We start from the raw sequence: 144,179 nt of genomic DNA, 5'->3' as shown, positions 1-144,179 counted from the left end.
AGTGTGAGGTGAAAATCCTCCAGGGCCATGCATATTCTTCTTAGGGTGTCGTTGTGTATCTCTTGCGTGGTGCCGAAGATGAGTTGGGGAGACCAAAAGCTACTGATCGGAACACTCTCTTGCATTTCCAAAGCAATCATCCAGAATCTTCCGTATGGCCAGTTTATATGGCTACGCAGGAACTGCTCTTCTCTAGAAGATTTCTATGACAATGCTAGCGCCCTAGAAACAAGGCTATGGGCACTAGGCTATCCCAAGAGATTGGTAAAGAACGCAAGCAAAAGAGCTAGGTTCACCAATCGTGACCAACTCTTAATACCGCAGGCTAATACCAACCAGCCCAGAGAAGAGAGGGTTACCTGTGTGATTACCCATGGCCCAAATTCCTTTGACCTGAAGAGAGTGGGCCAACATTGGCCCATAGTGAGACTGCATCTCGTATGAACCCATACCAAGGTTTGCCTTGCAATTGGTTTAATAAACTAATGGGGCATTTTTGACCAACGTGGATCCATCCACATACAGCCTCTACACCCCATGTACTGCATGCCCCCGGGCCATAGTACATCCAAGATGCCCCTCATGAGGGCGTTACCCCCTTAGGCACACCTTTTAAGCACTTCAGCACGTACTGGGCATCCCTCGCGAACATACATCGCAACCTTTAGGCATATGGCGGGAGTCCGGACTTACTGTTTTTCCAATCGTCCCTTCTGAGACCTAGAGATGGCCTCAAGTTCTCCCTGTGACAGCAAGGGGTCTCACTGGGTTATAGTGTGTTGGGCATCATCACTATAATGGAAGTGCCCCTCCGCTTCCCCCTGCTGTCCAGGCACACCATCCCAGATGTGGCCGCACTTCTGGGTTTCCCACCTTTGTCGTTATACAATATATTACGGTCTGATTTGTAGCGGCCTACGCCGGCATTATTCTGCTTTACTTCCGCACACAGTAGGATTAATAACTCTCTGCCCGTTCCACTGCCTTACATTTGCGATCCACTGCGTTCTGTGTTTACCGGGTCTTTCCCGGCTCAACCTGCAGCTTTGCCTATGTCCACCAATCACTCGACACAGCGTCATGCACACGTGACCTTGTCACCGGGGCAACTGCTCTTATTTACTTCTGCACTCCATTAGATGCCGTATCCCTGCGGCTTCACTTTCATCCGGGCAGAGATCGCCTTAGGAGCATGGAAGGTATGACCTCTCCTCATGGCGTTTCTACCCGTGTAGGCACATTTTTTTATGTCCCGCAAAGAGCCACACATCAGCACGGGACTTGACCACCATCTTTTTCCAACACTCGGCCTCCCGATCCGTCTCGGAGATCGTTTGCTGCCCTCTCGCATTAACCTCCAGATATGACCGTATGCATGAGACCGTACAGCACTTGTCATGATCACTGCTTCCAAGGAGCTAGGACCAGCCCAACGTCCTTGGAAGCAGGACCCTAACCTTCATCCTAGGCACCAGCCGATCCAACTGGGACCTTTTGGACCTTGTCCTGGCGCCGGTGGCACCAGGCTCATCAAAGTACTGGTCCCGGCACTGGAAGCGCCGGGCTCATAATTTGTATGAAGATGCTTGGGTGGACTTACCTGCAGCAGACCATGCTGCTTACTTACCAGCCACATAGGAATCCTCTGTGAGCCGGGACTACTTTCTTACCTGGGTGGGGCAAGCTCCACTCCCTGGATACAACACTGGAACTCTTCTGGAACAGGAACTCTTTTCGTACCTAGGTGAGGCCGTGGAGGAAGACGCCTCATCACTCCAAGGCTATTTAAACCACACCCGATTGATGAAACGTGCTTCGCGTTATTCTGCATCTGCAGCAGAACGCTCACCGTGTCTGTTCCAGTTTTCTTCTTTCCGATCCTGAACCTGCAAGAACACACGCTTACCATTCCTGTATCCAGCATTCAGTAGCACCTGCAAAGACAAGAAACAACAGGTTAGCACGGCAACCTTCACGCGCAGCGCTTTCCTCACCTGATCCATCGGCAGCTACCATCTCTTCACGCTGCTCCTCCGCCTGTGAAGACAAAAGCATAGTTATTCCTGTGTGGAATTACTTACCGGCACTCCGCGAATTCCGGTTTTCTTCAACGCTGCAATCCTGCACCTGAAAGACAAAAGAAGAGACATTAGACAGGTATTTTACTTACGCGCCATCGCGCCCGCCACAATAGGGCGCCTGCAAATACTCCGGCGTTTCCAGCGTCTCTTCAACACCCGAACTCACAACTGCAAGGGAAAAAGAGACAGTTAGAGAGCTTTTGAAAAGCAGGCAACCGGCATTTACGTACGCATTTCCAAGCGCTTCATTCCAAGACTCTGGCTCGAACTTCGGCTTTCTTCACACTATCTTCTACCTCAAGAGCCCTGCAAGACAAATAGAAAAAGCATTATACAGAGCCCTGCTCCACATTAACGTGCCCACGCACCTAAAGACTGTAAGGACTTAAAAGGTGTCCGGAAACTCACCGTTCGTGCAGTTAACAACGGTAGCAATCCTCTGATGTCAAGAGGCCTACGTTTCACCCAGTGAAGGAACTGGCAACGGCACCCTGCACCAGACGCAGATGGAGAGTCCAGCATTCACCTATCTAAGGTGAGCACGTTGACCTTGGGGCTCCACGGAAAAGCGAGGAAGGGAAAGGGAGAGAGATACCCGACAACCCCAGATCATTAACCCCATATTCTTTCACCTGCAGATATCTCACTCTTTGAGTTAGACACACAGTGCGAAGAGGCTCAGCCCCGGAAGCCAATCGAGTCCTGCACTTCACTTTTCGAGTCACAGACATCATCCTGCCAAGACCGGCGCCTCCGTGGGAATCAGGTGAGCGTTACAGCAGTCATGCATTTATTTACTTGCCGCTGTAACGGTTACTTCTCATGCCTTCAATTTACACCAGATTTTTTGGCATTTTTCGTGTCTCACAGGTGCTTTACAGTGAGAGCAGCCCGTGCCCGCTTAAATCTCTGGGTCCACTTGAGACACGGCGTGAATCAAACCAGGTGATCGTTGAGCAACATCATTTCTCCTGTTACCAAGGTACAACAGCCTTTTATATCTATAGAATTTGGGTTCTCTCAACTTTGTAGGCCACTGACACTGATACTCCTTCACTCCAGGTACCTCAGACTGTTTATAATAACTGGCCATGCATGACGACTCGACCTCCCTGCGTCAGCAGACTCGCATTGCAATGTGCACTTTTCCTTGTGCATCACATGCCGGGTACTTGGATAGTTTATAAGGTGAGACATTCTCTCACTTCTTTTTAATCTCACAGCCAGAACTGTTTTAATATTCTAGGCGGCAATCATAATTTTTAAAGCACTCGGTCTGGAATCTTTGTGGCTGTACTTGAAAAGGGTCCCTATAGCTAGGAATTGTTTTTCTGATTTATGATGTTCATTTTATGCTGTTAGGACACCACCCTCCAGGGATACGAACATATAGCCTTTGAGTGGTCCCTAATCATAAAATACCATTAAAGATATATTTTAGATATATATTTATACTTGTACATTTCCACTTTTTTCACATAGGGCAACTCACCCCTAGGCAAGCAGTGATTTGTTTCCGCTTTTCACATGTTCTCATTAGTTTTTTTTCCCCACCTCCCTTTCCCTGCAGGGTCCTGTTTACCACTACCCTGATGAAGGCGGATTTTCCTGATCAAGGATTGGAACGTATATGTTCATACCGCCGAAACGTATGGTTATGAGAGGGGACTGAAGATCCTTGTACTAGATTCGAACACTTGTTTGGGCCACCAGCAATAACGGGTCCGAATATTTGAAGGGTTTTTTCCTTTTCTTGCCCCCCTCCCACGTTGGCAGACCCGTTTCCAGTTTTTCTTGGCTCTGGAAAACTAAAGAGGACTGATTTATCTTTTTCTCTTTATCTTTAACCCCATGTTTTTTCACTTGAGTGTACAACAATACTTGGGTTCAAGAAACTTCCTGCTTAAGGAGCAAAGGAGTAGTTCCTGTAGACATAAGCTTTATGCTATGTGCAAATTTACACTTTTTTGTACTAATAACGGCCTGTTATAGCCGATGATGTTCATACATTTGTGTCAAGCAAAATGTAAAATTAAGTTTGTTTTCACTTTTCTCGCTTATGAATAATTTTGTCTATAAAATGTTTTTCTTGACTTCTTTGTTTTGTTCTACACATATATTTGTACTTATATACTTAGATGCTTTTACACACTATATGTTTTTGTTGAGTTGTATTGTGTTGAATATAAGAGATGACAAAAAAAATGTTTTTGGTTGACACTGTGTGGTTCTTCATGTGAGAAGATTTAAATTCAATTTAATTCGGTGGCACTAGGTCATTTGATTTGAAGGAACTAATCTAGTGACCTACCTTTCCATGTAACAGTCCCCCTTCCTCTTTGTGTTACAGAAGATCAGGATGTCATCACTATAATTCAAACAATTTGGGATATGCTTGATGACCTGGTGAATTTCATTTTGGAATATTTAAGCTGTTGATGATATGCCGAAACTAAGCCTTTTGTACCTGAAAAGTCATAGATGCGTAGAGAATGTGGTGAGATATCTATAGGACGGGATTAGTTCAAGCTGGTGATAGCCCTGGTTTAAGTCTAATTTTGAATATACTTTCGCACCATGAAGTAGATGCATCATGTCCGTCATCCGGGGTGCGAGATGATGTTCCCTTTCTATGGCCACGTTGGGGGCCCTCATGTCCACAGAGATTCATATGCTGGCATTGTTTTCTTTTTTTGGGCACAGGTACGATGGGGGACACCCATGCGGTGGGCCCTGATGCAGGTTCAATTATGTCTTGTTCTAACAGAGATTGGAATTAATTTTCTACATGTCTTTGAATATTAAGAGGGATGCCCCTGTAGTGTTGAGCGACCAGTGTTATCTGCGTATTTATGTGTAATTTGATCTGTTTGCCCTTGAGCTTCCCCAGTCCTTTGAACAACAATGGAAACATTTTCTGCATCATGTCCTTCGGGTTGGTTATATATGCAGACATGATCTGGTACATTATGTGTAGGAGGCCCATCTGAATGGCTAACTGGAAGCTCAGTATGCTGCCTCCTGGTACTTCCCCTTTTATAACGTACATTTTAACTTTCAGACATTTGTCCTTGTATTGACATGTGGCAGTGAACATGCCTCGGCATTTAAGGGGCGTGTTTGAACCATATGGGTAGATTTGTGTGTCTGCTTCGTTTAATTCTTTCTTGTTTGCATGAGACTTGTAGGTGTCCTCGCTGATCACATTTACTGTGGCTCCAGTGTCGATTAGGAATTCACAGCTCTGTCCATTTAGCTATAGTAATAATGTTGTGCTGTATTCTGTGGCAATGCTGTTCCCTATGGCATAGACGTATGCTCTTTTTCTATCTCCACTAGATGAAGAGTTTCTTCCAGATATCTAACTTTCTGTCTTGGAGCCCCTTGTTACGAGTCCTGCCTGCTCCTGTAACCACTGGAGTGAACCCTTTTCTCTTTGCACCATTTGTCTCTGTGCAATGAATCACGTGGGTCGCTGTGGGAGCTGCGCCTCCTATTGTTGGGGGATTGCCCCGGATTGGGCTGTGGGCTTTCCCGCCTTGATCGATGGTCATCTTATTTCTTGGATTCTTTGCTGGTTTCCGCTGATTGAACGGATCTGATGTTACTGCAGACTGACCGGAAATGATTTTCACCTCTTCACTTGTCGCGGTGGTGTCCTATGGCTGGACATGGGCCAATGTGTGGGAACTTGTACCCGCATCTGTAGCATTTCATTCGTTCTGCTGGATTTTCTGGTGTGCGAATGGGGCTCATGGTGGCTGAGGATGCGGACTGTATGATTTTAATGTTTCCAAGTGAATCCTTCTGTAGTGATAAGGCAGAGTCTGCTCTTGCTAGCTGGAGGATTTCTTCCAGGGTTCTGCTCTTGTGCAGACATTTCCTACGGAATTCGGGTGACTCACAGACTGCTATTGCTTGTGACTTCAGTGCTTCGTCTGTGGAATATCTATCAAAGTCACAATATTTGGCGTGTTTCCGTAATCTCATCACAAAATTGTCCATATTTTCTCCTTTGTCTTGGGTGGTAGTGTGGAAAATATGTCTCTCGTAATCTACGTTCCTCAATGGTGCAAAATAATTATTCAGTGAATCAATTACCCGTTGAAATGTGTCAGTACTTTTCTCTGGCATTTCAAACACAATGGGCCTCATTACGAGGTAGGAGGTAGCCCTAGCGCTATTAGCGCCATGGCTACCCCCTTACCCCATTCCGGGTCTGTGTTCCTGGGAAAGGGACTTACCGGGTCATTCCGACCTTGGAGGACCCGATAAATCCCCATTCCGGGAACCATTCCCCATTCCCATTCGAGCCCCCATAGGGCTTAATGGTAATGGGGATGGAGCTAATAATGGGCCCGCTAATAGTTCTGAAGTCCCTTAACGGGTCCCTTCCATAACGCCTGGCAAAACCAGGCGTTGAGGAAGGGACCCGCTAAGAGACCTTGGAATAGGGTGGTAAGGGATTACCGGCACTGGTGTCTTTACCGGTGCCGGTAATCCCTTACCTCCCACCTCGTAATGAGGCCCAATGTCTCCCACCACCGGGCCAAGCAAATGCATTAGAATACCTTTTAGACAGCGTTCCTCTCCGACTCCTGTTGCATCAATATATATTTGCAGCTCCTTGAGCCACCTGGCACATCTGGGCGCCAAGCTTCTGGTGTCGGCGATATCAAAATGTTGCATGTCCTGCAGCTGTAGAGAGCCAGTGCCACTATCTTCTCTGGACGTAGAGTGGTGGGCATAGAGATGGAATGAGTGCTCTGTAGGCTGCTGTCAGCCTCATTGCTGGACATGGTGACAGGGGCTTAGCCTGGACGTGGGGCTCTCAATTCTCACCTTGGTAGACAGCTTTGATTGGCTGTTCTGTCCACTGTGACAGCTGGCTGGCAGCCTCAGAAGTAACAGGCAGGACTTCCCTGATATGTATTGTGCTTGGTGCTCTTGGCCGTGTGGGAGAATGTCGAGCGTTGTAGCTGGAAACAGGTTGTATCCACGATGCGTGATGGAACATTAACAGTGTATTGAGGCAGTGTTCAAGATTTATGCACCTTGCACGTGTATGTGAGCCTGTGCTTGTAAGAAACCATGAGTCATACACAGTGCACGTATGTTAATTGATATCCATGTGCTGCTTCCTCCATTGCGGCTAAACTCAGACGTTGCCTGTATCGCTGCCTTGCTGTTAGGCCTGCGGAGAGTTGAAACGTGTCCTCCTGGACCGTGAGTCAGAACAGGACTTGAAGGCGTTTGGCACGCCGCAGCGTCTTTGGCGCAGTTGGACTCCGCACTCAATGTGAGTTTTGGAAGGTGCGCTGAATTCAAAATGCTGCAGTTGAGCAAGTAGTTACATCGTTGCCATTGTTATGCTTTATGATGCCCATGTATAAATAAGATTGACGATGCTTGTAGGCAATGACACAGAGAGCCAATTGTAAATGATGTCTTCTCTTTATTGATTTAAGCGTGAACTGGCTCAAGGCCGGAAAACCCCACCTACGACAAAACACGTGTGTTCTAACCCACACACACATAACAATAGAAATAGGGCGCTGCACAATGGGTCACAGCCCACAACCATAACAATAGAGACAAGACGTTACAACTCCTAAAATACTTTTATCCTCTGAGGATGAACTCCCAAAAACTATCAAACTATATTGAGACATTATGGGGCAGATTCTCAAAAATGAGCGCAAATGAAAAAGGCACAGAAGATGCGATTTTTTATATTTGCGCACATTGTTGAAATGTCACCTTATTCTCAGAGGTGGAATGCGCATTTTAGGAGGAGCTGGACAGTGGCGTAAAGATGCTCTGTCCAGCTCCCTTGAATACATTAGTGTCGGGGGCACACTGCAACACCAATGTATGAAAGGCTCACAGCATGAATGTGGTTGCCCAGAGCGCATTTCATAGAGATGGGCCTGTTAACATTCTCGATCAAAACAAAAAAAGCATTTACATTCCTGTTTAGGTTTAAACACTGACTGTCACACTTAAAAAAAAATCATGACAGGGTCAGTTCTGACCCTGTCATGATTTACGCCTCTGCCTGTTTCAAGCAATCCGGTTTGTGAATGTGAGATGCCGTTTTAAATGCCCAGAAATGCCACTTCTCTGCACATATGTGCAAATGAGGGAAAAGGGGCATCTGAATGAGTGCATCTAAGATCGCTCTTTCAGATGCACTTTGAAAATTGGGGTGATACCGTGTTGTGGGTTGTGTATGTGTGTTGTGTGAGACCTTAAATATTTTTGGAGGGTGTTGGGATGCATGTCCAGCTCCAATGTCGCACCAAGTGCTTTAGTTTGAGAAAAATATATTAAATGCACAGGGGATAAGTGCGTGGCATAAGGGCTAAGGGGTGAAATATGCAGTGTTGGGGTACTGAGTGGCATCAAGGTGCAGGGGATTTTAAACGTTGATTGAAACCCAGATGAAGGGGATACCTGTGTCCAGTAGTAGAACATAGCTATGTAGCAAGCAAGAATGACCCACGAAGTAGCCAGCCCCAGTCCTGATGCGAGAAAGACTGAAAGCGCCGCCATATTAAAGGATAGTTCCGGGACTTTTTTTTTATTGTCCCTACGGGTCGGCCATGTGTTTGTAAGCATAAATCGGTAGATCGTAGGAAACTTTCCTATGGACCTTACCCGACTTTTCGCCCATTATCGCACTCGAAATCAGCCTCCATTTTGTGATAATCCTATCATTCCGCCGCATCGACCTGGCTCACCTGCCTTTGCGGCACTAAATCAAATCCCCCGCCCCTGAAACAGACTTTATCAAAACATTCATATTCCCCGCCTCTATCCGTGACGTGACTGTGCTGCGTAGGCAAACGCGCCCAGGCGTCTTCTACGCGACTCCACACAGACCCCGGAAATCAACACAGATCAGCTCACAATACAGCGCACCACAATTCGGAATATGAAACTGTACTTTGAAATCAAACCGCAAGATTGTAAATGTGGTAAAGTACATTTATTTGACATCAAATGTTTAGAGAATATTCAGCGATTTGCATTTTTATTTGCTCATGTTCCAAAAAGTTCGTATTGAGGAACGCGATGGTCCTTTGCTGTACACAGGGTCTTAGAGCATCTCACAATACAGCGCCACAATTCGGAATGTGAAACCGTGGTTTAAAAGCAAACGGCAAGATTGTACATTTGGCAAAGTACGTTTATTGGACATCAAATGTTTAGAGAATATTCAGCGATTTGCATTTTTCTTTGCTCTCGATCCAAATTAGTTCGTCTTGAGGGAAGCGATGTTCGTGTGCAGTACACAGGGTGTTGGTTTACGATAAAAATAAGCTCTTCGGTCGCACTGATAATCGCATGGCTGTTCCAACAACGAGGCACTAGGCCACCACAACGGTAGGTATGTTGCATCTAACCGTTAGTACCGCGTAAGGGCATACTTGTACTTGGCGATCGTCCCATAAAATGGTCAGGGTGGTAACGTTGTTCACGCGGAGAAGCAACTGGCGGCTGTAGAAGCCGTCCGCCGGTGTCCGGTACTCGTGACACAGACAGTAGTGAATGATGTACCTAAAAACATAAAAAATTAAATTAGTCTCACCATCAGATCCTTATTAAAATCATAGCGAGGACAGCGCTACTGGGTGTACACAAGTGTTTAAAGGCGTGGCGAGGCAGGGAGGGGGGGGGGAGTGGAGTACAAGGTAAGTAGCATAAAATAATAAATAAATAGGGCCAGCTGGTGGCAAGTGCAAGGTAAGTGCAGAACAAGTGCTGGGAAGGGGGGGCTGTAGGATACTGAGACAGTCCCCCAGTGCAGGGGTTGACAGGGAGGCAGTGCAGGTGGAGAGTGGAAGGGCCCAGGACCGAGGTCGCAGACAGTGGACCAGTTGTAGCAGGGGAGAGGGAGAGAGAAAGCAGAAGCAAAGAGGAAGGTTTTGAGGTGCTTCAGTAAAAGCAGATGTTTCTCCTCAAGATAGTGCGCGGTAGAAAACAATATGCCACATAGAACGAACAAGTACAACTGAACCCGTCTTTAAAGCCACTGTATAGTAATGAAATTGCGGTATAAACTCATCAAAAGTTACTTACATTATATTTGCATTTTCCATTGTGTCTCTGTGTAGGGCAGACCCGAAACACCACTCCTTCTTTGCCGACGTTACTTCTTCTAATGAACGTGGCTCATCGTTTCGTTTCTGAAATTTTATTCATTATCTTTTCTTAGTCTTTCAGGATGGTCCCGGCCTGTCAAGGTCAAATCACAATAGAACCTTATACTGGGTCGTGGGCCGTTCCGCCACCCGAGCAAAACATCAAAGCAGCTGACCTTCACTTTGAGCGAGCACACATTTCTAGTTAGCTGCAGTAAGTGTAAGGGCATCTTGTCTGTGTGCCTTTTTTTTTATTGTCCCTATGGGTCGGCCATGTGTTTGTAATACGGAAACATTCTATAATTTTTGTAAAAATGACTTATATTACTGTTTGGTTTAATTGCAATGGGCCTGCAACATGAGGAGACTCGAGAGAACAGACAATCAAATTACAATCATTTAAACCGTGATGTGTATTTCTCAATGAGCTCTGCTTTAGGTGGACATGGAACAGAGGCAATGTTGGGTGGCAATGCAGTTGTCCCCTGCATAGGTTCGCTCACCACTCCATGTATGTGCCTATCGAGGACATCTACGATAAGTCTCTCAATAAACTCATATTGCATATCCTCAAACACTGGTTTGATCACCCATTGTTTACTTCTTTTAGTGAAGGCCTTATTGTAGCGAAGCGTCCCTAAAGTTCCGGTCGTCCTACTTTGTTGACGGCCAACATTATGGTTATGTGCCAAGACCGCTAGAAGAGTCCGATTTATCATGCCTTGCATGCCAAAATGCAATCTTTTGGGCCTGTACTTTAGGCACATATTGTGGAACACCTCCAAATCTCCTTTGTGGCAGAATTCCGTGAGTCCCCTCAAATCTCTTGTTATAGTTTTATCAAATACAATCTTTTCAATGGCCTTGTGAGTGGGTGATGAAGGAATCAACCACTTCTTCTTCCGTGCCTCCTCTGTGGACAAATGGCCATGTTCACATTTGTGGAAATGCTCATTTGTCGACCATCGATGTACGTTGCTACAGTGCAACATTACTGACCGCCATTTTTCCAGTAGAATTTCCAACGACCCTTCACATGTTTTTGAGCTCCACCAAAGATGGTTGCTGATTGACTTGGACCACTGTGAAATACCTTGCATATCTTTTTTTTTTCCTGCAGCCGACAATTTTTTATTGATTGTTTTTGCAAGATGCCACACGTCAAATTGGTGATTTATATTTTTGTACTCTTCTCTCATTGTCTTGGCAATTGAAACGTGTCTGTCCGTGGCTATCAGGTCGATCACCATTCCCCGCGATTGTAGTTCTTGCAATGATGCTACAAAGCCAACTTTCTCCATGGCCACTGAGGATGTACTTTGTGACACCTGCACGACCACTGAACTCACAATTTTCTTACTTTCCATGTCCTGAAAGTGGTAGGTGCAGTACTTGGCTGAAAATCCTGGGCTGTCGCACTGTCCATCACCGGCTAGCCTGAAGCGTTTGCCCGCGAATGTACTTTCCATTGACATTTTTTCCATTCTCCAAGCTTCGCTGATGGCTGGAAATAGATAATCGGTTTGGTATTTGTAGAACTGACTTTTCGCAATGAAATGGATTCCCACAAACTGAAAGAAATACTGTAACTTTTTAAAACTTGAACCACTAAAAAGTGCGGCCGCTGCACAAAGTAGATTGCCTGCTGGCAGTTGCCCCAGCATGGGTTGTGCAGACCATGCGAACGGATGATATTGTGTACAGGTGGCATGTATTTTAAGGTTAGTGCCTCGAATTGCACGAGTCACATTAATCAATGGCTCCCCACATACTTCCCCACCAACCCAATGCCCACATTTCATCATCATAATAATATCCATCAAACAGCTATCGAATACAATGAATTTGGCCTCTTTCCTTATACTGTCACTCTGCATCCCAGCTGGTTCGGCCTGTAACGTTGAGGACATGTCACTCGCATGAAAGGTACAATCTCTGATATCGTCTTCCGCTATGCTGAGTGATATTGATGGTGTTTCATTGTCGTCCACTTCATTCTCTTCCATTGCAACATCTGTTCCTTGTCCGGAGATGGGAGAAAAAAACAATGTCTTCAACTTTCGCGCGCTCTTATTTTTTGCGGGTGTGGATTCTGTGAATTGATCTCCGACTGCATCCAAACTACCAGGAGGACATTCACTATCAATGGCTGGTGGTGGTATAGCTCCGTTGTCAATCACTTCATATTCTTCCCATTGGCACGATGCATCTCCAGTCTCAAGTCCCTGCCAAAAGGTTTGACAAGCAACATCTCTCGTTCGCTTCACTGTCTGTGTAGATCTAGTTCTTACACCCACTCGCAACTAGAGGACAGATTAGAAAAGGGATGTTCAGTTTAAACACAACTTACAGTATTGAACTATTGACAGTGAAAGACAACATAATATAGTGAACAGGACACTAACCTTCTTTTGCTTTCTTTTCTTTGAAACTTTCTTGCCTCGAACTTCAACATCTGGACGCTGTTGCTCCGACTCGTGTGTGCATGTCTCCACTTCCTCTCGCGCTGCAACGACTATATTTTCATGATAAGCACATCCATCACTCACTGAGGCTCCATCGACTCCCTGAAACATAGAACTTTCATTACTATGTATAATAATATTGAAAACACAAAATGTACTTGGGGACCAATACCCATTCGTACATCTCAATAGCAAAACACGAATGAACGCATTGTGTAGAACATTCAAACGACAATAGTTCACGCATTGTTGATCTAGTTAGATTGAACTGTCAAGATCCATACCTCGGGCTCCGCATAGACTTCCATTGATGATATTATTGAAGATGACGCTTCAGCAACTCCCTGAAACACAGTAATTGCATTAGTATGGTTTTCTATTTTGTTTAAAAGAACATAAACTTTCTGCAGGCGTCAACGGCTCATCTAAATAGACCTGCACAAATGATCAGTTGTCTAAAATAAATAATGGATATCTAAATATGATTCGATTTGCTCCATCGTTGGAAGTTTCACCACCCAGAGATCTGCATCAACTACTAGGGGTGATGTTCTTGTTGAAGAAGCTCCGTCAGCTCCCTGAAACATAGTACTTGCGTTAATAAAGAAGGAAGTATAGCGGATGTAATCACGTCATTTGATCTCGCATGATTGATCTGTCAGTATCCATACCTCGAAATGCATAAGAACATCAAGGGACGCTGTAACTGCGGTGCACACTTCTGCAAGCTGTTGCGCCGACCCGTAACTGCATGCTCCCCCTTCTTCTTGGACTAATGCTCCATCGACTCCCTGAAACATAGGACTTTCATTAGTAATGAACACAATATTGAAAAAAGAAGACACATAGGAGGGCGACGACAGAAGGACATACCAATGGCTAAAAACGAAAGAAACATTGTGTGTAACAATCACGCTACAAGAATGCAAGATCTGATGATCTTCATCGATGGAACTGTCCGGAAACGTACCTCGAGCATCTGAGTGACATCTACGGTTGTCGTCAATGCGTTGGACTCCTCAGCATCTCCCTGAAAGACAGTACTTGCATTATTTTGGATAACAATAATTATAACTGAAAACAAAGACTAGAGGACGAGTACTGTGGTGTACCATTAGGTAAAATAATTACACGATCAATTAAAACTATTGATTTACATGCCTAAAACAAGTCAGTGTCAGAATAGCTAAGTAAGATTACCCGATAGGCGCTTGAAGTGGCTGATGACTGCAATAACGACACGGATGGAGAATCTTCCGCCTTCATATTGAGTGGATACATAAATGGGGAAATTATTGTTAGCTAATGCTACACACTACCGCAAGGCCGAGAGATAAATACGTAAACTTGACTCACCAGTGGAGGGATGTGGACGAATAGAGTGGGAATAGCGGTTGAGAGCAATTTTCGCCTCGCTCGCGGTGTTTTCTTCTTTATTAGCAATGATGTGGAGTACATGTCTGGGCTAAAGTGCCTGCTGCAGATGCGGTATCGATCACCCCTCTTGTCCGCAAAGACTTCTAGGACTCTACTTTCTAGCTCAGAGGCTGGATATCCGCAATATCGGACCCATTCTCTTATCTGATCTATTGTCTTAGGGAAAACATGCATTATAGTACCTTCAGATTTGTTATGGGTCTTCGAAGGGCAACCGCCAATGGAACAGGCAGGCATTATGGAAAGTTCTGAAAAGTAAAGATCAACAATTCTCTATGAATACCAATGTGTTAAAACATTAAATGACACATAAAAGGTTCAATGCAAGGTCCGTTTTGGTTCTTGGAACTATACACGTTATTCACATGCGGATAAGTATTTCAATAACTTTCAAAAAATAGAAAAAGTAATTTGACTAAACTCAGAACATGTGACTAGTTCCTTGCATGTACTGTCGTGAACGAAAAGAAAACATGGATGCAATTTGATGACTACTAGCAAATAGATATAAATTAAAAAATTGGACGCAAAATGATTATGGTACATGGACTTACCTTGACGAACAAACAGTTAGATGCAGGGATCAGAGTAGTTTCTTGTCGTAGAACAGGGAGCAGTTCACAGGTTGCAAACTGACGAGTTTGCTCAAAGTGGTCACGGAAGTTCACAGAGACGAAGAGCAGATAACCAGCACCTTCACGGGTTGACTAGCAAAGCGCAAAGAAGTTCTCATTAGAAATATGAAGTGGGTTATAAATAATTCGAAACAGGGGTGTGTTTGTGAATGAATGACGTGTATATGTCGTGGCATTATGCGGTCTGCAGGCGGCCGTCCAGCGTGAGGGGGGATGCTTGGCAGGAGACACGGGGTCTGGAGGTAGACATGGGAACAACAACCCATGCTCTATAGACCACTTTGAAGTGTACATGGTCTTTGGCACCTCTTGGCCTTTGTCGCTCCCTGACAGCTCCACTTGCCAGCACAAGTACCCCGGTGCGAACTGCCTTTGATAGGGCGGGGGGTGGATCGGGGCGGTGGTAGTGCAGACAAGACACAGGAAGACTCGTGAATGGAGACACACTTATGTGGATTGCAGGGGGCCGTCCAGCGTGAGGGGGGATGCTTGGCAGGAGACACGGGGTCTGGAGGTAGACATGGGAACAACAACCCATGCTCTATAGACCACTTTGAAGTGTACATGGTCTTTGGCACCTCTTGGCCTTTATCGCTCCCTGACAGCTCCACTTGCCAGCACAAGTACCCCGGTGCGAACTGCCTTTGATAGGGCGGGGGGTGGATCGGGGCGGTGGTCGTGCAGACAAGACACAGGAAGACTCGTGAATGGAGACACACTTATGTGGATTGCAGGGGGCCGTCCAGCGTGAGGGGGGATGCTTGGCAGGAGACACGGGGTCTGGAGGTAGACATGGGAACAACAACCCATGCTCTATAGACCACTTTGAAGTGTACATGGTCTTTGGCACCTCTTGGCCTTTATCGCTCCCTGACAGCTCCACTTGCCAGCACAAGTACCCCGGTGCGAACTGCCTTTGATAGGGCGGGGGGTGGATTGGGGCGGTGGTCGTGCAGACAAGACCCGTTTGCCGCAGGGCCTCACCAAGGAGAGGCCATCTAACTGAATGTAAGAGGATGGCTGCAGGATCTACTACATGGAAGGCAGGGGGGTGAGTTTATAAATACCTCACCCTCCCAGGAGAATATATGGGGGTCATCTCTGTACCCGGTGCCCAAAAAGAGGATTTATTATGATCAACCATATTTATTATTTACCTATAACCATGTTTTGTATCAATAAAATCCAACAGCTTTTTATTGCAAACGCTTGATGCCAACCCACAAAATAATATATGTATGACTGCTGCATATATGGGTTCAACGGTTATGTGGATTGAAGGTGTGCGGCCAGCGTGAGGGAGGATGCTGGCCGGAGACATGTGGTGTGTCAAGACAAGGCACTGGAAGGCTATTCAACGGAGACACACTAGATTCATTTAAAAAATCAAAACAACCATTGTTAAAATATATGTTGGGCTTTATTTTAGATTTTAATTAAACATAAATAATAAACATTACACATTGTAAAGTTGAGGTTGCAGCACATCGAGGGAAAATCCGCGGTATTGTCCACTGTCACTGGGGAAATGTTGTCTAATGGCAAGTACCGCACAGGCAGGTATTACTCTCCGAACGCGGTGTCCGAGCCTCCCGTGAAGCCACCAAGTGAAGCAACGATAGGCCACCAGCCTGTACCACCTGTGAAAAAAAAAGATGCAAACTGTATTAAACTGACCAAACTTTCTTATCAATGTCGATTCAGGTAACACATGTCATTTTTCTTAGAAAAAAATTATATCTAGAAAATGCACTATATGGAACCAATTTACATGCGTTCGAATGATATGTAAATGTAATTTTATATGTGGGAGACGACCATGAAATAGTGGTGGCATCACTGACATCACAAACAGAGTATACTTACTCGTTACTCGGATTACGCGGACGAACAGTGCCACGAAGTTCGTGCATAAGCACCATCATCATCCTCAACACTGTCCGTGAGAGGCAGGCTTCCCTGAACTCTGGCAGCTCGGTGATGCATTGCGGACTTTGCTCGCCTTCCTGCTGACTTTGCTCGCTTTCCGAAATGTAGGCCAAGCACCCGGAATTTTCACGGCAGCAGCAGTTTTCCTCCTCAGTTGGCATTAGCTCGCACCGATTGCACGTGCACCAGGTGGAGACGCCGTCCATGCGACATGGTCCAGGCTCTTCATCCGTTGACTGGTCCTCCCAACTGCCGTCCGAATCCCCATCGTTTTCGCGTGCTTGCCTTTCCAGTAGTTCCTCCTCGGTGTACTCGGGCTCGTACATATACGGCATTATTGTGGCCATTGTGCGGTAAAGATAGTAAAATAATTTACAGAGATGGTACAGGTGTTCACACGGGCTACAAGCGGCGAAGGTAGCTGACCAGAGCACTGAAACGAGTCACAGAATACTCAAAGTAACACAGAGAGAGGAATGGAATCGAAAATCTGCTGCTGTATGTTGTGAAACGGTCTGTTTATACTTATTGGGGAAAGAGGCGTCCTGCCATTTCCATTGCAACACGTCAATAGCTGAGGCGCAGCGATTGTTGACACGAGACGTGCTTGAAATGGGCAGTACGCGTCTGCTGATGTCAGGCTCAGGGGCGGGGGATTTGATTTAGTGCCGCAAAGGCAGGTGAGCCAGGTCGATGCGGCGGAATGATAGGATTATCACAAAATGGAGGCTGATTTCGAGTGCGATAATGGGCGAAAAGTCGGGTAAGGTCCATAGGAAAGTTTCCTACGATCTACCGATTTATGCTTACAAACACATGGCCGACCCGTAGGGACAATAAAAAAAAAGTCCCGGAACTATCCTTTAAGAGTGAAGCCTAGTCTGCCACAGACTGCAGTGAAAGCAGCAGTGTATCATGGCCCAGAGTCCTGAGACATTTCTCCCATCCCCTCTCTCCCAGCAAGAGAAGTAGACGAGAATGCCTTCAGGTCTGATAGATAAACCGTAATTGTACCATGTCGCAGCCTTTCAGAACTGGCAAGGCTGTGCCCCCTCCGAAGGCAATACCCATGGGAGTGGGGGCAGAGGTCCCGAGTTGTCAAAACAACCCATCCCAGATTTAGGGAGCTAGCACCTCCCAGGAGGATGGTAATTCTAATTGAACTGCCAGATGGCTTCAAAAAGAACTCCTAAATCCCTCACAATTTCGCTGATTAGTGTGGTCTTGGTGAGGTCCAGGTGAAGTCCTGGGGGGCAGCTGACAAGGGAGAGTGAGGAGCATGAGGCCCTGTGATTTGTGCAAAGAGGTGCCAGGAGGGAGGCTTACAAATCCAGTTCTACACTGGGAAGACATGGCGGAGTCGCCTGCATGCATGAGATGACAAGAAGCGCTTTTCATTCTAGAGGGCTAATTTGACCTCGAAAGTATCCTCTGAGCTCATATCAATCTCCAGTTGCACATCACGTGACTCGGCCCATGGGGAGTGGAATATTTTTAAATGCCCGCCTATCATGTACAGAGACCTCAAGGTGGCAGGGGAGAAGACCACATTGTGGGGGTTCGAATATAGTGGGGATGGCCAATTGGTTGAGGTACCATAGGGGACTGGTAGTATGTACATAGGGGATAGCCAATGAAAATGGGGAATGAATACTGTATATTGCTTGCGTCACTGGTGACAACATTGGGCCTCATTACGACTATGGCGGTAGCCGTGCCGGTAATTACCGGCATGGCTGCCGCTAGAGTCATTTTTTACCGCCACCCGGCAAATCGGCCATACCGGGGAATTCCGGCCCCACCGGACCCGGTAATTGCCCATTGCTGGGTGCCGGTATTTATTACTCCACATTCACATTTGAACCCCATAGGGTTCAATGGGAATGGGGAGGCCGGTAGCGCCGGCACCGTTAATAACGGTGCCTTCGCTACCGGGTACGTCTGCTCGCGGGTGCCATTCCGCCCGGCAGGACGGAGCTGCCATGCTGACAGGCACCCGCAGGCAGACCTCGTAGTTTGCCAGTCCGGTAACTACAGTACCGGCAAGCTTACTGGTACCGTAGTTACCGGACTGGCAAACTTGTAATGAGGCTTTCAAAGTGTCAGAGATCTCTGTGGCAGTAGTGTTTATAACACCCTCTGACACTATTTCCTTTCTGTATACAAAATAAACCTTGTTATCCTTGCAAGAGGTGCACCAAGCTCTTTTCCTTAGAGGATTGTTTTTATTGTCTGGTTGTCTAGTGGTTCTCCCTACAAGGGGATCCTTATTTTTTGTCATAGAATTAGAAGCGATTTTGTTTTGTAAAGCCAGTTTGGCATGGATCCAAAATAGGACCAGATTTACATTTCTTCTCCTGGTTTACAAATCTATCCATGGTAAGGCTCCACTGTACCTATCCTCCTCTATCCAACTCTATAAGCCTTATCGTAATAACTGCTCTGCCTCCACGACTACCCTTGAGGTTCTTCGCCCTCCGTGTGCTTCCTCTCGCTTCCGCTCTTTCTCTCTTCTTGCTCCACTTGAATGGGATTCTCTTCCCCCAGACATCCGATAACAGTCCACACAAAACCAAACTAAACGCATACCTCCTCACTTCCGAGTTACCCTCCTAACATACCTCCATCTGCCTGCTAGCTAACATTTTTCTCTCGCCTCTAACCTGCCTCTCTCTCTCACTTCCTCTGGCTCCATTCTAGCACTTCGCCCATCATGGTCATGTACCGAGCACAGCTGGCCGTACCGCCTGCCTGCATTTAAACCTTAATCTATGTACGTCCATTTATGTATTGTCCCCAGTGCCTGTTCCATTTACTCCCCTCCACAACGTGGTCAGAAGGTCCCTCAAACTCACCCCATTGTAAGAAGCTCACTACTTCCCGTCAAATCTGATTTCTTATCTATTGTATGTTCTTTTGTGATCAAGAGAGCATTCTTCCTCCTGTATATAAATACATAAATAAATAAAACAAAAGTTTGTTTTTGAAAACCAATGTATTTTTAAATTTGCTCGAGAAATCATTTGTTTGGGGAACCTTTTGTTGCGTATTTTTTTTATTTCCTGAACATTGTTGGGTGGAAGGTGAATGCTGCAATGGAACTGTTGTCCTACCTCGAATATGAAAAGGGGTCAGCAACTTAAATATCATGTTTTGCATGATAAGAAGTAATCTAAGCATCCTTTCTAACCATCACCTGCAACATCCATCTCCCACCGACTATCTCCATCATAGCTCCTCTGCTATTTCCATATTTACTCCACTGACCCTGTCATTTGACATTCAACTGGTCTCGGATATCGACACACATAAGCTGCACAAACTAAGATGAATACCTTTAGACTCTGATGAATATTGGCCCTCATTATTTGCTGCCTTATCTTGGCTCACCATCTTTCTGAATTAATCAACACTTCCCTCACTACTGATTCAGTCACTTAGAATCTTAACCATACCTTCATCACCGGCTTTCTGATAAAAACAACCCTGAACCCAAATGAACTGGCCCACCTCAGACCCATCAATGGTCTCCAATGGATATCTTAAATCATGGACATAATGGTTCCAAAGATTTGTGAAAGAAAACTTGCTCATATATCACACCCAGTAAGGTTCCTTTCACCACCATAGCACTGAATTGATCTTGGTCTAAATGTCTATTAGCATGCTGTAACTAGCTGTTTCCGATTATATGTCAATGCTGATCCTTCTCAACCTGCCTGCAATCCTTCGACACAGTTTGTGTGCTTCTTAGGGGCTTCACATGAGGGAAGCACTGGGTGACAGAACAAGCAGCGTATATGCATGCATGCCGCACAGTGGCCAGAAACACAGGAGTCGTTATGAGGGACAACCTTCTTTATTTTCATCTGCAACTAACTGCCCGTTGTGCAGGCTCTCTAAAGCGCATGCGTGTACTGACCGACAACCCAATTGGTTGGCGCAGCTTCCTGGCTCTGTTAACTGTGTCCTCTCCAGGACACTACACAGCTGATCACACCATTCAGATGCAGAGACCTCCATCTATTGCAAAGGTCCATAGTGATCCCATTAAATGGTTCTCCTCTTTCCTCAACAACAGAAAGCAGAGTGTGATACTATGCAACGTTTGTCTCATTTTCTATCAAAGTCCGCTGTGTAGTTCCCGATAGCTCCCCACTATAAACCGTCATTCAAATTTACATCAAGAAACGCGTAGACCTTCTTAGGTCTTATTGGGCCTCATTACAAGAACAAATGGAGGTAACATGGCAGAAATCATGTTACCACCGCCATAATGCCCCATTACTCTACTACCGTACTATGGGTTTGGTGGTAAGGTGGAGGATTTTCATCCAGCAAAATGTTGAAGGTAAGTCTGCCACATTAATGCCCAAAATTCCAAAATCAGTGGAATTACCACTGGCAGAATTAACGCTGGCAGCCATTCTGAGAAAATTCCCATGGAGTCCTATGGACTCAGAAAAAGGGAACTTAAACCAGACTCCCACTACTTGTAATCCCGCAGTAAATCCGCTGGACCATGTGACGGTTACGGTAATCGAGTTTGCCAGTATTTCAGCAGACGTATCACTGAAATACTGCCAAACTGATTATGAGGCCCATTATCTCTCCTTTCACTCTTATACATATGATATTCAAATCTACATGCATATCTCAGGGGAGAATAGTAAATTTGACACCATCTCAAAGTGATTACTTAACATTGAAGAATGGATGAGCACCAACTATCTGGAACTGAACAGTGCTAAAACAGAAATCCTTGTCATGGATCCCACTAATGTTCTCAAATGCCTTGATAGCCTGTGAGCACACTCCTACATCCTTTGAAGAGTCATTCCATTTCAAGTGTAAGATCTTAAACCTAGGTTTTCAGTGTGACATGGACAAGAGGCTTAACTCTCAAATCAGCATAGTTGCAAAGAGCTCCTTCCTCCAGTTGAAGCTACTAGACAACATCACCCTCTACTTCACCTAGGGCAACCACACTATGTTGGTTGGAGCACTGGTTAACTCATGCCAGGATTGCAGCAATTTCCTATTTTCTTGCCTCCTTGTCCACATCAACCACCTGCAAAAAGTACAGAATGCTGTTGTGCAGCTCATCTTTGGAGTAACGGCACATCAATCTGTAGCCTCACATCTGAAAAGCCTCCACCGACTCCCAGTGTCCTCCAGGATCAAGTATGTTTCACCTTCCAGATCATCCATAGATGGACCACCTCTACCATCAACAAAGGATTCAACGCTACCAGCCACCATGTGACCTTCACTCTGCTGAAACATCTTCTTACAGTATCTTCTTCATCCTGCAAGGTCAGAGGTGACAAACCCTTCTCGAACCTATTGCCTCATCACTGCAGCTCTCTATCCCCCACATCAGAGCCATGTACACTTTCGTGAAGTTTAGGAAATCAATCAAAACATAGCTTTTTTAATCTTCCCTCCGCCTAGACATTACATTGCTTCCCTGATTTGCTCTAATCCTTCACCTTTCTCCCTTTTATACCTCCTTTCTACTTATCACTCTGACTTTGTTACACCAGCACCAATAGGCAATTCAGTAAAAGAGGCAATTCAGTTTGCGGTATGACCATATAAATGGCAATAAACAACAAAGAATGAGTTCATGGTGCCCGTTTGGGACTTACCAGCAGAGCTTAAAACCTTTGAGTGCAACTTGTGCCAGGTATCCCTCAGTAGACGTAAGACCTCGATTAGCACTTCACTGTGTACAATGACCCTTCCAAACCACCTGTATTGCTGGCACATAAAAAAGTATGACATGATACACTGCTAACCTTCAAAGAAGTGAGGAGGAGGAGGAGGAAGATGACTGATCACAGGACACTTGGAAACACTGTAATTGTCACAAGTGAAAGTATATCCCTCCAGTGAGTGAGTCATATTCCTGTACCAGCAGAGTGTTACCCGCTCACAAAAGGCCCAGAGCCATTCAATCAAGCATTCCAGAGCGTGTGGGTTCTAGAGTCTATGGGGGTCATTACAAGGTTGCCATTCCAGAAACAATAGTACCAGTAAGCTTGCTGGTACCGTTGTTTCCGGACCGGCAAACTACGAGTTCTGTGAGCCGGTGCCTTTCAGCCCGCCAGGTCTAACTTGGCGGGCTGAAAGGCAGCCACTCGCAGACCTTGACGAATGCACCGGCACCATTCATGAATGGTGCCGGTGCATCCGTCCTCCACATTCCCATTGAATTCAATGGGACTTGAATGGGAAAGGGAAGTCATATTTTACGGCGCCCGGCAATGGTCAATTACCGGGACTGCCGGACTCATAATGAGGCCCTACGTCCCAGGGAGAAGGGGCAGAAACAACATTGCCCGGCAGCTCGAGACATGCTGCATAATGTTTTAGCAGATTATTAGCCAGGGAGATCTGTTGGTGGGGGTGGGATTAGTTGGTAGGTTAAGCATTTTTTGAATCACTACCCCAAATGCATTTTGAAATGCTGGCAGTGTTTTTGTGGTGGTGAGACTGGCAGCAAGGGTGCAGTCAATATGTTCCATTTCGTTTTGGAGGGGATATGTTTGTGTTGCTTTCGTTTTCTCTCCCTTTTTAGAATAATTAACAAGTAGCCAATGAAGGTCAAAAGATTAAGCATTAAAGAAAAATGTAAAGAACAAAAACAATCCAAGAAATACATAGTGCACTTTGGTATTTATGTTTGGTGTAATCCTTTGAGTGTCCAAGAATAAAGATTCAAGTGAGTGTAGAAATTTGTAGGGCAGGTATCTGACTTTTGGATAAGAATGTATCACTTGCTGTGGCTTTTTAAGCTCCCTCTCCGTGTCTTTTAGATCGGGAGTACACCATTTTCACAATCCTTAAAGAGGTGCCACCTATCTGTGACCCATTCACTGGGTACTGTACCAGTGCCTCTTTCATACACCTGCCTCGCTTATGCACAACAGCGGAACACTTTAGATGTCCTCTTCATCTCCATCATCACTACGGGACTGACAATATATCAAGGAGTCTGAGGGGTGTGTCAGGCCTTCTTCCAACTTCCACAAAGACAGTGGCCCTCATTACGACCCGGGCGCTAAGTACCGGTCATTACCGGCATGTCGCAATTACTGTGTCCGTGCTGGCAATAGACCGCTAAAAGCGGCCCATTACGAGTTTGCGGGCACGAGCTTTGCGCTATGCCGGTAATGACCTCACCGCCATGCCGTAAAACTCCGAAAAAAAACCCTTTCTGGCACCGTCTGAAGTGGAAATAGCTCCTCCGGCATCCGAGCCTTCGGCATTAGCGGTCACCGCTAATAGCGGTGACCGTTAATAAGCGGAACCGGAAGTAGCGTCATCGCACAGGAACGGGAAAGAGCATGGCGGCCATGTTTAAAAACGCAATCCATTGTCATCCACCACAACCAGAAGTCATCTGACCCCCGGAACTCTTACACACCTCCACCACTACCTTTTGCATTTAACCATGCCAAAAGTTGTGAAGAAAATGGGAGATCGCCAGCGCAAGGAGCGCTTCTCCAGAGAGGAGCTGACAATGCTAGCTGAGACACTGCAGGAGCATGCAGATGAGGTCTTCTCAAACAAGATGTCCCGTCCAGCACTGCAGCGCAAAAAGCAGATTTGGGAGGAGGTCAGCCAGAAAGTCAGCACCGTTGGCACCACACACCGCACACCAAAAGAATGCCGTAAGCGCTGGGATGACCTGCATTTATGCGTATGCAGCATACTCTCCGCAAACTGCAACATGGGGATGGCGACAGGTGGAGGTGCGGAGTCCCCCATCAAATTACAACCATGGGAGGAGATATGCACCACCACCATAGGGGCAGAGTCAATTCACGGAGACGGGGACATGGAGCGAGGAGCACCGCCATCAGCCGATGCAGGTAGGTGTCCCAAATGATACAATGCTAATACCACCACGATGATGTCCACCTGAACTGACAGTGCAATGATGTAGAGCAGGGTCCACCAGACACATGAGTACAAGACTGCCTACAGGCAGTGCAGAGCATCACCTTGTCCACATGCTGAATGCACCCCATATGTGTAAGGCCAGACGCCTCCATGCATCACCCACCCAAAAGCCAAGCAACCCGTATGTCACTCCCCCAATGTCAATCATCTGCCATTCCATATGGATGCAGCCACCCCAATGCAAGCCCGATGCCTGTAGACCCATCATTAACCCTCTCCCTCTATTGGTCCCCCACAGGCACGCAATCAGACAGTGGTGATGAGGACAGCAGGGAGGAAGATGGCACACCACGTAAGAAGGCCAGGGCCAAGGAGGGACAACACCGCCCCTCCACTTCAAGGGGCATCAGCCAACCAGCACCACATCGGAAGGCCAAGACAACACCACAGGCCACAGCACCAATGTGCTCTATGGCCCCCACTACAGCACCCACAACAGCCACCAGCACCCAAGTGGCAGCGGCAGAAGGGACTGCATCAGCTGCAAGCAGCACAGTGGGCGAGACAGCTGCCACAGCAGCAGTCTCTGATGATGAGGAAGAGGATCAGCTGTATATTGCAACTCTCGCCACAGGCCCCCTGCATTCCCCACAACTGTCCCCATGCAGCGTGCGCGACACCAGCATGGATGGGCTGTCTCCGGATCATTCATGGCCTGCAACTCCCAGCATCACGCCAACTGTGCCCGAGGAACATAGTATTTTGGAAACCCCTCAAAGATCCACCGCAGCCCCAACCACCCAAGAGGGGATCCAGGCCATTCATAGGCACCAGCAGGAACTCACTGGCCTGTTGACGCAGCACATAACTGAATGTGGGAGTGTAAGGGATGACATCCGGGAATGTGCTGCATCTTTGAAATCAGCTATTGAGTTATCCTCGAAGGACATTAGTGCCGAATTGGCAGCAGTGCGGCACGTCCTCTCTGAGATGGTGGCAGCAATGCAGGCCATGCGTCCACCACAGTTTTCTGAACAACCGGGTACATCATCAACTGCTAGTTCAACCAGGACCAGCCCCGTGCGGAGGTCTGGCAGGAACCTGCGCAGATCTGACAGGGGGGCATCTGGTGCTGGAAGAGAGGGAGGCCAGTAGGCACAGCTATGCATACTGGTGCCATGTGGACCACTGGTGCACGCTACTGTACACCATGTGTGGGGGATTTGAGGGGGGAGGGAGGAGAGGGTGTGTGGGGTGTTGAGGGGGGTGGGGGTAGAGGGTGTGTGGGGGAATTGAGGGGGGAGGGGGAGAGGGTGTGTGGGGGAGTTGAGGGGGGAGGGGGAGAGGGTGTATGGGGGAGTTGAGGGGGAGGGGGTGTGTGGGGGAGTTGAGGGGGGAGGGGGAGAGGGTGTGTGGGGTGGAGGGCTTGTTCACTTAGTCATAATTCTTCAATACACATTTTGGTAACTCATAATTCACATGTGTGGACATTGCTTATTGTGTACGTGTGCTTTATTGGTGAACAGTCTACAGTGTCCATGTCCCTGACACACCCAGTGCCTCGAGTGCCATCTCCATGTCACACTCCCCGTCCATGTGTGCTAGAAACATTGGTTGATCAGAGTCTGACACATGTCACATCCCTCCTGTGCATCGCTGCCTCCCTGAGGTGCTGCCCCATCCCCACCCTCCTCATCCTCATCGTCAGGTGGCTGCAGTTCAGCGTCAGGGGGCAGGGGCACATTCCGTCTGATGCACATATTGTGTAGCATGACACATGCCATGACGATCTTTGCCACCTTCTCATGGCGGTACAGGAGTGCCCCACCAGACCTGCTGAGGCAGCAAAACCGTGCCTTCAAGAGGCTAAATGTCTGCTCAATCACCACACGGGTACGTGTATGTGCACGATTATAGTCCTCCTGGTGCCTGTTCTGTGGGTTCCGGACTGGGGTAAGGAGCCACCTCTTCAAGGGATAGCCTGCATCACCTGCATGTGGGCAACAGTGTATGTGTAAATCATCACATCATATGGGACCTCATTCATTGACACCATAGCATGCATTTATTTCTTCATTTCAACCACATTTCCATGCATGAATGGAGACACACAATGTGACTGCTATGTGTGTATTCCTCTTATGGACTGGTGTGCGTGCCATCAACTAGTGGGCGCAGGGTGGTCCAGTTCCTTGTGAGTGCTCATGCACTGTGTTAGTCCACAGCGGTTGTTTCTATGATCTGGCTGATGTCCAGTAATTTGTATGCTTTCATCCTGGCACCGTTGATGTCAGCCTCATGATGATCCCACTATGCACAACAAATGGTGACATGCAATTCAGTTGGACCTCTGTGTCAGTGTAGTGGTGTATTGATGTGTTTGACCCTCATGTGACTCCTTTGTAAGCAGTAATGGGGGACTGTCCTTTCAGTTGATGGTATTTGGTGCTGTGTATTGGCCATAATAATTGCTTGTAGCTGCATTGTGTTGAGGGGGATGCGGTCTGATTTGGTAAAGTGCACATGCAGATGGCTGTGGAATGGTTGTGACACTGCATCGTTTACATGGTAGGGCTTATTACATCTTGCATTATGTGGTCAGGTGTCAGGTCCAGTCTGGGCTGCTTTGGGGTAGGATCATGGTCCATTCCCTCACGCACTCGCAGCCAGGGGAAGTATGCATCTCCCCCCCCATCTCAGCCAGGTGAAGAATGCATCTCTGCCCCCCCATCTCAGCCAGGTGACGTATGCATCTCCCCCCTCCCCATCTCAGCCAGGTGAAGTATGCATCTCTCTCCCCCCCATCTCAGCCAGGTGAAGTATGCATCTCTCCCCCCCCCCATTTCAGCCAGGTGAATCATGCATCTCCCCCCCATCTCAGCCAGGTGAAGTATGCATCTTTACCTCCCCCCCCATCTCAGCCAGGTGAAGCATGCATCTCAACCCCAATCACCTACCCACATCACATTTCCATGGGCCTGACATGCGACTCACCGAGAAGCCAGGATCTCTGCCCTGCATGTCGCTCCATGTAGCGTGGTATCGTGGAGTTCCGCAGGACCATTGAATCATGGGTTGATCGGGGAATCGGGCACAACAATGTGTGATGATCTTGTTTGAGTGACATACCACTTACATGTTGATTGAGTGGTATAGTTTACGGTTGCGGTACGCTACCTCCATGGTATGTGGGACCACCAATTCCACATGGGTGCAGTCGATGGCGCCAATGCAACCATGGATGCCGGCCAGTGAATGGAAACCAACTTTGGTGGTTGAGATCTCCTGGGCAGACAGTGGTAAGGAAATGTGGTCGTCTGTGTGCTTGAGGAGGGCATCAAGCACTTGGTTCAGCGTACGTGAGAATAATGGTTGTGAAATGCCATGCATGTGCCCCACTGTGTGCTGGTTGGTGCCTGTGGCCAGGAAGTGGAGCACAGACACTACATTCAGTAGGGGTGGGATGGCGGTGCGTGTTTCAATCAGGCTGACAATGTCATCATGTATCATGTCCACAATGGTGGTGATGGTGTCCCGGTCCAGACGGTAGAGGGTGTGGATCTGCTCAGGAGTTAGGCTGAATGGACTGGCTCTGATGCGAGGGATTGGGGGCTGCCTGCGTGGTGCCACTGGCTGCACTGGTGGAGCATGCTGGCCCTGCCTTGCCCACCTTCTCCTCCTGCGTCTCCTCTGTGCTGCCTGTTGTTGTTGTTTGTTGTTGTTGTTGTTGTTGTAGTAGCACTTCCACTGCAATCATGTCCTCCAGCCCCAGCATTGCTAGTAGTATTGGAATCATTGTGGAGTGTGACTGGGTGTGGGAAGGGGTGGGGTGTGTTCCTTTTGTGCTGGCCCAATCTGTATTGCCTCCACCTGTGCTGATTGTGTGCACCTGTGGCAGTTGTGAACACTGCACACGGCCATTTACGGGTGGTCCGCGATGGCGGAATTAGCTCCATGACCGGTAAGGTATTTTTCGGGCTTCAGTAGGGTGTTATTTGCATGTCCGCCTGACTTGTGATGATCCCCTGTTTGCGCCATGCCGGTATTTGCGGCATGGGTGGTCGCGTGTCCGCGCACTTGGCGCTTTTAACGGCACCGTTAATTATGGTGCCGCTAAAAGCGGTTTATCAGGTCCTAATCGGCCGGAGCGGTAAGCGATGCCGGTAATCCTTTACCGGCATCGTTATTCACTTACTGCCGGGGTCGTAATGAGGCCCAGTAACTTTTAAAGCAAATACCCCATAATTGTGAAACACGCAGGCAGCCCCCAATCCCTCGCATCAGAGCCAGTCCATTCAGCCTAACTCCTGAGCAGATCCACACCATCTACCGTCTGGACCGGGACACCATCACCACCATTGTGGACATGATACATGATGACATTGTCAGCCTGAGTGAAACAAGAACATCCTGGCACCAGGTATTAAATGAAAAGGCAGGATTCACGGACAGGAACACCATTGAACTCAGTCCCAGGTGGTAAGTAGAATGATACTGAAAGATTTCTGCAGGAAAAACAGTGGATATCTCTCACAGGACCCTCCAACATGAGAACAACGGTATGTCTTACCTGGGATCCCTGAAACACTAGAGAATAAAAAAGGATCCAGTCAGACAAGGATCTAATAGATGTATGAACAAATAGTGGGAGTCTGTAAATCAGGTAATTGCCCAGGCAATATCGGAGTCGTCCGGAATGGCCTCAATAAGTCCAGGGAACAGTCTGCATGGAGCTACCTCAGACAAAATGAGGACGCTTACTATAGCAGTTGGCTCCTTCAGCAAGTAAGGAAATACCAGCAGGCAGCAAAATGGATTCATTGGGAGTGGTTGCAGGATCCAGGGACATCTTCAGGAAGCAATAAAACAAAAAAAACTGCCTTACAACAGGTCAGCTGGCATAGTGTCTGGGGGTTGATGAAGGCCAGGAAAGGTTCTGGAATCTCACTCCTTCACATCAAATCTGAATACACAATCCGGTGTCCAAAAAAGCAAGAAGTCAGCAGGACTATCCTCATTGAGAAATGATTCAACTGTGGCTCCTGAGCGTCTTTATTTACAGAAAGATGGAAAAGGATGGAACACCATTAGCTAAGGTTCTGATTAATGCGCTGATGTCACACTTTGTCTTGGGGAACATAGCATCATCACGAGTGTGCCCTAGTCTCCAGGGCAACAGCCAACACTTGCGTAGCATACCAGCGTACAAACACCCGTAAGTCCTAACAGGTAGCAGGGTTCTTCAAGCAGAGTGTGGTCTGAAGTGCATGCCAATCAACTTAGGAGCAAGTTCTTTGCCACTGATTCACCGGGTGGCACAGCCTTCTATTTTAGTCCAAATAATTGTTGCTTTCAACCCCCGAGCCATGGCCCTTACAACTGTGAGGAACGCATGGTAACAAAAAGTAAGACAGACACAGGTGATCACAGTTCAAGGGTGTTATTGAACAATGAATGCTGTGTGCAGGTTCGAAAAACACCTAATCTAAACTGAAATCTAAGATGGTAGCAAGTGTCGACCATCAAATGAAAAATAAGGCCGTCCTAATGGCGTTGTGTGAAAAATACAAAGGGCCTATACTGAGAAACCTATTGCCAAAACCTCACAACTAATACAAAAAGGGGTGTGGGATAGTTCTCAAGAAAAGAAATGTGTTCTCAAATAATATGTCTGGATGCGGTAGCCTGAGTCTCCCTTTCCCACGTTTTGGACATGGGGTAAGATGGGAGCTTGGAGCACAGTACAGTCTCGGGCTTGTCCAGCACAAGACGACAGTTCAAATGGTCGTTCTCAGGACCGTCGATGGCCAAGTATATTTCCTGTGGAAGTCTCTTGCCTTCAGGGCCTGACTTCAAATAACAAAAATAATAAAAGTTCCTTTAACCGAATGGAAGTTCGTTCCCAATGTTCGCTGTGTGATGTGTTCAGCCCTGGGTCTTGCTCTTCTGGGTGCTGACCCCTCTTTACTTTAGTTCTTGGGTGTGGCTTCACTCCTGGATCTCCCTACCTTGGGCTAGGACCCCTCTTGACTTTAGCGGGATTCAATTCCCTTGGTTTCACAATGTTTACTCTCACTGTGGGATTCACTTCCCTTTCTCTTACACTGCGTGAAGATGAAAGTCTTTCGATTGTACAGGAAATATGCTTGACCCTATGTATGACCACTTTGACCTATTTTGCCTGCCCTCCGACGGCCTTCTGGTATTTGTAATTTCTCTCATATGGGGCTCGACTAGAGTCTCTTGAGCTAGCACCCACTTAGTGCCAGTTTCCCTCTGCAGCTGGGCTCCCCTTCACACTTTTTACAGTTCATTCAAAGTTAATCAGCTTTGGTTCAAAACTTGCCACTGCGATTCTCACCCAACACAGCACGGATATTATCGGTTATTATCGGTTCTCCCCTCGACTCACCGGCTGTGTGAACCGATTGGCCATTGGCTTCTCTGGAGTCAAGGCCTGCACCACGGGCGCTGGAGCTTCCCTCGTGTGTGGCTCCTGCTACCAAAGCATATCATGCATAGTGGCTTGTTGGTGGACTCTATGCTACTTCTGTGATGAACCCTCTTGCTTGTCAGTTTTACCACTAATGGGGAAATTGACTCAATGTTCAATTACAGACATGTAGTCCATTTATTGGCTGCTCATCCACAGATCTCGTGTGAAGTGGAATTTCGTACCCTTCAATCTGTCCAATGTATTTCTCACTGTAAGAATGACTGCAACATACAACTCAGGTGTAGCCTTGCGTGCACAGAACTGGGAATTTTTCATCGAGCACCCGCAATTGCTATGAGCTTCTCAATACTACGTTTTCAAAAAGGAGATATGGCAGCAGGTCTGCTACCAGCATTATTACCTGTATGCCATTCTGCAGCTGCACTCGTGGAAAGTTATGCTGATATTTCTTGCTGTGTTCGAATGGCTCGCTGAGGCTGGGTTGGTGCATACTTATGGTTCTCCTTCCACTACAATAGCCCGCTTTTCTGCTGAAAGTACATTTTGCTCTCAGAATGACTGTGTGGGGCAGTGCCAATACACTGCAGAGTATTTTCTAGTTCCTGGGGATTGCTGCTCAGTATGATATTCCATTCTTGTGCATGATGTCACATCATATGGCCAAGCATCGATGACGTACCCAGATTGGTCCCTGTCTTCTCCGGGGGCTCTGTTTCTTGGCACAAAGTTCAGGTAGCAAGATGCAGTTCCTGACCCTGAACAATTTCCACATGGAAGATAGTCATTATGGGGCAGCAGTAGCGGCAGAAGGTTACATTGACTAATGGGCAGAGACAGGAGGAAAGGAAACATGGATGTCTGAAAGTCAAACAGGTGCCATAGGTGTTAGTGGTTGCTGTGCCTACCTGCTCGGTACTGCCATTGCTCGACAACAATATACCATTCGGACACTTGGGGGTCTCTGACTAGGTGTTGAAAATAGAGGGTAGACAGAATGAGTGTTATGTGGGATATATGCACTATGAACGTATTTAGGGGTTGTGGTAGCAGGCAACAGTTCAGGGTTTTCTTGCTTCTCCAACTGACCCTCTTGCTCAATGAGAGAGCTGGATTTGGACTCAATATCAGTGTTCCCAAAAATATCCCATTGCCTTTTCTTGTGACAAGGTGGTTGTTTTGCCCCTCATCATCACACACCCAGTATTTATAGCATGTAATGTCGGCCAAATACAGTATGGGCCTCGTTACGAGTTTGGAGGTAGCCATGCCGTTTTTAGCGGCATGGCTACCTCCAAACTCGGGTCCAGGTCCCGCAAAAGGGGACTTACCTGGACATTCCGACATTGGAGGGCCTGGTAATTCCCTTTCGTGGGACCCGGACCCCGTACAACCCCATTCCCATTAAGCCCCATAGGGCTCAATGGGAATGGGGAGGATGCTAACAACGGGCCCATTAATGACGGGCCTGTTGTTAGCATCCTGGTCTGCTAGTGGGACCCGCTCTGCACGTCTGGTCTGACCTTGTAATGTGGCGGCCCGGAATGAATGGTGCCAGTCCCTTACCAGCACCGTTCATTCTGTGGCCGCCTTCCTCGTAATGTATTAAAGTGAACCACTGTGAATCAGGCATGTCCACATGCTGAATCATACTCTGGATCGTGTGGGTGGTAGAAAAAGGTGGAAATTATAGATGCTGCCTGTTTTGCCATTACTGGCTAACTCATAATGAGGTCCAAAGTTTAACAACAAGGTCAATTATATTGAATTATCCCTGGAGATATTAAAAGCCCGTCAGAGACGGTGGGACGTGTTTTAAACTAGGTCACTTTCCTCGTTTTGCACATTAATCGTGCATTTTTCCCTGTGGTCATTTTGGTAAAATGTTGTTGTAATGGGGGGAAGGGGACCCCCAAATCACCATCTAACCCACACCACACCACCTAACCTTGCCACATACCAATACGGTAGCGGCCGTGTAGTTAGGGTTAAGTTGCTCAACCCATAGGAAGACCACTTTTTGGGAGGCTTATAACTTCGCTCCGCCTGGACGAATTTGCATGAAACTTTGCAAAAACAGCATATGGCCTGCTCTGAATTTTTATGGGATGTTTTGTGAGGTTTCGTACAGGTGGGCCAAAGTTATGGGGGGGTACCAAACATTTTCTTTTCTCCATTTACTGAATGGACAAAGATTTTACGCATGCGTGCAGCCCAAACCGTTGGATGGATTTTCATGAAATGTGCGGCAGGAGCGGCGGCTTGGTCCCAAAAGCGTGATTTTGTAAATGTTGTGATAATCAGTCCTGTACTTTTTTTAAAAGCAGGTAAAATGTACGTTAAAAAAAAATTACTGATATCTGGCTGTACTCCTCAGCCTCATTTCCCTATTTGCTCTGCAGTCAAAAGTCTGATTGGCCTGAAGTGTGGCATGATGTCAGCAGAGATTGGACGCGGCCGGTGTTTGGCTGGAGGGAAGCGGGATGTACGTCATAAGTTTGGGTAACGCTGCCATGCTGTAGCCGAGGATAGTGTGGCGCCGAAAGGGGCTGGAAAACATGCGTTCTGGCATATGGTGGTGGGAAGATGGGATGGAAAGGGTGGGTGAGTGTATCTGTGCATATTGCGCCGATTTGCGGGTACCTCCCCAGGCGACTAGCTTGTATGGTGACTGCAGGCAGCCTTTGTTACGGCATGATAGGTCCTGAGGTGACATCTTTCTGTGGTGAGTGCTGGCAGGCTCAATTGCAGATGGAAAGTGGATTGCACACGACATGAGCATTTTTGCACATGGTGCACTAGGGTGTGTTGTGTGTGGTAAGCCCCTATCGACTTGGATGTATGGCTGGAGGCCTTGCAGCAAAAAGTATGTCCACTAGTTGTAAGTAGGGTTCACATTTTTGCCTTGTGTGTCTGGTGTGTCAGTATTGTACATATTGTTGGTTGAATGGGTGTGGTGATTGTTAGCACATCCTAGAGTTTTGGGTGCATGGCTGGACATGATGGAGTCAACAGTCGTGCAGTGTGTCCACTGGGTGATGTGTTGGAATACTGTGTGTATAGAGGTGCATAGGGTTACAGTGGATGTTTTATGTGGTTGGGTTTTGGCCATTGCACAGATTACAGAATACTGCACTGTATTTTAATGTATTGGTTCTGTGTACTTAATAGACTGCTGGGAGCAGAGGCAATGTTCTGAAGATTTTGGTAATTGCGCAGATTACTGAGTACTGTAATGTATTATGCTGTATTGGTTCTGTGTACTTAATGGACTGCTGGGAGCAGGGGCAATGTTCTGAAGATTTTGTGGTTTGGTTGGCAGTAGTAAAATACTATGTGAGTGGAAGTGGGTAGAGGTGCGTGCCGGAGACTGTGTTATATTTGTGGATTTTGCTAACTGCCTACATGTTTGTATGCATGGCTGTATTATGGTGCAGCAGTTGGGTAGGAGTGCCGGTGGCTGTATTACATTTGTGGGTTCTGGTACCTGGCAGAACCCACAAATGTTCGCATGCATGGCTGCATAACGTTGCAGTGGGTGTGGCCAAGGACTAGGCTCTTGGGTGCATGGCCAAAGGCCGTAGGAGTGCTGGCGGCTGTATTACGTTTGTGGGTTCTGGTACCTGGTGACGTGTTTGCATGCATGGCTGCATAATGGTGCAGTGGGCTTGGCCAAGGCCTAGGCTCTTGGGTGCATGGCCAAAGGCTGTAGGCCTTAGGCCATGCACCCAGGTGACTAGGCCTTGGCCACACCTACCGCAAAGTTATGCAGCCATGCATGCCAACACTGTGATACTGCTAAATGGATTTTCTTTTTCAATTTCATAGAACTTCTACTTTTGGCGCAATTCATGTGTTCCACTGAAGCCTATTTTACAATGAGCTCTTCCCCTGTTCACAGAGAGGTATGGCAGGTTTCCATGTCCTGCCACCATGCGGCTACAAAAACAAAATCAGGTGGCAATGTGTTGCCATGTCATCGTGCTTTTCCGATGCTAAGTACTCCAGTTACGTTCAACTTCCTTGTCCACTAGTTGCAAGTAGGTTTCACATTGTTGCCTTGTGTGTGTGGTGCGTCAGCATTGTACATATTGTTGGTTGAATGGATGTGGTCATTGTTGTTCCGTCCTACAGTTTTGGGTCCATGGCTGGACCTGATGGAGTCAACAGTCCTGCAGTGTGTCCGCTGAGTGATGTGTTGGAATACTGTGTGTATAGAAGTGCATAGGGTTCCAGTGGATGTTTTATGTGGTTGGGGTGTTTCCATTGCACATATTACAGAGTGCTGCACTGTACTATGATGTCTTGGGTCTGTGTACTTAATAGACTGCTGGGAGCAGGGGCAATGTTCTGAAGATTGTAGCCATTGCGCAGATTACTGATTACTGTACTATGATGTATTCGTTCTGTGTACTTATAGACTGCTGGGAGCAGGGGCAATGTTCTGAAGATTTTGTGGTTTGGTTGGCAGTAGGAAAATACTATGTGGGTGGAAGTGGGTAGAGGTGCGGAGGCTGTGTTATGTTTGTGGATTTGGCTAACTACCTACATGTTTGTATGCATCCACTAAGGTTATTCTCACAAACATTTGCACCACAAAGAATTACTGGACACTGGTGGATTAATTGAGCTTTGCTCCAAAATTATATTACTGGTCAGTATTTGTGCAGGCCCTTTAAGATGACACGTGTTTCGGCATATTCTTCTGCCTTTCTCAAATCAGGGCATTAGCCTTATTGCTCTTGATTATCTTCTTAGTCTGGGTATTCCACATATGCTTGTCTTGGGTTAAATCCCACCTCTGCAAAGTCCATCTATCGCGTCGCGCGTCGGTTCTCTAGGCCACACCCATCGCAACATTATGCAGCCATGCATGCCAACACTGTGATACTGGTATATGGATTTTCTTTTTCAATTGCATAGGACATCTACATTTGGCGCAATTCATGCGTACAACTGAAGCCTATTTTACAATGAGCTTTTCCCCTGTTGATAGAGAGGTATGACAGGTTTCCATTTCCGGCCACCATGCGGCTACAAAAAAAAATCAGGCGGCAACATATTACCATTTCATCATGCATTTCCGATGGTAAGTACTCCAGTTATGTAGAACTTCATTTTACGCACATGGAGACATGTTGGTACCTTATACATGGTGCAATGAATGTACAGCTGACACAAAATATACATGTACATTTACGGCCCCTATCTACTATTTATTTGTGGAGTGAGTTAGAAATCTACGCTGTATGTTGGCAGACTCTGTGTGCAATGCTTGTGCATACGTGGGTGGCAGGGCCATCTTACTCACTTTAGTGCCTTTGGGGAAGGACATTTTTGGGCCTCTCCAGCATGAAAGGAAACAAATTCCTACCAACTTCTTCAAATATTGTACGTGCTTTCTAATGTACGAAGCATATTGACCTGACCTGGTTGTGTCAACTGTGTGGTATATTACGGCTATTGGTGCAAACGTTTTGTTGCCAAATGACACCTGTCCGTGTGTGAAGGTAGTAAGCTTGCAATTACTTTTTTTTCCCATCTTCATTGTACGTTGAAAGCATTCACATTATGTATTGCCAATGGGATTGTATATTTAAGGTGGAACGATTATCGGAATTGGAAGGCCTACACAATATGGTATGGTTTGCATTTTGTAGCACCTGCTGAAATGGAATGGAATCACAGTTAGGTACGCATACATAGAGAAAGCATGTATGTTTCCACATGTAGGAAATCTCAAAGATTTCATTTATGGGTATGTTTTTTTTGCTTTCCAATACCTGCAGTACGTATATTACCACTTCCTGTGGATTTACTTGTCTATTTAATGTGCATTTGCTGTTCACGCACAGTAGTCTAATTCCTGCCTTATTCCTGAGCACCTGTAACTGTTTCCAGGATTGTGTGCAGCATTTCTGTGCAGGCCTATTATTTCTAAGCACAACTGTTGTGAGCCGTTTTGATAAATGTTCTAAACATTTAGTGCCATTTGTAATACACCATTGCTTGGTATGTTTGCATACTAATTTACACCACTTGTGTAGGAAAATTTGAATGGACAAGGCAGTTTTGTCTCTGAGTACTTTTTACTTTCTACACTTTGTAAACGAGATTTCTTACAGTACAATGGTGTGTTGCTAACATTTGGACTTGGTGGAAGGTGCTTTTTCAAGCAGGTACAGAAATGGAGGCCAACGAATGTCCTCGTTTTCCTGTACATTTGGGCACTGGACAGGAGTTCACAGTTTGTAGCATTTTACTTTTTCCGTTGTTGCTGACTTTTACATGGTGCTTGAGGAACTGCTGCAACGACTTTATAGAGTTGTGTCGACCGTTACAAATTGATGTGCAAGGCGATTTGTATATGTGCCACATTGGTTCCGTACCATAGACAGTGGCATCTAAGTTTGCTGGGGATATTTCTGAAAGCTGTGGTTGTTCTTCCATTATGCTATTGTGTACCTTTTCACACCCTCTTACAGTGCTATGTATGGCAATTTGGTTTCTTTGCTCTTGTTTGTATGATTTCTCATTGAAGTATTCCTCTGTCCTGGCGGTGTGCCTCCACTGACCTGTATTGATATTGTGAAGGTATCTATGCTGATATTGCATTTGCTTCTGAGTAGTGGTGGTAGTCTACAGAGTAATTTTGTTAGTGGCTTAATTCTCATAAAATTTAATTGAAAGAATTTTCGTTTTAAGCATTGCATTGTCTAGAACAGTTAACAGGATTACTTTTGTGTGGTAAGGTTTAAAACTGAGCGTGATTTCTACCATCTATTTATATGTTTCTGAAAGACTCTGTGGTGGAACATTTTTTGTAAAAATACTTTTTTGGAATGCTTCCTTGTGGTATCAGTAGCATTTGCACATACTCCATTACCAGTAGTGACCGTTGCACTCTTTTCAGTACCTTTCACTACCTTTATTTAAATGTCTACATTTTGATGAAGGCATTGCATTCTCCTTACTGGTAGGTGCTTTCGTTTTCCTTTGTGCCTGTATTAGCTGTCCTCTTTCAACTTTCTATACAAGATCTGCTAGGGGTGCATGGTTACTTTCTATGTTCTTAGGTAGAGCTGGGCTATTTCTGCATTGTTTTCTATGGAGTTCCTTTTTGCTAGGCATTCTCTAGCAGCTGCTGGAGAAAAAAGAAAAGTGTAGATCTGCACATTTTGTGATGTATAGATGTATATGTGTGTATCTGTGCATGAATGGATGAATATGAGGGTAGGAATACATATAGAGATGTGTGATTGTATAATGGTGTGTTTGTGTACGTGGGAACGCTATATTGCTATTTGGGAGTTACTATAATGCCGGCGACATTGTCGGAATAGAAAGTATATTGTGCCTCCTATTGTGAAAAATATACTTAATATTGGCCTACGCCAAGCAGCTCGAAAGTCGCTTGCGAGAGAAATCTTCGTTGCAAGGTCCTGACCTTTAATCTATGTAGGCCGCCATTTTAGGTCAAACCGCCATTTTAGGATTCGTTGTGGAAAAGTCACCCTGTGAGCTAAAATGGTGGACGATGTCATTGCAAAATACAAAATGGCCGGCTTGACCTCTGTACATAGCTAATGCGTAATGTGCCTGCAGGCCACTTGTTGAGGTCATGAACTGAAACCTCATCCTTCGTTGACCTATGTGTAAAGGGATCACTCGTGCGATGAAACTAATCCACAGGCATATATTGAGATAATGTGTTTACATACTGAACGAAGAACATCTGTCGTACTACATTGTATTTATGTTTAAGAAGGCCTGCATGCGAAACTTTAGAATACACAGTTAATGCATACGCTTGTTGTTGCATGTATTAAAGACAAACCAGTCATATGCGGTTATTTGAGACTCGGCACGAACCCTAGAATTGGTGATGTATAAAGTAGAATATTAACCCGAAGTGGGGCTGGACATAGTGCCCACAAAATGTATAAAAAGCGAATGCATTCTAATGTACAGCGTCTCTCACTGAACACACTGAACCACGCTGGAGTTCGTTGTGTTGTACTGAGGGCCGATAGCTATCTGACTTTGCACTGTTTTTGTAATTGAATTGAGTAGAGAATAAAGTACTTTGTATGTTCCTTTGTAACCCGTGTTCGGTGTATTTCCTTTTGGGGTACTCAGCCTCGATATTTTATTTCTGTTTTTACAACATGATAACACAAAGTGAGCAACTGCTGAGGTGCACTTAGCAAGCATGAAGCAAATGCCAGTGGGTTGATGCAATTGTGTACCTTAATATACAAGAACATTGCACTGTTTTAGTAAGAGGTGCACCTCCACGATACCATTGCAGTTACTTTGTTGGCTGTCGAGCGTAGGATTCCTCTGGGTTGCATTTTGAAGTTGACACGCCACTGGCTTTTAGGACAGAGGTGGTGACTGCAACTGTTAAAGAAGACCGTAAAACAATTTGTTTGTTAATGGCATACTGACTGCATTTGGAGAATGCATTACATAAAAGGGTAGGGGGATGTGTTGGCAGGAAGACTTAGTGTGTGTCTTTAATTGGATGGCTTTGAATATGATTGGGAATTTGGAAGCATCAGCATTGTTGGTAAGGGGGTACATGGTTCATTTGTAAGTGTACCGTATGGCGTGCCGTTTGGCAAGTGTGTGCATTGGAGTAAGACTATTTACTCGGCAAATGGATTACTTCTAGTTGTGGAAGGGTGAGAAAAAGGTTAGGAAAGGTGTACAGCTTGGAAAGGAAAATATGTGTGTGTGTGTGCAATTCCATTAACTTTTCTGCACATATATGCTTCTTACATGGGTACAGCAATTATTACAATGCTTGGATTTATGTATCCACGTTTACGATTGGTATTGTTGTCAATGCACACATACATTTTTTTGCCTTTCTAACTAATGTTTCATTCTGTGAAGTGTGCAAGGTAAGTGGCAGACACCCTGTTTTCATGCATGCAATGTATGTACTTGGTTTAGGTTGGTGGGATACATTCAGTGCTGCTTTTGTTCGATCATTTTATGAATTTTGTAGGAGATGCGTTAGTGTGGAAAAATAATTGTAGCATTGTCGGAAGGAAAGAAGAGAGTTCCTGTTTGGATATTACAATGGCTGATATGGGTAAATGAAAACATTCAAAGCATATACCATTGAAGTGGCACTTGATGGTAGGTGATGGGAGAAATGACAGTATGCTTTTTGAGTACGTTGTGGAGGTTCAGTGGCAGATACCCTGCTCAGAGGCACTTATATCAGAGTTGTAGACAAATTATTTATGCCTATACTTTATGGTGATGGGTGCCAATGTGGATGAGTCTGGATGCAGAAATCTTGGATAGTTTCACTGAACTTTCTACTGGAGGTGCTTTGGAATCACACGAGACTTGCACTCTGAGCGTTTACGCTACATATGGAGTGTTGTACAGAACTGATAGTGTTAGATGCAGAGGTATTGGATGTGATTGGTGGATGTGTGTGTGACTATTTAACAGTACCCAATGAGGGAGTGCTGGAAAAAAAATAGTGGAAAGGGACTGCTCCTGCTTTACTGGGGCGCAGCCATCACGGTAGTTTGGGAAGCGCTCGTGCCACATCCTGCCCTTCTCAGCATGCTGGGCATGGGGATGGGACTGTGGGGATTATCCAATCAGGTGCTGAGGGTGTGCTTCACAGGAAGGGGCGGTAATACTTTTTTTTATTACTCTGTGTAGTGAGGCTGGCAGAGATGGAGAGACACACAGTGTTGATCGTGGGTGATGCCTTTGTGCTAGGTCTGCACAGGTATGCCCTGGAAAGAGACTTTGATGGCAATTTTGATTTGGAAGGAGTGGAGGATTTGTGGTGCTGTGTCGATTGTGTGCAGTTTCGGCATTGTGCTTGCACTTTGCAGAGAAGTGGTCGATTTTGGTACTGTTCATGTTGTCGTGGTGCATTATGGAGCCCTGCATTTGGGTTACATGGCTTGTTCACATTTGTTGCGTCAACTAAAGAAGTTGATGAAAGCAGTGATGCTGAATTTTCCCACTGGCAAGGTGGTTTTCTCATCCATACCACCAAGAAGAGTATGAGACTATCCCAATGTACTTTGTCCCCAGCCAAAGGTCGGAAGGTGTCTTATCAACAGAAGCATGTGCGATTTTTTGTCTGCTGCCGGGATGTTCTCCTGTGACAATGGCCTCATTACGAGCATGGCGGTAGCCGTGCCTGTATGGCATGCACGGCTACCGCCTCCTGCGATTGGGCAACAACCGGCATATTACGAGATGAAGGGGCTGGTAATTGCCCATTCACAGTTGGCGGTAATGCCGGGCTCCCGATCCCTATTCTGCCCAGTAGGGCAGAATGTGGGTGGGGAGCATGGTTGCACCGGCACCGCTGATAACGGTGCCAGTGCAATCACGAGTTCTGCTCGCGGGTGCCGCACAGCCTGCCAGGTAAGACCTGGCACGCTATCAGGAACCCGCAAGCAGAACTCGTAATGCGGCGGCCGGTATGAATGGTGCCGGTGCCTTACCGGCACCGTTCATACCGTGGCCGCCACCCTTATAATGAGGCCTAATGACATCATTGATTCTAGAAATGTGTACCTTTTCAATGGAAATGGCATTTTGTAAGAATGTGAGGATGAGAAGAAAACAAAAACCCCTATAAAAACTGAAAAAAAGATGTTTGTTTACAAGCACTTACAAAACAAATGTCTCTTTTCAGAGCCACCACTAAAGACGTAATCCCCTACTCAGGTTCAAATGTATTCCCCCACACCCACACACAGCACGAAAGGTCTGCGGACACTGCGGTAGTTCAAGGATTACACGTGCCACATCCGGGGCTTTTGAAGATGGCGGGCATGGAAATGTGACTGTGGAGGCTAAGGGTTTGCTCAATAAGGTTTCTGGGTGTGGTGTGTACGCACAGACTGTGGTAGAAGGTGTATTTGTAGAGAGGAATACAGAAGCCTATGTTTATGGCTGTGTGTTTCAGGAGGCAGAGTGTTTGGATTCTGGGGGAGTCCTAGATACATTGATTGAAAGTGAATGGATTCTATCATGTGGATGTGCACAGGTACGGAGTACGTTACGTGCAATGAAGTGGCTGATTTTGGTTCCTGTTTGTGCCAATTTGGTGACGCGCGATCATCCAGACATTATTATTGTTCATTGTGGAGGGAAAAGTTTAGGACATGTTACTGGAATTTCTCTGCAGTTTACGATGAAGGAGGCACTTGGCCAGGTCATGCATATGTTTCCGAACTCCTGCATAATTTTTTGTCACATTATGCAGACACAGATGTGGCTGCATTCTTCTTGATTTGCTCCGCAAATGTAGAAAGCGTGGCACATTGTCTGGAAGGCTATTTGTGCCTTTTTCCGACATGTGGCCATGTCCTACTTCCACAATGGATATATTACATTTCATAGCACAAAGATTTTTCTTGGCATTTACCTTACTGATTCTGGCAATCCAATTTTTCTGTGACCTATCCAAAATGCATTGCTGTGCTTTTTAGAAGTACAGCAAGCATTTTTCTAGACGGTGTTGCGGACTTCGACCCTTCGAAACGCAAACAAACATAAAAAGAAGCCTCTTTTTACAGCCAGCCCTTTCTACCCGAACTGACTGCAATGTTTTTCACAGAGCCACGTGTATCATTATTTACTGCGCAATCTGTGGGGCGTATAGGCTGCGTCCTTTCATTGACAATTCCATTTTTGAACTCTGAAAGGAGCCTTTTGTTTTTCCTTTTTTCCTTTTCCTTTATTTTGCATCTTTCTTGTTCTTGTAACACACAACACAGAAGGAAAGGAAGGGAAGGGATGGTACGGAAGGGGCACCACCCACAGGGATAAGATAGGGCAAGTGTAGAGAGAGGAAGATGTTGGGTAGCCCTCACTTAAGTAGGCGGCAGTCATTGTCATGCTCCCGGACCGAACCTTCCCAAGCACTTCCCAAGCACTTCGAAGTTGCTCCCCCCTGCAGAGTACCGTGTCACAGTATATGCACAATACAATGCCCTTTGACAGGTAAGAGTCTGCAGCGCAGTATAAGGTCTGCAAGGATGCTTTAGGGATCCACTGCCCTAAAGGATTGTCCCTGGTGTTGGCAGCAGCAGATGCGGCAGAATGCTGTAGAGGAAAGTAACCTACTGCATTCTTGTAAGGGCAGTACCCTGCACAGTACCCTGTGTACTACTGCCTTGTGTTTCGATTTGGGGTGTCGTCGCATGGAGTATGGTCACTTGATGGAACGGCATTAGCCGTAGCACCAGCATTCACAGAGATGAGTACATTCTGAAATACAAGAATGCTTTCAACAAGGAGAAACACAGCTTCATTACATGGAGCAAGAAGATAATTATTCAGGCAACCCCACGCGGCCACAGTACCTTTGAAACCTTCCACTGATTTTCTTTGATATCCGACGATTCTGCTGTTTACTTAGTTGTCCTTAGATTTAGTTGTATCGGAGTAACCAAGCAACAACAGCGTTGCCATTTTCCAGACTGACTAGAGCATGTCACACTTATTTATTTATTTATTTATTTATTTATTTATTTAAAATACTGTGGGGTATCACGGTGAGATTACAGACAACTTGGTAATTATTGGTCAGAAGAAATCAAGCATATGTACAATAGTACAGAAAATTGTAGTGAAAATGTATACAACACATATGCAACATTATTTACACATTCTGAGATTGCGGATGTATTGGTATTGGTTAAATAACCACGATTTTAGCAGTTTTTTAAAACCAATGAAGGACACCTCTTTTTTGATGCTGAGCGGGAGGGAGTTCCAATGTTTATGGGCCAGACATTGGAAACTACTACCCCTGGCTCTAGTATTTCTGTAACAAGGGCTACCATGAGTAGGTGGTTGTTAGATTTTAGGGATCTAGTAGATTCTTTTTTAGCTAGAGCATTGTTCAGGTAGATGGGTGCTTTTTTGTAGTGACATATGAATGCGATACATAGTGTTTTAAAAATGATTCTGGCTTTGATGGGCAGCCAGTGGGAATCTCTCCTTATCTTGGAGATATGATCACATTTTTGTATTCCTAATGCAGCCTGTAATGCTTTGTTTTGTATCAGTTGCAGTTTGATGATGTTGGAATTGGATGTTCCGACTAACAACACATTGCAATAGTCAAGCTTTGATAATATCAGAGCCCTAGACAAGGTGATGCAATTTGTCAAGGTGATGCAACTTGCAGTGAAATCCTTTCTCCAACTCTACAAACCGCAGGTGAGAACTTGACACTTTACTTCACGGTGCTTGTCTGTTTCACGGGTCATGCAAGGGCAAGCAGCACATCAATCAAATTAATGAGCCATTTAACATGCCCACCGTACACTGGAGGATGCTGTTCCTTGCTCCCATTGGACCTCAGGCAGCCAGGCCTGCTGAAGCCATAAATCAGTAGGTTTGGACAGCAAATACATAGGCGATAGGACTACTTGAAATACGGTAGCCTACCGCATGAATCGGTAGAGTTGGTGACCGGGGCAGTGTTACCAGGACACAGCGGATGACATATGCATGTGCATACCTGTGGAACAGACAGACGTGCGCTCCCACAACTAATTAAAAGTGCATTTGAAGATGCAGACATGCGGCCAGTACTGGAGTCCTTCGGATACGTGCATTGTGATTGCACACACGCCGGGCAGGTGCAGTCTCCCTAGGCAACCTCCATTTTGCTTAGCTAGAGCCATCTTGGACAGTACTGTGTGCCACAGACTCACCATGCAGTTTTAACACAAAAGGAAACGCCACTCACACACTCACCAACACTTTACATGTACACCTTTAATTTCTAAGATACATAGACACTATTAGGAAAGGGAAGGAGTAGCACAAATGGATACATACACAGGGGAATTTGGGATTTCAACAAGTTCGTCATGAGGGGAGCCAAGGATTGAGGTCTCATCATAACATCTCTGCTCAGAGGGATGTTGTTGGGGATGGTGCATTGGGAAATGGGGATGGGGTAGACGTGAAGATAGGGCAGTGATATTTCATTTCTCCAATAATATGTCCTTGTAGAGCATCTTTTAAGGAGGCTAAATTGTTTAGCAATTCTTCTGCTTTGACGTCCACGTGGCATAGGTTGCCTTTTAAAGCGTTTCCTTCATTTCCAGTGGCCATATGCTGTTCTGCAAGAGGTGCCGCATCTGATGCATTGCTTTCATTTCCAGTATGTCCTGTTAAAGATAAAAATATCTGTTAGGTGTACATGAAGCAATACATATTAACTGTCTTACTTTTCAGACTGTGCGACGTGCCAATAGCGTTACTATTGTTACTCATTTCGTGAAGAGGGAAATTCTCTTCCAGCCATTTTCGGGTGCTTTTTTGTACTGCTGCGAACAAAAAAAACATCATGTTTTTCCACTGATGCACACTGCACAAGCTATATGAGAAGCTTCAGTGTACTTACCATGTTGTAGTGACGTTCTGCTCTCAATACTTGCCAGTCCTTACTCTGCCATTTCCTTCTTCGTTTCTATGTAAAGCAGGAGTGCAGTAATATTGATGGACGCAGACCTCACTTCGCCTATTGGTGCATTCTATTATGGTGTATACTCTATGCTTTTGCTCTGTTTGTTTCACAAGTACAGAGTTTGCAGACCTACTCCATTTCTCCTTGCAATGCACATACATGTTGCTCTTTGTACATGTGCCTTCTCTTTGCTGGATGCAACCACTATGTACGAGCACCACTACCTTTCTCAGCACATTGGATGCCACCCAATGTCCACCAACTGACAGACAGTTGGCAACCACTGTGGCCATTACTATGCAGCCACTGGTTTCACTATGCTCTATAGTACATCTATAAAAATTAAGAGTATCCTGGCAAAACCCTATGGAATTCAGTGCAAAAAAGGTTGTTAAAGGGACGTTATGGTTAAGTTGCGCTACTAAAAACCTATCACCTTTACAAACACAGTGTTCCATTCCATTGAAAGCATTTACAGTTTTATAAACATGAGCCCCTGAGTCAGCAGGGCATCTGTAGTTGAAGTGAATGGACGGAAGTTACTGTAGCGTCTGTTCTAAAGAGTATGCTAAGAGATGCAGTATTAAGCCTATCAAGTTTACGGTGCATGTATTGGCCGTCCCAACAATCCCAGTTAATTTATTTATTTTGGTCAATGTGCTTCTCTTTAAAATCGCTGCGTAATTTAATCTACCCACTGGGTCATATGAGACAAGTGAATCGATGCACTCAAACGGACCCAACAGTTCAAATAAAAAAAAGAAAAGAATTTGCATGAAAATACCTCTGCTAATAAGAGACTGGTCCTTGCGCAGCTTGAAATCAAGGGATACCTATTGTGTTAGCAGCACTGATCTCTGAATGGAAACCAAACTGCTTAAGGGGTATATCGCCCCAAAGTGCAAAACTAAGAGGGTAAACAGAGTACATTTCAGCGCCAAGGGGAAGTTACTGTGCTGGAAAGTGCTGTATGGTGCAGTGTAGGGTGTCTGATTCCTATCTCTTACCCTATTACAGTATGAACTAGCATATTCCCTCTCCCTTTTCTCTAGTATGGGCCATGGAACAGTTTGCTGTGGAGGTACAGCAGCTTGTATTGTCTTTTGCGAGGGTGTCATTTATTGGCTGTTGTCACTGGAAGAGTTTGATATGGAGGTATAGTACTTTTTGTTTTGCCTATTTGCAAGAGTCCATGTCATTAGCATGCTGTACGTTCATTTTCTTTGGCATCAGCACCTCGCCTGCAAGTACTTTTTGGCGCCTGCAAAAAAGGGCCTGGTACCTGCAGGGCGGACGCTACAACCTATGCTCCTGGATGATTTTGAATGGACTGTGCAGCTATCACTGGCATTTGTATCTCCTAATTAACAATGTATACCTTTAAAAAGAGAATGTCCAAAACCAATAAGGAGAGCTGGTTGCACAGATCAAGTGGCTGGCAGAATCACAGGGGGCTTTGGTTGAGGAAGTACTGCACACAGTTATTTTACAGTGCACTTAACTCCTGCAACTTGTAGCACAATCCCTCCCTGGTGTCACCTCATCCTTGACAGCTCAACTGAGCACAGCTCCCCAGCCTTCAGTCAACTAAAACATTGCGATCATCACCACTTTGTGGCAGACGTTTCATTTATTTAACATTTCAGGCATTAAAGCACATTCATTGAGCAAGTAGTTGAAGTAAATATGTATGGCACCATGTAAGACCCATACCATTTCAATTGGATTTATGTCCAGAGATTCAGGAGTATTTCTGACCAAATAAAGGCCTAAGCTCTTCATGACTCTGGTGACGTCAATGGTCTTCAATGATCCTCGATGTCCAGGTGCTCTCTTCAGGATTCTTGGCGGACCCCTTCTCCGGACGTTCGACTCGCAGAACTGGTTTTCAGGGTGCATCGATGAGGAACAACAGGTTTTGCACGATGGTCCCTCATAGCCAGTTCTCTTAGCCAGGTCCTCTCTTGGATCAGTCGTCGACAGACTCAGCAGCTTTTGGATTACATCAAAGGAAATGCAGCAGCAATCTTCTCCTCCAGCTGGGCTTCAAGGATCAGCTTCAATTTTTGACTTCAGCTTCTGAAGAAATTGGTATGTGAGAGGTCCCCAGATATACACATCTGTCCCTCAATCACTCTGGCTGAGCCAGCCTCAGTCAGCCAACCACACAGAAGGACATCCAGGCAGGCAGCCAATCAGGCTCACAGCCATTCACTTCCACCCAGAAACCCATAACAAGGAATGTGGATTGGGGCAAGGCAGGGCTGTCTCGTTCATTGTGTCACACACTCAGAAACCAGACATCCATAACATAGAATGCATATTGGCAACACACTCTGTTCACACAGGTCCCACCCCAAGGGTGTACCCACATCATACAGTCACTGGGAAGGCTCCAGCCAGTCTGGCATGGACATCCGCACAATATCATATATGGTTCTTAGGCCCAACAGCCAGTGAGGGGAAGGGACAGAGTCACAGCTGCCATGACTTTGGGAAAACAAGTTAACAGGCAATATAAACCAAGAGGCCACAGTGGTCATCGTGCCTTCTATCAGGAATCCACTGATTCCTATGGCACGGCCTGGGTATCCCAAAGGGAGAATATTCAGAGCTCCTGTCATATCAGCATGAAACTGCCACCAGCCCATTCCCTGCTCTGTGGGTAACACACAGGTGCTCCGAAACATACACCAGGGGTACAGGGTTGTACCCCCACCCATAGATGCCATAAGGGTATCCCAAGGGTCTCTGTTCACCACATCCAAAAAGAGGAAGAGCTGCAATGCCAGGGGTCCCACTGGACACCTGTGCAGAAAACAACACAGAACACACATGATAAGGGAGTACAGGACAAGGACAGGGAGGCCCTGTCCCTCCAATGCATTTCCAGCATCACAGTTATCCCTTCAAAGATGGCTATGGCACCTGACCAAGTCACTGAATGTTTCACCTGAGGTGTACTAGACAGGAGCCCTCTCCTCTGAAGCACCATTCTTTTGAAACAGTCAAGCACAATAGATGTCTGTAAGCAGTATGTTTTTGAAGTCCTCACCTGTCTCGATCCACTCTTTTGCATGCAACAATCACTTCTCTTGTTGACATCATGAAATATAGGCGACAGCCTAGAACATAACAAAGACACATCTTTAGTGTACTCTACATAAACAATATGTTGAAACACTGCACACAAAAGTAAGGTTGCTTTTTTAACCCCTCAGGTGCCAGCCTGATACAGCCCCACCACCCCTCCGTGCCCAGGACCATATGATTTCTCAACACAACACTCCCTTACTGTACTGTAGATAAATACTTGACCAGATTCCCAATTCAGTCACTTCACCATTGACACCATTAAAATACCTATCTAAGATTCTGCCAAAACTCTTGGAGTCTACCTGGATTCCAGTCTATCCACGGATAGACAAGTCAACGCAATAGCCTCCGCAGCTGCATATCATGCTAAACTAATCAACGCAGTCAGGCCCTTTCTTTCCAAAGAGAACTGCACTAACATAGCCAGAGCCATCACTGGCTCTAGGCTAGACTATTGCAATATACTCTTTCTAGGAACCTCCAATAAAAACCTAGAGAGACTACAAGTCATACAAAACAATGCTCTCCGGGCAGCCCAAGGCATTGCCAAAAGAGAACACATTTCTGAGGCCAGGAAAATAGCCCACTGGCTCCCAATAAAGGAAAGGATCGTCTTTAAAGCTCTGACACTGACCCACAAATGCATTCACCTCACTGCTCCTGCATACCTCTCACAAAGGATCCACCCCGTCTCCACTACTAGGCCAACCAGATCACCGTATACCAACATGCTCTCTGTGCCACTTGTAAAAAGAGCCAGAGCGGGCAGATCCAGCTTCCCCTATCTCGCATCCACTCACTGGAATGCCCTACCTCCCACAGTCCGAGGTGAGGCCTCCCTCACCACCTTCCGCAAAGCTATGAAAACCATCCTCTTGATATAAGGCCCTTCACAATAGTCTGAATACTTATCATGTGACCAACTGCATAAATTGTAAAATAATGAGCAAGTGCAATATCTGTAACAACAGTATGATGTTTTGTATTATTCATAATGTGTCAACGACCGCTACCATGCCTGTACCTGTGTAACTAAGCTCTTGGAAGTAACAGCGCCTCAATGCCCCTGGGCTGCTGGCGCGCTATATAAATATAAATAAATAAATACAGATGACAAAAACAATGTTACAATTTACCCTCATTCCCCTAGTCCAGACCAACTGTAGTCAAACTTTCCAACGCAAAGCGCACTGAGCATGAATGAGTACTCTGTTTGCAACTTCAATCCCATATAGAGATTTGAACTTGGACATAGTTCTTTCATCATCCTCCTTAATCAGGAAGTCAATAATGTCAGACAGGCACCTAAAAGCAAACTAAAGTACAAATAAGTGTGGCATTCTTTGTAGAAAGGAAAAGGAAAAATGTTTTACTGGTCGCCGAAAGACTCCAAACTTTAATGCTCCCTGCGAAAAACCGTGTGAAGTACCCAAGTGCACAGACACATCCCCTCCATACCAAACCACTAAGGTAAGGGCTCCCTGAAATGAAAACAAGCAATGAGAGTTAATAATTAGTGCTTTATTTTAACAGTTGTAATTGTTGGGCATTTAGGCCATTATAAGAAAAGAAAATGAAGGAGAAATTCGACCTTGGCTCCCAGACTCATCACTTGGAGGAGCTGAGCAGTCAAACATCTAACCTAAAGTTAAATGCCATGACCATGACGTTGGTACAAGGGCACATAAGGGTAAGCAAAGCACATCATGATACATCTCTATAAGCTCAGCCAAAACTTTGCACATAGGCAGTACAGATGCCATATAGTAGCACACTATGGGCAGAGGGTAAAAGGTGTTACTTTCACTTTAGGATAATCACTGAAGGGAAAAAGGAAACACATTTCCCAGAGGCAGCTTGCAGAGACACATGGTCTTGTATCATGGCAAGGGATGCAACACATGTTGGCTGATATTACAATTGTTAATGAGAAGTACTGTAAAAATCTGTTCACCTCTCACGGATGTCGCTGCAGTGATTTATTAGTTATTGCATTGCTTTCCATTATCTTTATGTTGCTATAAATAAAGAAATATCCCACTGGCTCCCCCAGCATCTCCATAGGGGCATCACACTGGCCTGGCATATCTTTTTTTTTCTCAACAGTCTACAAAGCCTCTGTAAAGCTGCATTGAGAAAAACATATGGTTTTCAGTTTAGAACAAAAATGCAAACATTTTGATGTATTTTGTGTCTGTGTTTTTCAGTTTAAACTATAAATCGGAATGCAAAATAATAGATGCTGTGTTTTATTAACCCTGTCAATAACATCACATACATTGTAAATGTGCAAGTCCAACGTCCTCAACGTGTGCGCAAGGACAGGTTAGGAAAGTTCATTTAGCAAGGTGTTTATGTCCATGGTAGTGATGCAGTGATTACGTGCTTTTGTGGTGCGACATTGTATTTAGTGTAGGTGTAGATTTGCCACACGTTTTAGGGAATTTACAGGCTGCTGGCTGCATAGTAAAACACACGTGTAGAAAACACTTATTTTCTTTCTCTTCAACACACCTATATCATTAGATCAAGTTATGTATCTTGGATTTATTTTGCATATGTAGATGGAGCTTTTATAAGTATAGTTCTTTGTTGTAATGTGCAAGAGGCCTGCCATGTTAGAATAGGCCATTGTTAAAGGCTGCAGATTTTGGCAGCATTTCTGAGCTATGGTCATTTAATCGAATTTTATTTCTGCTGTTGGGTAGAAGGCTACAAGCAACCAAGGTCACAGTGGAAAGGGATGCAGAACACTGTCCAGCTAATTTCTGCAAGAAGGAGAGTTCTCAGGGGTCTGAAATGAGATTTGAGACAGTAGGTGCCTTCTAGACGATAGGCCCTTGAATACGTAATGTTTGTGAAGAACAGAGTCTGATGCACGAGAAGGCTCAAACAGCAGCATTGCCAGAATGAAGAACTAGGTTTTGAGCACAGTCCCCCCACTCTAAGCAGGGCAGTTGGTTGAGTGGTAAAGTGCCTTAACAAAACGAATAAATAGAAGAAATTAATTTCCAGAAGCAGGGCCTCCGACGCGTTTCTTATTCGTGCAGCTATTCATTGTGAGACGATAGCTAGAAAGTAGCGTCCAGAGTTGGCAACATGTATCAAGATGGGAGCTGCATGCAGAGTGAGCAGGTGCAGGCGGCTGAGGCCGCAAGCCAAGAGAACCTATTATGGAGAAGGGATTGTGGTGTTCCATGACATGCAACACATTGTTGACCTCGCTGATTTCCACTCACTCCAGGATTGGTTTGCCTTGGTCGGATGCAATAGCCCGAGATGTCTCGGGTGTTGCTGTCCAATTAGGGTAGAGTTTTTCTATCAATTGCACCATGAAATTGATGAATTTTGTGGTGACTATGAAATTATGTAATTTTCGAGGAGTGGGATTTTGATGGTGACAAGAAAGGAAACATAAAATTATATTGTTTAATGTATGGTGTTCTTTAGGGTTCAATGACGAATAGCCATTGGAAATGGTAGAATAAGAATTGATGTTGCATTTGCAGAACATGGTAATTTTGTGATTTCTTGCTTTAAATATTGTAACCCTGAGTGGGTGTGTCAAGATGTTTTTCAGTTCAGTTCCACAGAGCAGTCTGCTTCCCCCAGCTGTATTTTTGGAATAAAGTTTTTTCTTGCAATTTGTGCACTTCATTTGTATTACTTTTTACTCCTATTGGATTGCCTTGGGGTACTTTTGCCTACCTTTACAATACCTTCACAATGGCAACAATGGCATCGTACGTGGCATCATCTATGACATCATAGAGGACACAACCTCATGAGGACACAAAGAAGTTAAGTTTTCTAAGTTCAGAAACGTTATTAATGTGAAGAGTGCAATTTACAATAAACCTATATCATATTGTCAGCACTGTCCTCGCAACATGTTTCCAATGCTCTCCAATAGCTCTAGCTAAGCCGCTATGTGGCCTTTGCAGAAATCATTAGTTTGTGTCTCCTCTTTGCAAGTGCCAAACATATGCCCTTTTCAGATATGTTCTTGGAACTCATGCTCGCTTGATATCTGCATGTCTTGTATCCACACCACCCCTGTTGCTAAGCCGTTTGTCAATCTTCTAATTTCTTTGTCAGCAAAAAAACCTTACTTGTGTACTGTGTACGGCCGTGTTGCACTCATCCGGACTCTACAAAGAGGCCTGAATGCACATGCAGGTTGTTTCCATTTACAAAGTGTGCACCCTATTTATCTGTATAGACCCCCTGTGAAGTACTATGGCACAAGTGGTTGCTTTTCCTTATTCTGCATTTTATCAAAACATATTCTGGTTTTCCCATAGAGAATGCTAGTTACATATTTCCCACACCTACTCTGTGATTTCCAGTATTGTATTGGCCATCAGTAGCCATTACACATAGCTTGGTGAAAGAGTTTTTTTTTTAATAAGGCCGTAGGAAACAACAGATATACACAGCATTGTGTGATGTGATAATGCCAATGGTGATATATGTGATCTTATCAATTGAGTCCTGAGAAACATAATTCGTGATGACATCCCTGATGTTGCTTCGGGGCCACACACATGGGAAATTCTGTATAATTTGTGCAGACTAAGTAGTGTAACCTCTGTGTGAAGTGTATGTGTATTAAACAAACATACAACACATAGCTGCTAGCTTTTTTCTTTTTGTTTCTTTTTGTTTGATTACTCTGTATCAAACAAAAATATCCGGGATAAATACACCCTGAGTTCCACTTAGTTCCACCTACCATAGCTTGAACCTTTTAACTATCGATCGTGTGCATATGTGTCATGGAAACGCTCTAAACAGGTGTAACCACCTTGTTACACAGAGGGTCAGGAGAAATAATTGAATAAAGTAATAGTGAAGACTGCTCTTGGACAAGGGATACCTTTTGCCCACAGCAGCTGATAGAAAATAAGGCATGTGCTGAGCTGGAATGACATCAGCACAAACTATAATTTTGTTGAAGAAATGTGTTACAGTGTGCTTGCATATTCTATGTGTCCAGAAAGAAAGGACTAGTCATTTATAGAGGGAAATAACATGTTTTACTGACTTACATGTGACATTGCTACTGAAGGGATGCTGCCACAGCCCACATGTTTGAGGATCTAAAAAAGAGATATTTGTAAGAAAACTCTTATTGGTTCATTTTGGTGGAGCTGCAGACCTGTTAGGGAACATCTCTCTGCAAATAAGCCAAGAAGCTAGGCCGCGGTCATGAGACCATCCAGACATTTACATGATATGGCCTTGCCTCCAGCCCCTGCTGCCAGAGATGTGCAAGATGTATCCACAGCGGAACAACCATTGACAGCCAAGTCATTGGGATAGCCAGCATCTCAGTGAGGTCTCGTCTGGTCCCAGAAGCCAAAGATTTCAATAGGATCACTGTTGACCTGTCGCAAAGGCAAGCATGACTCTTTAGAGAACCAAACCATTAGCGGGCTGCTGACTGCCTGGAGCCTGACGGGCCATTCTGTGTCATGCCCACCACATGCCCAGCAAAGAGAGAGAAGGATCCCATCCTGCACTTACGGCACCAAAGTTTGAAGCAAAATAAAGGCAGAACTAGACAAGAGAAGCTAGGTTTGCGCACTGTTTATCTGTGTTCCGGGGCCAATTTACAGACAGAATCTAAACATGAACCAAGGACATTGAGGAGAATGTGCATTCCAGGTCCCGCTGTGTAAACCAACACAGGGAACATATGGAGGCTCTTTGTTGAAAAGAAGGCCACTCTCCATGTTTGGTGGAGTAGTGCCATATTATTCCGTAATCCCTCAAACCTGTTGATGTATGTGTGATTTTTGCAGACTACTGGCCACTTAGTTTTCCCGCCATCCCTAATCCAAGCAAAGGGGTTTGGGATCAGAATATATGTACCCATGTACATGAATATATGAGGATTCCCTAAAAGAATTCCAAAAGTGTACTCGTTTCAGTATATTATCATTGCCATTATTCCATTGCACATGTTAAGAGGAACCTCCGGTTGGCCCATTTACTGCAAGTGGAGGCACTATGTTAGTTACCAAAATATCCACATGTTCAAGTGCTATAGGGAATACCACGCAGCCCCCTTCTACACAGGTCTGCGCGATATAGCCTTCTTTCTCATTTACAATCACACAGAGAAAGCGGGCTGTTCATGGGTGTATCTGAGTGGGACATGCAGCACTCAGCCTGCTGGGATGCACTTTATTGTGCTTTCAGTTTTAAAATCCATTATAACTTTACACAAATTCATGAACTCATTAATTCACAGTAAAATTCACAAATAAGATTAAATTTAACACTACATGAATACAAAAATAACCATTATCGTTTTTTACAGTTCTTTACAGAGAAGGAAAGTACTTTGTGGCTTAAAATCACAAGTTAAATATATTAAAATACCATTAAATCAGTTTCCTGGCTATTCCTACCATTCTTTCTGTTCCGTCAGCACAATTAACATAACAAATTGAAACAGACAATTACATAAGTGGTAAGGAATTCTAGACCAGCACATATTCCAGACTCCCGGGCCAGTGTTGCTACCATAACGCTCTATGTATTTCTTAAAACATATTAAGCGATGGGCTTTAAGCTCTTCGCATTGCAGCAGAAGGTGCTGTGATGTTTCATTTGGTACAGTGCAGAATCTGTAACAGTCTTTAGACGCCTCTATTTTTTTCCGTTTTACCCTGTTTGACCTTGTCAGGAGAATATCAAATCTGAGGGCCTCATTACACGGATGGCGGAGAACCATGGCGCTATTAGCACCATGGTTCATGCTGGTAAAATACCGGCACCGCCTTGGCGGAAAGGGGAATTACCGCCCCATTCCAAGGTTGGCGGGGCGGTAATTCCCCCTTCCACCATTGCCCTTCCCCATTCCCATTTTTGCCCCATAGGGCATAATGGGAATGGGGAAGGCGCTAATTACGGTACCGCAAATTGCGGTACCGTAATTAGCTCCCTGGGTCCCTTTGCGGGTTGGTTTTTAACGCCTGCAAAAAGCAGGCGTTAAATCCCCAACCCGCAAAGGGACCTCGTAGTAAGGCGGTAAGGATTTACCGGTACCAGTATTTTACCGGTACCAGTAAATCCTTACCGCCATCCGTTTAATGAGGCCCTGAATCTCATTATCGTATAGCTGACCTTCCAAGACGGGAATTTGCATAAGTATTGGGCGCATGTTCCCAATGTTTTGTGGTCTCAGGTATTGTTCTGATAGTTCTTATATTTCCCCATTGCATCGCAGGTTCTGCACCAGTCTACCCGCTTCAGCCTGTGTTTGTATTTACTGGAAGGTTGATTTAGTAGAGTTCTTTCCAGCCCTCATTCAGCCAGTGTGTCTTCAGCCCATGCTAAAAGGCTGTTTTTTAATTCTCGCTCTTCCCGTCTAAATTCTGCATACATAGTGTGTGCTGGGGCGCTAGTAAATCTATAGTAGAGCAGAATTCTCTTCCACACTACGTGGGCTTCTAAGGATAGTAAATCCAATTTGTGACTGATAACACTGATCGCAATAGACTGACAGAGCCTTAAAACCTTCTTCCAAATAAGGCCCGCTAGATAAAAAAGTCTTCCTTCAGTAGGCTATAATGGATTTCTGCTCAATTGGTCAGCATAGGCATGATCTTTGCTTTGTATAATTTCAGGAGCAGGATAAGAGAGAACTTGCCATATTTGTAATTGAAATTTCTCATCTGTGCCACTGCTCTAGATGCCTTAGATGTCGACCACACCACCATCATTGCTTCCATCATCTACCAAATGCCACACCTTTGTAATTCCGGCCAAGTGTCCATAGAAGTTGGCATGATCTTCAAATGACCAAATACATGTACATGTACACTTCAAATACATGTACACGCTTCCACCTCCAGGTCTGCAACAAACCCACTTTCCTACGTACTTCTTTGGGCTGCAAGGGTTTTCTACCTTTATTCCTGGTGAGAATATGTCAGATTCTGCTATCTTCTATCTTAGCCTTTCTCGTTCCCTTAATATTTCACTCATCGGCTCATCATTGTCCATATCCATTAGCAGCTTAATTCTCACCACCTCTTCTGCTGTCGTCTTGCATTTTGCCATACAAATCTTTATCCCACACAATGATGCTACTCCTATTATCAAACTTCCGGCAATCACCTTCAGACCATCAGCTAGCCAGGAAGGCATCCATAACCAGAGGTAAGAGCACTTCTTCGCACCCTTCGATTCTTCTTCCATTAGCCCGTGCATCTGGGACAATTGTGTTACTGCTGCTGATAGTGTCCCGTTATTCTCATCATTGGCTGGTTGTTACGCTCACCTGGTATCCACAGGGACGCCACCCAGCCAGTTGGTCGCTGCTATCCTTCTCAGTGATTCCCTGGTATGAAATACAGGAGGACTGTGTTTAGGACTGGCCAACCAAGGTAAGTTTTCCCCCCACCTCCCGTATGACTTCAGCCCTTCTGGGCCCTCTTCTCACCTTGTTGTAGAAGTTGGTATGCTGTCCGTCCTGCTTTCGGGGCAGGGGCGCGTTGTCTTTCATGGGCGTGTGTGGTCCAGTTACTTCGCTGAGAGCGGCCCAAGTAATGTCTTTCAGGTAGGTCTTATTGCTGTTTATTGAGTTGTTATTCTTGCATGCCTTTCTCTGTTTGATAATGTTTCTTTTATCTTCCTTAGATGTGGCGAACTGGCTAAGCTGGGCCTTGCCGGGAAATGATGGCGCACAATAAGCGCTATGATGCGGTAAGTAAGCGCTTTACACAGTGCTGCTATATGTTGTCTTCGCTGACCTGTGTTTTCTCCCTTTTTCAAAGGTCGCAGTGTGCTCCCAGCACGTGTGGATTCCCGGAGCGATCCCGGCCGAAAGGCGATCAGCCAGGTAAGTCTTTTGAGCAATTTGTGGTTGAAATGTCCCTAATACCTCCTTTAATTATGTCTTTTCTTCCTTTTCCAGGTCCTTTGGTCCGGGCGGAGTGCAGATCCAGCGGAGCTACTCAGGAGCTGCGAGCAGTGAAGGATGGAGATCGCAGGTAAGATGCTGCTGCTAACGATGTTCTTTTGTCTTTCTGCAGGTTCTGATTTCCCAGGCTCGTGAGTAAACTGGACACGGTGAGCGTCACGTTGCTAGCTGCAAAGTAACGCGAAGCGTGTTGTCTTGTTCGGGTGTGGTTTAAATAGCCTCTGCAAAAGTCCAGGTAAAGGAGTCCCTAGGCCACCACACCCAAAACACTATACCGCACAGCTTGGTTCTTAGGAACTCAAGCTATGTGGATGCCTCCATGTTTGATGAAAGCCTAAATAAAGTAGTTCCCTGAGCAGATGTCTTTCACTGTGTATGAGCCAGGCGCCAAAGGCACCAGGACTGGCCCCAAGAGGGCCTGAGACGTGGATGCCAGGCCTTATTTGAGATCCGAGTCCTGATTCTACTTGGCCAATGGGCTTGCCAGTGGGGATCAGGGCTGAGGGTCGTGACACTGGTGTGAACGTGTGGCAGGAACTTCCTATTTTTGCGCAAACTCCTCCTTCCATGGCTGTGAGGAGATCTAAAACATATCTGTTCTGTAGTGCCACCAATCGTATTGCTCTGAGCTCTTCTTTTATTGCTATGAATCCGTTCACCGTCGAGTTTATTATCATCACCAACTCCCAGTGAGTAATTTGGAGCCATTTTGCATTCACATATGTCTGTAACCCCGGATGTTGTAGTGATGCAAAGAACATTTGTGTTCTGCTGAATAATCTGCATGATGCAGGTACTTCATCCAGGACTACTTCCGATCATCCCCATAAAAAGTTCCCTTCTCTCTTCACTCTTTTCAGCCCTTCTTTGTTGTCAGTGTTATTATTTTGGGGATGTGGTGTTGGCTGCAGTGACCTCTTCTTCCTCTTATTTCCTGCTTTAATTTTGGGGAAGTCGTCACTCTTCACATCTTTTTTCGGTACGACCAATGAGGGCATGTTGACGTGTGGCAGGGAGGATATTCCTCCCCAGTTTGGCAGAAGTTTGTCGTATGCCTTGGACCCAAAGGCCCAATAGTGGTCCATGAGCACTGCAGTTCCTGTTCCCATTTCAGGGATCTTCTCTATTCTACTGCACCCTTCATTTTCTCCTACTTCGTGATCACCGTCATGTTGGTAACACAGGGCCGGTGTTGTTAGGGGAATTATAGTTAGTGGTTAATCTTCCTTATCCGCCCAAGTCAGTAAACTTGTGCTTTTGTCCCATTCTTTAAGGCACTTGTCATTTTCTTCTTGCACCTTATTCACTGCCGCTTTCGTTAATGTCAGTGCTTTACTTCCTACTACTTCATCCTCCCATCCATCCTTCACATACACTTTTCCATATATCAATATCTGTGGTCGTTCCCAGCAGCCGGGTTCTCCTATCTCCTTCTCTCTCCACTTGCAAGGCAAGAAGTCTAAAGTGATACGCTTTGTTTCTCGCTTTTCTGGACCCTCGGAAATGTATTCTAGTTCTCTGTGTGCTGCCAGTAATTGTTCATCATCGGTAAAGTTTTAATGTAATTATCTTCATAGGGGAAGGTTGCCCTAGACATCCATCATAAGGTCGCTGCCTTCTCTTGGAACCTTCCTCATGTTTGGAACATCGGCAGTTACAGGAGGCAGTGTACTGTTGCTGCTGGTACTTCAGTTGCTATGAATGCTCTGGAGGTGCTCATGGCATAGGGGATCAGTGAGCAGACATAGCAGTTCTCCCCATTGTATCTTTAACAATTTTGGACATGTGCTTATACCTCATGTTGTTCGTTACATGTGCAGTGTCAGTGAGATATGTGTCAACTCCCTTAATGTCTGTGCCAACACTGCACTTACCTCTTCTTACCTTATCAACTGTGTTCTCTGTCCCACCAGGCAAAGTAGTCCTTGCAGCTTGGGTCATGGAAATGTTAGTGTTGGATACAGCGGAAACACGCAAAGCAAGATATAACTGCCAGAGGGCAGTGGCTAAGAGGCCAGTAGATAGTGCTAACCAGACAGTAGTTGTAAGCAATTTTATTAACAGTACCATTTTTACTTACGCTGCTATTGAGCAGCTGATGAGATGATAAAGCTGCCGGCTGAAAATTACGATAAAAGGCGTTATTATTTCAGTAATTGTTAGTATTTTCAAGCTCTGTGAACTAAATAATCACTTAGTGCCCATGCAAATATCTCTTCCCAAACCTTCTGTATGGCTGAATCTATGAGTGTGGGCAGGCCGGGATATGCACTTTGCTCAAGTTGTGGGTATGTTTGGGCCAAATACTCTATGAACACTTGGTAGTATATCTTAGGTGATCATGCTCTAAAGTGTCTAGGCCTTCTGATGGCGTGGATAAATTGGTTGGAGAATGCCTCGGGCGGTCAACAGGAGGCAACATAGAGTACTTTATGCAACTTCAGATACTATCAAATTTCCCTAGCTATGTACATGAACAGTCGCAGAATCCTGCATGTGCGAATAAGAAGACTGTTAGGACAGTGTTAACAGAATGTGCATGCAGAATAGTCAAGTTCAATTACAGTGCTACAATATTGTTGCTAAACATGTTCCAGGTTGTGGGAGGGAGATCGGGCAGGGCAATATTTCAATTGCAGTTGTGAAATGTCTTGGGGCAGGCGGTGTTCGTCACTGGTCAAATTGCACCAGAGTGGCTGTGGGGATTTCAGGAACTTGGGAGCATCTGATCATAGGGTGGCCAGTATTTTCTTGATCACGCGTATTTGGGACAGTCTCAAGTTCAGGGGTGTTTGGGAAACTTGTGTTTTCGTGATGGTCGCTTGTTGCTGTAGCGTTGGCCCTGTTGATTTCTGTAGTGGTGCGTTGGGGTGAGGCTGATGCTTTGTAGGGCTTGATGTCCTGGATATGATTCCAAACAGGCTTCCCATGTAGCTTGACGACCCTGTCTGTAAATGCCTTGACTATGTGGGGACCAGAAAAGCGGGGCGCATTCCAACACCTCACGAAGTTCTTTAAGAGGACCTGGTCCCGAATGTGTACATGTCCTTCCTTTACTATTTCTGTGTTGTTCGAATCTTCTTGTGTGTTGTCTTCCAACCTCCCCTGTGTCTGTTGTATCTGTCGAGAGATAAACAAAGATCTAGAAACAAGTGAATTCAAACAGTCAAAAACTTCATTTCCAAAAACATCAGACACACTGTCAGAGTCTTTTTCTGCCCACGTATGTGGGGCCATTGGGAGGTGCATACAGTGTCCTGTCACCACCTCGTGGGGCGCTAAATGGTGGTCAGACCACGGATATTTGCGTAGTTCGAACAGGGCCAGGGGCAGGCAGTGAAGGCAATTATATTTGGTGCTCTGCTGAGTTTTGGCTATGCTCTCTTTCAGGAGGCCGTTGAGGCATTCACACATCCTGTTGGCTTGTGGGTGATATGCACAGGCAAATTTGTGTTTTATTCCAAGCACGGCAGCTATGTGTGGGAACATTTCATTGCCAAAGTGAGGACCATTGTCAGACTGCAGGACCTCACAAATATGCCATCTTGGGAACACTTCTCAGACCAGGAATCTGGTGGCTCTGAGGGCGTCAGCATGGGAGCATGGTCCAGCCTCTACCCATCTTGAGAATGGACAGACCACCACAATCATGTAGCGGTAACCTTGACATATTTGGATCATGTCCATGTAGTCAACGTGAAGATGTAGGAACTGGCCTTCTGGTTTGGGAAATGTTCCTCTTAAAACTCTTAATGTGTTCCCAGCAGTGAACTGCTGGCACGTCAAACAATTGCTTATGAAATTTTCACTGTGTGCATTTAGTTCGGGACAGAACCATGATTCTCCAATGTGTGTTTCAATGTCCTCTTTCCCAGGTACTTCATTTAGGGGTCACCAGCGGTCTCCCTTGTGACCCCTGTGGTCTCCCTAGCTACTCCTAAAAAAAAATGTTTAATTAAAAGGTTTCTTTTTTTTCAAATTGAAGCTCCTGGACTGTGGCCAATGCTGTGTTGCTCTTTGTTTCTAGAGTGGCTGACTTTCTTGATCAATCTTCTTAAAAAACAGGGGATTCCACAAGTGTAACACTTTGAGCAGTGACTCTAAATAAGAAAAATGGGAATAACAAATAATTTATCTTTCTGGAATTCTATACAATAATTGCTTGACTGATTAAAGGTTTATATCACGTAGACTTCAGGGGGTGAGTCACTGAATGAGTCTGTTTTTAAACACCTCAAATTCACAATGTAGACAAAATACTCCAAACAGCATTTAGAGTAGAATAAGCATCCATTTCGGACTATGTATTTTGCTTTTTGCAAGTTGCAGTTATAGCATGTTTTTTACTGCCGATACATATGGTGATTAATTCTTGTATGAAATGTTTATCACGTTACAGTGATATTGTAACTATATTTTTCATAGTGTACTTAGGAACAATGCTATGTGATGCCACTTCCTGGTTTGTCAAGGGGTGAAAGGTTGCCTTCCATCGCTTCCCATGATGTCACTTTGTGGTTTGGTCAAATGACATCACTTCCTGTGATGTTATCAGAGGTCAAGGGTCATGTGATGTCACTTCCGCTACCACTGGCATTTTGGTGAAATGAGGTCCCTGCTCTTTCCCTGTGTGTGTGGGACAACGCAGTTGTGTTAGTGCTGTTTTTAATAATGCAAGAGTCATCACTACCTTCCCTGTATTATTTTGTCACCATAGGGCGTCAGTAGGGGACATTAAACACCCTCTTTTTACCCAGAGCTCCTTTTCAGTCATTGGTGCAGCAGCCTGTAGTTCCATTATCTGGGTTTCTGGTAGGTAATTGTATCCCTACGTCATCAACATTTGTCTCAACCCTAACACCTTTCTTTTGAATTTTTTTTTTTAAATCCCACCTTTCTCCAAAATATGATGCACATTTTGCATGATAGTCTGCTGCTTCATTCCCCTTTGAGATGGGGTCCTCCCCATTAGCATGTGCTTGGCACTTTACTAATGCCAGTTCCACTGGATACGTTACAACCTCAATTAGATCCCCTAACAGTAACGCATGCTGTACAGGTGTCCCATCTGCTCTCCTGAAACCCCTTCTCAGCCATCTTGCTAGCCATGAATGTACTGTTGATGTGACACAGGCGCAATCTGAGTAAAGTGTTACCTTCTTCGCTTCACATTCCCGTGGTGCTAATATTAGTGCCACTAATTCTGCTGCTTGTGCTGAATACTGTGGAGGTAACCAGACACTCGTCACTACTTTGCTTCAATCTGACCACCGCTGTTCATGATCTCCTCAGACCATCACCGTGATCAATTTTTGAAGACCCATCAATATACAGTACCTCTCCCCCTCAAGCACGTCTTCCTCTACCTTTCGTGTTTCTCTGTAAATCTCTTTGCTTTCAGTGCAGTCGTGAGCGCATTCTCCAGGTTGGTGGATATCTGCCAGTAATTGTGCATGATTTACATTTTTGCACCTTACTATCTTTAATTCTGGCATTGATAGGATCATTTCATACCCAGTTGCTCTTTGTGTTGTCAGTGTGCTTTTCGGCTTGTGCAGGATCGCAAAGAGGGCATGTTCAACATAAAAGGTGGTTGTAAACCCCATGGTTATTGATGAAGCCTTCTCTACGGCAAAAGCCGCTGCAGCCAGGTGTTGTTCACACGGAAAGTGTCCTTTCATTACTGGATCTAATTGTCCACTGTAATAAGCAATTGGCTTGTGGCCCATGCTTGTTTTGTGTGTTAGTACTGCATTCATAACCACACCGTCGGAGTGTGAAAACAGGAAGAATTATTTTTTGTAATCTGGGGTTCCTAGAACTGGAGCTGTGGATATCGCCTCTTTTAGTTAGTTGAATGCCTCCGTCATCTCCCTTGTCCATCCTAATTGTTTTGTTTCTCTTTGCGCTTCTTTTAGGGGTGTGGGGAGCGGACACGTGTAAGTGCTATAACCAAAGACCCATGACCTGCAATAGTTGCATAATCCAAGAAACCACTGTAGTTTGCTTACTGTTTTAGGTTGGGGGGTGTCAAGAATTGTCTGTCCTCTTTTTGGTGTCTGCCATTTTTGGATATCAACTGTCCAATGTACAGTACTTCCTTTTGGCAGTACTGTAGTTTGGCCTTGTCTACCTTGTACCCCTTTTCTGCTAGCACAGTGCGAATGTGCACTGAGTCCTTCCTGCATTCTTCCTCAGTGGTGCTGCAGATGAGACTATCTGTCATGACCACGAGTATCCCTTTTAAAAAGATCTCAAGGTTTCCTGGGTGGTTGCCTACAATTCCTGGTCCAAGAGTAGGCAGAGCTTAGTGGGTTAGCGGATCTAAAACCACTTCCTCAACTTCCAACATGGCGGTCTGAATATGCACCTTGAAAATTCAGGCAGCAGTCTAGTTGCTGCAGCTCCTAGAGTATTTAAGCCCCTCCCTCTGTTCGTTCCGCGCTTCGCGTCTGTTATTAGCGACACTTACCGCGGTCCGGATTCCTGTCAGAGATATTCTCCGATTCCCTATTTGTTTCTGTCATAGTTTTTTGCCCTCTGTTGTCGTACTAATTTTCCCTGTCCTTTCACAGTGCCCAGCCCCTCGCCTGTCCTGTCCTTCCCCGGCTCCTGACGTGTGTGAGGTTTCTGAGAGAAAACTTTTCCATTTGTTTTCTCGACTATCTCCGCGAAAACGCAAGTACCATGGTGTTGTGAGGAGTTTTATGGTTGTCATTTGTGCTCGTGGTGGCATTCAGTTGTTACAGTAATTCTTCACATGTTTTTACGAAGTGCTCACCTCACGACCTGCATGCGCAGTTACGAGTCGCGCCACCTCACAAAACGAACTAGCGTTCGATAAACCTGCATCCATGTGTTTTTAGGCGCATTGTTTATTCTGACAATTGTTGTATGAATGTGAAAATTTTCTGCTTACCATTTCGGATTAAAAGAGGCATATTAGGTTGCTCCGTATTTTCTCTAGAATTCACTGTAGTGTTTACATTGCCTTGAGTTTTAGTATTAGCCAAAGGAGTTATGGTCACGGAACTCTCCTTTATAGAAACCTCTTTGTTCCTCAGTCAGTAAAATATTTTGTCCATCTCTGTGCTCTATCAATCCCATCTTCAGAACCTGTGCCCAGGCATCGAGCTAACATCCCATCTTCAGAACCTGCGCCCCTGCATAAATTGCAGGATGGATAGTTCACCACACCATAATTCAAGGTAAGGGGTTGGAGTCATTTAGATTCAGAATAAGATAGAGATAGAATCACTATTCCACTTAGTTATCAGAGAAAGCCCCCTTAAATAATTCCTGGTATCTTCTCTAGTTGTTTCTTAGACCCTTTGTGAACTTGAAGTTTCAGCCGATAGACAGAGTGAAAGGGTAACAACGCAATCTGAGAAAAGAGAAGAGGTTAGTTGGAGTGGTGTTCCCGCAGAGTCAAAGGTAAGCGTTACAGAACGCGAAGCCGTACTGAAAAATACTCTGCCTGAACACCCTGGGAACTACTGAGGTAGATCAACTAACTCAACTTTTGGGAGAACTAAGGGCAGAAGGCAATGCAGCCCGGTCCGAGACTAATGCTCTTAGAAGAAAACTGGGAATTAACAGAGAACGGACTGAAGAGGTTGCTCGTCAGTTATTACAGAATCGGGCTGGGCAGGTACCCTTACCCCAAGGTAATGCTCAGGCCTCCACCTCTACTTCACCACCAGTTCCAGTCCAAGTAGTCCTCCCAGGGAACATTCCGTTAGCCCCTCCAGAGCGTTTTACTGGGGACCCTAAAAGGTTTGCAGTGTTTCTGAATTAGTGCAGATTGCATTTTCTGTGCAGACCTGGTGCTTTCCCAAATGATCAATCCAAGGTCGCATTTGTGTTGTCTTACCTGGGCGGATATGCGGCAGATTGGTCCATTCCCTTAGTCAATAGAGACGATCCAGTGTTACAGAACTTTGCTGAATTCCAACGAGAGTTAGAGAAGCTGTTTGCCCATCACACACAAGGACAGGCATTAGACAATGAGTTGCTATGGCAGGGCAACCAAGATTTACTTGCATATGTAGCTACTTTTAACAGGTTGGTGGCAGAAACAAATTGGCCGACAGAAAAGAGAACTACCCTGTTTTATCGTGGGCTACGCAGTGAGTTGAAGCATGTCTTGGCCCAAGTTGTGAATCCGCCTGAAGGCATTGCAGAATTTATAGATTTAACTATTCAGTTGGCTCATCGTCTTTAGGACCGAAGAACAGATCGAGCCCGTCAAGTCAACCAACCGTTTGTAGTCTGTTCCAGAGAACCATTGGTTAAAACAGGGGTTGATGCCTGTCCGGAACCTATGCAGTTGGGCGGAATTCGAGGCCCTATCTCCCAAGCCGAGAGAGAAAAGAGACGGCAACAACAGTTGTGTCTATATTGTGGCAAGGCTGGACATTTTTTTAAAAATTGCCCTGTGAAGCCTGCTCGGAGACCTATTGGAGGTGTCAATCGGGACAAAAAAGAACAGATGGTGGAAAACTCCAGTGCCCGACAAGTCTAGAGGTCCGCTTGTCGAGAATGAAGATGGTTGCAGTGACCTCACACTTAGTGTTCCCTATCGCCCTTTTTGGTCATGAAACTCCCACCGTAAGGCATACACTAATTGCATACATTGACTGTGGAGCGATTGGCAATTATATGGATCAGAAGCTAGCTAACGAATTGGGAATCCCTTTGAGGAATACGTTAGAAGCTGAGAATGTTTCTGGGGTGGATGGCACTCCATTGGTGTCTGGCCCCGTTACTCAATGCACTAACCCCCTAGTTATGCTTAGCCAGGAAGGACACAAAGAGAGGATCTCTTTTGACCTAATTCAAGCCCCACAATTCCAAATCATTTTGGGAATACCCTGGCTGTAAAGGCACAACCCATTAATTGATTGATGTGCTCGAACTCTGACCTTTTCCTCTAAGTGTAAAAAGATGTGTTTTTCAGCCGAAGATTCCGAAGTCGTAAGACAGTCTGAAGTAATTCCCAAATCCACCTTAGGTCTTGTGGGATCCTTACCAGGAGAATATCAGAGATTTCAGAGTATTTTTCAAGAAGAAAAGCAAGCAGAAGTTTTACCCCCACACAGACCATATGACTGCCAAATTGATCTCATTCCTGGAGCCCAGCTTCCGTGTAGCAGAATTTATGCCCTCACAGAAAAAGAAAATGTTCATCTGAGATCCTATCTGGATAAGTACCTAGCTAATGGTTTTATCCGACCATCCAAGTCACCAACGGCATCACATCTCTTTTTTGTGCCTGAAAAGGAGGGCGATTTGAGGACCTGTATTGACTACAGAACACTGAATCAAGTTACGGTAAAGAACCGTTACCCTCTTCCTCTTATTTCGACCTTGCTGGATCAGGTGAAACAAGCACAGATATTTACCAAGCTTGATCTTAGAGGCGCTTATAACCTCATTCGCATCAAGAAAAGGGAGGAGTGGAAAACCGCCTTTCGAACGCGGTTCGGTCTCTTCGAGTACCACGTAATGCCCTTTGGGCTGTGCAATGCTCCTGCGGCCTTTATGAATGACATCTTTAGAGAATTGTTGGATATCTGTGTGGTGGTTTATGTGGATGACATTTTAATTTTCTCCGCAAACCTTTCGGATCATGTGAGACATGTGACCTTGTTACTTAAAACCTTGGAAGAAAATTCTCTGTATGTAAAGTTGGAGAAATGTCAGTTCCATGTCCCTGAAGTGGAGTTTTTGGGTTTCATTCTGTCGGCAAGTGAAATTAAGATGGACAACAGAAAGGTCGATGCTATTCTTTCTTGGCCTGCTCCTACTTCGGTCAAAGGAATCCAGAGTTTTCTCGGGTTCGCAAACTTTTATAGACAATTTGTTTCAGATTTCTCTCGCTTGGTTCATCCCATCACTGCATTGCTTAGGAAGATTCGGAAATTTGATTGGACAGAAGAAGCAGATGAGGCTTTCAAGAAACTTAAGGAGCGGTTTACGGCTGCACCACCAACATCCGAGACCAGACCTTCCATTTGTGGTGGTGACTGACGCTTCAAATGTGGCCATGGGAGCAGTATTGTCTCAGCACGATCCTGACACACGAGAGTTGCATCCAGTGGCCTTTTGGCTCAAGAAGTTCTCTGCTGCAGAATTGAACAATACAATCACCGATAAAGAGCTTTTAGGAATAAAATGTGCATTGCAGGAATGGAGGCATCATTTGCTTGGCGCAAGACACACTGTGACCATTTTCACAGACCATCGAAATTTACAATATCTACGTTCTGTCAAGGCACACTCCGCTAGGCAATTGCGATGGGCCCTCTTTTTTGCTGAATATGACTTCATCATTACCTTCAGACCAGGAGTGCGCAATGGGAAGGCGGATGCCCTGTCCCGTATTGGAAAAGGAGAAGAAGCCTACGTGCCTGTGAATCCGGTGGAGATAATTTCTGGGGAGAAGGTGCTCGGAGTCATGGATACCACAGACTCGACCTTTGAAGATCTACGAAATGAAATAAGAGCCAGCATCTCTCAAGATGAGTTGATGAGGTGGGAGTCGAGAGGAGAACATTTTACAGTTCTGGATGGTTTGCTTTTCTTTCAAGAACGTCTGTACTTGCCCTCACTCAAACTGCGAGAGCAAGTGATTGCTAACTATCACAGAGCCCTGTTGGAAGGTCATCCCGGAATCACCAAAACCTTGAATAAGGTCAAGAGATCGTATTGGTGGCCTACTTGGAGAAAGGACTTCATTCATTATTTAAAAACTTGTGGAAACTGCGCCCAAAACAAGACTCAAAAGAAAAGGCCTGCTGGCCTTCTTCAACCATTGGAAGTGTCACCTGCCCCCTGGCACACCATTTCGATGGATTTCATTACCGATTTACCAAATTGTGAAGGTTTTGATACCATTTTAGTGGTAGTGTATTTATTCTCTAAAATGGCGCATTTTATAGCATTGAAAGGATTACCTTCCGCTGCAGTCTTGGCTAAGACTTTTTTGGAAAATGTTGTGAAACTGCACGGCTTCCCTACCATAGTTGTTTCAGATTGAGGTAGCCAATTTGTTTCCAAATTTTGGAGAAAATGTTGTGAACTAGCAAAGATAGAAGTACGATTATCCACCAGTCACCATCCCCAGACTGATGGCCAAACGGAGCGAACTAATCAAACTTTGGAGCAGTACCTCAGATGTATGCTACATCAACTTGACGAAACCTGGTTGGATGTTTTGTGGATAGCAGAATATGCATATAATAATTCCGTTCATGCCTCCACAGGATTAAGTCCTTTGTACACCCTGCACGGACGGCATCCACGCACTTCAAGTTACGATCCTCCTGAACCACTGGAAACGCCTGCAGTAACATCTCTGCACGAAAAGATTGCTACCACAATAGCTCAAGCAAGAAATCAATTGTCTCTGGCGAAAGAATCTCAGAAAAAGTTTGCTGACAGTCGAAGAAGTTGTGCTCCTGAATACAAGGTGGGAGAATTGGTGTGTTTAGCCACTCGGAACCTAGCCTTGAAAGGATCTCGAAAATTCCTTCCACGATTTTTATGGCCCTTTGCCATTGAGAAAATAATCAATCCAGTAGCCATGAAGCTGACCCTTCCAAGTAATATGAAAATCCATTCTGTATTTCATGTGTCCCTCTTGAAACCAGTTCACCCTAATACACGAGTCCAAGAAGCTCCAGCTCCTGTGGAAGTGGAGAATGATCAGCTTGAATATGAAGTTAAGGCCATCCTGGATTCTAAGATAGTCCGTAACAAGCTATTCTACTTAGTGGATTGGAAAGGGTACGGTCCTCAGGATAGGACTTGGGAACCTCTTGAGAATCTGCATGCCCCAGATTGTTAAAGGCCTTTCACCGTAATCACCGATGCAAACCAAGGAAGGGGAGCCCTAGTTTAGGAGGGGTTTTGGGGGGAGTACTGTCATGACCACGGGTATCCCTTTTAAAAAGATCTCCAAGGTTTCCTGGGTGGTTGCCTACAATTCCTGGTCCAAGAGTAGGCAGAGTTTAGTGGGTTAGCGGATCTAAAACCACTTCCTCATCTTCCAACATGGCGGTCTGAATATGCACCTTGAAAATTCAGGCAGCAGTCTAGTTGCTGCAGCTCCTAGAGTATTTAAGCCCCTCCCTCTGTTCGTTCCGCGCTTCGCGCCTGTTGTTATTAGCAACGCTTACTGCGGTCCGGATTCCTGTCAGAGATATTCTCCGATTCCCTATTTGTTTCTGTCATAGTTTTTTGCTCTCTGTTGTCGTAGTAATTTTCCCTGTCCTTTCACAGTGCCCAGTCCCTCCGCTGTCCTGTCCTTCCCAGGCTCCTGACGTGTGTGAGGTTTCTGAGAGAAAACTTTTCCATTTGTTTTCTCGACTATCTCAGCGAAAACGCAAGTACCATGGTGTTGTGAGGAGTTTTATGGTTGTCATTTGCGCTCGTGGCGGCATTCAGTTGTTACAGTAATTCTTCACATGTTTTTACGAAGTGCTCACCTCACGACCTGCATGCGCAGTTACGAGTCGCGCCGCCTCACAAAACGAACTAGCATTCGATAAACCTGCATCCATGTGTTTTTAGGCGCATTGTTTATTCTGACAATTGTTGTATGAATATGAACATTTTCTGCTTACCATTTCGGATTAAAAGAGGCATATTAGGTTGCTCCGTATTTTCTCTAGAATTCACTGTAGTGTTTACATTGCCTTGAGTTTTAGTATTAGCCATAGGAGTTATGGTCACGGAACTCTCCTTTATAGAAACCTCTTTGTTCCTCTGTGAGTAAAATATTTTGTCCAGCTATGTGCTCAATCAATCCCATCTTCAGAACCTGTGCCCAGGCATCGAGCTAACATCCCATCTTCAGAACCTGCGGCCCTGCATAGATTGCAGGATGGATAGTTCACCGCACCATAATTCAAGGTAAGGGGTTGGAGTCATTTAGATTCAGAATAAGATTGAGATAGAATCACTATTCCTCTTAGTTATCAGAGAAAGCCCCCTTAAATAATTCCTGGTATCTCCTCTAGTTGTTTCTTAGACCCTTTGTGAACTTGAAGATAGTTTCAGCCGATAGAGAGAGTGAAAGGGTAACAACGCAATCTGAGAAAAGAGAAGAGGTCAGTTGGAGTGGTGTTCCCGCAGAGTCAAAGGTAAGCGTTACACTATCATCTATATCAGAGGTCGCCAAACAGTCGATCGCGAGCTACCAGTAGCTCGCCTGAGCCTCTTCAGTCGCCCGCGCTGGAGATTCTGAAAAATAAACACTATCTGAATTTCAATTGTTTTCTGGTGTGTTTTGCAGTTACTGTCTATGCTCGGGATCCGAACCCTGGTCCTCCCTACTTGCAGGGGAGAAGCTTGCCTGCTGTGCCACTGGAGCTGCTTGTGAATGCACTGACAGATGTCAGTATCACATTCTGCTACTGTGGCCGCCTGTAGTACCACAGATGGCCTTGTGCGCCCCCTCGACACTGTGTTGATTGAGCAAGCTCGCTTTTGTTTGCAGAGATGTCCGAGGGGCTGGGGCGGGATCAGTGTGAGCCACACAGTGTCAGCTAGATGGAATCCATTAAGGACGAGACATCGAGATTTACAAGGTTTACAAGTCACGCTGCGAAAGATTGCCGTGGCCGCGGCTTCTAAACCGGCAGTGGAGATCAAGCAAAATGGTGAGAATTTCTACATAAAAACCCCCACAACTGTCCACACTACCGAAATCAACTTCAAAGTCGACCAGGAATTTGAGGAACAGACTGTGGATGGCAGGCCCTGCAAGGTAAATAGACGTCATCTTCTCCTCTGTTTATGCATCAGAAAAACAAGCCTGCTTGCCACCATACCCCCTGACCCGAACATGCAGCGGCAAGACTAGTTGGTGGCACGGAATCTCTCTTGAATCCTGTGCCCCTGTGAATGCTTTGTGATTCCAGGGAGCTAATATGACCCTCAAAACTCTGAGGAAGGTTCTGGGCTCTATACAATGGCCCTCCTTCCTATGACTGCCTCATCCAAAAGGCCAAGCGGGCGTACCACACTCTTATAAAGGTTATGTCTGGTGTGCATCAAACTCAAGTCAGTCACTTATTTTCTGCATTCATACCCTAAGAAATCACATGTGCATCACATTGAAGACACGCTCTGATATTGTATACTTGCTCACACAAATAGTTATGTGTATCACACTTAAGCAGGTCACTGTGATTTTCTGCACCTGTATCCTAAGTCCAGACAATGTGATTTTCTGCTTCCACAGTCCAAAAACACTACATGGGTATCGCATGCAAGTGACCCACTGGGACTCTGTTCTTCTCGACCCATAAAAGTCACATGTGTGAATTATACTCAAGACAGTTACTGATTTTCTACTCCCACGCCCAAAAAAGTAATACCTGTTTCTCAATCCAACCAAACACTATGATTTTCTGCTCCCTAGGCTCCCAAACAATTATTACTTTATACTCAACCTAATCATTGTGCTCTTTGCATCTCACATTCATATCCTGTGCACCACTGCATGCAAGTCCCCTGATTCATAGAGGGAACTCTGCACAGGAATAGGCTTGGTAAGATTGTGAAATTCTGTTCCGGCAGCCGCGTAAGCAAAATCGGTAAGATTTCGATTTGTTTCACCGCAATCCACCGTTCCACCACCGCTGCATCTCAAAAAGAGCAGCACAACGTTTGTTGTACCATCTCATGAACTGAAACAAGCTGTGCAAAGTTTTTCATGCAGCTCTGTGTACCTAGCACAGAACGAAATGAGCAGAACAATGTTTCTCGTGCCACTGGGCGAACCTAGCACAAATCTAAAAGAGCGGCAATAAGTTTCTTGTGACACTGCGCGAACCTAACACAAACTGAAAAGAGCAGCAAAATGTTTCTCATGCTGCTCCGTGAGCCTAGCATGAATTGAAAAGAAGAGAATGGTGGGGGTCACTCCCTCACCACATGGATTAAAGAGGTGGCATATGTTAGAAGATGTGATGGCTTTGAGGATTCAAACATTGGATGGCTGGCTTCTCAGGTTGTTTGGACTTCAGCTCCACTGCTGGGTACAAAACATGTAAACTAGTGTGCCAGCAATAGCTTCATATTGGAATTTGCAGATGGAAAGGAGGTTGGTTGAAGTGTATCGGATGATTGCCCCCAGACTTATAAGGTAGGTCTCGATGGTTGAAATATTTGGGGGACGCTTTACAGAGTTTTTTCAGTAGCGGGCAACGAGTTTCAGATAACCAATTGAGAGAAGGCCTGGTAGTAGAGACATGTTCACCTCTCTTAAGGCTGTGATTAACCAGTTTGACAAGCATATAACATCTTTATAAATATAACCTGTGCTAAAACAAAGAGGGGCACACAAATAACAGAGTATGTGTGGTGTCTGACAAAAAAAGCATTTCAAAGAAAACTAGTGAATGCAAGCAGCATTTTCCAGTTTGGAAATTACTTTCGTTTTTTTATGGAAGTGTGAAATGAGCGTTTGGAAAACAATAGTGAGCCCAGCATGTAGAGAGCCTGCATAACACGCAAAGGAAGGGACACGTAAATTATAGGATATTTGTGTGGTAGTCCAACAAATATCTGTCTTTTTATGAGACAGCTACTAATAAATAATAATGCAACAAAGAGGTTTATGATGTTCTTAATATAATTGTGAAGGCATATGTTATTGCATCTATTTATAGAGGGGAAATAATCAGGCCCAAAAAATATTGGTAAAAATTCTGAGGTTTATAAATATCCCCATCCCGATATCGCCCGCTGGTAGCTCTCCACTGTTGGCCTCCACTACAAGAAGCTCTAGCTAACTTAAAGATTGGAGACCACTGATCTATATAATGTAAAGCCCTGCTTTCTGTTTGGACATTACCCAAGTCCATCTGTATTACTCTGTTAAAGATGTATAGTGACTCCAGTACCCTTGTGGTAGTCTAGTATGTTTCCATTTCTGGTTGTGGTACATGAAACCTGTCAAGTCTTGTGAATCTGGGTGCAAGGGTATTGAGAAAAACACATTTTTGAGGTCAATAACCTGTTGCTTCAGCTGGGATGCCACATAGGATCGTGGCGGGGTTTGCTGCAACAGGGTAATCTGCTTCTTCAATGTGGTTAAGGGCATGTACATTTTGAATGAAACGCCACGACCCCCTATTCACCTTTTGAACAGGGTACACTGCAGTGTTGCATGGAGATTCTGATGATACCAAAATGCTTCTATCGATGAAGGCACTAATTGTTTCATAAATGCCTTCATCTGCTTCTTTTGTCAGAGGGTATTTTTTGACCCCTGGCAGAATTGCTCCAGGTTTCAATTGTATCTGCTCTCCCTATGCTTTTTATGCACCCCACCTCATAGGGACTTGTTGTCCATAAGGTGATGGGTACTTTTTCTAAGTCTTCTTCGCAGAAGGGAGGTGGTGCCTCTAGGCCATTGCCATTTCTGTACTTCTTCGCTGTATGTTATACACAGCCAAAGATACACACTCATCTCCAACATCATTTCACCGTCTCCTTTCTTTCATGAGAACAGTTCCCCGTCTGATACTTGTGTTAACTGACATCCCTTGGCCACTGCAATGATCGCCCTCCATTCCTTACCATCGTTGTCAATTGCGTGGACAGTAACCCAATCCTCTCTTGCCACAATTCCCTCTATGTCTATCGACACATGCTCCCCCTCCTTCCCATCTGCGGGTGTCTCTGGCCTGAATAAGTACTCACCTGGCCTCCTCCATACCTTTCCTGCGATGCCGGGCAGCCATGCGAGGGCCATGTCTGTCCCGTACTGGAACATTTCTGGGTCAACTGACTCCCCCCTCTGTACCATTTTCCCACAATATGCCTGAAGGATTTGTCTAGCAATGAGCATGTGTATCCCTGGTTTGGAGCATAATATTCCTTTTTCTGTGAATGAGATGGTCATGTTTAGTCTGCTCATTATGTTGCGTCCCAGTATGTTTACAGGTACTTGTTTTGAATAAAGTAGAGGTAAAGATAAGTTGTGATCTCCTATAGATAAGGGGATGTTAACAGTAAAGGGAACCACTTCTTGAGCCCTAGAGAATCCTTGAGTGTTCATGGCATCGCCTGACAACGCAAATGTCCCCTCCCGTATACATGACCTAGTCACCTCAGAGTCAACAAGAAAGGAAAACATTTTGTCACCTATCGCCACCCTTATGCGAGGTTCCTCCGCAGGATTGTGTGGTACCAAAAGGATGGGACACAGAATGTGTGTCTGTGGGCTGTCCTATTGTGGGTATAGCAATAGCCCATTCCCCGTGTAGGGATTGTGAGCCACTACTGTCACCCCTCCCATCCTTTTCACTGGTACGGTTGCCATCATGTCCCTGGGTTCTGGTGAGTGGTCCTGAATCTGAGTTAGCTGTTGTGCTGCTTGCAAATACTGTGGTAGTGGTTCTATCATCTGTGGTGTTGTTTGTTGGGGTATTGTCATTTGTGTGTGCTAAGGCTGAATCTGTATTAGGGGTGTCATTTGCTGTTGGATGTTCTGTGTCCTTCCTTGCTGCTGCATGTCATAGGGATAATACCCATCCTGCCCTCCTTGGTAACCTTGCTGCCCTTGCTCCCCCATCCTTGTTGCATCCCCCTATTTCTGCATGTACGAGAGATGTGACCTAGGTGCCCGCGTGTCCAGCAAAGGGGTGGTTGCTTGCCATAGGAATCCTCCCCCTCCCTCACCTTGTCGCTGTGACATTTGCTGTGTGTTTCCCCTAAACCCCCCCCCCCATGGTTTGGTGTGATTGTGGGCCGAAACCCGTCCTCGTTGGAACCCTCTCCATCCACGATAATTCTTTTGGTATCCGCCCCTTCCTATGTATCCTCCTCCCACGGGCGGTGTGTATTGCTGCATGGTGCTCTACTGTGGTTGCTGTTGAACCTGAGGCTGAGGTTGGGAGGTCACTGTTTGGGTTTGTGGGCCGGGGCTCGATATTAATGCTCCTTAAAAGTGCATATTTTGACAATTTCCCTTGGACCAATTTTGTCTCATCTGCCTTTCTTTCTTCTGCTTTTTGCTTTACCTTTTCTTGCCATAGCCATGAATGGTGCACTATGGTGAGGTGAATTTCTGACAACACCTTTGCCTCGATCCCCACCAATTTTTTCAAATGTTTCTGCACTGGCTCTGGTAATCCTTGCAACAAGGTATGATAAAAGATTGCTATAGTTTTGTCCCACGGCTCTCGAGTTTCGAGGCGCCAAAGCTCTTGAATCTCTTGAATATAATTAACAGGATCCTCATTGTCACGCATCTTGTGTGACTGCCATGATGCCTACCTTCAAGGAGCCAGGTCCGACCCAGCAACCCCAGAGGCAGGCATCATTTCCCCCAGGGAAGTGCCAGCGGGCCCAAGCTGGGGCCCTTTGGACACAGTCCTGGCGCCTTAGGCGCCAGGCTCATGTTGGACCCCTGTCCTGGCGCCTTAGGCGCCAGGCTCATAAAGCTAGACATGTGTTCAAGTGTTTTAAGGTGCACTTACCTGATGCAGACCATGCTGCTACATCTAGGCCCTCTTGAGGCCTGAATGGAACTACTTTACCTGTGGAACTACTTTCCCCTGGGTGTGGTCGGGGAAGGATACATACCTGATCGGTGGAAGGATACATACCTGGAACTTCTTCCAAAGCTATTTAAACCACGCCCGATCAGCAACTCACACTTCGCGTTGTTCTGCTCCTCGCAGCTGGACGCTCACTGTGTCAGCTCCTGCATCTGGACTTCAGCCACGCCTGTCAGCATCCTGGGTCACCTGCTAAGAGAGAATTGGAGAGAAAGAAGACCTTACCTGCTAAAGCTGCATCACGGAGACTTCACACCGACGATCCTGAAAGGGAAGACATCATTTTAAAAGCATTTCGCTTCGATCGCTGCAGCGCTGCATTTCACTCACCTTTCCAGGGCACCTCCATCTTCAGCAGCGATCATCCGGATCCGCAGCCACTTCCCAGAGCCTAGAGAGAAAAAGACAAGAACACAAGGTGAGAGAAGGAAGGGAATAGGAACAGCTCAGTTTCCTTCTAAGACTTACCTGTTGGGTCATTCCCATTTCATTTCGGGTCCTGCCGCTTCCTGGCATTCCGGACCCTGGCCCCTATGGGGAAAAAAGACAAAGACATTGAATGAGCGAATGCAAAGACATTACCCGAACGCTCATCCAGAACTTACCTGTCATTTACTGGAACTGCACGTTTCACTTCGGGTCGGCGCCATATCTCCGGCATTCCGAACCCCGGCCCCTAAGGGGAAAAAGACATAAGTGTTAGCGCTTGCTGCAATAAGACAATGAACATTATTATTAAGCTTGAACTTTTGAACTTGCTACAGAACTCTTACAGCGCCTTACCTGAATAGTCAAGATTATTTGAACTCCCATCAAACCTCAATCCAGTGAAGTAACTGGGTTTCAACGCGCCCCTGCATCAGAAGCAGGATGGAGAACTCATCCTTCCAGACCCTAAGGTGAGACTTCACAGGGAATCGAGGAAGGGTATCGTGGAGGGTTGGGAGGGAGTGGGAGGCTTGAGCATTATTCCGTCAGTAGGTAATACTCCCTTTTCACGCACAGGGGAATATTCCTGGGAGCCAGTGAGTCCATCTTCAGAGTCCTGCGCTTCACCATTGAAGAAGCATCAGCACTCGAAGCCAGACCTGCGCCTCCGTGGGAATCAGGTGAGCGTGACAGAACGCAAAGCCTCCCCACAATTTCCCACCCGGGCGCTATGGAGACTTCCGAGACAGATCAGCTGGCCCAGCTTTTGGGGGAATTACGGGCAGAAGTGCACTCAGCCCGCCAGGAGACTAACGCTCTCAAAAGAGAACTGATCCTATCCAAGGAAAGAACAGATGACCTGGCCAAAAGGTTATTGCAGTCCCAGGCAGGGCACACTCCTTTACCTAATTCCGGAGATACTTCCACATCAATGGGTTTGAATAACCCGGTACAAATCAATCTACCTGGACACATGCCTTTGGCCCCGCCTGAACGTTTTGCGGGGATCCCAAGAAATATGCCGTCTTTATGAACCAATGTCGTTTACACTTTCTATGCAGACCCGGGGCCTTCCCTAACGACCAGACCAAGGTAGCCTTTATACTATCTTACCTCAGTGGCAGTGCTGCCGATTGGTCTGTTCCATTGGTAAATCAGGATGATCCCATTCTCCAGAATTTTCAGGGTTTCCAGGCCAGCATGGAAAGATTGTTTGCTCGACACTCTCAAGGACAGGCCCTTGATAACGAACTGCTATCCTTACGACAAGGTAATCAGGATCTCCTGTCCTACGTTGCCACCTTTAATAGACTGGTTGTGGAAACTGGATGGCCAGAAAACAAAAGGATCACATTGTTTCATCCAGGCCTGCGCGGAGAGCTTAAGGATGTTCTAGCTCAGGTAGTAGATCCACCTCAGGTCTGCGCAGACTACATAGACTTGGTGGTTCAACTTGATCACAGACTTCAAAATTGAAAAGCAGATCGGTTCAAGTACGAAACCCGAGTACCGATCAAAACCCACGCTAACTCCAAGAGTACCGACGTATCCGAACCTATGCAAATCGGCGGTGTTAAAGGACCATTAACACAGAAGGAACGAGAGAGAAGGTGGCAAATTAAACTTTGCCTGTATTGCGGGACTTCCGGTCACTTTCTTCGAAATTGTCCGGTTAAACCACCTAAGAAGGTGGTTGGAGCCACTGATAACGATTTATTGACACCTGATTCGGGAAACGACCTAGCCCGACAAGCGTAGGGGTCCGCTTGCCGAGCTTGAAAACAAACTCTTTGAACTCGCATTTTGTCATGCCAATGGTGCTCGTGGACCCAAAACAGCCTCAGCTGTTGCATGCTATAAAAGCATACATCGACAGTGGAGCTATTGGAAATTACATAGACCGTGAATTGGCTTCCAGGATTAAGCTCCCTCTCCGCCCGAAAGTAACCCAAGATTTCATTACTACAGTAGATGGAACCGAAATAGCCTCAGGGCCTGTAACGCATTCCACTGTTGAAATGACACTGGTGGGTCAGGATGGACATCGGGAAGCAATCGTGTTTGATGTGATCAAGGCCCCACAATTTCAAGTAATTCTTGGAATTCCTTCGTTAGAAACACATAATCCCAGAATTGACTGGCGAGCAAAGAAGATAAGTTTTCCTGATTGTGAACCAACTTGTTACCCAAGAAATCCAGTTATGGGTCTAGCCTCAGCAACTTCCACCCCTGTACTGCTACCGTCAGAATACCAAGAATTCCAAGACGTTTTTCAGAAGGAACAGGCTAACACGTTACCTCCCCATCGGTCTTATGATTGCCAAATCGATCTGGTACCCAATGCTCAACTACCTTGTAGTAGGATTTATGCTCTTACGGAACCTGAGAACCTACATTTGCATCAGTATTTAGATCAGTACCTAGCCAATGGTTTTATTCGCCCGTCCAAGTCTCCTGTCTCCTCAGCTCTGTTCTTCGTGCCGAAAAAAGAAGGCGACCTTAGAACATGTATAGACTATCGTGCCCTAAATCAAATAACGATTAAGAATCGTTATCTTCTGCCCCTGATCTCTGAGCTTATCGACCAGGTGAAAGACGCTTGTGTGTACACCAAGTTAGATCTCCGAGGAGCTTATCACCTGGTGCGTATAAAAGAAGGCGACAAATGGAAGACTGCATTCCGCACCAAATTTGGGCTCTTCGAAAAGCAGGTGATGCCCTTTGGTTTGTGCAATGCACCTGCCGCCTTTCAGTACTTTATGAATGATGTTCTTCAGGAACTTATAGACGTCTGTGTCATTGTTTATATTGACGACATCCTGGTGTACTCCTCTTCAGAATCCGATCACAGAAAACATGTTAGGGCAGTTCTTGAGAAATTGCGCCAGCACAGACTATTTGCAAAGCTCGAAAATGCGTTTTTCATACCACAGAAGTGGAGTTTCTCGGATTCATCCTGACACCTCAAGGAGTCCGAATGGACTCGCGAAAGGTGGACGCCATCCTCAAATGGCCATCTCCTAGCTCGGTGAAGGGAGTTCAGAGCATGCTCAGCTTCGCCAATTTCTATCGAAGATTCATCCCGGAATTTTCCCGAACAGTCCAACCCATCACAGCTCTCCTAAAGAAAAACAAACGCTTTGAATGGACTCTTGAGGCCGAACAAGCCTTTCAGGACCTGAAAATCAAATTCACCTCTGCACCTACATTGAAGCACCCTCACCCAGATCTCCCTTACATTGTGGAAACCGACGCATCCAGTTCGGCCATGGGAGCTGTCCTGTCGCAAAGAGACCCAGAAACTAACCAACTACACCCTGTGGCCTTTTGGTCCAGGAAATTTTCTCCTCCTGAAATCAACTACGCAATTACCGACAAAGAGTTACTGGCTATTAAATCTGCTTTCAAGGCTTGGCGTCACTACCTTCTCGGGGCAAGACACACCATCACCGTAATTACAGACCACAGAAATTTACAGTATTTAAAGACGGCCAAGGCTCAATCTTCACGACAACTCCAATGGGCTCTATTCTTCGCGGAATTTGATTTTGTAATTACCTATCGCCCTGGCTGCAGGAATGGTAAAGCGGACGCCTTATCCCGGATTGGCGTGGAAGAACCCAATTCGAGTTTAGAACCTGTGCCAATCATACCTGAACAAAGAATCTTAGGCCTAACTTCATTGCAAACTATTGTGGACATCCAAACGCAAGTAAAACAACTTCTAGACTCTTCAGCCTTACTGGAATGGAGTCAAAAGGGTCCTCATTACACCGTTAAGGATGATTTACCCTACTTCCAGGAGCGGTTGTTTCTGCCTAGTAAAGAATTGCAAGAACTTGTTATTGCCCATCATCATGAATCATTAATGGAAGGACACCCTGGTATCACTAAAACGGAGGAAAAAATCAAACACCACTTCTGGTGGCCTTCTTGGAGAAAAGACATAAAGTCTTTTGTATTGTCTTGCTGAATTTGCGCCCAAAACAAGGGTCAAAAGAAAAGGCCAGCCGGCCTACTTCAACCCTTGGATATTCCACCGGCACCATGGCACACCTTGTCAATGGACTTTATAACTGACCTGCCTCCTTGTGCTGGTTACAACACTATCCTTGTAATTGTGGATCTATTCTCCAAAATGTCCCACTTTATCCCTTTAAAAGGTTTGCCTTCAGCTTCCACCTTGGCCAAGGAATTTCTGGAGAATATAGTTCGCATACATGGTTTCCCTTCCATATTAGTCTCGGATCGTGGAAGTCAATTTATCTCCCATTTTTGGAAGAAGTGTTGCCAACTAGCACAAATAGATGTGCGGCTATCCACCAGCCACCACCCCCACCACCCCCAGACCGACGGACAAACCGAGAGAACCAATCAGACTCTCGAGCAATATCTTCGGTGCATGTTACACCAATCCAAGAGTTAAATTGGAAAGACATCCTTTGGATCGCAGAATATGCATACAACAATTCCGTGCATTCTGGAACCGGACAAACTCCTTTTTATACTTTGTATGGTCACCATCCTCGGACCTCTGATCTAGATCCACCTCTGACCCTGGAAATGCCCGCAGTAAATCATCTGCATTCCACAATAACCCGAGCCTTCAAAGAAGCTGCAACTCATTTACAGCAAGCCAAGAAAAAGTATAAAGAAAACGCTGATTTGCACCGAAGTAAAACTCCTCCTTACCAAGTAGGAGATCAGGTATGGCTAGCAACAAAACATTTACCCCTCAAGGGCCCGCGAACCTTCAATCCCAGATTCATAGGACCTTATCCCATCAAAGCTATAATCAATCCCGTGGCCTTTAAACTGGATTTACCGTCTAACATGCGTATTCATCCAGTTTTTCATGCATCACTTTTGAAGCCAGTACAACCAGGGACCCGACTGTCCAAGCCTCCAGACCCAGTTCAAATTGAAGGGGAATTAGAATTCGAAGTTAAAGACATTTTAGACTCCAAGGTGTTAAAGTCCAAACTCTTCTATCTTGTTGACTGGAAGGGATATGGACCTCAGGAGAGATCGTGGGAGCCTAGTAACCATGTTCACGCACCTCGATTAATACAAAGGTTCCACCAGAGATTTCCGAACAAGCCAAAACCCCGGAGGGAACAACCTTGGGAGGGGCCTTGAGGGGGGGTACTGTCATGATGCCTACCTCCAAGGAGCCAGGCCCGACCCAGCAACCCCAGAGGCAGGCATCATTTCCCCCAGGGAAGTGCCAGCGGGCCCAAGCTGGGGCCCTTTGGACACAGTCCTGGCGCCTTAGGCGCCAGGCTCATGTTGGACCCCTGTCCTGGCGCCTTAGGCGCCAGGCTCATAAAGCTAGACATGTGTTCAAGTGTTTTAAGGTGCACTTACCTGATGCAGACCATGCTGCTACATCGAGGCCCTCTTGAGGCCTGAATGGAACTACTTTACCTGTGGAACTACTTTCCCCTGGGTGTGGTCGGGGAAGGATACATACCTGATCGGTGGAAGGATACATACCTGGAACTTCTTCCAAAGCTATTTAAACCACGCCCGATCAGCAACTCACGCTTCGCGTTGTTCTGCTCCTCGCAGCTGGACGCTCACCATGTCAGCTCCTGCATCTGGACTTCAGACACGCCTGTCAGCATCCTGGGTCACCTGCTAAGAGAGAATTGGTGAGAAAGAAGACCTTACCTGCTAAAGCAGCATCACGGAGACTTCACACCGACGATCCTGAAAGGGAAGACATCATTTTAAAAGCATTTCGCTTCGATCGCTGCAGCGCTGCATTTCACTCACCTTTCCTGGGCACCTCCATCTTCTGCAGCGATCATCCGGATCCGCAGCCACTTCCCAGAGCCTAGAGAGAAAAAGACAAGAACACAAGGTGAGAGAAGGAAGGGAATAGGAAAAGCTCAGTTTCCTTCTAAAACTTACCTGTTGGGTCATTCCCATTTCATTTCGGGTCCTGCCGCTTCCTGGCATTCCGGACCCCGGCCCCTATGGGGAAAAAAGACAAAGACATTGAATGAGCGAATGCAAAGACATTACCCGAACGCTCATCCAGAATTTACCTGTCATTTACTGGAACTGCACGTTTCCCTTCGGGTCGGCGCCATATCTCCGGCATTCCGAACCCTGGCCCCTAAGGGGAAAAAAACATAAGCGTTAGCGCTTGCTGCAATAAGACAATGAACATTATTATTAAGCTTGAACTTTTGAACTTGCTACAGAACTCTTACAGCGCCTTACCTGAATAGTCAAGCTTATTTGAACTCCCATCAAACATCAATCCAGTGAAGTAACTGGGTTTCAACGCGCCCCTGCATCAGAAGCAGGATGGAGAACTCATCCTTCCAGACCCTAAGGTGTGACTTCACGGGGAATCAAGGAAGGGTATCGTGGAGGGTTGGAAGGGAGTGGGAGGCTTGAGCATTATTCCGTCAGTAGGTAACACTTCCTTTTCACGCACAGGGGAATATTCCTGCGAGCCAGTGAGTCCTCAGAGTCCTGCGCTTCACCATTGAAGAAGCATCAGCACTCGAAGCCAGACCTGGCCTCCGTGGGAATCAGGTGAGCGTGACAGTGACATAATTGCGCCTATGTCTGACGTTTCGGGGTACTGTGTCCGCAGTGCCTGCCATACTGCTGCCCTGCAATTCGCAAATGGTGACCCGCCGTGTTCTGTGTTTTGGGTAGTCACCCCTGGGAACTCCGCCCTCTTCCAGATCTCGTCGGCTGTATCACCCAATATTGAGACCAATAAACCCTTGACGTCGCCCACCGCCAACCTGTGTCCCGCCGTCATTTGCTCCATCTCGTAAATCCATTTCCTAGGTCCTCCACTTAATGAACGTAGCCTGCACTTAATATTCTCTTTATATGTGTGCTTCCAGGGAACGTACTGTGGTCTTGCCCACCACTCCAATAATGGCATTTGCGAGTATGCAGTCCATTCTTCAGGTGTCTGCCTATACTGTCTTATCTGAATGGGCCCCCTTTTGGCCCCAATTTCCGTATCTATGTCTATTGGCTCTTTTGCGTGTGTCTGTTGTGGTACGTATTGTCCCCTGTCAGCCCCCCCTGTGGGCATGAGTGTCCTCTATTTTGTACAATCGCAGCCCCGTCTCTAATGCACCCTGGGAGGTCTCTAAGCCTATTGTTGTATGGCATCTGTGGGGCTACCCCTTCTGTTATGCCTTGAGTTAATTTTCCTGTGTCCTGTCCCCCACCCCTCTGTTCTTGCGACCTGCATTCCCACAAGGTCCCTTCTCCTGTTCGTGTTAGATAGAGTTTACCAGGCTCCTCCCTTTCTTCATCACTGTCATAACCGTCCTCGTCCAATTCCTTGTCCATATCGCTATAGAATCCATTAGAAAAACTTAATTTGCGTGTAATTGGGTAGCGGGTTGTGACTCTGTTAAGATCAATATCAGTTAATTTACACATATTCTCACCTTCCTGTAATCCCATGTGTGTGACGCCGCTTCTTGCTCTACCTACCTTAAGTGTGTTAGCACTGCCTACCGGTCTTCCCTTAGATGTGTTTTTATTGTCCCCCCCCCCCGATGCCCTTCATCTCGCCTTTTCCTTTCTAGTTCTGCTTTTATTGCTTCACTTACCCTTTTAATTGAGGGCTCATCCTCATTCTCCTGATCACGTTCTCTTACAATCCTTGCCAACATTAACCCCTTCAACCTCTTCTCCTCATACCTACGTGTTGCTTGTTATAGTATTTTCTTTTTCCATAGTGCCATCTCCCTCTCCTTTTCTTCTCCTCCCATTTTCTCTATTTCCTCCCTCTCTTTCCCCATCTCTGCCTTTTGCCTTTCCTCCCTCGTTTTCCTCTCCATTAAGTCTCTCTGTTCTCTCTCCAATAGTGCCACACGCTCCTTTCAACCCTGGTCCAGTAGTTCCAATCCTCTTGCTATATCCCTCTTTCGCTCCCTGTTTGCGTCTTTTAGTCTTGCTTCCTTGTCTCCCTGCAGTTGCTCCTCCCCTTCTACCTCCGTTGCCCTTTGTCTATAACCATGTCCCATCCTTCGATTGCCCTTGTTGGACCTTCTACTTCCCCTGTGGTGACCCCTTTCAATTTCAAGAGTATCTGTGCCGCTACCTACTCTTCAGGGTCTATTCCTGCAAATTCTGTCTTTGCACGCCTCAGCCCTTCCTCGTAGAGGTCGGGGCTGTCGGCCACCTGACTTGTGCCTCGCCGTCGCTCGCGTTGGTCATATGGGGGCGGTTTATATGCAGGGTTTGAGTATCCTTCTGCCGCTTTTAATCAAGTTAACGGGTATATGCCCTGCTCCTCCTTCTCCACTACGCCATCGGATGTCACGCTAGGTGGTGCGGGAGGCGGAGCGGAGGTGTCCGTGCCCTCCTCCTTCACCCCTGCAAGCTCAGCATCTATAGCCTGTCCTCCTGGAACATATGCCACAGTTCAAATATCTCCATACGGTTAGCTAACTTCTTTCCTATGTATGTGCTCTGTAGTCTGTGAGTAGTGATTGCAGCCCAACTTTGGAAAAACTGCAGTTAGGCGGCCATGGTCTTGCTATCTTTCCTTCCGTGCTTTTTGACCATTATATAATATATTTCACTATTTTGTCTTTGTAGGGAGGCAGGGTCTTGCAAAGGTGCTGGATGGGAGTTACCGCCCCACTATACATAACCCCCACACCTCTGTGCAAATACATAACAGTGTTATCTTTTACCTGACCTCTAATTGAGGATTTCGATGCTACGCTGTCATGAGAAAAAGGTTTTTTTTATATGGCACAATACTTTATAACCTGTTACTGTTTACGAGCCTCTGCGGCTCTGTACCTTACACGGCATACTTTGTGTACCGTCCCACCTTCACCAGCGCTGCCATTGTCTGCCACACCACCTCAATCATGCGCTTGCACCTTCCACGCTCTGCCACTTGTTTGTCTACCAATCCAAATGCCGTACCGCTAGTCCTTCACTGATTAAAACACACCGTTCTATGCATCGACGTAGGGGTGACGTCACCAGGCTGAAGTTGAACATATGATAGACACTTTGTGTGCGCACAGATCAAATGGTCCGTTGCTTCAACTCCACATCAAGAACCCACAAAAACCCAAAATCCCACAGCTGTCTTCCCACCTCCCAGGAGTGGAGTATACTCGTCAACTCTATGTGATTGAACTGCACCCGCGGCGTCGCCTGACGTGTGTTACGTCTCTCTTCTGGGAGCAGGGAGACTTAACCAGTTAAAGAACTTTCCACAATCTAGGATAGCTCCAGCTAACCCTTACGGGGATACGTCATCTATGCACAGAACGAAGACGTCCAACTCATAGGAATACCACACATCTACATATACATTCACGGTCCAAGCCTATAGAATAACCGATCCCTACTTAACACAGGAACCTGTTGCCCCACAACCCGAACGCTTAATAAACATAGAAAATGCGCTTCTACCTCCGTGCATGTGCTACCACAATTTGAATACCAACATTTATCACAATTTACATCTCCCTCTTCCTATATACACAAAACCTACCCACAAAATGTGTTGCTAGTTACATGGAACAGACTTACTTTTGTTCAGCGTCTGCTGGCGCCACTTGGCTGCTGGCTCCACGTTATCAGCTCGTCTCGCCCCTCTGGATTGCGTGGACACTTTGTCGACCGCTGGCGGGATAATTTTGAAGTGGACTCCTGACGACCAATCTCTGGTTGCGCTGTCCGGTTGTCTCGCAATTCCCGTGAGGGTCCTGCAGTCTTCCGGGTCTGACGCCTAAGGAGGCAGCACCTGGCCAGGCTGATGTCACAAACGATCTCAGCGGTGCCTCCAACTTGTTAGGGGGACCCCCAGGCAGGCAGAGCTGTGCTAGGAGTCCGCGGACACCCAGCTCACGGAAGGCCCTAACTCCTTCCATTGTCCCAAAGAAGTCGAGGTCCACACAAGTAGCAAAAGTCTCACTGTGGTTTATTACAGACAACAAACACACAGGGGTCATGTGCGTGGAGGGAAGTCCAGGTACATCTCAGAGAACTCTGGCTCGCAGGCCAGTTTTCATACCTTGTGACGTCACAACCTGAGTCACTCATTAGGTTCTACCCAGAAACCCTATTGCCACTCAGGATAGGTCACTGAGTGCTATTACCCATATCGGAGCCTATAGACGAGTGATATTAGTGGGCAAAGCTGTGTCAGGTGGTGTGCTTGGATCATCCCCGAAAATTGCTACTCTGAAAATGTTACAGTGAACAAACCCTGTGATTAGTCAGTAACCCCTGCTATTTGCCTCCACACCCCAGGGTTCTCATTGGTCAGGCCGCTGGCCCCCAAGTGTGGGACAAACTCCGTTGGCAGCCCATGAGACACCTGTTTGCAATACATGTATACTATCTGTGAGCAAGGTGCAACTATGTGTCAGAGTTTACAATAGTGTGAGGAAGAATAATGCCATGAGAGCGTTCCATTCCCATCTTACAAGAGTGGCTGTAGAGTAGCGACTTTGTTGCGACCCCTGTCTGGTCGTGGGACGCTGCTTCTTCCCAGCCTCCAAGTTTTGGCACAGTATCAGCTCTCTAGGTTCACGTGTTGAGGGACCATATTGTATGCTCAATTGCTTCGAAATAGTATGTATTTTGCAATGAACATTCCTTGCTGCAGCCTTGTGTCACCTTGGCTCTGCATGTCGTTTGTAACATTGTGGCCTTGCCAACGCCGTTGCTCCGGCCGCAGTAGTTCTGTGTGCACAACATCTTGTGAGGCTTGAGATTTCTCTGAGATGATCATGACCTGCTAGATTTCTTAAGCCATAGTGTGGCTTCTAATGCGTGCCTTTCATAGTGTCTATAGATTAGTGTATCATGGCTGCCAAGTCCCTCCAGTGCTCCTGTCATACCATAGGGTTAGTTGCATGTAAGCATCTGCAAGCATGTACACAAGCTCTTCTTGCTTCTTGCATTCCAGCGTTGCTGCAATAAGCCTAAGTGGCAAAATAATAAGCGTGCAGACAGTATATATCTGTCACAGTCCTATAACTCATAGAGCTGTATTCCTGTGTTCTTCATGTAGGTTGGGTGTGTGAGTGTCCCGGATGTGCGGATTCCACGTGTGCTTCATGTCTAACGTGGCTATGCCGTCATGATGTCTCTAACAACTTGAGGCGTGGCTTCTTGGTTCTTTAGTCGATTCTGTCCATGTAGACGTTTCCAGCTCTGTTTAGTGCGTCTTCGTCCACTCTGGATAAGGGTCGTATTACTGCAGGGTTGTATGGTCTGTTGACAGGGTACCTTTCGTGATAGTTATCCATCGTGGGAGCAGTGGGAATTGATGTGAGCTCATGTGATCGGCAGCCATGTTGTTGTTGGTGCTTCTTCCGGTTGGGGGGTCTTTCAGGACTAAAGGAATATTCAGATTTTCCCTCTTCACTTCTGATTCAGGAGCCATTTACTCAAACTTGGTGAGAAGTCTTCTCTGCCACTTTTCGTGAGGGCCTCAACCGAGGTTGAGGTCCCGTTATTGTTCTTAGCTATTTTGTAGGGGATTATCTCCAAACAGGGGCCCAAGATTGTCCTTCAGAAGGCCTTCTGTTTGAGAAGACATAGGCATGTCTGTGCTACTTGATGGAATTTCATTATCTAAGTGGAAGAGGTGGGTTCCCTCTATGTCATTTAAGGAATATTGAGACGCAGATATGCAGATTCGCCTTTTGATTCCTTGTTTCAAAAATATTGGGGCCATCTTCAGGCTCTCTTTGAGTTTTGGGTTCATCTTTAGTGTTTGAGAAGATATTATCTCTGATTGAGTAGCCAGTGCTTTTACAGACCCTCTGAATGCATTACTATTCACTTTTTTGCTCTTTTGATTCGTGGTTTTCTTCTCCATCCATAATGCCATTTCCTTTGCATTACTTTCCATGGTTAGTTTCTTTTGTCGTGAATCTCCCCCCGTCTCACCTGAGATCGCTTCTTGCAGGGGTCCGCGGGAAGATTCTTCTTGCGGGCGGATCGGGTTTTGTACTGGCTGGCACGAGTCTCTTCCGACTCCAGCGTGCGTTCAGCATTCCAGGATACTCGCGGGTTCAGGACGTCCAGGAAGGAAGAAGCGGTTGCAAGGATACGTGGATTCCAGGAACAGGGTGGAAAGGAGAGGGTGGAAGTAGTGGGAATAAGGGTCCAGGAACTTGGATAACAGAAGGGTTCACCAAGCTGCGAAGTACACGTCTAGTCACTACCTGTTGATAGCGTTGAGACACGCGGGGTCGCAGGGGCGTGGCATATTTATGGGACGTACTACATCCGCCGTGGAGGCCTGCCACGATAAGGACCAGGAAGTCCAGACGGGGCGTGTTCTGTGGGTCATGACAGCATGCCTCCTCCAAAAACCCGTTCCACCAGGTTTGCCCGGGTGTATGAGATGATATCTTTGGAGCAATCGAGGGGTGTTCAGGTTAGAAAGTGGTTCCCAGGTTCTTTCACTAGGAGGATATCCTTTCCACTCAAACAAGTATTGAAGTTGACCCCGTTTATACCTGGAATCGCATATTCTGGATACTTCATATTCCAGTTGGTCATCCACAACCACAGGACTGGGTCTGCAGGATTTCCGGGAGGATCGGATGTAGGGTTTCAATAAAGAAGTGTGAAAAACTGGGTGAATTTTCTTCCAGGAGTCTGGTAGCTTGAGCCGGAATGAGACTGGGTTGATGACTTCTTTTATGGAAAATGGCCCATAGTACCGGGGGGCCAATTTGTTTGGTCGTAAATGTCATGGTAGTAGTTTCAAGGACAACCAGACTTGATCACCGACTGACCAAGAAGGCCCTGGTCTTCTCTTGGAATCCACATAACGCTTAGTGTGTGTTTGGGCCTTTTCTAAATGTTCTTTGGCTTCCTTGTGTATGTTGATGAGAGTTTCGATCCAGGAGTCGACGGTAGGTACTGGTGTACGATGTGGAAGAACAGAAGGTAAAACTGACGGGTGGAATCCTTGACTGCAATAGAAGGGGCTGGTCTTGACTGCTGAGTGATCGGAATTGTTGTAGGCGAATTCAGCCACAGGTATAAGGAGCGACCAATCATCCTGTACCTTGGTGGCGAAGCAACAAAGGTATTGTTCCAGGGTCTGATTTACACGTTCCATAGCTCTGTTAGTTTGTGGGTGATAACCTGATAAAAGAGCACGTTGGATTCCTAGAATGCGACAGAGATGTTTCCAGAATTGTGAGACGTATTGAGGTCCTCGGTCTGATATGATCTTGGAAGGAAGTCCATGAAGGCGGAAAAATGTGTTCCAGGAAGATTCCCGCGAGTTCTGATGAGGATGGTAGTTTGTACAGGGGTGTCAAATGAGCCATATGAGTGAACAAGTCCATGGTGACCATGATAGTTGTGTATCCCCTGGAAGGTGATAATTCCACAATGACGTCTGTAGTGATGAATTCCCATGGCCTTGTTGGTACTGTAGGTTGCAGTAGGAGACCCGCCGGTCTCTTGTTATCGTGTTTGTTTTGACTGCAGATAGAGCAGGCTCAGATGTACAGTTGTACGTCAGTCTTCATTCTAGGCCACCAAAATTGTCTTTGTATAAGACGGAGAGTGTTGGTGATGCCACGATGTCCGGAGTGGGGGTATCGTGCAGAGGTTTATTATCCTTTGTTTTAGTTTCTGTGTGGGAATGACTAGAGCGTTATCTTTGAACAAATATCCGTCCTTGGTTCTCAGATTCCATGGATTCTTCCTTGAAATATCCTTCCAGAGCTCAGAAGATTGGGTTTGCATCCGGACTTCTTCCAAAAGACTGACTGCTTGAGCTCCAAAAATCGTGTGGGGAAACATCTTGGGATAGGCTCGATCTTCAATAGTTTCGTAATCAGGATGTCGAGATAAGGCGTCAGCAATTATGTTTTGTGATCCAGGAACATGACTGATGTGGAACTGGTACTGGGCAAAGAAGAAGGCCCAATGGGCCTGACGACTGCTCCTACACTCCAAGGATTGTAGAACTTGAAGGTTTCGATGATCCGTGCGAACCTGGACTGGATGTCTAGCTCCCAGGAGTAGATGTCGCCATTCTGTGAAGGCTTGGCGGATGGCTAACAGTTCCTTTTCCAAGACGGAATAATGTGTCTCACTGGGAGTCAGTGTTCGTGAAAGGTAAGCAATGGGGTGTTCCAACTTGTCCTCAAATTCTTGCTTCAAGACTGCTCCTATGGCGTAGTTAGAGGCATCCGTCTCCACTAGGAATGGCCGATTAATGTCGGGTTGGGCTAGGATGGGGGCTTGAGTAAACTCTGTCTTTAGGCATTGGAATGCCTTGTCTTGAGGTGCAGACCAGAGAAAGGGAGTGTCTTTCTTCAAGAGAGCGATGATCGGTTGAACAATCTCAGAAAAGGTGGGTATGAACTTTCGGTAGAAACTGGCAAGCCCTAGGAAGGATTGAACTTGTTTCCTTGGAAGTGGGAGCCGGCCAAGATAGTATGGCCTTTACCTTCGAATGATCCATACCAATTCCTTCTGGACTAAGGACAAATCCTAAATAATGAACAGAAGTAACGTGAAACAGGCATTTCTCAGGTTTGGCTAGGAGTCTGTGTTCACGTAGTCGTTGTAAGACTGCCTTTACATGCTCTTCATGCTTTAAAAGGTCCTTGGAGTAAATCAAGATATCGTCCAGGTAGACGATGACAAAGAGAAACAGCATGTCAGAGAACACCCTATCCGTGAATCGTTGAAAGACTGTAGGGGCATTAGCAAGTCCAAAGGGCATGACCAGAAATTCGAAGTGTCCAAAAGGTGTTCTAAAGGCTGTTTTCCATTTGTCTCCTTCCTTGATACGAATCAGATGATAGGCACCCCTGAGATCCAGTTTCGTGAAGATTACAGCTCCTCTCACCGCTTCCAGGATAACCAATATCAAGGGTAAGGGGTAGCGGTCCTTGAGGGTGCATTGATATAATCCACGATAATCGAGGCAAGGTCTAAGTTCCTTGGTGTCCTTCTTGGGAACAAAGAACAGCGAGGCTCCAGCTGGGGATTTCAATGGTTTTATGGTGCCATTTTCAAGGTTGATATCCAAGTATTCTCGGAGGGCCTTTTTTTCAGGTTCGGATAGGATAAACATCCTCCCAAAGGGAATCAATGCTGAAGGCTCTGTGTCTATGGCGCAGTCTTCAGGTCTGTGAGGGGGTAGAGCTTGAACTATGGCAGTTGAAAACACATCAGCATAACTTTGATAGGCCTTTGGGACCTGAATGATATTGGAAACCATGAGTGCCTCTTGTTGACCTGCTGGATTACTTGCAGACGATATCGAGGAGGGATCCAGGGATAAACAATGAGACAGACAATACTCTGAACCAAGAAACAAGGATCCTGCTGTCCAATTGATGTATGGATTGTGTTTCTGCAACCAGGACATGCCTACTTTCCATGGGGTAGTGGGCTGATTTGATGAGATCAAACTTGATCAATTCCTGGTGATGGTTTATTGAAAGTTGTATTTCCTTGGTCTGCAAGGATATGGGTCCTGAACTGAGGGGTCTTCCATCAATTGCCTCCACAGGTTACATTACACCCCGGGCTTCATATGGAATGTGGTGCTTAAAGACCCAATCTTGATCAATGAATACTCCAATAGCCCCACAATCCACCAAGGCCAGGATGGGGTAGGTCTCCTTCTTTGATAACGATAAGAAGGCTTGTAGAACCACGAGGTTGTTCTGTCCAGGAGAGTTCAAGGATGGAATAGATGTGGAGCAAACATCTCTCTCCCGACACCTCGCTCCATCTAGGATCGGGAGCTGGCGTTTCCCGAACGCCGTGGAGGGGCTAGAGGACATTCTCTAACCAGGTGTTTATCCGATGCACAATACATGCACAAGCCTGTGTGGATCCTTCTCATCCTTTCTTGTGGGGAAACGGGTCCACGGAAAGCTCCTATTTGCATGGGTTCCGGGTCAGTGTCAGGGGTTGGAGCAGGATCAGTTTTTACTGAAGTCTCAAGATAACTTTTCTGGAAGGGCATCTTGGTCTTTTTTCTCTCTGCCTTTCTTTTCTGGATACGAAAGTCTATCTGCATGGCTAAATCCATGAGAGCCTGGAATGAGCTAGGACGAGCCACTGTGGCTAATTCATCTTTTATATCCTCGTTTAGGCCCCTACGGAAGAGAGTGAAACTTGCTTCTGAGGACCAATCTGCTTCCTTGGCCAATTGTTTGAATGTAACGCTCACCTGATTCCCGTAGAGGCGCCGGTCTTGACTGGGCGTATACCGTATCTTCAAAGGTGATGTGTAACACACGGCTGGCTCTTTGGGCTGGACCTCTGTGCACTGTATGTTTGACTTGAAGGGTAAAATGTCTTAGGTAAGTGAACGCCGGTTCTCTCCATCTGCCTCGGGGCAGGGTGCTGTAACCAGTTTCTTCACTGGATAAGGGGAGCAGGCCCTTTGACTTCAGAGGACTGCTGTCCGTCGTTTACTGCACGAACGGTAAGTTTCGAGTAATTCTAATGTCTTTAAAGTCTTTAGTAATGATGTCTCTTGTTTTGCAGGGTTCCGGCGATGGTGGATGACGGGCTGAAGTGAGTTGAAGATGGAGCCCGTGTGATGAATAGAAGCGCCTGGAAGCACGTAAGTAAGCGCTTGTTGCCTGCTTCACGATGCGCTCTAACTGTCTTTTTATTTTGCAGGTACAAGTTCGGAGCGGCTGCAGGGTGCCGGAATACCCACTGGGTTAGATGTGGAAAGGAGTAATGGCACGTGAGTATTAAAGTTCCCCAATGTCTTTAAACGGACCTTGTTTTGTCTTTCAGATGCGGGATGCAGCGCCGAAGGCCTCCGGAGCGTGCAAAGAGTTGGTAAGCTTTTGTCTTTCAGATGCCGGAATGCAATGTGAAGACCTCCGGAGCGCACGAAGAGTAGGTAAGCCTTTGTCTTTCAGAATGCAGCGCGAGGCGTTGGTGACAGCCGATGGCCCGGGTAAGTGAAGAGCTGTCACTGAAGACCGTAATGCTAACCTGTTCTTTCTTGTCTTTATAGGTGTTGCTGAAGACTGGATTCAGGATGGTAAGCCTTTTTCCTTAGGCCCAGGATCAGATGCAGAAGACACGATGAGCGTTCTGCTGCAGAGGATGCAGAATAACGCAAAGCAAGATTCATCCATCGGGTGTGGTTTAAATAGCTTCCTGTAGTGCTTAGGTGTCTCCTTCCACAGCCACGCCTAGGTAAGAAAAGAGTTCCTGCTTTCCAGAAGAGTTCCAGTGTTCTGAACCTAGGGAGTGGCTCCTGCCCCACCCAACAGGAAAAGTAGTTCCAAACAGAAGAGGATCAGAGGCTCAACTGGCAGGCAAGTAAGCAGCATGGTCTGCTGCAGGTAAGTCCACCCAAGCATTATGAGCCCGGCGCTTCCAGCGCTGGGACTGGGCATATTTATAAGCCTGGTGCCACTGGCGCCAGGACTGGGTCCAAAAGGTCCCAATTGGGACTGGTTGGCACTCGGAACCTGGGTTATGAATCTGCTTCCAAGGGAGTTGGGAAAACCCTGACCTTTTGGAAGCAGAGATCATGACAGTACCCCCCCTCAAGGCCCCTCCCAAACCGGGCTTCTCCGGGGGTTTTGGCTTGTCAGGAAATGTTCGGTGAAATCTTTTGATTAGGCGAGGAGCGTGGACATATTCATCAGGTTCCCAGGATCTCTCTTGGGGGCCGTAGCCTTTCCAGTCAATTAGGTAAAATAGTTTAGATTTGGAGATCTTGGAGTCCAGAATGCTTTTGACTTCAAACTCGAGTTCCCCATCAACTAGGATAGGTTTTGGGGATTTAGTTAGTCGGGTTTGAGGTTGCACGGGTTTTAATAGAGAGACGTGGAAGACCGGATGTATCTTCATGTGCGGGGGCAAGTCCAACTTGACCGCTACTGGGTTTACTATGGTAGTGATGGAATAGGGACCAAGGTATCTTGGGTTGAATGTGCGTGGCCCTTTTAGAGGTAGATATTTGGTGGATAACCAGACTTGATCCCCTACTCGATATTGAGGGGCTTCCTTCCGATGTTGATCTGCTCCTTTCTTGTATTGTTCTTTAGCCCTTTGAAGGTGAGAAACAGCTTCCTTAAAGGCTTGGGTGATTGTAGAATGCAGGTATTCTACTGCTGGTGTTTCAAGATCTTGGAGGGGATCCAACTCCGAGGTTCGAGGGTGACTGCCGTACAAAAGAAAAAACGGGGTTTTCCCAGTTCCCGAATGGACAGAGTTATTGTAGGCATATTCGGCTATCCAAAGGATGTCTTTCCAAGTTTTTTCAGTTTGTTGCAGCATGCAGCGTAAATACTGTTCCAGAGTTTGATTGGTCCTCTCGGTTTGTCCGTCGGTCTGAGGGTGGTGACTGGTCGATAGTCTCACATCAATTTGAGCCGACCGACAGCAACTTCGCCAAAAATGAGAAATAAATTGACTACCTCGATCCGAAATTAGAACCGAAGGAAAACCGTGCAGTCGGACGATGTTTTCGAGAAATTCTCGGGCCAGAGTTTCTGCTGTTGGCAAGCCTTTGAGCGGAATGAAATGCGCCATCTTGGAGAATAAGTCCACGATTACTAGAATCGTATTGTATCCGGAGCATGGAGGTAGATCGGTGATGAAGTCCATAGAAAGCGTATGCCAAGGGCGAGGTGGGATGTCAATAGGGCGTAAGAGGCCTGCTGGTCTTTCCTTTTGACTCTTGTTTTGGGCGCATACTCCACAGGACATTATAAAGTCTCTGATATCTTTTTTCCAAGACGGCCACCAGAAGTAGCGCTTGATCTTTTCTGAGGTCTTGGCTATACCGGGATGTCCTTCCATTAAAGAATCGTGATAACAAGAGATTACTTCTTTCTGTAAATCTGTGCTGGGTAGGTATAATCGTTCTTGGAAAAACAATAAGTTGTCCTTTACTGCAAAGTCCTTTCCTTGCAGATGCCAATTCTGTATGTCTGCTGGAGTTACAAGTTGCCTGGCTTTATCCTTAACTTCCTCTATGGATTGTGTGGCGATTACACCCAGAATTCTTTGTTCGGGAATGATTGGTACAGGTTTAGGGTTGATCAAGTGTTCTTCCACTCCCATCCGAGAAAGGGCATCAGCTTTACCGTTTTTTGTACCAGGTCGATAGGTAATTATGAAGTCAAACTCGGCCAAGAGTAATGCCCAACGGAGTTGTCTAGAGGATTGGGCTTTTGCGGTTTTCAAATATTGCAGGTTTCGGTGATCCGTAATCACAGTAACGGTGTGTCGGGCCCCCAGCAGATAATGCCGCCAAGCCTTAAAGGCAGACTTGATAGCCAGAAGTTCCTTGTCAGTAATCGTGTAATTGATTTCAGGAGGCGAGAATTTGCGGGACCAAAATGCCACGGGATGCAACTGATTGGTTACCGGGTCCTTTTGTGATAGAACTGCCCCCATGGCAAGGCTTGAAGCATCAGTTTCCACGATGTAGGGGAGTTCGGGGCGAGGGTGTTTTAAGATTGGTGCAGAGATAAATTTAGTCTTCAAATCCTGGAAAGCTTGTTCCGCCTCGGTAGACCATTCAAAACGTTTGTTTTTCTTTAACAAGGCAGTGATGGGCTGGACTATTCGAGAGAATTCGGGGATAAACCTGCGGTAAAAGTTAGCGAAGCCTAACATGCTTTGCACACCTTTTACGGAGGATGGTGATGGCCATTTGAGAACTGCATCGACCTTCTTTGAATCCATACGCACTCCGCCAGGTGATAATATGAATCCCAAGAATTCAACTTCAGTCACGTTGAAAACACATTTTTCCAACTTAGCGAAAAGTTTGTGTTGACGCAATCTTTCGAGGACCATTTTCACGTGTTTCCGATGTTCAGATTCCGATGAAGAATAAACGAGGATGTCGTCAATGTAAACAACAACACACACATCTATGAGCTCTCTGAGGACATCGTTCATAAAATATTGAAAGGCGGCCGGGGCATTGCAAAGTCCAAAGGGCATGACCTGATATTCAAATAGCCCATACTTGGTGCGGAAGGCCGTCTTCCATTCATCGCCCTCTTTTACTCGTACCAAGTGGTAAGCTCCTCTAAGATCGAGCTTTGAATATATACATGCTTTTCTGACTTGGTCCAGGAGTTCAGGGATCAAAGGTAACGGATATCTATTCTTAACGGTGATCTGGTTCAGGGAGCGATAATCTATACAAGTTCTAAGGTCTCCTTCCTTTTTTGGAATGAAGAACAAAGCTGAAGAAGCAGGGGACTTGGAAGGACGAATAAACCCATTTGCCAGGTATTGATCCAGGTATTGTCGAAGGTGAAGGTTCTCAGGCTCGGTGAGGGCATACATTCTACTACAAAGAGGAGTAGATCCAGGTATCAGGTCTATCTGGCAGTCATAAGACCTATGAGGAGGTAGAGAGTTAGCCTGATCCTTCCGGAAAACATCTTGGTATTCTAGGTATTCGGGAGGTAACTGGGGAGTCTCTGAAGAAATTGCTGCCAGTGCAACACCAGGTGGAGGGTGACAAGTAGAGACACATTCTGGAAACTGGACCGTTCTTGCTCGCCAATCGATCAGAGGATTGTGTTTCTCTAACCAAGGTATTCCTAGAATAATCTGAAACTGAGGGGCCTTGATCACATCGAACACGATCTTCTCATGGTGTCCATCTTGACTTATTAGCGTCACTTCTTGAGTGGTAAGCGTTACTGGCCCGGAGGCTATCTCCGTACCATCCACCGTAGTAATGACGTCCTTTACAACCTTGGGACAAAGAGTTAGATTCATCCTCAAAACCATTTCATGATCCACATAATTGCCGATGGCACCGCTGTCGACGTAAACTTCAATTGCATGTAATCGATCCGGATTATCAGGGCTAATGAGGACCATAGGTATCACGAGATGCGAGGTCACGGAACTGGTTTTCACGCTCGGCAAGAGGACCTCTATTCTTGTCGGGCGAGATCGTTTCCCTGCTCAGAGTTTGTAACTTTGGTAACTGCAGCTCCTACTGCCTTCTTAGCAGGTTTCACCGGACAGTCTCGAAGAAAGTGCCCTGAGTTTCCGCAATAGAGGCATAATTGCAACTGTTTTCTCCTTTCCCGCTCCTTTTGTGTTAGAGGACCTTTCAGACCCCCTATTTGCATGGGTTCCCCGGAGTCTACTCCTTTGGAAGGAGTTGGCGGTTTGGAAAATACTCGAGCATCAAACTTGTAACGATCGGCCTTCCTGTTCTGCAGTCTGTGATCTATTTGAACGACTAAGTCTGTATAGTCCGAACAATCTTGTGGGGGATTCACTACTTGGGCTAACACATCTTTGAGCTCTCCACGTAGACCTCTATAAAACAGCGTAATCCTTTTGTCCTCATGCCATTGAGTTTCCACTATCAGTCTGTTGAAAGACGCAATATAAGCCAAAAGGTCTTGATTACCTTGTCGCAACGAAAGAAGCTCATTGTCCAAGGCCTGCCCCTGTGAATGTCTTGCGAACAGTTTTTCCATACTGAGCTGAAAAGCTTGAAAATCATGGAGGACCGGATCATCTTGATTTACTAGAGGGATCGACCAGTCTGCCGCATTGCCACTAAGGTACGAAAGCACGAAAGCTACTTTAGCTTGATCAGTTGGAAAGGCTGCTGGCCGGCATAAGAAATGCAACCGGCACTGATTGATAAATACTGCAAACCTCTTTGGGTCACCAGAAAATCGTTCGGGCGGAGCCAGAGGTACATTCCCAGGTAGGTTGATCTGCACTGGATTCATAGAGGATGTAGAAGGAAGATTTCCCCCAGATGCAGGTAACGGGGTCTGTCCGGCTTGTGACTGTAGCAATTGTCTAGCGAGATCATCTGTTCGCTCCTTGGAAATAATCAGTTCCCTTCTTAGAGCGTTTGTTTCCTGACGGGCTGCATGCACTTCTGCCCTTAGTTCCCCAAGTAACTGGGCTAGTTGGTCGGTATCCGAGGTTTCCATAGCGCCTGGACGGGAGTTTTGTGGTTGGCTTTGCGTTCTGTAACGCTCACCTGATTCCCGTAGAGGCGCCGGTCTTGACTGGGCGTATACCGTATCTTCAAAGGTGATGTGTAACACACGGCTGGCTCTTTGGGCTGGACCTCTGTGCACTGTATGTTTGACTTGAAGGGTAAGATGTCTTAGGTAAGTGAACGCCGGTTCTCTCCATCTGCCTCGGGGCAGGGTGCTGTAACCAGTTTCTTCACTGGATAAGGGGAGCAGGCCCTTTGACTTCAGAGGACTGCTGTCCGTCGTTTACTGCACGAACGGTAAGTTTCGAGTAATTCTAATGTCTTTAAAGTCTTTAGTAATGATGTCTCTTGTTTTGCAGGGTTCCGGCGATGGTGGATGACGGGCTGAAGTGAGTTGAAGATGGAGCCCGTGTGATGAATAGAAGCGCCTGGAAGCACGTAAGTAAGCGCTTGTTGCCTGCTTCACGATGCGCTCTAACTGTCTTTTTATTTTGCAGGTACAAGTTCGGAGCGGCTGCAGGGTGCCGGAATACCCACTGGGTTAGATGTGGAAAGGAGTAATGGCACGTGAGTATTAAAGTTCCCCAATGTCTTTAAACGCACCTTGTTTTGTCTTTCAGATGCGGGATGCAGCGCCGAAGGCCTCCGGAGCGTGCGAAGAGTTGGTAAGCTTTTGTCTTTCAGATGCCGGAATGCAGTGTGAAGACCTCCGGAGCGCACGAAGAGTAGGTAAGCCTTTGTCTTTCAGAATGCAGCGCGAGGCGTTGGTGACAGCCGATGGCCCAGGTAAGTGAAGAGCTGTCACTGAAGACCATAATGCTAACCTGTTCTTTCTTGTCTGTATAGGTGTTGCTGAAGACTGGATTCAGGATGGTAAGCCTTTTTCCTTAGGCCCAGGATCAGATGCAGAAGACACGATGAGCGTTCTGCTGCAGAGGATGCAGAATAACGCAAAGCAAGATTCATCCATCGGGTGTGGTTTAAATAGCTTCCTGTAGTGCTTAGGTGTCTCCTTCCACAGCCACGCCTAGGTAAGAAAAGAGTTCCTGCTTTCCAGAAGAGTTCCAGTGTTCTGAACCTAGGGAGTGGCTCCTGCCCCACCCAACAGGAAAAGTAGTTCCAAACAGAAGAGGATCAGAGGCTCAACTGGCAGGCAAGTAAGCAGCATGGTCTGCTGCAGGTAAGTCCACCCAAGCATTATGAGCCCGGCGCTTCCAGCGCTGGGACTGGGCATATTTATGAGCCTGGTGCCACTGGCGCCAGGACTGGGTCCAAAAGGTCCCAATTGGGACTGGTTGGCACTCGGAACCTGGGTTATGAATCTGCTTCCAAGGGAGTTGGGAAAACCCTGACCTTTTGGAAGCAGAGATCATGACATTGAATCTTGTGACATAGGTTAGCATGTCCTGGGATCCTTGCCGAAAGTCAAGTAGGCGTTCATGGGCACTATAAACCTGTTCTGGGCGGTCGAACATGGTTTTGAGAGCCTGTATGAATCTGTCATAATCATCTAGGAGGGCATCTCCAGAATTGACTAAAGGAGTAGCCCAAGTCAATGCATTTCCTGCGAGGTGTGACATTATAAAGCCCACCTTTGCCCTGAAAGTTGAAAAATAATAGGGCTTAAAGGTAGAATGCACCAAACAGGAGTCCAGGAATCCACGAAGGGATTTTGCAGACCCATCATACTTGTCTACGACACCACCCAGTAACACACTCTCTTTTGTAGCGGAATCGTGAGACAAAACAAGTTGCTTTAATGCAGCATTCTCCGCTTTCAAGTTCTGCACCTTGGTTGTTAGTTCTTGCATGCCACGCATGAGATCCTGGACGGCCTTTTCCATATCGGTTTCAATGTCGGTCGTTCGTGTCTCAAACTGTCGTGAATCTCCCCCGTCTCACCTGCGATCGCTTTTTGCAGGGGTCCGCGGGAAGATTCTTCTTGCGGGCGGATCGGGTTTTGTACTGGCCGGCATGAATCTCTTCCGACTCCAGCGTGCGTTCAGCGTTCCAGGATACTTGCGGGTTCAGGACGTCCAGGAAGGAAGAAGCGGTCGCAAGGATATTTGGATTCCAGGAACAGGGTGGAAAGGAGAGGGTGGAAGGAGTGGGAATAAGGGTCCAGGAACTTGGATAACAGAAGGGTTCGCCAAGCTGCGAAGTACACATCTAGTCACTACCTGTTGATAGAGTTGAGACGCGCGGGGCCACGGGGGCGTGGCATATTTATGGGACGTACTACGCCCGCCGTGAAGGCTGGTGCGAGGCGTGTCACGTGATACGGCCATGTTGGGAGAAACAATTAATGCAAGCCCTGCCGCGATAAGGACCAGGAAGTCCAGAAGGGGCGTGTTCTGTGGGTCAGTACATCTTCTTCCTGAATTACTGACATTTCAACCGTTTGTGGGGACTCATACATTATCACTGATGGATCAGTTTGAGTCGAGATTGTTTCAGAGGCTCCAAAATCTGTATCAATAGCCCCTACCTTAGGAGTTCCTCAATGGTCTCCATATTCGGGGGGGAGTTCAAAAACAGTGAGAGATCCAAGCCTACTGCATTCGGGGGTCAGGTTACCAATTCCTCTGCAGTCCCTAGTGATCATTCAGTGATTAGATCTCATTCACTTGATGGGCTACTGATATTTTGATATCCTCTCCGGAGAGGTTTCCCTCTCGGTAAGTTAAAGACTTAGCCATATTAATAATTTGATTTTGGATGACCTCCATTTCTGTTGCGGAGTCAAGAACTTTTGTGTGAAAGGGTAATAAGATGAAATGAGCAGCTCACTAACACAGTATCTGAAGCAAACTGGGTAAGCTACTTCTCCACCCTGTTTGACTTCTCAACAATTCGACCTCCAACAATAGATGTTACATCAGAAGCCAAATGGGTAGACTTAACAGTCAAGGACGATATTAAAAGAGTTATACTCAAACTAAAATCTTCGAGAGCCCCAGCGCCTGATGGCGAATATCGACTTAAAACAGCATCCCGAGGAGTGGACAGTCCTTATTAGCAAGATCATCTTTCAATGCAAGGTGGCAAAGCTAATTCCATACTCTTGGACTTAAGCAGTGGTTGTCCCGATCTTTAAAAAGGGCAACAGAGAAGATCCAGCCAATTATCGGCCAATTGCCCTTTTAGACATCATTGGAAAGATTTTCGCAACCTTATTGCTTACGCGATTTCAGAAATGGGCTAGAGCTTCACCTAGTGCGGATCCTTTTCAAACGGGCTTCCAGAAAAACACAAGCACGGCGGTGAACATCCTAATCTCAAACATCATAAAAGGCAATATAATGACAGGGGCCCTTCGAGTTTTCTTAGCCTTTGTCGATTTGTCGCAAGCTTGCGACAAAGTTGACAGACAAAAACTCTGGACAAAACTCAAAGCTTGGAATTGTCCTCTCTCAATCCTGGAGCCGGTGCTCGCTCTGCACACAAACACTAATCTACGTGTGCATCTAAGCCAGCAGGGCCTTCTGTCAGAGGCAATACCGTCTGAGCGTGGAGTCAAACAAGGCTGTCCCCTGGCTCCAGCTCTCTTTATTGCCTTCTTGGGAGATTACAAAGACAGAGAAGCCAAGATAAGATTGTTCGCCCCAGAAGTAGGTAAACGTGCTGTCTTGCGTATTCTATATGCGGATGACTTCATTTTACTGGATCAAACTCAGATCTGCCTCTAGCACCAGTTAGACAATCAAGCACAATATATAGAGGAAAACAATCTCAAAATCAATAAATCAAAGACCAAAATACTGATTTTGGAAAAACATCAGAAAAAGAAAAATTAGAGGCTATACTGGTTGTTGGACAACACCAAAATTGAAATCGTTACATATTTCAAATACTTGGGAGTCTTAACCAACAGCTATAGGAAAGAAACGAAAATGCAACAGGTGCTCTGGGACAAAACTAAAAACTTAACAGCCCACACTGGAGCGGTCGATAAAAAATCCGGAAGATTCTCTCTACTCTCGCAAATTCAATTTTACAAAGCCAAAGTGGTCCCCTCTTTGGTCTATGGGATGGATGCTACTCCGACCATTCACTATCGCCAAAATTGGAAGGCTACCGATGGAAAGCAGTCCTCGGCATACCTAAATCTACCTCGATCGCAGCAATTAGGAGAGAACTTGGCCTACTTTCCCTGGCCGCCACAGTTGAGCAGAGTACTACGCAGCTATTTAGAAAAACCTTGATGCCAGACAGCTTACCTGTATACCAGCTGATCACGGAGGAAATCAAAAGTGGCCACAGTAAGTGGCTTAATGAGTGGGTGACAGTGCAAAGAAGCAAATTGAGCGACATAGCCTGCACATACTCAACCCGCAAAGAGTGAAATCCAAAATGGAAAACCAGGACTGGACTATAACAAACGAGAAAGCAGCATCTAACAAACTGCTAAAGCATCTTCCTGTGACTTTTAACAAAGTGAAAGTGCCTCAGGCATATTGCGCCAAATTTCCTGACAAAACCCTGAGGAAAATGTTCATGAGAGCACATCTAAATTTGCTGCCAACACAGGAAATCCTGGCCATCAGGACGACTAGCGACTCCAACAAATGAAGACTACGTGAGGACTTGAACCAACCTGAAACTGTAAGAATCTTTTGATGGTATGTCCACAAATGAGACAGGAAAGAGTCGATTATTTGACGCCACTTTTTGCGTGTTAGTCTCTCATCGGAGATGAAGTGCGGTGGAATTGTTTGATTTCAGGCGAACAAACAAGATGGGCTATAGCAACGGCAAAGCTTTTGGAAATCGCCTTGAACAAGATAAAACTCCTTCCAAACTTGATGGAAGACATCTCTTTTTGAACTCTTCTCGGACAAGGTGCAATCACGGAACAAGCCCTGAAAGATTTATCTATATGCCTATGCAATGTGGTTTACTGTTACTTTTACCTTTTCTACTTCTTCTCAGACCTTGTAAAAATCTTATTGATTAAATAAAAGTAAATAAAACAATAAAATAAAAAATAAGATGACATCTTTCTGTATATCCAGAAACGTAGTGACGATTGCTTTGACTTTGTTTTTGAAGTAGCATTTAACCCCTTCTTTTTTAGGCAGTGCCTCCATATGGTCAAATAATGTATTAATAGAGTCTGCATTTTTCTTATTATCTTCTTTCAGCATGTCAAAATCTTTTACCAGAGAGGAGAGCACAAAATGTAATGCTGCAAGAGTGTTTAATTTTAAAGGTGGAGTCTGAGGGTTGGAATAGCTTAAGGAGTTCAGTTGATTAGTTAATCCGCAAGTGTCCAGTGACAGACTCTCTGCCTGTTTACTAAAATGTTTGAGGGTATTAGACAAGGAGTCATATTCAGGGATATTCAATGAGCCCATTACTTTGTCACGGCCTTAGGTCAGTTATTTCTACATCTCCATTCATGCCGATTTCAAGGGTTCCTATAGGTCAAAATTCAATATGTGGGGGTACAACAGAATGAGTTAGTGGTATACAAGGGAAGTGTTTCCCAATTCCTTTTTGAATGGTGTCACTCTTAAGTGTATTGTCCAAATGCACTCTGCCCTCAGGGCATTTTTCTTGTTCTTGTATTAGACTTTTAGACTCAGGGATTGAGAAAGTAGAGTTAGATTGGAAGGGGTCAGAATTAAAGGCATTGCACACTTGTTCCAGTTCAGATGATGGGATAGTAAGGGGGAGGGTCGATGAACTCCTACGATAGTTCCAAAGGTTCCTCATTTCAGCACACTTTGCCAAAAAGGGAAATCACCAAACCGTCAGTTTGTGCCGAATAAGGACTAAAAATGTATTCAGTGCCACCAAGTTCTGTGGCTATGCGTTACTGGTGCCACAAAGCAAGAATAATAGGCCCCTCACCCTGTAAGATTTGCTTGTGACTCAAAGTGTTATGGCCCGCAATCACCATAAAACACGCAAATAGACACTTTTCCAAATGAAATTGGTTGTGGCTCAAAAGGCTTTGCCCCGCAGTCACCACGAAACAAGGAAATAGGCACTTTTCACAGTGGAATTGGTTGTGTCTCAAAGGGCTTTGCCCCGCAGTCACCACAGTACAAGGAAATAGACACTTTTCCCACTGTGGAATTAGTAGTGACTCAAAGGGCTTTGCCCTGCAGTCACCACAAAACAAGAAGATAAACACCGTTCACAATATAATCCTTTGTGGCTCAAAGGGCTTTGCCCCACAGTTGCCACAAAACAATGGAATATACCTTTCACAGAGGGTAGGTATGCTTCAGGTGGGCATTTGCCTCACGACTGCCACCGCAGGAGGTAGTGTTGGCCTTTAAGTAATTTTGGTTGGCGCTCAAAGAAAAAGCTGCTCTGCAGTCCAGAGCCTTAATCTTCATTCAGTTTGTCTCTACACAAAGGACTAGTTCACGACTTTCCAGAAACGCGCTAGGTCTAAACGGAATTAGTGCGCCATGATGCCTCAACAGTCCAGACCCTCTGAGCTGTTGTTGCCGATACTAGATAGGGAGGTTTGGATTTAAATGCTGAAATTAGCAGAGAAGTCTACGGATGGTCCCATGAGATGACAGTTTCTCGGGATACGGAAAGGAACCCAAGTATGTGGAAGTTGGTTTGTAGGGGTCAGTCGTCTCCAGGGATTGCTAAGCGCTGGATACTTTGATTCCGAGAACAGAGGGAGGGGAAGGACGTTAGTTTCCCCAGCAAGGATTGAAACCAAGCACTGCGTGGCAGGTATAGAATCTTCACATTACTAACAGTTCACCAAATGCTTTGTGTGCCTCACCTTAAAAACCAGTGAGAAGGGGTTCCCAGAATTATTGCGTCAATGGTATGCGCGCGCTGTTTCCCATGGTTACAATAGCTTCTCCATGAGATGTATACCGGTAACAGTTTATGACGCTACCCCGCAGTCTCAGCAGAACACAGCACAGCACTCCTGCCTCATTCTGCGTCGCTTCGCAAGTGGGCATGGCTTTTATCTGCTATTTTCTACTGGTACAGATGGAGATAGGCAGTGAAGAAAGACACTGTTTTCCAAATTACTCGGTCTCAGTAGGGTAGCTTCCCAACACAGCACAATGCTCCTGCCTCACTCCGTGACGCTGCGTGAGTGGGCAGAGCTTTTATCTGCTATTTTCTACTGGTACAGATGGAGATAGGCAGTGAAGAAAGACACTGTTTTCCAAATTACTTGGTCTCAGTAAGGCAGCTTCCCAACACAGCACAATGCTCCTGCCTCACTCCGTGACGCTGCGTGAGTGGGCAGAGCTTTTATCTGCTATTTTCTTCAGGCACAGATGCAGAGAGGCAGTGAAGAAAGACACTGTTTTCTAAATTACTCGGTCTCAGCAGGGTAGCTTCCCAACACAGCACAACACTCCTGCCTCACTCCAGGATGCACTGTATGTCTCGCATAAGGGAGGAAGGATAGCTCCGGGGCAACACGTTTGTCTTGGAGGCAAGACTGATCCCACGCTTGGAAACCACTCATTGGTATTAAGTGCATTATAAATGAACAATTATTATAGATGCAGAAAACATAATTTATCCAGTTTATAGCAATTTTGCAATCACAACAAAACAATGAAAAATTTGATGTTTCCAAATCTGCCTCTGAATTTTTAAAATTCCACAAAAAAACACAAAATCTTGGATTTTCTTAACTGCTACTCGTAATTTTTATTGAATGACAAACCAATGCCAATTTCAGATAACCGATTCCCACTACACCATGCCACAAAGTTGCACACATCAATTGATAGAGCTAAATCTTTCTGTAAGAGTTTTTTTTCCAGCTTAATTCTATAAATGTGTTACAGTGGCGACCCATGCCTGTTTTGACAATGCTTGAATGCAGGAAATGTACAACTGGTGCCTCACTATTCCTTTTTCTTATTGCACAATTTTGAAATCCACTATATCTGGATGGAGGATCTGTTTATATAGTCAAAGTCATAGTCAGGCATTGCTTTATTTCCAAGACCAAAATGCCAGAAACTCACAGACTCTATGCAGTGTAAAAATAACACACATACACCTTCCTTTTATAATGGTCGGTGCATTAAATGGGGGGTGTGTGTGTTATGCCAGCCAATTTTCAAGCGGTGATGAGGCAGAGGAGAGGCACAGAGTGGACAGAAAATCTCCACTGTGCATTCGTCCTCCATCTCCTGAGTTTGTGCCATTTCACGCCTGCATGACATTTTCATGCAGGTGCAAAACATGGATTCTCATGAAATATTTCTTGCCAACGAACAGGCAGAATTCATGGGAAATGCTACCTGTAAAGCATATTTTGCAGACAGAGATTACTTTTTCACAAGAAGGACAGAAAAATGAAAGTGGAAAAGAAAGTTTTCGTCACTTTATTCTTTACTTTTTCACTTCTCCTTGCATGCAGGGGATCCCACAACATGAAGCGCTAACGGTGGTCCCCTTCATGCAATCCCGCTTCTGAAGAACCCAATTCCGGACCCTGACGATCTCAGCAATTACCGCCCCATTACCCATCTTCCATTTCTCTTTAAGATCTTTGAGAAAGCAGTAGCCACACAACTCCTCCAACACATAGAAGCCAATAACCTCCTTCAGTCCTACCAATATGGATACCGACCCAGATGCCACACAGAAACGGCTACCATCAAGGTGATCAACGATGCCCTTAAAATCCTTGATGATGGCCATCCTTGCCTCCTAGTTCTCCTTGACTTGACCTCTCAGCAGCATCTGACACATTAGACCACTAGACACTCACCGACAATATACATCACTGCATGGGGATCAGCAAGATTGTCTTCAGCTGGTTCAAATCCTACCTTGCGAACTGCCAACAGTTCTTCCAGATCCCCAACTCTAGCCATTACCTGTGGAGTCACGCAAGAATCCATCCTGTGCCCCGTGATCTTCAATCTCTTTATGGAACTGCTCAGAACCCTCCTCTATCCACACAACATCCACATTCACTAATACGCAGACAACACACAGATCTACCTCAAGATATTCTCCATCAAAGACGTCCACAGGCTTAAGGCCTGCCTCACATTGATCCAGTCTTGTATGTCCAGTGCTTACCAGAAGCTCAACCCCTCTGAGACGGAATTCCTACTGTTGACCAACAACATCGAACATCCTGTCATCCAGACCTGGCTCTCTGCTATGAACCTCGAGGGATTCACACCCCAACTGGCCACCTGTGCCAAGTGCCTTATTTTCAACATCGACTGACACCTCACGTTCAAACAGCACATAGCAAGGAAGCCACAAGTGGTCTGATACCCACTTTCTCTCTTGCGGAAAATTAAGCCTTCCATCCCAGAAAACAACTTCAGATCTGCTGTCCATGCCTTGGTCCTCTCCCACCTGGATGGTGGCAATGCCCTTTTGAAAGGCCTTCTGGTGACTATCCTGGCACCCCTGAAATGTGTCCTGCATGCTGCAGCAAGACTCATTAAAGAACTCTACAAATTCGAACACATCACCCCGACCCTCATCGAACTGCACTGGCTCGCACAGCAAGCCTGTACCATCTTCAAATCCTGTTACATCATTTTCAAGGTTATCATCTTAAAGTCTCCATGCTACCTCACTGAGAAACGCAGCATCCCAGGAAGCTTACCATCCACCAAAAGTATGGAAATGTGCAGACTTGAATTATGACAGTGCAGGAAGAAAAGAACCAGAAGATAGGCCTTCTCTGTCTACGCTCCAAGACTCTGGAATCTCCTCCCCATCAACATCAGACTTTGCTCCGTCACTTTTTTAGTTCAGGAAAGTGCTCAAGATCTTCCTCTTCAAGGAATAGCACCTCCTTAAAACCTAGTCCACACACCCTGCAGTACCCACCCTACCTGAGACTCTATGATCTGCTCCCCACCAGCTTCACCCCATGCTGCCAACTGCCCAAACTCACCTGTTACCCTGCTCCTTTTTTCTCTGCTTCCCTCACTGCGTTCTTCTCCCTATGATTGTAAAGTGCTCCGTTGCTTCCTGAAGCAAAAAATACCCTAATAAGAATAGGAATAATTAAACTCCAGTATAAAATAATTCTGATAGTAAAATGACCAAGAGTGAAAACAGCATAAATGGACTCACTTATTTTAGAACATTTATAGGGAATATACATTATACCCCAATATTTGCGTTACTTAATATCTGACTATTCACATTGCGTTTCCTTCTTATGGCATGATGTAAATACTTACCTTACAAAACAGGCAAAATTACACGTGCTATCAACTAACAATTGAAAACGAAAGGCTGATCTATGTGTGCGGAAACTAACAGCACAAAACAGAGGAATTAAACTTGTACTCCTTAAGCTAATAAAATGTTGACAGAACATAAAGTGCATGTCACTACACCCTGGCCATGATTACATAACTGCCCAATGGTCTATGGGGATCATGTTGCTTAAATTCGTAATTTGACGGCTAGGAGCCCATTTGCACTACAACGTAAACAGCTTCTCAATGCCGAACAGCGGGGTGCAAAAGTGTAGGGCAAAAGGCAGTGTACACACGTGTATGCCTCCTTTTTCCCTGCACTTTTGTTTGCACTCTGCCATGCAAAGTGAGTAAATGATGCCTGACATGCTTGAATGCCAGCCAGCGTTTACTTTTAATTGTGGGGGGTGCTTGCCATGTTCGCATGGCAAGCAGCGCTCACAATTACAACGAAACCCTCCCTGACATGAAAGTCAGGGAGGGTTTCTTTGTAATTGTACTCGTTGCCTGCCATGTGAGCTGGTGTATAAAACAGGCAGACTCCCGAGGGATCTCCAGCATTTGTGCCGGTGTGAAAATCCATAACGGCGCATATGCTGAAGTATTTGTATGGCGGAGAGGAATGGAGCAGAGGAAACAAGTCTCTCTGCCATACGGGTGATGGAAAATGAGCATTGTGTGAAGGGAAGGCCTTAAAGTTAGTATTTTTGGCATAGGACAAATATTTGTGTGGGTATTCCTGCATTTTAAAAGGGGTATTCCATTTCACCATTGTTTTGATCAGAGCAGAGCGTTCCTCTGATGCCATCCTATAACCTTTTAATTCAAGCAATTTGTTCCCCTTTACTGGTATTGAGAGCGTGTAACAAAAACAATCTTTAAGTCCGACATGTGCCAGCTCTCTCTCACAGCAACGTTTTCTTTTCACAAATCGCTAGGTTCCAGCATCTGAAATTATTAACTTAGACAAGTCGGGGATATCCCCAGTCGACAAAGTGGTCTAACAAATCAGTGGTTGTTATTTAAGGGCACCATAGATGTAATTCACACCAATTTCCGAATGTTAGGAGTAAAGTGAGATCCACCCAGCACAACCCTTACAAAATATACTATTGATATGTTCCAGGTCTGCTGATACAGCTCCAAACCCAGCAACAGCAATGGACCTTGCACGATGAATAGCAAGCATAATGTAACACAATATCCCCTATGGTGATCTGACATTTCAAAAATACCTTTTGTTGATTGTCATACCAACTCTTTTTTTATATAGTTGGATCCAGTCAGTCTGTTATTAAACTTGATATCAACATAGTTACAGTTCGCAAATGTCCCCATGGCATGCCCTTCCATAACTCCCACCTCCCCTGCCCCATGAGGGCTAGTACATAACATTTATGTCTAGGTCTCTGGCCTGCATGAAAACCGTACAAGTTTCTATTGAGTGTTGTAGTGCATTCAGAGCACAGGCAGTAAGCATTGCATAGTAGAATATAAAAGTACTGGAATTGGACACTTACCACTAAAGAAATATCAGTAACTGAAATGCACAGAACATCAGTCAATTCTTTAATAGACATATTAAATAAAAGTGTGTCAGCCTTGTCTAACTCTCTTGTATACAAAACCGTGCCCGTGTGACAAGATCAGTAATCTGGTAACCTCTAATGCCCTTGAAGGGAACCAACTTGATCCTTCTCCTACGTTTTCCCCCAACAATGACAACTCATTCTTTACTTCAAAGAGTAGCTCAAACCTCCTCTTCAAAACATTCCTACTGGGCCAACCAGTAACTGTTATCGTCCTCAGAATCTCATCTTCAGAACCTGAGGATTCCCACTCTCCCTCAATCAGAGCACCTTGCTCATCGCTTGCTACTAGCATCTCCTCTGATGACCCTCCTTGTTCGACACTTGAAGCACTTGATGTCCTTCCCCACTTCATTGGCTTTCTTTTGTTTGAGGGCACACCCTTCCTAATTCAATTTCCCCATTTTCATATTTTTCACATAATGAGCAGTTTGTTTAATGCTCCTGGTAATCTCAACTTCCTGCTCCAGAGTTAAGTCCTTCACCAATAGCTTCTCTTTAACCCTGGCATTGCACCAACTGGTACCTAATCAAGGAATTTGCTAGAGCAAAGAACTCACAAGTGTGGCTCAGTGTTCTCAACATGGCCGCATAGCTTTCAACAAGCTCTGTGGGCTCCTGAGTCCTCTAAAAAAAATGTGTGTCCCTCAAATGTGACATTTTTGGGGGGTTCGAAGTGCTCCAGGAGCCTCCTGATCGCAATCCTAAAGTCATCCAAATCCCCTGCACCTGCATCCATCAGCTCAAGAAGTGCATCGATGACGCTGCGACCTTCCGGACCCAGGTTATGGAGCAGGACTGATTGCTTCCTTGCTGGTGAGAATTTGTCATCTTGCATTGCTACCAGATACGTTTCGAACATCCTTCGTCACCTCTCCCATGTGATGGCCGGCATGCCAGGCTCTGCCAGAAATTGGGGGGGGGGGGGGCGGCATCGCTGCAGTAGCCATTCTTGGAGCAGCCGGTTAGTGACACCAGAGCAGCCGTCGATCAAAACCGGTGCCCATGCTGTGTGTGGTGAGGGGGACTCTGCACGTGCCATCCGCCCCCCTGTACGGAGTCCTCGTTGCCAGTGAAAAGAGGGAGGCATAGGTTATGCAGGTAAGATATTTTATTTGCACACTGTGAATACATCATGAAGCAAGACACAGACAACAGATCAGATTCACTTTCTTAACAAAAAGGACTTTATTTTATATGTCAGGCTGGATTAAGGCCTAACTTGCCCTAACGCAACGGTGGGATTTCCCTGGTATGGTATGGTAATGTTTATTTGTAAAGCGCCTATACACAAGGCATGTGTTTCAAACCGCTCAAGGAGAGAGGGAACAAGGGGAAAAAACAACAGTCATTCAGAGCCCTTGTATTTCTTAACGATACAAGCCTGCACAGGCAGAGTAAGTGCATATAATACAAATAACAGTGTAGATAACAGGAAATAGGTCTGACAACAACTCTGCAGCTTTTCCAAGTGCATTAAGGTGCCACCATGCAAGCAGTGGAGGCAGGGAAGATAGACGATCTTCAAGGCATGGTACGCTCAGATTGTGCAAGTGCACAGACGGTACAGGGGAGGTGAGGGGGGAGTACAAGTGCAGGAGAGGGAATCCAAGTGCGCCAAGTGAGTCAGAAAATTCGTAAGTGCTGCCTAAAGAAACTAAGGACAGTCTGAGTCAGTAAGTTCAACTTAAAAGTCTGTCTATGTCCAAAATCTATACTTGCCCTCACAACTAAAGATATACAATGTGTAAGGATGGCAGCAACAAAAAAAACAGTGTTGAAAAATAAAGTTCTCAGCTTCTTCCAGCTCTGCTTGGTTCAGTTTCCCCTTCCCAAAGTTCAGTAGTTCCTCAAAGAAAAAGGACTCAGACTTCCCATCCCCAAGTTCAACACAGTTCTGGGATACTCAGGGTTCCCTTCCCCAAGTTCAACACAGTTCAACACACCTGGTTCAAGTCTCTTGATTTTCATCAATATTGTTAGCTTCACTTTACACTCCTTTTGACTCGTATCAAACAGATGCTTCAGCACTTGTATCACACAGCCTTTGTCTCTGTGCTTTTCGTGGCTCTTTCTGAAGTTGGGCTACTCGGTCTAGGCACAGTTGTTGGAGCACAGGGTCCACCAATTACAAGTCACGCAACCGATAACCCTCAGCCTCTGTCTTTAGCTTCTCTTGGCTCCTTCCCAGGTCGGATTCCTCAGTCTATGCGCAGTTGTCAGACCACACGGTCCACCCATTACAGGTGTGGGGGAGGAGTGGTCCAAAAGACCCCCCTTGCCTACATCTCCACCCCAGGTGAGGGCAATGGCTCATCGGGCGTCCCCTCCTTACCACCAGGGCCCAGGTGGTGGATGGCTCACCTGCTGAAGACATTGCCCACACGTATTGAATTTAGCTAGGCCTCAGAAACCATTTTGTCTAATAAAGATGGTGTGAGCTTAGCGCACTGTAGCGCGGCCCCCACCCTCGGAGAGTTCCAGTTATCCCCGTTGCCGCAGCACCCTGGCAGATCCGCTGTGAGCCCGTTCCCACGAACAAGACGGACATGAGCTAGCATAAGATACTAACATTGTAACATTTCACCTTCCGCAAGTGTATCATCGCTCCCAGCATGACCCGGCCAGCAGGCTTGGGCGATGAAAAGAACGGTAAAATGGTCATCAGATGGTAGAAGGTCCCCACATATTAATGCCAAGACCACTTGCAAAGTGTGCATTTCTCCACAAAATCTCTTGTATTACAAAAACCTGTAAAATGTATACCCATGATAGAAAGCATGCTTCCATGATATTAGCAATGATGAGCCCACACCACTACAGTTGGGTACTAATAATGAAGGAGCGTTCCAGGGATCTATTTGTTATATGCATCACTGGGAAACTTGCACTCCATGGTTCTGCGCCATAACCGAACTAATGCTGCTAGAGTACACGAGAAGACGAATGTAACCATACAGAGGGCTCATGTGAAGGATGCGCGAGAATGCACTTGTCATGCGTGTATGTCTAAGCCCCTTATGTGCCACCACCGTCACGTACAGTGGCGGGTCATTTTCTATGTACTCCACCAACCACACTACTACCTCACTTACTGCAAATGTATATGCATATAACTAAATACTGTAGTTGTTAAAACAGAGTGTACGAATAAGGTGCTCAGACTGGATATAATCGAGACACATCCAGCAAAGTTGAAATGTATGTTTTCAAGTGATTCGAACACATATTATAAAGTGTTCAAATGATTGTGCCGGCAACACACGAGGAAGATACCTTTGTGAATATGTGCAAGGCCATTCCCCCTCCCACCCTGCCAAGACTGCCAAACATGAGAGCAGAGGCCCGCGCCGCGCTGCTCCACCTCCCCCAACCAGACTGGAGCCGCTTCAAAGATTTGGAGCCCCCTCTGCAGCACCCAAGGCCACGGCCCGCCACCTGCATTATTTACAGCACAGCAGTAAACCTCTGCCTGAATACACAAATCCAAAGGCGCCCCCTCGTAAACCCCACAACCCACCGGAGCATTTTAGACTTATGGCCCTGTGCAATCAGGACACCCAATACTGTGGCAACACACAGCGGCACATTCATAACCACATCTAACAAGACAGGAAGGCATGTACCGCCCGTCCCATGCCCTGAAGCTTAGCCCCTCAACCTATGGCTCCGGTCAACAGGACACTGGTAACCATGCCCTGACGAATGACCATCAGACCCCTCACAAGGTGCATTCCTCCTGTGTTGCATTAACCTGTAGAATAACCTATTGGAAGATTTACTAAAGAAGATAATATTGCAATGACTGAATGACTGCGGTGTGCATGGCCTAGGGCAAATAAGTCAGGAAAAGACATTCATCTCTGACACTGGCCGCGATGGCACAACAACACCGCCCGGATGAACTCAGCCAACCTGCCAGGCCCAGCCCAACCCACGAGGCTGACCAGTGACGTTCTCCAGCCAAGGCCAACCACATCGCAGCAGCACCTATAGCTAGTCATCGTCACCCAATCCCATCAAACTTGTGCCCCCTATAGTATGTAGGTTCTTATGATGTTTTTTGTAAATATATACGCCTGTCTTTGCTATTGTCAGACAGAGCGCTCTCGGAGTTTGCAGAGTTCTTTGCATGCCCTATTCTGATTGATAAACTCCCATTTAAGCTCACCCGCACTCTGTCTTGGCTTTATTCCCGACTTGGGAGAGTCCTTCATTGTCTCTCATTGCGGGGAGGATCGTGCTGGCTGGGGACGCTTGCCTTCAGTGGTGACCCCGAAAGCGTGATTATTATTATTATTATTTTTTCCCGACCTAACATTACCGTCCCCTTTTGGCACGAGAATCTCCGGTCGAAAAGGGATACGCACGGTGAGCCGGCTCTGGGAGGCTGCCCGCCAACGGCGACCGGTACACTAAGAAGTGCGCACTCAAGAGAGATAGGGTACGGGATCCCGGTTGAAAAATCCCCTTTGAGTACCGCTCGCCGGAGCCGGGGCTGACTGTTGAGCGGACGGCAACACTGCCTGGACGGACCCAGTTTCGGAGACTATCGGTTCAAGACGGGCACGTGAGTATTGAGTGCGAGCGATCATAAAGGGAGTGGAGGAAGAAATCTAGGACAGAGAACGAAGAGGGGTAGAAAAGGGGATATGCAGATCTACTAAGGATCATCCTAAACTTTCTTTGCTTTTTCTTTGCATATGGCCATTAGGATTAAGAGGTGAATAAGAGATAAAAGTGACGGGAACCTAGCTCCGAAAGGGGGTGGAAGGCAGCGCCGCATAGTGCTATCTTGACTAGTACTGGGAATATATGAAGAAGTGGATAATAAGATAAAAGTGTCTGGCAAAGGGGGACACGGAGAATATATTAGTGACTGCTATTTCTTCTTTCTATTCTTTTCTTTAGGGTTGGGGGGAAAATAAAAGTGAGATCAGTACAAAACGTTAGGGAGAAAGTAAAAGAGAGAGAGTTCTACTAGAAGAGGGAAGAGCAGACCAATATATATATATATATGCGCATCCATATATCTGAATAAGACGGACAGGGACAGCCGGCTAGGGAGGAAAGGGAGGGCAGATTGAATTGTGAATAGAGTGTTACAGCGAGGTGTGTGCACCTCGTATGCGTCAGAAGACAATTTGGTGCTGTGGGTGTGTAAAATGGCTATAAATGTATAGTAATTGAATGGTCATGGTAAGTGTGGCCGGATAAAGTTTCTTGAAGACAAAAATGACAAGGTGAAGTGAGTGTGTACCTTTTTGATTTCCGGATTAATATTGTCGAAATCACTGATGGTTTGCTCTTGTATGTGCCCCCCAAAGAGAATAGAATAGAGACTGTGTACGGCCAGTTTTGTATTGTGCAGGCAGGGGGAAGAGCACAAAGGAGCCCATTATTGAATGTGAAATAGAAGACGAAAATCATATTGGTAGGTAATACGTTTACATTGTAATTGTGGACACGCAGAAACACACAAGTACTAGGAAGACACAAAGATGGGGGCCGAAACACCCTTATCACATATTTGTAAAAACCTACCAGGGTACGCGGAGCGAATTAAGAAATATCATGACCAATGGATAACAGAGCTGAAGGGAGAGGGGTTACCCCAGATATGGCCCGAGGGGGGGTCATTTGATAAAAGTGCTCTGGATATGGTGGCCACATGCATTTGTTTGAAATACAAGGGGAAGCAATTGCACAATAGGAGGGAAATATTAGATCTCTGGAGGTTATTTGAAGAGATACCACCGCCTAAAGCACCAGCATTAAATGCTGGCCTACCATCCACCACTGACAATCCACTGATGATACAGAAAGATGCTAAAGAATCGACAAATACAGAGCCACCGACAGAGGTAATAAGCTTGTACCCGATATTAAAGAAGCCTGTGCCCGCAGAAGGGTACAGTGACCCCACTTATGTGCCTCCTCGACAACTACTACACCCCACCGGCCAACGGCACCCCCGCCATATGAAAGTACAAGGGAGCGAGCCCAGGCAAGTACACAAAGGGTGGACATAGAAAAGCTAACAGATGATTTACAATCAAGACTCTCAATAGTGAAAGATGAGCTCTCAAGGATAAAAGACATATGTGAACAAACAGCACTTAATGCAGTAAGATCAGGGCGCACGTCTAGAGCGCCGAGTGAGAATAGAACACTTGAAGACGGGTGGAAAAAAGGTGAGATACTGTTCAGAATTGAGGAAGAACCGACACGAATAATCGAAGTAGGGACACGAGAGGGAGGTATTGATAATGAAGAAAGGCCTATAGGGGACAGAGAGGAACTACTATGTGATATAAGGGACGATTTAGAAGAAAGCGACAGGTTGAGCATGGCAATGGGAGGGGGAAGTGAAGGGGTGGATGGTACATGTTCAATGAGAACACTGGATGATGAGTGGACGGGGCGATTAAGGAACAGGGTGGGGAAAATGGCATCACTGGGAACATCAGCAGCCAAAACGGGTGCAGATGCAATGACAAAAGGAAGGCTACAGCTCCCATTGATACATAGGGGAGGAGGGAGGCCGAATTATATCCCATGGGCTCAGATGGATAAAGCCAATTTATTAAAGCTATTGCCCCCGTTATCGGGAGGGGCAAGTAAGTGGATATACGCCTTTGAGAAACACACTGCCGGGGTACCCCTAGCAATAGGAGATGTGAAGAGCTTGCTTGTATCAGCAGTGGGGATCAGGCTGATAGAGTATGGGTCAAGGCCGGTTTCCCGGGAGTAACATTAGACTGCGACCGCCATGACGGGGCCTCCTTTAACACAGTGCGTGCAAGGGTGTGGGATGCCTTGCGCAAAACGTTTCCAGATACGCCAGACTTACAGTCAGTAATGCAGTGTACAATGAATGACAGGGAGGAGGCTATGGATTACATTTTTCGGGTCCAAAAGATGTGGAGAGCAGAAACGGGCACGCCCTGGTATCAATCGACATCTTTATTTTACTTCATTATAAAAAGAGGGCTCCCAAAGGAAGTGCAAAAAGCGCTCGACAAGATAGCAGGTATTGAAGCGAAGGGATGGCCTGAGCATAATAGTACACCATTGTAAGTCGGAGTCTGGCAGAGTCTGAGGAGTGACCAGTAACTCTTCGCTTTCTATTGCTGTGGGAGTGACTTTGGCTTAAAACCTGCCTCTCCCCGCGGAGCGGGCGCGGAGTCTGGCAGAGTCTGAGGAGTGACCAGTAACTCTTCGCTTTCTATTGCTGTGGGAGTGACTTTGGCTTAAAACCTGCCTCTCCCTGCGGAGCGGGCGCGGAGTCTGGCAGAGTCTGAGGAGTGACCAGTAACTCTTCGCTTTCTATTGCTGTGGGAGTGACTTTGGCTTAAAACCTGCCTCTCCCCGCGGAGCGGGCGCGGAGTCTGGCAGAGTCTGAGGAGTGACCAGTAACTCTTCGCTTTCTATTGCTGTGGGAGTGACTTTGGCTTAAAACCTGCCTCTCCCCGCGGAGCGGGCGCGGAGTCTGGCAGAGTCTGAGGAGTGACCAGTAACTCTTCGCTTTCTATTGCTTTGGGAGTGACTTTGGCTTAAAACCTGCCTCTCCCCGCGGAGCGGGCGCGGAGTCGGGCAGAGTCTGAGGAGTGACCAGTAACTCTTCGCTTTCTATTGCTGTGGGAGTGACTTTGGCTTAAAACCTGCCTCTCCCCGCGGAGCGGGCGCGGAGTCTGGCAGAGTCTGAGGAGTGACCAGTAACTCTTCGCTTTCTATTGCTGTGGGAGTGACTTTGGCTTAAAACCTGCCTCTCACCGCGGAGCGGGCGCGGAGTCTGGCAGAGTCTGAGGAGTGACCAGTAACTCTTCGCTTTCTATTGCTGTGGGAGTGACTTTGGCTTAAAACCTGCCTCTCCCCGCGGAGCGGGCGCGGAGTCTGGCAGAGTCTGAGGAGTTCGAGGAAGTCCGTGGAAGCCGGGACTTTCCGCTGGACTCCCCTGGCTCCCTGCATACTGTACTCATTCCCGCTTCAGTCGCAGCTATAATGCGAACAAACGCGTTCACGGCTCTGGCGAAAGAGAAAATTGCGAGTGCTGCTATAAAGACTCGAGCCCAAAGGAAGCGTGTGCGCGAGCCAGCGTGCTTTGACTCCGAACACTCATGGATTTCGGCGGAGTCTTCGGAGGCGCTCCATACACCTATCCATGCTATCGCTGCTGACCCCGACTGTGTACATTCTAAGAACGAAGGTGAGCGTCTGATGCAGCTAGCACAAACACACAACGACAACAATGGAGAAACAGTAAGTGTCTGTGTGGCTGCCACTCCACGAGCGGACCCAGACTCTCCTTCTCATTGCCGGCAAATGGGAGGAGTGGCAGAGGGTCTGGGGGCTGAGAGAGTGGCTGAGGGAACTGCTTTACAGTCTACTTTTGACATCGTTATTGCCCAGCCCAGTCCATCTAAAATGGTTCCTCCCCATGCTTTTTCATCCCGCTCCCCGTGTCAAAGTAACCGTGATGGGCCACCTGATAAGTGTGCTAGCTCCCATGAAGCACAAACTACTCCGATGGTTATGCTTAATGCGGCCCTAATATATGGCCTCTCTGAATCTCCAGCTAGTACCTCATCATATGACAGTAGCCCAATGCGACATGATCTCGCGGCCACGCAAACGCCTCTTTGTCCACTCAATAGTGCGACGCCTGGTGCTCAGGTGCCCCAAACGAGCCCCGGTGATTGTGATACAGTAGGTGTCTTAACACAAAAAGAATCAAGTAATGGTTCCCCACGCACACGATTCTACAGTGCACATGAGAAGTTGCTACCTTCGCCGGCGTTGCCACTAAATAAGCTGCACGAAGGTAGTTCTCCTGACACAGGGTTTACATTTAATGAAGTGATTAAACTGGTTCAAAATCCGGATCCACAATCCTTTTCCCGTGATTCCTTTGTAAATGCTGAGGGGGAGAGGGTGCCGATTCTGCAAGAAAAAGACCCAATCAACCGCAGAAATTCCTTAGAAGTTGTTAATAAGCTCTTGATGGACCTTAAGCATCTGAATAAAAGCAGATCAAATAACTCGGCCACAAAAAACTTTACGCCGGGTGCTACAGCCCCAACGAGAGCATCCACTAACTCCGTGGCTGAGGTGCCCCTATCAGCGTTGTTGGCTAAAAGCCCCCCGCTGAGCCTTTCTACGGCCAACCTGATCGAAAGTAGAAGTGGACGCTCGAGTCTCTCACCGAGCATCTTATGCTCACAGAAGAAATCTGCTACGGCCAACCTGATCGAAAGTAGAAGTGGACGCTCGAGTCTCTCACCGAGCATTTTATGCTCACAGAAGAAATCTGCTTTGGTGAAAGGGGCTGACCCCACTATATCGCAAAATGGTGCATCGTCTAACTTACATCAACGTATGCATGGATCCTCAAGCGTGAGTTCCCAATCTGACGATAAGTCAGACTCATCTACATCGGACTCATCTTTAATGGAGCGCCCCTTTCCCAAAATCAGACGCCTTCCAGTGGGCAAAAGGCAATCTAAAGGCCACACAATGGACAGCATTGGCAATGCATACCATACACCAAGTATCCAAGAGCTTCAAACTCTCATTATGTCATCAACTACAATTGCTTTGGCTCCTTTCTTAAAAATGTATGAACACATAAATGACACCATGAAAGACCTAATAGCTTCAATTAGTGGTTCAAATGTGAAGATTGCTAAACTGGAGAATTCTCAAACGATTCTAATGAATACATCCTTGCATACCAACAAACAGGTGGAATTGGCACTAGTTGCTCTAATAGACAGTTACAAAAACGCACTCTTAGACAGAAAATTACTGGCTGAAGTGGCCAAACAGGCTTTACACCTCTTTCAACAAAAAGCCGATAATCCTGGCTATATTGAGGTTCCTGAAGACAGAGATGCACAGACCTCTCGAATTCCAAATAATCATGTAGCATGTTCATCTTCTCGGATACCAATAGCCACATGTGCCCAGATTGCAGAAGCCACTGCTCTTGAGTGCAAGAGAAGTGCAGACAAGCTGGCTTGTACTGAAAAGGCAACACCCGAAGATGACCAAGAACAATCTTTGTTGTTACTCGATCCATGTGCTTCAGGCCCGCAAACGGCCGAGCTTGCCTCTTCTGCCACTGATCTGACTACACTTGTGTTGACCAATTTTCAGGCCATTTGCCTGGAAACTGAAGCTGCAGAGAATTTGGCTCTTCAAGATATTCAAGTGGCCTCCTCTTCAAACCTAAATCTTGGTTCTGTTCCTGCTAAAGAGGTTCCGGTCGATGCACTAAAACCTGGAAATGACGCTGCTGCTGCAGTCTTCGACATATTTAAACACCCTACGAGAGGGCCCTTCATCGGTCTGAAAGCCGGAAATTACAGAGGCAACGAATCCAAAAAATCAAAAAACATGCCCATGAAAAAAAGGAACCGAGGTAATGATCCCAGGAAATTCTTGCGTAATTTAAAAACTTTGAATGTAACTGTGAACAAAACAACCCTAAAAGGCAAAAAAGATGGGTGTGAACCTCAGGCAAATGCTATTACCATTGAGTCGGACCTGGCCACTGAACCTATAATTGATTTATGTGGCATACCGGAGGAGCTGTTAAACATGTCGGTATATGACGATGAAGTAGCCGAGAAAGTGGATGGGGCTGCGGAGCACAATTTGTTGTTGGTTACCCCCCTTGAGGTACCCAGGCTGATTGATAACACTGCTGTTCTCTCGAATGCAGTCTGTCCCCAAACAATTAACCGGCCCGACATCGGAGTTAATCTGCCTGGCATTAATTCTTTTCCGTTAAAAGTGCCAGCCCGGAAAACATCTAGAATTATATCTTTATGTGAAGTAATTGGGCCAACTACCACTTCAATAGATGATATGAACATCTGCTCTAAATCCTTCATGACGCTCGAAGAGAAACGTCGTAAGATCTGCAGCCAGTTTAACAAGGGCCCTTCTAAATCGAAAGAGCCAGAAACTCAAGCTTCTTTAATCCCTTGCGCTAACCGGCAACTACCCAAAGCCTTTAAGACTGATCCCTCAGGTGCTAAATTACAGGACCAGACTCAGACTAAACCGTTGCAATCTAAGGCTATGGGAGTTCCACAAGGAAATCCTACACTGAAAATGCAGATAACAAATGAACCTCCTAGGAGCAAACATTGGAAGAGTGAGTCTTCTTACCATCAGGTCCTCTTAGAACGTATTGATTCTGATGATGATCTGGTAATGAATCGCCACAATGTTTTGTGGCTATGTCACCTGGTCCCAAGCCTTCGGGCAATTGAATCAGGCGACTTGAAAATTGTAGAATTCCCCGAGGAAACCAAAAATGATGCAGTCATTTTACATGTTCAGTCAAAAATCATAGCTGATAAATTGCTCCAAGCCGGACCGGCGTTAATGTCGCTAGGTTTTGATATCTCACTAGTCTCAACATGGGCCTCAGCAGAGGTCTTGAGTGAAGCTGTGAACCCGATGGAAGCTGGTAGAGATGACAAAAATCCTCCAACGCGCTTAAGCGAGCGGGTTACTGCAGCCTTTCATTCAAGACCACTCTCCCCGGTACAGAAGACTTGGAAGCACATGAATGAGTCATCTAGCCAAAACAACATCAAGATTACAATTCAAGGAGTCAGCCAAACACACTGAACTGAAGACCGGCCAGTGTCTGACACATCATCTATGACGCAAGAGAATGACTGGGCTTGGGTTGCGGAAACCCTAAACAATACCATGCCTTGTTAACGCCAGGCCCCCAAGCATCTCAACAACAAAAAAAACCTCACCTTGGGCTCCTGGAACACAAGAGGCTTCAGTCACCTGTTCAACACCACTTGGGCCGATGACTTGGATCTTATCTGCCTACAGGAGACATGGCTCTGTGAAAAACCCATTTTGGAAGGATTTGAAATTGCCTATACACCGGCGCTCAAACAGACTAGGGGGAGACCGATGGCAGGCCTCCTTGTAGCTGCCAGGATCAACTCAGGTCTGCGGATTCTGAATTCAATTGACATCTCTCCATATATCCAGGTGACTACGGTCGGGGTGGGAAGTACACCCGCTGGAGCTTCAACCATTATCTGTATTTTTAATCTTTATTGGAATCATGCAGTTAGTGGAACCATAAACTTCATAGATGAAGTTACGAAGTCCTTGGACGAGTAAATGGAAGCCAGCCCCCCATACGAGCTGATAGTCTGTGGAGACCTTAATATTGACTGCCTTGATCACTCGAATGAATCAGGTTACAAGAAGACTGTAAATAACTTAGGGCCTCATTACACGGAAGGCGGTGATCCAGGGTGCTATTAGCACCCTGGACCATGCCGGTAAATTACCGGCACCGCCTTGGCGGAAAGGGGATTTACTGCCCCATTCCAAGGTTGGTGGGGCGGTAAATCCCCCTTCCGCCATTGCCCTTCCCCATTCCCATTTCTGCCCCATAGGGCTCTATGGGAATGGGGAAGGCGCTAATTACGGCACCGCAATTTTGCGGTGCCGTAATTAGCTCCGAGGTCCCTTAGCGGGTTGGTTTCTAACGCCTGCAAAAAGCAGGCGTTAAAGCACCAACCCGCTAAGGGACCTCGTAGTAAGGCGGTAATGGTTAACGGTCACCGTTACCATTAACGGTAGCCGTTAACCATTACCGCCTTCCGTGTAATGAGGCCCTTAGAATTTCTTCCGGTAACCCAATGGTGTCTAGAAATGAAGATACGTGACCTGATGATGCTGAATGGTCAAACGTTGGGCGACATTCCTGCTGCTCCTACTTGGCGTCGAGGCAAACTCAATTCAACCTTGGACTACATCTTTGTATCCAATAGGATTCACATGAGAACAACTAGTCTGTCTGTCCAAACAATGCAGCACAGCGACCATGATATGGTGGTCTTGACATTCATGGAAACGGTTGAAAACCCTCGGAATCTTTGGGCCTTTCCTATCAGAACAGGAACTGGTAGGATTCGTCTAAATCTAGATTGTACTGAGACAAGCAACATCTTGAGGGGTTTTCAGACCTCTGAACTCACGGAATATGACTATCTTTTAACTCAATACCGTGAATACAGGACCCACATGGGCAACAGTCTGTTTTCATCGAAGCACAAATTTGATCTTGAGGTGCAAAAACGGAAACGTCTTTTACGCTGGCAGATAAGATCGGCCCGCAAACAAATACCCAGTGTTGCTAACGGACTTGTCAGAAAATTTAAACAACGCTACAAAAACTGGCTTATGTCCCACAAGTGTATCATGTTGCAGAACGATGCAGAGCTAATGTTATCAAAAATGAAGAGCTCAAATGCCGCTGAATACTGGAGACTGATAAACGACAATCTTGCTCCTCAACATGCTCTCCAGGCTAACTTGGTCTCTGAGGCCGAGTGGGTATCCTTCTATGCAAACCTCTTCTGCAATAACAATGAGGTTGCTGCTTGGAGGCCTCCTGCACTGTCACATTGGGACTTGGTCTTCGACCATGAGGATATAATGAGTGTCATTAAGAACTTGCACAACTCAAGAGCCCCTGGTCCTGATGGCCTAACGAACTTTACGCTCAAGCTCCAACCTAAAATATGGACCACCTTTTGCGAGCTATTGTTCAAAAGGATTGTCAATAATTGCAAGACTCCCTCGTCCTGGAAATCAGCAGTGATTATACCCATTTTCAAAAAAGGCGACCGCCGCAATCCAAAGAATTATAGACCAATTGCTCTACTTGACGTATTGGGCAAGGTCTATGCTACTCTCCTTCAACAAAAACTGACGGAATGGTTAACAAATTGCAACCAGATGGACCCTAGACAAACTGGTTTCGTCAAAGGTTTGGGCTGCGGTATTAACCTTTTAATACTAAATCTTCTGAAAATGGAAGCCTTACGATCTAACTCTAAGACTTATCTCGCCTTCGTGGACTTGTCCCAGGCATTTGACAGTATTAATAGGGAACTGCTCTGGTCCAAATTGACCAAATGGAACTGCCCTGCAAGTCTGCTGGCCGCCATCTATGAACTCCACACGAACACGACCATCAGAGTTCGACTAGATCAAAAGGGTAACCTTTCTTCACCTATTGACACCTTTCGAGGTGTCAAGCAAGGATGCCCGCTTGCGACAATCCTATTTAACTTGTTCATATCCGATATCAAGAATGTATTCTGTGGCCTACGCACTTTCCCGCCAAAACTCCATGGCTCCCATGTGGACTATTTAGTCTATGCAGACGACATCATTCTGATAGACTCAACTCCTATAGGTCTACAACGGAAATTGAATGCCGTGGAAAAATACCTAACAGATAACGGGCTGGTTATCAACAGAGGGAAATGCGAAGTCATGGTCCTTGAAAGACTCCAAGGATCTAATCTGATTCGGCAGAAATTCAAATGGTATGTAAACAAAGAACCCATTGGGCGTGTGTTCAACACCAGATACCTAGGAATGCAGCTAAGTGCTAGCAGAAATGACGCACCCTGGGTTGATTCGGTCAAGAAAAAATGCCGTCAACTGGCATGCCAAGCCGTCATAATCAATAAAAAGTTTGGAAAATTTAGTTTAAGACCGACTCTAACTTTCTTTCAGCAGAAGGTGGTACCGTCTCTGATATATGCTGGCGAAAATGCCTTTGGGTGTGGATCTGAAGTGTGGAATTCCTTAGAAAACATCTTCTGGTCTGGGGTTCTCCACCTCCCCAAAGGCACCGCCACAGTGTGTATTAGATATGAACTTGGATACATATCTATGCAAGCGAGAGTCGCTTGGAACCTTCTAAGCGTTTTCAGGAAATTAAACGCGAAGATCACATTGCCCCAGATGGATATTTTATACAACCTACAGTCTGCCAAGGCCCCTACAATTGCATTCCAATGGAACAAGCTATGCCATGATGTGCTCAGCACGTATGATATTACGATGCAATTGCTGCTTGAAAACCCAGATGCTGCAAAATTAAAGGTCTGGAGAAATGACTGGATCCTGACCTGTGATAAACGAGCCAATTCGAGGTCCATGCTTGATGTGCCGGCCGAAGCAAGAGCATATGGATGTGTACCTCCGTATTTGGCTTGTTTTCCGGACCAGTGGGCTCGGGCCTATTACCTCCACTTTAGGTTGAATGCTATGACAACTAAAGAACGCCTTTGCTACTGGTCACAATCCCCGGACCTGGACCTTACTTGTCGTTTCTGCTCCACCTCCAAAGAAACTCGGAAACATCTAATCCTAATGTGCCCCAAGTTTGAGACCAAAAGAGTTAACATCTTTAGCCCAATAACAATGAACTTTCAGTTCCTTACCCGAGAGGATTGGTGGAGAGCCCTGTTTGATGGATCAAACAGAGCGGTGCTATATGCACTGGTTTCTTTCCTTCGTGTTATAAAAGATCATCTACACGATGTCTCAGTGGATCTGATCGCTGGGACGCTCTGAGACCCGTACCCGAGCCCATGTTATGGGAAATAGATGTAGAGATGAGGGCTGGCACTGATTCGAGATTGGCTTGTGTTTGTTTCTTTTTTTTAAAGGGTTGTAATATAACCTAATAAAAAAATTAAAAAAAATAAAATAAAAAAATAAAGGAAAGGGAGAAGGAGGTGGCGCAGAAGAGATTGGCAGACGAAGCAAAACTAGTGCAGACCAAGTTGGTGAAGGTCGCAGCTGCTGTAGCCCCACTCCCCCACAGCAGGGAGGGAGATGAGGAGGAGGAGGGGCTGATAGCAATACAAGGAAGGATGGCAACTAATTGGGCTGGAGCAGGACAGCGGCAGTGGAACGAGCAGGAACAAGGTGGAGGTCCGCAGTGGCAAGAGTGGACCCCTCGAGGGGGACGAGGTGGGTACAGGGGCCGGAGAGGAGGTGGACCGGGGTACGGAGGAATGGGAGGAAATGGATGGCAGGGCCCTAGAGGTGCACAAGGGAGTTGCTGGAACTGCGGAAGATGGGGGCATTACTCTAGGGAGTGCAGAGCCAGACCCAACAACGGGTTCCAAGAGGTAGAACAGTATGGCCATCCCCACCCGGGGAGCCCATATGGTCTTCCAATGGGACAACAACAACCGAGAAACCCAGGCCAAGGTAATAATGAGCAACAACAGGGGCACCAGTATAGAACACAGAACCACCCACAAAACAATGACAATATGCAGTACACACCAGGCAACCCTTTTGCGACAACAGCAAACGGGGCCCCCGCACCAGCACCCTACAACGGCGTGTCAGTAGTTTCAGGAAGTGTCTTTAATCAAGGGGGGCGATGAGACACCCCGCATAGGACAGCCCACAGAGAACACTTGCGTGTCCAGTTCTATCTACCACCTACGATGCAGCAGAGGAACCAGATAGGAGACAAGCAGTTCATATTCATGGTGGATTCGGGAGCGGAGAAATCATGTATCAGGGAGGGCCGGTTCCCGTTATCTAACCGGAAGTTAGAGACGCAGGGGTTCTCTGGGGCTGTAATTGAAGTTCCTTACACAGAAGCATTGGACGTAACAGTGGGGGGTAAGACTGTAAAGACACCCTTACTGTATTATGAACACTCACCAATAAATTTATTAGGGAGGGATCTCCTGAGTAAACTCAACATGATCATATCATTCACTGAGAGAGGTATAGTGTGTTCAACACCCGGAATATGCCCATTGCGTGCAATGTTGGTAGTACAAGCCCACACGACCACACAAGAAGTACGAGGTTTGCCGGAAAACGAGGAAATGTTTATTGAAGGGCTAAAGACATTGGCCCTCATAATTCCAGAGCTGAGAAAGATGGATTGGAGGATTCCAGCAGAGTTCCTCTTCCGCCCCATAGTGTGCCCCGACACAGCACCAGGGTCAGTGGTATCATTAGACTTGCACGCTGTACAGGTATCAGCGAAAAGGATTGCGGTGATTGGAATAGATATGGAAGGATGTGAGTGGCGTACAGTACTGTGCACGAATGCCAACATCGCCCTAAGAGACGTAACAGATGAGGATCTCTTTTCAGATGCAGAGGGGGATGGTGAAATTGTAATGGAAATAGCGATGCCCTGTGACATTTTGATTCAAGCTAGGGAAATCCCCGCTCAACTGATGGCAGTGGTAGGAGCACCGCCGTCATTCTTTGATGATGACATGAGACTCGTACCAAATAATTTGTGGACAACAGGCCCCCATGATGTAGGGCTGTTGCATGGAGTACAACCTGTGATAATAAAACTAAAGCAAGGAGCAATTCTACCCCGAGTGAAACAGTATCCATTGTCCCGTGAAGCTGAACAAGGGATAAAAGAGACAATAGATGCACTACTAGCACAAGGGATAATAGTGCCTTCAAACTCCCCATGTAACACATGTATTTATCCAATCAAAAAAGCAAAGGGAGGGTCTTGGAGGATGATACAGGATTTACGTCCCTTAAATGATGTAATTCAGAAAGAGTTCCCTTTGGTCCCGAACCCTGCATCAATATTATGCAGCATCCCAAAAACGGCATCACATTTCACAGTAGTCGACTTGAAAAACGCATTTTTCTCAATCCCCCTGGCTGAAGAGAGTAGATACCTGACAGCATTCACACTGGGGGGAAAGAGATATGAACACTGCAGATTACCGCAGGGATACTGTGAGAGCCCAAGCATATTTAACCGCATATTGCATGAAGACTTGGGAAACCTATCAGTTGACAGTACGATCATTCAGTACGTAGACGATTTACTAGTGTGTGCACAAGACGAAGAAACATGCAGAAAGGATTCAACAACGCTCCTGACTCTATTGGCCAATAAGGGGTACAAGGTAGACAAGGAAAAGCTGCAGTACTGTCTGACAGAGGTCTTATACTTGGGACAGCTGATATCAAAAGATGGAAAAAGAATAATCCCCGACAGGGTAGAAGCGATAAGATCAGTAGGAGAACCCACAACAGTGAAAGACATGCAGAAATTCTTGGGAATGTGCAACTATTGCCGAGCATGGATATTAGACTATGCAGCATACACGAGACCCCTACTACAAGCACTCAAAGAAGCACAACAGGAAAATAAAAAAATAGAATGGTCAGAAGAAATGAGCGCGTCATTCAAATCATTAAAAGAGTTAATTTCAAGCGCTCCAGTGCTAGCAAATCCTGATTATGGACGCAAATTTTACCAATTCTCACACTGCAAGGGAACACTCATGACAGCTGTTCTGACACAAAAGACGTCCGTAGGACACAAGCCTTTGGCTTACTATAGTGGTACTTTAGATGCCGTGATGCAAGGCCATTTCGCGTGCGAGCAATCACTCGCTGCAGCCGCGTTCGCGATTGAGAAAAGTGCCACAATGGTAATGGGATGCCCTGTGACATTGTTTGTGGAACATTCATTATTTGCAATACTTGAGAGGTCAAAAAGCACACTGACAACACAGCGGGCAACAGCCTATGAGATCATATTGTCTAGCGCCAATATCCATGTGGTGAGATGCAAGACAGTGAACCCCGCAACATTCATTACAGAAGCATGCACACTAGAGGACATGCAGGACCACGATTGTGCAACTTACACAGGAGAAAGAGGGGAGGACACAGTGGTGTGTGAGAACGCTCTGAGCGAGGGGGAAGTGTACTTCGTGGATGGGTCTGCATCGATTGACGTGGACACGGGAGAAAAACATGTTGGTATGGCAGTGGTGAGGTTAGAAGACGGTGAGTATGAAACACTAGTACAGTACCGCCTCCCATCACATTACTCCGCACAAGCAGCAGAACTGATTGCGCTCATAGAAGCACTACATGCAGCAAAGGGTTGCGCAGTGACAATATATACAGACTCAGCTTACATGACGACGACAGTACATGGAGGTCTAGCAAGATGGGGGCGGAGGGGATTTCGACGGGCAGACGGAACACCAGTACAGCATGCAGAATTGTTTAAAAAGTTAATTGAGGCCCTACAAAACCCTACTGCGGTAGCAATAGTGAAGTGCCAAGCACATACATCCAACACAGACGTTCTGTCTTTGAGAAACGCGGCAGCGGACGCTGCCGCCAAGGAGGCTTCCTATTTTCAGAAATATGAAGCAGGTGAGTACATGCTGCAGCACAAGACAAACGAAGAGCTCCCAGAAGGGTACAACATGATGCCTATATCACAAATACTAGAATTACAGGAAGGAGCTAGTGCAGATGAAAAATTGATGTGGACAAAACGAGGGTGCAGCAAGTCGGCGACAGACTTACTGTGGCGGCAAAACAACTCAGGGAAAGTGGTAATGCCAATGAAGTTATTGGAAATTGCGTTTCAACAACTACACTTCCCTGCACACAATACCAAACAGCACATCGCAGCAGAAATACAGGAAGAATGGTTCGTGCCCTGTCTCCAGGAGCACGTATCTCGATTAGCGATGGAATGCACAACATGTCAAATATACAATTCAGGAATGACATTACGCACGCTCCGGGGAACAATTCCAAAACCCATTGGCCCATTCAGAGAGCTACATATTGATTACGCGGACATGGGGGAAAGGTGTAATGGAGCATGTTACATGATCGTGATTGTATGCCCATTCTCAAGGTGGTTAGAAGCAGGCCCATGTGCACGACCTGATGCCAAAAGCGCTGCAAAGTTCCTAGTGAGGGAAGTGTTCCCGCGCTGGGGAATTTGTGACTTGATTCGCTCAGATAATGGCACTCACTTTGTAAATGAGCTTTTCAAGGAAGTTACTACATTATTGGGAATAAAACATAAATTGTGTTCGATTTATCATCCTCAAAGTAATGGCGTAGTGGAAAAGATGAACGGACTGTTAAAAGGCAGGTTATCAAAACTATGCTTTTCATTGAAAAAGAATTGGATTTACTGTCTGCCCCTTGCGCTATTTGAGCTGAGAAATCAGCCAAGCAAAGACCACCATTTGTCCCCGCACGAGATCGTAACTGGGAGACGAATGTACACAGCACACTCTCCACTGCGCGAACACTCAGATGCACACAGAAGCGCCGCGATATTGGGAGAAGAGTTCACAGACTATTTGAATAAATTGACAAGGGCAGCGCGCGCAATATCAAAGCAGCTCTCTCCACCCTTCACTAGAGAGGAGGGAAACATAACAGGGTCTGTCACGGAGCCTGAACAACAGCTACAGCTGATGCCGGGCGACTTAATTTATGTTAGGAGTTTTGTGCGTCGATGGAATGCACCACGGTTCCATGACCCATACGAGGTAGTGTTCTGCACGCCCACGGCAGTGAAAGTAAAGGGCCTAAAATACTGGGTACACTTGACAGATGTACGAAAAGCATATAGTAATGTGCAAGAGGAGATAGATTAGGAGGCACAGACAACAGCAAACGATGCAGCTGAGCAGAATGTCTGAATATGAACTTGTGTGTGTGGCAGTAATGCACTTGAATGGGCAAATGGCTGATAAGTATACTTGCATTTTTATGATAGTACTGAAAAAACAGGAGCTACCATGGCATCTAACGGGCAGCCTGCAACGGATAAAATTAGCAGAATGAGAGAATTATTAAATGAGAGATGCAGATATTCGTATGAGTGTGGATTATCTGTGTGCATTACATTGTTTTTTATAATAATGTTTGGCCTGGTTACATATTGGTTTGTAGCGTTCATCTCTATTGAGATGAACGAGGGGGGAGGGATTAACAGCACTGGGATTAACAGCACTACTGGGACCAATACAACTGCAAGTGTCAATACTAGGGAAGGGGTTTTTTGGTATGGGACGGAACTAAACTTGTATGGGGTTACACACCACACCATCCAATGCTGTCATATCAGAAAAGAAAGGGCTACAGGGTGGACTGCAAAATAGCACAGTGTCTCCGCCAAAGATGTCTAAGTACAATGCTCACAGTTTAAATGACCGAAACCCGTCTGCCATATCGTGGTTATATAACGCCCCCACCAGCCAACCTGCCCCCATATTAAACGACCTGCAAGATAACGTCAAGGACGAAAAGGAAAAGATGCTAGCAACACACAAAATATTATATGATGCATGGGCCAAGGGGGGCGGGAATGAGAAAGGGGGTCTATTTTGTCCCTCGCCCAGGAGGCTGGAAAGTACATGAGGAACAAGAATAACAGACGAAAGAGGGAAGCAGGGAGGAGGAAGTATGATGAGTACTATGGGTTAGGACTAGATAAAATGGAAGACCCACGACACCCCCACCAGACAAATAAATGGTATGCGGATATGAGTGCCACAGCGAAACTAACAACAAATGAGAGCTGTTATGTCTGCTCCCTCATTCCTCATGCTTCAGGTACACCCAAAGTATTGCTACCCAAAGAGTTGCCAATTATAGATGCCCAATGTCTCCTTCATCTCACGTTATGCAGGATTAAGAACACCTTCCAGGCACATGGAGTTACTTTTGGAATGCTGCAGAACGAGAAAACTTGCTATGCAAAGACGGCAGGGGTGGTATGTCTGGAAGAACCATTTTTTGTAATACAAGGGACACTTTTTTCAGACAACAAGTGGAAGGATGAAGAAGTAATGTGTAAAGCTGAAGCACTGAGAGGTGTGGCACCAGAGAAATTGCAGTGGATAGAAGAAACATGCACACCAGTGTGGAAGGAACACATTTCAAAACTAACTTGGGTAACCGCCATTGAAAAACCCTTCAAACTGCAGAACGAAATAGACCATGAATTATGTTTTAAAGGAGAGGGGAAAACTTCCATGGGACGAACAAGGACTGTAACAAGACCCTCACCATCCCAGATCTGAGAAAAGGGACAGCGGCCCTGATGGACACGTACTGGGTATGCGGCAACCAGGCATACCTGCACCTCCCCCCGTCATGGAGTGGCAGCTGCTCAATGGCCACTCTGCACTCAGCCCTAATGGTAATACCAGAAAGCCACATCGATGGGAGCAAAAGGACACAGGAACTCATACAACAGAGTGCGGCCCAACCAACTGCGGAGTCACAAATGTATGTCCTGTCTTCCGGGAGCAAGGGAGAGGTGCTGACCCGTAACAGACGAGCATCAAACTACATATCAAAGGCATCATCAGAACTGTTGGCTCAGATCCCAGACAGATATCGATTATTCAGCTCAGCAGAAACATTTTTTGCCTCTCTCATCTCAAGTGTTCAAGCAAGAGCAAACGCAAAATGGCTCCAGATAACACGCTGGGAATTGATTCAGCTGGCAAATGACACTGAAGAAGGGTTCAACGTAATAAAAGTGGAACTAAGGGCTTTACGACTGATGACCATGCAAAACAGGTATGTCCTGGACCTGTTGACGGCAATGGATGGAGGTGTTTGCCGAAAAATAGGAAGTGCCTGCTGCACTTTCGTACCTTCTGAAGACGCAGAGAACGGCTCCCTGTCCCATGTGATCGAAGCAGTCCACAACCTAGGAGAAAAAATGAAAATGGAAGGTGGAGCAGAAGACAGCACGTGGTTCGATGACATCTTCTCCTGGGTCCCCTCATGGCTTGGAACAACTGTGAAATTTTTGATGCCGGCTGTGGTATTCCTCCTTCTAATTTTTTGCCTGTGCCAGGTGGGTCTTCGAGTTTGTGCTAACGCAGTACCAAATGGTGCAATGATGATGGTGACAATGGGCAACACCTGTGGGACAATACAAAACATGCAGGAAGTGCAAGTACAAACAGGAACAGATGACACACCAAGATATCAGCTAGTGCCTATCTATCACGACAAGGATATCATAGATAAAGCATGGCACACCACCATTAGAGAGCCCCGTGTACTAGAATGGTACCAGGAGGTGTGGGTAGATTTGGCGGGAGATGGCGGATGTATATACCTGACTTGTACCCCAGATGAGTATGCCAGAAGAGGGGAGAGTTTATGGGGGGTGTGCAGAGCATGGATGCCCATAAAAGGCACACCTGCATGGGATGAGGCAGTGATGGACGAAGCAGAATGTAGAAGGCTGGAGGACTTAAAGTATTCGTTACTTAAGTAACGAAAGGGGGGAAATGTGGGGGAGGAGTGGTCGAAAAGACCCCCCTTGCCTACATCTCCACCCCAGGTGAGGGCCATGGCTCATCGGGTGTCCCCTCCTTACCACCAGGGCCCAGGTGGTGGATGGCTCACCTGCTGAAGACATTGCCCACACGTATTGAATTTAGCTAGGCCTCAGAAACCATTTTGTCTAATAAAGATGGTGTGAGCTTAGCGCACTGTAGCGCGGCCCCCACCCTTGGAGAGTTCCAGTTATCCCTGTTGCCGCAGCACCCTGGCAGATCCGCTGTGAGCCCATTCCCACGAACAAGACGGACATGAGCTAGCATAAGATACTAACATTGTAACATTTCACCTTCCGCAAGTGTATCATCGCTCCCAGCATGACCCGGCCAGCAGGCTTGGGCGATGAAAAGAACGGTAAAATGGTCATCAGATGGTAGAAAGTCCCCACATATTAATGCCAAGACCACTTGCAAAGTGTGCATTTCTCCACAAAATCTCTTGTATTACAAAAACCTGTAAAATGTATAACCATGATAGAAAGCATGCTTCCATGATATTAGCAATGACGAGCCCACACCACTACAGTTGGGTACTAATAATGAAGGAGCGTTCCAGGGATCTATTTGTTATATGTATCACTGGGAAACTTGCACTCCATGGTTCTGCGCCATAACCGAACTAATGCTGCTAGAGTACACGAGAAGACGAATGTAACCATACAGAGGGCTCATGTGAAGGATGCGCGAGAATGCACTTGTCATGCGTGTATGCCTAAGCCCCTTATGTGCCACCACCGTCACGTACAGTGGCGGGTCATTTTCTATGTACTCCACCAACCACACTACTACCTCACTTACTGCAAATGTATATGCATATAACTAAATACTGTTGTTGTTAAAACAGAGTGTACGAATAAGGTGCTCAGACTGGATATAATCGAGACACATCCAGCAAAGTTGAAATGTATGTTTTCAAGTGATTCGAACACATATTATAAAGTGTTCAAATGATTGTGCCGGCAACACACGAGGAAGATACCTTTGTGAATATGTGCAAGGCCATTCCCCCTCCCACCCTGCCAAGACTGCCAAACATGAGAGCAGAGGCCCGCGCCGCGCTGCTCCACCTCCCCCAACCAGACTGGAGCCGCTTCAAAGATTTGGAGCCCCCTCTGCAGCACCCAAGGCCACGGCCCGCCACCTGCATTATTTACAGCACAGCAGTAAACCTCTGCCTGAATACACAAATCCAAAGGCGCCCCCTCGTAAACTACACAACCCACCGGAGCATTTTAGACTTATGGCCCTGTGCAATCAGGACACCCAATACTGTGGCAACACACAGCGGCACATTCATAACCACATCTAACAAGACAGGAAGGCATGTACCGCCCGTCCCATGCCCTGAAGCTTAGCCCCTCAACCTATGGCTCCGGTCAACAGGACACTGGTAACCATGCCCTGACGAATGACCATCAGACCCCTCACAAGGTGCATTCCTCCTGTGTTGCATTAACCTGTAGAATAACCTATTGGAAGATTTACTAAAGAAGATAATATTGCAATGACTGAATGACTGCGGTGTGCATGGCCTAGGGCAAATAAGTCAGGAAAAGACATTCATCTCTGACACTGGCCGCGATGGCACAACAACACCGCCCGGATGAACTCAGCCAACCTGCCAGGCCCAGCCCAACCCACGAGGCTGACCAGTGACGTTCTCCAGCCAAGGCCAACCACATCACAGCAGCACCTACAGCTAGTCATCGCCACCCAATCCCATCGAACTTGTGCCCCCTATAGTATGTAGGTTCTTATGACGTTTTTGGTAAATATATACGCCTGTCTTTGCTATTGTCAGACAGAGCGCTCTCGGAGTTTGCAGAGTTCTTTGCATGCCCTATTCTGATTGATAAACTCCCATTTAAGCTCACCCGCACTCTGTCTTGGCTTTATTCCCGACTTGGGAGAGTCCTTCATTGTCTCTCATTGCGGGGAGGATCGTGCTGGCTGGGGACGCTTGCCTTCACAGGTCACGCAACCGATAACCCTCCGCCTTTTGTGATGTTCTGGGTTTTCCTCGATCACAGGTTTTCAACCTATTACCAGTGTCAGTAATGAACATATGCTGTGCAATCTTTGGCTTTGCTACAACTAGTACATTCTCAGCCTTCGTGGCTTTGCCCCAACTCATATTCACTTCAGGCTTTGCGACAACGTGGATTCACTTTAGGCTTTGCCACAACTTGTATTCATTTTAGGTTGTGGGGTAACTTCTTCTCCTACCGCCTTGCATTCACCTTGCCCCTCTGAGTTCACCAACTTGGCTTTCACACTTGCTTTTCATTCAGTTTAACAACTTGTCTTTTGCACTTGCTTTTCATTCAGTTCATAAATATTCATAACAGCTTTCACTTTGCTTCTCAATGCTTACAGCAAATGTCACCCCTTTCAACACAGCACGTTATTCATTTTTCACTTGTGCTATCATTTCACATGATTTCCATATCTTCTCTTTAGTTCAGTATTCAATATATGCCTTTGTATTTCCCAAAATATTTGGCACCTTTTTTCATGATTCATTAGTCCTTCATTGTACTTCCCAAAACACTGGGCAACTTATTCACGATTCATTATGTCTCCATTCAGGTTCCAAACCCCCTTCCTGTAAACTTTTCGGTTGTTTGCCAACATTAAATGTCTTAGATTCGTTCCAGAGCATCCTGGCATGATTATTCCCTGTCTCGTACTCACCTGAGCTGCTCTGCTTCACCAGGGCATCTTCATGCCGTTCTCCGTCTTGCTCTCTACTCCTGGTTAAACGGCGGGAGCTCCAGTGAGCAGTGCTCGCTTTCGGAAAACCTTTGACCAGCGTTCAACGGCAGTCAGGAGTTCTCCAAATTCCACAGCTCCAGCTGGAAACACAAACCATAGGCAATCACTGGAGCTTTGTGCCTCTTGCGGCCCGCTCTGCTTGCAGTATTGTGGGGCCAGCTGTGGGCCGGCCTCACAGGTGCTAGGGGGTGCCAGTACCTTGTTGGATGTGCCAGGATCACTTGGTCTTATGATTGTTGCAGGAAGGGGCCATGCTAGGCCATGGGGCACAGCCTGGGTGCTGGGGGCACCATGGATGCTGGGATCATCCTAGATGGTGGGTGCCTGGGGTGCGCCCAGGGCATCATGCTGATCTGGGCGGCCCAGATCAACAGGGACCTGCAGGACCGTGTTCACACCGTGTGGGCCTGCAGGACCATGGTCGCATGGTGTGGGCCTGCAGGCCCGAAATGACAGACAGAGTCAGCAGATCCACTGTAGGAGTCTGCCGCCGTTATGCATCACGTGCATGTGGGGGCTCCCTTTATTAGGTTGTGCAATGACACAGTCATGGCCCATCTTTAGGGGCAATACACTTGGAAGGGTCACACAACACTCATCCTTTTTCATAACAAACAAAACAAATGTTACTTAAACATAAATGATTCCCCCCCTGCTACAGAACGACAATACTTATACCACTTGGGAATTGTAGGGTACACGAATCATAGGATAGACCGATGAAACTCACATAGGGACTCAGGTAGTTGCAGACATATAACATGTATAGAACACTCTGTACATATTCAGTGGGTGACAATTGGGGATGGGGAACTGCTGGTGGCATGTTGGCAGTTCTATCACATTTCACAAGATTCTTTATTAACCTGGGGTAAGTAGAACTCCAACCACTGAATGACACCATTGTTAGCTGCTGGCACCATTTAGAGCATGCCTACAAACTACGGGAGCACAGCTTCGCATCCATTTAACTGAGACCACTTTAAGAATATAATTTATATGCAGGCTCACAGCATCTAAACACATGTTTACTGAATCTTCTTCGAGCGCTTGTAGGACTGCAGGAGACCAGTTCACTTTGCATCAGTGTCCATTCAGGATAGTCACTACCACGGGTCAAGGTCCGTTGATGGCACAGTTGAAAGGCCGACAAAGCTGCACCTGGGAGCACCAGGGGCTGCATCGGCTTAGTCCCTTGATGGTGGAGCAGGCAGCGAGACGTGGGTAGCAGGGTGTCAAGGCTGTGCCACGTTCAGAATCATTCAGTGCCTTGATGTTGGGGCAGGCAGAGAGACGCGGGTAGCAGGGCATCTAGGCTGCACCACATTCAGGCTCAGTCAGTCACTGGATGTTGGGGCAGGCAGCGAGACGCGGGTAGCAGGGCGTGTAGGCTGTGCCACATTCAAGCTCAGTCCCTTCATGTTAAGGGCATGGGGTGGCAGCATGTTACTCACCCCCTCTTCTTGGCCGCGCTCCACTAGGCAGGAGTATCACTTTATTGTAGTGGCACAGGAGGGCGCACAAGCACTCTTACAGCGCTGCAACCTTCATTTGCTCATTGCACTTCTTCTTGGTGGAGGGTGCGGAGCAGAAAGACATTGGTTGGCCGGACACAGGTGACAGGGTGTCTGGGCCACTTCTTATACTGCTCCTCCAGGCAGCAGTACTGTTCTTTCTTTCCTTTTCCCCCAACCACTGTGGCATGGTCTCTGGGCCGCGTCTTCTACTCCCGCAGGTAGGGGCCACTGGCAGGACACAGTCGGCATTGGAGGGTGCACAAACACTGTTAAGGAGCTGCAACCCTCAGATGCTCCTGCATTATACATTTGCTGGTGTTTCTTACAGGAGTAGCACCAGCCATACTTCTCCCTCCCATAGGCATGGGCTATTGGCCATTATCCTGGTAGCATGGTGTTGCTAACAGACCTGTGAATGCAGCATGGTCTATGCCACGTGTGGTTTCTTGCTCCCTATGGCACACAACTCCACATTTGGCAGCGCCAACACGAGCGGTTTATAAATCACTGCCTTAGGCCCAGGAACGCTGCAGGGCTTTGCCTGCCTGTTGCACACATATAATCACAGGCAGCTGCACTCCTTTCGCTATAGCTGCAACACTAAGCTCTTTATGTCTCACCACCGATGGGTCCAGGGTATTCCGTTCATTGCTTCGATGACAGGAGCACATCATATGGGCCTCCGATGCACCCAGTAACTACTGGGGAGCATATGCATTTTATTGTGCATGCTCCGACGTGGAGCACTTTATTATTCACTGCCTCTTGCCCCGGGTGCTTTTACATCTTTGCTCTGACACGGAGCATTTTACTGTTTTCTGCCACACTGGCCAAGGAATGCTGGTGGGGGGTGCGCAGACCCTTCTTTTCTTCCCCACAGAGACGAAGCAAATGCGGTAATGGGCGGCAGGTGCAGCGTCGCAGCTGGCAGCTCTCTCCCATCCAGGAGCTTGTCAAGATCACTCTTAGCACTTACTGTTGTCAATGCACCAAGTCACTGCCGGGTGGCCCAGGATCACACAGGGGGCTGCTGGCACAGCACAGTGCTGGCAGGCACTGCTCCGTAGTGCCGGTGGGTGCAGGCAGCCTTTTTCTTTCGCTCCAAACCTGAGCATACATTAATCACGTCCCAGTGGCCCAGGATTTCGATGGGGGCTCTGGCAGCACAGCGATAACACCTGCTGAAGGTGCCGCTTACGGGAAGGGGGATCACCTTCTCTGATGCTGAGTGAGGCATTGCAACCCTCCGGCAGCAGGCACAGTCTCTCGCACAACATGACTCTGCAAAGCGGAGTGCGGGATACCGCGTCAGCGGTACTTCTTTCTCTTGGGGGCACAAAGCCAAAGACATGGTGACGGATGCTGCAGGGGCTGTGTGCACTGAAGGGGCTGTGGGCTGACCCTCATTCTGGCCGCACAAGCACCCTCTTCGCAGAGGGCCACTGCCAGGGAGGATCCGCCAGCAGGACGCCGGGCATGACATCAACTCCTCCTTTTCACAGCAGAGGATGCCGCTTCCTCCTCCATGGGTGACCGACCACGCCGCAGGGTTCTTCTTCCTCGTCGCCATTATGGTGGGTGAGGCTGTGGGCACATGGCCGGCCTCACAGGTGCTGGGGGTGCCAGTACCTTGTTTGATGTGCTGGGATCACCCATACTTATGGTTGGTGCAGGGTGAGGCCCTATTAGGCCATGGGGGCATTCCAAGTGGTGCTGGGGGCACCATGGATCCTGGGAGCCTCCTAGATTGTTATGACACAAAAGCTCAGTATAGTAGTGGTGGCTTGACACGTCGTGATGCAATTTAGGCTTTCTGACGATATACCCCTCAAGAGTACAAAAGGACAGATTGAGGTGATTATTGCCCAAAAATATTGTACACCCTGGTACTCCAACAGCTGGCTGCAAGAAAAATTAACCAGATATTAACATGTGGGTTAAGGCAATGGACTCTCCAAAGCAAGATACTGAACTGATACTCACAAACACGAAAATCAGACTGGGACTGAATAGTTCCAAGTTAGACTGGTGAGTACCTTGAAAACGAGGAAAATCACTGTTACCAAGAATACAGAAATAACAAGAAAGTAAGAAACTAATAGTCCCCAAAACATTTAACCATGACTCTTGATGCTGAGTAATCAGGCAACGTAAGAATTGTTCCATAGTGGCATTTGCCCTTTCGGTTTGCCCATCCATTTCGGGATGATAGGCCGTAGAATAACGTGCATCCATACCGAAGGCAGTGACTAGATGACGCCAGAAACGAGAGGTAAACTGTGAGCCGCGATCTGTAATGATGATCTCAGGTAGCCCAAAACGACGGAACACATTCTGCAGGAACATTTCTGCGAGAACCGGAGCAGAAGGAATACCCTGGCATGGTACAAACAAGGCCATCTTGGAAAAGTAGTCAACGACCACCCATATGGTATCACAACCTCGGACATGAGGTAATTCGACCACAAAGTCCATTGAGATCATTAGCCAGGGTTTCTTAGGAACAGGGATAGGCTGAATCAATCCCATAGGTTTAGACACTGTACCTTTGCACTGAGCACAAATAGCGCACCCTTTGATGTAGTCCGAAACATCTTTAACCATCGTAGGCCAGAATGCCCAATGTTTTAACATTTCAAGCGTCTTGTGTCTCCCTGGATGTGCAGCCATTAAGGCATCATGACACCACTGAAGGGCCAAGACACGGGTTTCTGAAGTAGGGAGATACAACCGTTCTTGTACATAAGGCATGGAATTGACGATTTTTATGTCATGATCAGGGAGTTCAGGAGGATCCGTCACCATCCAGGTTTTAATCATTCCCTTCAAAGAAGAATCTATGGTACAAGAACAAATGACAAACGATGGTTGTAACACAGTGCTTTCCCGGTGAGGCGTCTGACCGCCTTTGTTCAATCTTGATAAAGCATCTGCCTTAGAATGCATCTTGCCGGGATGGTACATGATCTGGAAGTTATACATGGAAAAGAATTCATGCCACCTTGCGTGTCGAGCGGTGGTACAGCGTACAGATTTAAGAGCAAGAAGATTACGATGATCAGTGAAAACCTGTATGGGTGTAATAGTACCCAATAGATGGTGTCTCCATACCAGGAATGCATTGCGTATTGCCAGAAGTTCATGTTCAGTGATAGTGTAATTCATCTCATACTTAGTAAGTCTCCTGGAATGGTAAGCCACAGGATCTAGAAGACCAGCGTCTTCACACCTGTGGGACAGAATCGCCCCCAGAGCCAGATCCGAGGCATCAGCCTCAACAATAAACAGACGTTTTTGATCTGGATGCTGTAGGACCGGGGCAGAGGTGAACATGGACTTCAATGTTTCACAGGCTTTCTGGGCTTGATCAGACCATACAAAGTGAGTTTTAGAACTGGTTAATGCAGTTAAGGGCACTCTGATGGCCGAAAATGAGTGTATGAACCGCCTGTAGAAGTTTGCAAACCCTGAAAAGGACTCAAGAGACTTTACATTGTTTGGGGCAGGCTAGTCCAAGATCGCTTTAAGCTTATTACTGCTCATCTTAACCCCCTCACTGGTGATATCGTAGCCTAAAAATTGCACCTGGTCAGCATGAAAAACACACTTCTCCAATTTGGCATAGAGGTTGTTTCTGTGCAATCTCTGCAAAACGGTGGAGACATGGTGGACGTGTTCCTTATAGGTAAAAGAATAAATGAGAATGGGCCTCATTAGGACCCAGGCGGTAAGGGGTTTACGGCGGCGTAAACAGCACCGACCCTTACCGCCTGATTCCGAGGTCCCTTAGCGCCATGGAGGTTTTAACACCTGCTTTTAGCAGGTGTTAAAATCCATGGCGCTAAGGGACCTTGTTGTTAATTACGCCACCGTAATTTACGGTGGCGTATTTAACGCCTTCCCCACTCCCAATATGCCCTATGGGGCAAAAATGGGAATGGGGAAGGGTAAATGGGTTAATGGGGACTTACCGCCCCACTCACCTCGGAATGGGGCGGTAAGTCCGCCAACCACCATGGCGTAAACGTAGTTTACGCCATGGTGGTAAAGGTACGACCCAGGCGGTAACTTACCGCCTGGGTCGTAATGAGGCCCAATGTCATTGAGATAGACAACCATGAACTGATCCAGTAAGTCTTTGAACACATTGTTGATGAAATACTGGAAGGTAGCTGGGGCATTACAAAGACCGAATGGCATAACCAAGTACTCGAATAGACCATACTTAGTTTTGAATGCTGTTTTCCATTCCTCACCTTCTCTGAATCTGATCAGATTATAAGCCCCCCCTTAGGTCAAGTTTGGTAAAGAAACTTGGAAGAACCTAGTTGATCCAGCAGAACAGATATCAGAGGAAACGGATACTGATTCTGTGCTGTCACTGCATTCAATTCTCTATAATCGATACAGGGGCATAAGTCTCCCTCTTTCTTAGGTACAAAGAAAAGCGGTGATGCTGCTGTAGACCTGGAGGGGCGGATGAACCCATGTCCGGAGTGCTTAATCTAAATAATCCTTCAAGACCACATCCTTCTTTTGTGTAAGCGAATAGATTCTTCCGGAAGGAATACGGGCATCTGCCAATAGTTCTATCGCGCAATCATGAGGGCGATGCAGAGGTAGTCTTTCCGCCGCCTTCTTATCAAAAACGTCCTTGAGAGAATCGTATTCCTTTGGAAGGAGCACTGTAGTAATGGCCCCAACCGTTAAGGCTGAATCTAGAAGCCTGGAACTAGGATTTCCAAATTCAACCGTATCTGCATGACAAGACTCCTGACATTGGTCCGAGGTAAACTCAACTGAACGTGACATCCAATAGATGGAAGGATTGTGTTTCATTAACCATGGCAACCCCAAAATCAGCTTAAGTTGAGGAGCTAAAATAACATCAAAACGGATGATCTCTGAATGATCGTCACCAATCGATAACCCAAGATCAAGGGTCTGTTCCATCACCAAACCAGAAATCAGAGACGTACCATCCACTGCATTAACTAATTCTGGTGTTTTCTTGGGAATCAATGGAATGATCACGTACAAATTGTGCATCCACATAATTTCCAGTAGCACCTGAATCATAGGTTCAATAGACCAGTTTGTCTCAGGAGTAGAAGACAAAGTAGCCAAGACTGAAAAAGGAACCGAGGATCTGGGGTCCATGACCGCTTGACTCAACAAAGGGACCCCGTCTATTGTCGAGCTTTGGTGTTTCCCACCTTCTTAGGTTTTTTAGGACAAAGTTTCAGAAAATGACCCGATGACGCACAATAGAAGCATAAATGGTTGACCCTTCGAAGCTCCCTTTCTGAAGGAGTGAGCGGACCTCGAATGGCACTTATTTGAGTTACTGGCGTCGGAACGGTTAGGTTAGTTCTTTGTTCCCCCTCTCATTCAGCCTTACGGGCAATCGATTTGCAACACAAGGTCAACCAGTTCTGGGAAACCACTAGGAACCACTGGTACAGTTGACAAAATATCATTTAAGCCTTCCGAAAAACCTTTGTAAAACAAAGCAGATTTATTTTCGTCGGGCCAATCTGTTTCTGCAACTAACTGGATAAATTTAGCCAAACACTCAAAGAAGGATTTGTCTTTCTGTTGTAAAGAAAGCAATTCTAAGTACGTAGCCAGTGACTTATATCTGGTATCAAACACACGGGTCATTGCCGTAATCAGAGCCTCACAATCATACAGTAAAGGGCTACTCTGTTCCAGAAAGGGATTGGCCCACACTGCAGCAGTACCCCCAAGGTAGACAGAAGAAAAGCTGCCTTAGTAGTAGCATCATGGAAGGACGCAGGCCTACACAGGAAATGTAAACAGCACTGATTAATGAATGTTCGAAAAGTCTTAGGATCCCCTAGGAACCTTTCTGGAGTGGCTAATGGAAACTGTGTTGCCATGTAGACTGGGCTTGACTCAGTTCTTGATTGAGCCCTTCCTGAAGTTGAATCCACTCCAGGACTAGATGCTCCAGCCCCTGACTGCAGACCAGCATGTAACTCAGTAATACGACGTTGAGTTGCATAATGTCATGTCAGCCCTAAGGTCTTCCACCACTTTGGATAGAGCCACCAAATGGTCAACGGCTTCTTCCATTTTGTAAAGGCTTCTGAATATGTTATGACACAAAAGCTCAGTATAGTAGTGGTGGCTTGACACGTTGTGATGCAATTTAGGCTTTCTGACAATATATCCCTCAAGAGTACAAAAGGACAGATTGAGGTGAGTATTGCCCGAAAATATAGTACACCCTGGTACTCCAACAGCTTGCTGCAAGAAAAAATAACCAGATATTAACATGTGGGTTAAGGCAATGGACTCTCCAAAGCAAGATACTGAACCGATACTCACAAACAAGAAAATCAGACTGGGACTGAATAGTTCCAAGTGAGACTGGTGAGTACCTTGAAAACGAGGAAAATCACTGTTATCAAGAATACAGAAATAACAAGTAAGAAACGAATAGTCTTGTGCTTACCAAATGAGTGCCCTGGATAGGTGTTGCAGGAGAGTTGGAAATGGAGTGACAGTCTGGGAA

The sequence above is a fragment of the Ambystoma mexicanum genome, chromosome 3p, assembly GCF_040938575.1.
Source record: "Ambystoma mexicanum isolate Mex_15411 chromosome 3p, UKY_AmexF1_1, whole genome shotgun sequence".
NCBI lineage: Eukaryota > Metazoa > Chordata > Amphibia > Caudata > Ambystomatidae > Ambystoma > Ambystoma mexicanum.
The sequence above is the reverse complement of the archived record's forward strand: the minus strand, read 5'-3'. Positions refer to the sequence as shown.